This window comes from Camelus bactrianus, chromosome 16 (assembly GCF_048773025.1).
Source record: "Camelus bactrianus isolate YW-2024 breed Bactrian camel chromosome 16, ASM4877302v1, whole genome shotgun sequence".
Classification (NCBI taxonomy): Eukaryota; Metazoa; Chordata; class Mammalia; order Artiodactyla; family Camelidae; genus Camelus; species Camelus bactrianus.
In genome coordinates, this window is record NC_133554.1 from 11874381 (window position 1) to 12018001 (window position 143621).

The 143621-nt window shown below is 46.4% G+C and overlaps 1 protein-coding gene and 2 long non-coding RNA genes across 10 annotated transcripts in view; 2 read left to right on the forward strand and 1 right to left on the reverse strand.

The window, feature by feature from the left end:
* LOC123615097 (uncharacterized) overlaps positions 1 to 8655 on the forward strand; it is a 12454-nt gene extending 3799 nt beyond the window's left edge. The window contains exons 1-3 of the long non-coding RNA XR_012499449.1: positions 1 to 196; positions 665 to 2627; positions 3994 to 8655. The exon at positions 1 to 196 is cut by the window's left edge and continues 3799 nt beyond it. This is a non-coding gene — a long non-coding RNA (uncharacterized LOC123615097). The remainder of the gene's footprint in view (positions 197 to 664; positions 2628 to 3993) is intronic.
* Positions 8656 to 61696: 53041 nt separating this feature from the next.
* Positions 61697 to 66155, reverse strand: LOC123615099 (uncharacterized). Its single transcript, XR_006722634.2, has 2 exons — positions 66017 to 66155; positions 61697 to 65399 (listed from the first exon to the last, which is right to left on the reverse strand). It is a non-coding gene; the product is annotated as an uncharacterized LOC123615099 (long non-coding RNA).
* Positions 66039 to 118458, forward strand: HNF1B (HNF1 homeobox B). 8 transcript variants are annotated; one of them, XM_010949178.3, is made up of 9 exons: positions 66048 to 66899; positions 71464 to 71663; positions 76575 to 76761; positions 78197 to 78432; positions 97067 to 97227; positions 101832 to 101964; positions 106082 to 106276; positions 108692 to 108810; positions 117477 to 118458. In XM_010949178.3, the coding sequence occupies exons 1-9, from the start codon at positions 66556 to 66558 to the stop codon at positions 117495 to 117497; spliced, it is 1596 nt and encodes a 531-aa protein (XP_010947480.1). In that variant the 5' UTR covers positions 66048 to 66555; the 3' UTR covers positions 117498 to 118458. The 8 variants fall into 8 exon arrangements, 7 of the variants coding, with proteins under 7 accessions (XP_045368250.1, XP_074198704.1, XP_010947480.1 ...); XM_010949175.3 differs by having other exon boundaries at positions 66049 to 66899; positions 76497 to 76761; positions 101829 to 101964; XM_010949176.3 differs by having other exon boundaries at positions 66049 to 66899; positions 76497 to 76761.
* Positions 118459 to 143621: the final 25163 nt, after the last annotated feature.

Below are 143621 nucleotides of genomic sequence, written 5' to 3' on the forward strand. Positions count from 1 at the left end.
AGGAAATCAGAAAGAGTGAAAGATAATTGAAATGATCTTCCCACTGGAGATTTGATTTGTTTTTAACGATTTTCCCAGGCAGCACCCAAACTGCTCACTCTACCATATCCTGGGGGAAAGTGCCAGACAGTATTCTGAGCACCAGTGGGTCTCCCTCAGTCTGTGGCCGCTTGTCCAGCTGGTTTTAAGATCAAAGGTAGGTGTTTCTACCATCAATGTCTTTCCATTCCTCTTATAATTCCAAAGTCCTGCTCTTCTTCAAGACCTTGGTATTTCCATGGAATACTCCAGTGCCTTCATCATTTATTTGCAAGGCACGTTTCAGGGCTTGTAAAACCATAAACTTGCCGATGCCGTGCTAGTTCTTATCTGAAACAGGGCAGACAAGTTTAAAAGGGCAAAAAGATGCCACCAGTGCTGGGAAATGACGGAAGCCTGATCAAAGCTTAGGACACTTAAATTCACTCATTACACAGATGAGGAAGCTGAGGCCCTAGAGGAGGAAGGGACTGATGATCAGCGACAGAGCTGGGTTAGAATCCGGGTCCCGGAATCCCAATCCAATGTCATCTCTCCGCTGCACTCCCTCTGAAGTTTGCTCAGAACCAAGGTCACTGTTTGCTTTTAGCGTGACAGGTTTGCTTACTTTGGAATCCCTTTCCAGCTGCAGGGCCAGAAACTAAAATCCAAGACCAATAAAGAAGAGAAGGGTCCTCCTGCAACTGTTTCTCCTTAGTTCCTTTAAATGTCAGTGACCTCACTTCTCTCTCTCCTGACTGACTCCCAGCCGTGGACTTAACTTGGCTCAAGGAAGAACCACAGATCTGTGAACTTCAGCAGAAGGTAGGGCCCTCATCTCACTCATTGAACCAGCATCCAGAGAGACTCTCCATCTACTGGTGTCCTGGCCCAGCCGCCTCATCTCATGGAGGGGACTGAGTCCCAGAGAGGAAGTGTGACAAGCCTGGGGTCGCCCAGCTAGCAAGTGGCCGAGCTAGGACTGGAGTCCAAGACTTCTGGGTCCCAGGCCAGTGCTCACTTTAAAAAAAAAAAAAACCTGTTTTTAAAATAAAACTCACTTTTAAACTTGGACAAGCAGAATGATAGCATAAGTGGGACCCTACATACAATTCATTTATTTATTCATTCAACAAACACTGGCTGAGTGGGCTGTGTTCATCTGTATTGACTAGGGACGCCCAGGATGATTGCCCGACGGCACTGAGGAGCCACTGAGGTCTGAGGTCATAAGTCGAAAGTGTGAGCTACGAGCCTGGCCGCATGTTTTTCTCGAACTTCATTCGGCCGCATGGGGTCAGGTGCTAAGAGAGCGGAGACTCAGATCTAACTGGGGTTGTGGTTTTGCCAAAGGAGTATGATGCAGGGAGAGAGGATTTCTCTCAGAGGATTTAAAAGGGAATTTCCTTTTAGAAACTTTTTTTTTTTTTTAAACTTCACTAAATGAATTTTGGAACCAGGATGTGAGACCTGTTCAGGCTGAGATGGTAATATGGTCGTCTTTGTTCAAAAGCTGTCTTGAGGGTGTTTACCTGGGTAGGTTCAACTTGGAGCTGGTGGAGGCTCTACTTGATTTAAATTGTTTGAGCCCGTGCTCGACCTGAGAGCTTCAGGACTTTCCTTCCTCCGGAAGAAACCTTTTGAGACAAATCTAGAAATCAGTCCAGAGCTCAGGAGCTGCAACTCAACTTATAAAGCCCTTTTATAACATGACTTTGCATAAGTAAATAGTTGGCTTCCAATTTCAGGGAAGGACCTCTTTGTTCTCGAGGCCGCTTTTTGTCCTGGGCGCTCACTAGGGTGCTGGAAAACACACCCGCTCCTCTCCTGACATTGTTTTGAAATAGCCCGGGCAGTCTGGACCCTTCAAGCACAAAAATCAATCATACACTGAAGCTGAAATATGAGCCATCCCGCTTTCCCCTCTCATTTTGTTCTGCCCATCCTCTACCTCATCATATCGCTTCCTAAGAACCTGGCCTCCTTTCCACTCGTTGTAGGTGCCCATGCAGACAGCCAGCATGACCTGGTTTTCATTGAGGTCATCAGAGATAATGATTAAGTGGAAACACTCCACCCATTCAGACATCTCCCTTTCCCCTGCTGATCCCCAGTGCTAGCGAAAGCGCAGTGTGCCTTCCAGCGTTCCTCCCAGAACTTGTGCCTAGAGTACAAGGGAGGTGACACAGTGGCAAGTGAAATCCTTTTGACTCGAATCACGCCACCACCCTTCCAGCAGCTCCAAACGTTGGCTTCCTCCCCACTCGGTTGCGGCAATCTGTGGGAAAACTCAGAACAGACATTTCAGAAGCAAGTGGTACCAAACAATAACTGAAGGTGTTAGCGAAGCAGAAGTCTATGTGTACATAAAAGTGTACCAAGGTGCACCCTCCAGGGTGTTCTCTTTATGTAAACTGTAACCCCGTAGAAAAAAATTTAATAAAGCAGAATTCTAGAATCCTAACTAACGTAGGACCTGGGGGTGGGGACCATGAAGAATGCTGTTACCCACTTTAAGATCACAGTGTTCTGGGTTGCCTTTGACAGGAGGACAACAGAACAGTGAAGAATGACTGCCAATGATTGTCTCCAAAAAAGAACAGCAAAAGGTAAGGCACCCCCCACCCCACGTACCCACACACTCTTGCCCTCACATTCTCCATCCGTAGAAGAGATTTTAAAAAGAAAAGCCCAGGAAATTCCAAGCGTGAACACCTCCCCAGATAAGACAGAAATGGAAGAAAACCAAACTTTTTAAAGTAAGCATTTTGATCTTCATGCAAACATAGAGTTAATCTTGGGACAGCTAAGCACAATTACACAGATGAATTCATTGTGTGAAATGGTCATTGAGCATAGAGAATGTTAGTGCCAGTTCAGAGTCCAAGCTCTGTAGGGGTCATACCTGAATCTGCTGAGCTGAGCACATGGAAACCTCACTGTGCATTCAGGCTTGACCACTCTTTTTAATTTATTTCAGAGTTGCTCACTGGGGTGGCTTCAGTAAATGCAAATCAAGTGTCCACAGTGGTGTTTGAAGACTGCAGGGTTTTGATGCATGTTAAACTGAAAATACAAACAAACAGCTTTGGACCTATATTTACATGTATTAAAGTTGCTCTTAAGATAATGGTCTGATATTTATAATCTTCTCCTCTTCAAAGCAGCTTTTATTCAATTTTATTCATACAGAAGGACATGAGCACTAGACTGGGCGTGATGGCAGGCAAGTCCTAGCTCTGGTTCTGTTCAGATTCCGCAGCAGTCCTGCACTACTTCCTTCCTTGACTCTAGGCCTTGACACCTATAAACTGAGGCATTTGGACCGCATGGTCCAGCTCTCTAGTTCTGAGGCAACAACTTACAACTCAGTGGATTCTGGAAGCACCATTTCACCCCCAGGATTTGATTTTAAGCAAATGGGAAATATTTTTACAATGTAAGATGCTTATGACTCTACAGCCGGATGGGCCTACCAAACCCATAGACTTAGGGCTGCGGCTGGAAAGAACTCAAGTCCCTGTTCCCACCAAGAAAAACGTCTAAACTCATCGGGTGTCATTGGCCACAGTGAACATGTGAGACCCAGCCCTACAAAGCCCTATGCTATTGAAAGGGTTCTCTCCCTGCTTGTAACCAGAAAATATTTGCACTGGGAGAGAAGCAAAGGAGAAAGCACGTCGCCTTCCTCTCCCCATTCCTCAGCAGGGTCTCTTCTGAGAGATGCTGCCACTTACAGAGCACCCACTAGGTGCCGGCCACCTAAAGCGCACGTTATCCTCACAACCAAAAGTGTTTTCACACTTGTCAGGCTTGGAAAGATATGATACCCAAGGCAGGAAGTCATTTTGACACCCAGCCCTCCCCCACCCCAAACCAACATCACACTCGCTTGTGAAACAGTGACATGGCACATGGCTCGCTTGTACACCCTCTGTGATCTGTAAGGTGAACTCCCGTCTTCCTCTCTTCCAGTCCAAGTTCCTCCTCTGTTCCTGGTGTCCTCTCCTACAGACAGTGTTTATCCCTCACCCCTCCTGAGAAGAAGCGGCTTCCCATATCTGAAAGAGGAGGGGCCACACTGGACTGGTGAGACACCATTTCTTCCAGCCCCGGGTGTCCCCTTCTCACCTTCCCATACATACGGTCACCCATGCAGCTCACCCCCTCCTCACTCTGTACGCTGCTGGCCATTGACAAGGCTCGGGTGCAGAAGGATGCCCCTGTCAGGCGTCAGCCTGGCCCCATCACTCACTGTGTGACCTAAGCCAACCCACATTCTCTCCCCGAGCCTCAGTTTCCCTGTTGGTAAAAGGAAGGATCTGGGAGAGGTGCCTCCCCAGGGCCCCTCCAGCTTGGCTAGCGTGTGATGAGAGTTCTCTTCCACCAGCAAATGCTGCTTTTTTCCAGCTCCTGAACATAACAAGGTTTATTCCATTCATTCTAGGCAGTTTGGACTAGGCAGACTTCCCTTTAAAAGATCTCATTTTACCAGGTTTTTGAGGCCCACTGCCACTCGGAGGCCAAAATTATCCCAGCTTCAGTGGCTAAAATCAAATCAAATCAAAAAGCATTGTTTGCCTCATCTGACCACATTTTCTGCTTTGAACTTTATGCCAATGCCAGGGCCTATCAGACAGAGTGTGTGTGATTACCCTATGAAAGAACTCTCTTGGATCACATTTAAAATAATCATCTTTTGATTTAGATTTTAAAAAAAACAACAACAACCAGTCCTCTGGAAAATACATAAAAATTTTTGTCTAAGTGTCCAAACAGAGTTATGGCCACAGAAGATGCAATTATCTCCTTCTGGGATAAAGAAATCTTCCAGCTGCAAGGGAGAGCCAAGAAGCCAGAACGTTCTGCTCTTCTGCTCAAGACTGCAGCAAGGTGACCACGGAAGGTTGTCCAAGTTGTTTGCTGCACAAGGTGCTTCACTGAAGCGTGTGGAGGGACATTGGAGGCCGAGGCTTAAATCCTGCCCTTCATTAGCCAAGCCATGTGCCCGGTGCGAGATTCTGTCAGTTAAAGAGAAGTGCACCTTTTTGACATTCAGCAATGGCACTGTATATGCTAGCTACAGCTAGCAGACAGCTCCCCACCTGGAGAAAGTCTTTCCTCTGCTTACAAATACATTGTCTCACAGAGGCTCATGGTAAGAGGAGACAGCAGAAGAGCAGAAATGAAGGCTGGGTCACAGGGTGGTTGTGAGAAAAAGCTACTCCTGGAAACCCTCTTAGTATCTGGCAGGACTTACACACATGATGCCTCCCCATCCAGCTTCCAAAAGAGCACAGTTCTGGGAAGAACCCAGTAAGAGACAGACTGCCCCCTACTCCTCCCCCCATCCTCCACCAACCCTCCTTTGGGGCTCAGCTGGGCCTTCTCTGACCTCCCAGCTGTTGCCAGGGTCCCTGTTGTAGGTTCAGAACAGCTCTGTTTTTCCTTTATAAGCTCCATATTGCACTTTGCAATAAGATGTGTGTAGGTCATTTGATCTGCCTCTGTCTCCCTATCTAGACTGTCAGCTGTGTGAGGCAGACTGAGTTTGGGTTTGCTCTCAGATCCCCAGCACAGCGTCCGGGGTACGGAGCGGGAGCTGTGAATGGATGAAAATGGCGTGAATAAAACAGACAGGTCTTACACATCTGCAGCCCTTCCTACCAGGATCGAGGGCTGTCTGGGCCACAGAGACATGCACTGTCCATGACCTAAGCCCCAGGCCCAGGCCCAGGGGACAGAGTCTAGAAAAGACCCAACCATGGCCTGGCATCCAAAACTCACATGAAAACTAAGAAGAACACAGCTTCCCAAGCTCACCCCAGGAGACTCGGGCATCTAGGATTTATGTGTCTAACAAGGTGCTGCAGGTGAAGTTAAGCCACCCTATCAGGGTAGAGAACCCACGGATGTTGTTGCAATGGATGGAAGCAACCCTAGATACCAAAGGGGAGGAGCTGAGGTCCAGCCTGAAGGTTCACGAAGGCTTTCTGGTGGAAATGACGCCTCAGCCAGGTCTTGACCCAGATGAGCGACGTGAAGAAAGGAGAGAACACTCTGGGTCAAAGGAACAGCAGGAACAAAAGCAGAGACAGGATGCCACCTGGGGCGCTTCATAGGCAAGGGCAATGGGATTGAGTCTCAATGACGAGAATCAGGCTCCTGGTGGAAAATCAAGCACAAATCCCCCACTACTCAGCTGGGCTTCCAGAGCCTTCTGGGTAGGAAGCCCACATTCCAGCACCCAGCAAAGAAATTCCACTGTACTCCCTTTTAATACAACCTCATTCCTATTTTTGGTTCCATTTACTTTCCTTTTCTCATCTTCTTCTTCTAGCGAGACTGTGGACCAGCCTTCTGAGCCCAGAGCCGTCAGGGCAGTATTGCCGGGGCCTCCTTGATAAATACGCTTTACTGCAGGATTCCAAACCATCCTGGCTGGAAATAAGAGTGTTGAAGCTGACAGAACACCAGCACCACAGCCAACATCTGTGGCCACGTCCACTATGGCAGGAAAGGGTCAATTTACTTGATATAGAAGCAATGTCTGGAGCACAAGGGTCAGGCCCCAGGGGACCTGCACATTATGATTCACTTGTCTTTTCTGGGCCCGTGAGGGTGAGGGGCTAACTGGGGATGACAGAGGAGATGCATGTGCAGTGGAAGGGCAGACCCTCCGAGACCCGCCTTCCCTGGAGTGGCCGCAGTCCCCACGCTGGGTGCTTCAAGCTGTAGGAACCACCCATCATCCCTGACCCCCACCGCAGGCTGCCGTATATCCTTCTGCATCTTTCCATTGCCTCCTGTCTCCTTTCTCTCATCTCCGCCTCTCCTCCCCTCCCACACTGTTTGGTCAACGGGCCTCAGCTGGGTTGGCAGGCCAGTGCTCCCTCTTAACTGGACTTTTTCAACTGGACTTTTCTACTGAGCCTGGCTGTTGCCTGGACAGGTTTTCTAAGACCAGCATCTATGCTGCAGAGAGGCAAGGAGAGCCCTCCACGCGTCTTCCCTCCCTTTGGACCAAGTGGCTTCTAGGAACCCGTGTGGACCTGAAGCCCTCAGCCTCTGCGCCTAGCTGTACACCAGGTGTCTTCTGAGAAATGTCCACGCCACAGTTCAGTGCCACCCCAGCGGAGCCTGAACTATCTTGTCTGCTGTCCAGTTACAAATTAATCTCTCATCATCAGTGATTAACTTATTGGAGCCACAGGAGCTGCTGAACCAAAACAGCCCCTCGGGGTGAAAAAGTCTCCGGCATCGTGCGGTGTGTGGATCTGCCTGTGACCCTCATCCCTCTGGCCCTCGTGCTGCGTCAGCAGGGGAGCAGGGAGGCCAGGCCGGGGACCCGCTCTGGGCACTGCTGCTCTGGAACGCTCACCGGGTTCCTCAAAGTGGAGATCCACGTGGCCAAGGGCTGGGGCTTGTTTTCTCAGGGTTTGTCCTCAAGGAAGGTTTTAAACATGGGACTGGGGTGGGCGTATGCTCTGGGGACAAAAGCTACTTGCAAACAACAGCCTGGGATGGATATGGAAGGAAGAGGAGCCAAACTTTGGAATCTGCTGGCTTTTGAGGGGACGTAACGAGTCATCTCTTAGTGTATAAACGATCACAGTAGGAAGATCATCAGTTTGAACCTTCTTATTCTACAGACACGAAGGAAGAGGGCTCGACTCTCCCAGGGTCACACCGTAGAGCCAATGGGAGACAAAAAACAAATGTCAAGCTGTTCCTTAGTTGGAACAAATGTGTACCCCCCGGGCGTAAGATGTTGACAATGCAGAAAACTGGAGGATGGGTGTATCAGAATTCTATACTATCTTGGCAACATTTCTATAAATCTAAAACTATTTTAAAAATAAAGCACTTACTTAAAATTTTTTTTAATTTTATTTATTAATTTTTTGGTGAGGAGGAGGAGGTAATTAGATTTTTATTTATTTATTTTTAATGGAGGTACTGGGGATTGAACCCAGGACCTTGTGCATGCTAGGCACGCACCCTACCACTGAGCTGTACCCTACCCCCCTAAAAATTTTTAAATGGTGGCTTTCAGTGTACCTCAGACTGGAACCTTTATCAGATATTTAATCATAGTGCTTGCAACATGGTAGGCGTGGAATGACAGGCATCTGAGAGAGGAACAGGGAGGGAAAGAGGGATGGAGGAGAGAGGCAAGAAGAGAGTGAGAGGGAGGAGGAAGACACCAAGGTACAAAATACAGAAGGAACTGTAACCGCCCAGCAGCAGATGGCTGCGTAAACCGAAGGCGGTGTGTTCACATCACGGAATATTATTTGCCACAAAAAGGAATGGAGGCCTAATCCATGCTACAACATGGATGGACCTTGGAAATACGACAGTCAGTGCAAGAAGCCGGACAGAGAAGCCCACCCCAGTGCATAATCCCATCTACATGAAATGTCTTAGAAAAGGCAAACCCACAGGACAGTAAGTAGAGCAGTGGTTTCTAGGGACTGGGGGCTGGGGTGGTGGCGAGTGATTGCTAATGGGTATGGGGTTTATTGCGGGGCTGATGAAAATGTTCTGCTACTAGAGAGTGGTGATGGTTGCACCACCTTGTGAATCTACTAAAACCACTGAACTGTCCAATTTAAAAGGATGCATTTTATGGTGTGTGAATTACATAATAAACTAAAAAAATGAAAGGAAAATGTTAAAGAGTAAATGCAACCTAGTCTGTACCTGCAAGGAGCTCCCGGTATTCTGGGGACAGCATTTTGGTCCAGGGGAGTGTCAGCCTTTGTTAGGTCCAGGGGGCAGGAGCCGTGATCGTTTTGTTTATCTTTGTAGCCCAGCAGCCAGCACAGTGCCTGGCTCCTAACGGGCTCTCAAAAAGTGCTTGTTGAATGAAAGATTGTGTTAAGTCCTCTGACAGCTATGGGGTCACAGAGGAGAAGCTAAAGATGCTCAGGAAAATCTAGGGTGCTCAGAAAAACCACAGGTTGTGACGTAGACAAGGCAGACCGTACCACGACACCACAAACATTTTCAAAGCCCTCACCAGTGACGAATCCACACAAACCCTGACTCCCCAAAGGTGCCTCCCTTTAGCCCATTGCCTACTCCACGTGTCTTGGGACCCCTTCCTCCCAAATACCCACAAACTCCCTGAGGAAGCCTAAGCCAGTCTAGACCGGCTCTGCCCTGCCCAGGGAGCTCATGGTCTAGAGAAAGAGATGTATGTATGTGCTCGCACTCCTGCTTCTGATTGCAGTGTGCTGAGACGGAGCACAGAGGCCAGTGCCAAAGGCAGTGGAAGGAGCAGTTCGTTGGCCTGGGACAGAGGTGGGTCCCGGAAGGCTTCCCAGAGGAGGTGACATTTCAGCATGCGGAGCCTTGGAACACGAGGAATCGACTGACTATAAAACACGGCTTCTGGGTCAGTATGTCTCCACTGTTGCTTTCACAAATGGTTGTTCTTGTTCCTCCTTCCAAGGAGCGCTCCATAGATCCTTAGAGATAGCCTTTAATATCATCACCAAAGCCCCAGTAAGACCCCCAAGGTGACTCAACTGCCCAAAGGTAAGTGCCATAAAAAATGAAAACTACCTTCTGACTTCTCAAGCCAGCCAGAAAGAAGTGAATATTTTTTTTTCAAATCTGATTTCAAGCACCTTAAAATACTGGGCAGCTGTGGCTGGCAGTGGAGTGTCACTGACATGTGAGTGACTTGGCAGACAGCTCTCCATCACAAGCCCGAGCCCAGACGGGGAAGGAATCTGCAGGACTATGCACTGTGGTTTTGGCAGAACATTAGAGCAGGAAGAGCAAAGGATGTGCAGTCACACAAAGCTGGGGTGTGAAAAGCAGCCCTGCCGCTCACCAGCTGTGTCCTTTTAGGAAATACGAATTCTGAGCCTCAGCTGGCTCGTGTGTAATAGGGGGATATAATCCCCAGCTGCCTGGGTTGCTCTGAGAATTAAAAAGGATAACGTGTGTGAAGCATTCTGATCAATATCTGGCCAATAAGAGACCCTCAATAAATTGCAGGTATTATTTTCATCGTTATTAAAATTGTTAAAATCATAGAGACACCTTGAGCGTTCGGAAGATGTTGGAAATTAAGTTTCCATCCCCAAACTCCTCTCACCCTCCAGTTTGTCCTAAAACTTATTCAGAGAACAAACTGAGCTCTGGAATTTTATCCTGGGCCAAACTACCAGTGGAGTGTCTGTACTGTTTCCTAATGAGTATTTGTGATGAAGTCACTGAACCACAGAAACTGAATTAGAGACAGGGAAGCCCTTCCATCTTGTCTGGAAAACAAAACAACACAGAGACGGCCTCCATGGACGGACTGAGGATGAGAGATTTTGTCCGTAAAGTAACTCGACTTTTAAACTGAAATCTGATTTCAGCGCCATCTCTTGTCTTCAGCATTGCTTCGTGCACGTCTTTAAAGTAATACCAGGTAGATGTATAGACTCACATGATTTAAACAGAAAGAGAAAAAGAGAAGAAGGAGGAGGGGGTGGGGAGGGAGGTGAAAGGAAAGAGAGAGAAGGAATGCGGGAGGCACCGGCACTGGTGTTTTTACGAACACCCCAGGTGATTCCAGGGTGCAGCCAGCGGCCCACTGGACGGTGCCAGCCCCTTACACTCTACCCTCTTGGTAGAATAGTACACAGGAAGTACTTGCTTCCTCGAGTCTCCCTACAGGCCTGGTTGGGTTTAATAAAACTGCACCAGCCCGACATTTATTGTACTTGATAGAAATGGCTGGAGGCCATGTGCTTATTGTAAAGCAGTAACTAGGAACGAGGAACCACAACAGAGCAAGGACAAGGCTGTGTCTTCGCCTCCACGTGAAGGAGGCGCCCAAGGCCTCAGGCCGGTGAGTGTGGCTGTTTAAACCCTGGCTGATTTGGCAGGGATTTCAGATATTTGCTGGACCCTCCAAGCTGCCAATCTGATCAGACACCGCATCCAAAGAAGTAAGTCAAACATTTTTTTTTTCTTAAGGATTTTTAAAGTATGGTTGTTTCTTTTCCGCTTTCTAGATGGCTGTTTTCAAGTTCTTTAGAGATGGGTCTTGGTTTCCCCTTTGTTCGTGTAACCACTAGATGGTGCACCTTACAAAATATTAGCTCTGAAGTGGGGGGGGGGGTGGCATTTATCATGTTGCAGCAACTGGAAGGGAATCAGAGGTAAGGGTGCCAGATTTAGCGAATAAAAACTGCAGACTCGCAGTTAAGCTTGAATTTCAGATAGACAAATATTGCACGGGACACACTTACGCTAAAAAAATGACTCTTGTTTATCTGAAATTCAGATTTAACTGGGTGTCCTGTATTTCACCTGGCCATCTTCATCAGAAGGGACTTCAGGGAATAAGTGGATAATCTTGTGGCTCTCAGCTTTGTCAAACACTAGGATTTTGAAGGGATGGAGGGACTCAAAGCAATATGAAACCAGCCAGCAATTTTTACAGCGCAATCCCAACTATAGTGTGACGCTGTCTTCAGGGTCCGAAGCCCTAATGGTTAGTTAACCCTCGACTGCCTGGTTTGCCCTACATCATGGTATGTGTCCAGCTGTTCCTGCCTCTTACGTAACCAAGGCAAAGTTCTGGAATGTTCCAGCAAACTCTGTTGCTTTCTTTGGCTTGAATGTGGCCTTCCCCTAAGCCTCCTAGCTCTTTAAGTTGGACCTACATTACTTTGATACATACAGTCTTAATGTTCAACTTGACAGAGAATGGCATTAGTCATTTGTAAGAAAGGCAAGTTTTACACGTTGAAAAAGTTGGTGGCAGATTTAGAAAGGTTACTGCTATACCTCGTGCCCATAGCTGACATCCCCTGGCCAGTCTCAAGTTTAACACCTCATGGAGGAGAAATCAGGAACTTTATCTGCCTTCTGAGCTCTTCCTTGACACAAATTGCCCAAGTCTCCCTGCTTGACCACAAGCTTTCTACAGGAAGGGATCATCTTTGTCGCCTCCTGCACAGAGAAAAACTGAAGGGCAAATGTGAATTCACAGGCACTTGAGGTCCCCTGAATTGGTGTTGCACTCAATGCAATTTTCCAGACAGATGGGTTGTCCCAGTTGTGTTATCCATGCTGTGGCCCACCTGGTCTACCTGTATGACAGTTGGGTCCCCGAGGAGAAGGAGAGAGGGAAGGAAACGGAGAAGCTCAGTTTGTAATAGTGAACTTGAGCCTTCCCGTTAAGAGCACAATCTCACATCTGATGAGTCTCTCCTGAGAGAGACAAGAAGGCTGATGGTCAGAAATGCGTCTCAGATCCACTGTTAGGATCTTTTCCCTTCCTCGCAAGATGACTACTGGCAGGAGGAAACACAGGGAAGAGCACAAAGATGGTACCACCCATTCTTTTTTTCCCACCCCCCCAACTCTTCCCCAGACCTATTTCTCTTAAGGAGCTTTATTGATATACAATTCACATACTTAAAGTGTACAATTCAGTGGTTTCTAGTAGATTCTCAGAGTTGTGCAACCATCACCACAGTCAATATTAGAACATTTGCATCACCCCAAAAAGAAACCCCTTACCCGTTAGCGCCCCTTGTCATGGCTCCCAAATCCCCCAGCCCTGAGCAACTACTCATCTACTTTCTGTCTCTAAATTGGCATATTCTGGACATTTCACTTACACAGAATCATATAATCTGCGGTCTTTTGGGTCTGGTTTCTTTCACTCAGCATAATATCCTCAAGGTCCATTCATGTTCTAGAATATGTCAGTACTTCATTCCTTTTTCTGCTGAAAAATATTCCTTTATATGGATATACCACATCTTATTTATCTGTTCATCTGTTGATGGACATTTGGTTTGTTTCCACCTCTTGGCTTTTGTGATTAATGCTGCCCTGAACCTTCACGTGCCAGTTCACAATCCATTCCTGACTCTGCTCCAGATCTTGCGAATACACTGAGAAGGGCCAACTCTCTTTCTTGCTTCTAGAAACTCATTCAAAGTAGAGCCGTCCCATGGGGATGCTGAACAAGAACAAAAAGAGAATATTCATTCAGCTGGAGGAGAGGGGACCCCTGCGGACCAGGGACCTCTTCTTGGTAGATTCCCGACAACTTACGTGAGTTCATGGGCTCAGAGGAGTTTAGAGAAGATTGTGAGCTTTTCCATCTGTGGAATGGGTACATGATGCCTTTGCTTCCTCCCAGCAGTCCCTCATTAACATATCCACGTCTAGGAAAATTTGAGTCCAAAAGTAATACCATGGTTAGAGAGCCTCGTAAGAATGGTCAGACAGTGACATGTTTGAGACATTTCTGCTCTCTGAGCTCAACACATGGATAAGGCTGAACAAGAAAAGAGCCTGCATTTTTCAGATTTTCCTCACAACACTCAGGCATAATTGTCCTGGAGCGGAAGCCGAGCTCTCCCCCTTGGGAGGGGGGAAGAGGACTCAAGATCGACTGGAGTGAGTCACCCTTACTCCCCTGACGAGAGGTTCCCACCCCGGAACTCTGCCCATCTGCCTGGATTCATTCCACACGCCTTACCGAGCACCTTTGCGCACCAGGTGCTGCAGATAAAAATACCGCATCACTTTGCAAGTGAGGACACTGAGACCTGGAGTTCCCCAGACAGCCTAGCCAGCCGTGTGGCAGAAACTTCACCTAAGCAGGCAGATTACAGAGAAGCCATTACAGAAACCTCATTCATGATTAAAATGCAGTCCCTACTCTCAAGGAGATTACAATCTAGCAAGCAGAACAGTAAATAAACAAAAAATTAAATAGAGACAGATTGGTACTAGAGGTGAGAAACAGAGAAACCCAGGGGTGAAACCAAGGGGGTGCAAACCATTGGTGGGGAGGAGGGGAACACAGGTGGTCACGGACGTTTCCCCCGAGATGGTGAGGTAGGAAAGCCAAGGAAGAAGCTAGCAGGGAAAGGAGGGGGAGAAGGGTTTCCTTGTGGAGAGAGAACAGCAGATACAAAGTCTCCAAAGACCTTTTTTTTTTCTGGTGTATATATATATTTATAGAAGTGTAGTCAGTTTACAGTGTTGTGTCCATTTCTGGTGTACAGCACAATGCTTCAGTCATACGTGAACATACATATATTCAATTTCATATTCTTTTTCACCTTAGGTTACTACAAGACACTGAATATAGTTCCCTGTGCTATACAGGATGAACTTGTTGTAAAGAGCTTTAAGAAGTCTGTAGAAGAGCGATGATTGGAGCAGAGGGTATGAGCAGCCACCCAAAGTGGTGGCAGATGGGCAGGGGTCAGTAACAAAGGGACCTTCATAATCACCCCGTAAGCTGGATTTCATTCTGAAACTTACAGGGAGTCACTGGAGGATTTTAAACTGAGGGAGGAAGGTAATCTCAAACTTTACCAAGTTTGCTTGAGCAACATTGTGGAGCGTGGACTGGAAGGGGCACAGGCAGAAGCTGAAAGCACTCACAAACGTCTTCCAAACCCGCTGCGGTCGGCACTGGTGTTGTCCAGGGAAGACGCACTGCTCTCGGGTGGCGTGTCTTCCCGGGTCGGCCCCGTCTTCTTCTTCTTGTCCTCGCCTTGTTGGAGTAGACTGCCATGTAAAAATCCTAAGACAACTTGCCTTATAGGTAAAATTTCTGAGTTCTTGTGAGTCTGAAATGTATTATGTCATCACTCTTCTGTTTTTTTAATTGAAGTATAGTCGATTTACAATGTCGTGTTAGTTTCTGGTGAGCAGCATAGTGATTCAGTTATACATACATATATATATTCCTTTTCATATTCTTTTTCATTATAGGCCATTACAAGGTATTGAATATAGTTCCCTGTGCTATTCAGTAGGACTTTGTTGTTTATCTATTTTATATTCAGTAGTTTATATCTGCAAATCTCAAACTCCCAATTTATCCCTCCCCACCCCCTTTTGCTTCTGGTAACCATAAATTTGTTTTCTATGTCTGTGAATCTGTTTTGTAAATAAGTTCATTTGTGTCTTTTTTTTTTTTTAAGATTCCACATATAGGTGATATCCAATGGTATTTTTCTTTCTCTGTCTGACTTCACTTAGTATGACAATCTCCAGGTCCATCCATAGTTGCTGCAAATGGCATCATTAGAGAGAACTGCCCTCAGAACTTCGTAGGCATTGTTCTGTTGTCTCGGGGCGATTCCAGTCTCCTTCTCTTCCCTTTGACCTCACATTCCAAAAGATTACCGTGTGCTTCTCATCTTTTTGAGTATTAACTTTAAGTCTACCGGCCTTCTCGTTGTTCCTTGAATATATCAAGCTTTTATCTACTGACTTGTTTCTTCTTCCTGAGATTTTCTTTCCCAGCTCTGCTCATGGCTGGCATCATTTCATTAATCAGATCTGAGCTCAAATGTCAGCTCTGAGAGGCCCTTCCCTTACCAACCTAGGCAAACTAGCAAATACTAGATATGCAAAAAAAGTATCAGATTAATTAAAAAGTGTTATTACTTAATTCTGACTAGGAATCTGTGGGAATATTTCAGAAAGGAGTTGGTATTTGAGCTAGGCCAAATTTGCAATCTAATTCATTTTCCACTGGCTGTACATAATGGGAAAAAAATGAATCTCAAATTCCTACCTCGTACAATACACAAAAATTTATTCAGATGCCTTATAAATCTAAATGTAAAAGAGAACCTGATAAATATTCTAGAATAAAACGTATGGATAGAAGTTTCTCAAACAGAACACAAAAAGCGTTAACCATTAAAATGAAACAATAAACCAGACTAGATTAAAATTAAAAACTTCCATTCATCAAAAGACACCATTAAGAGAGTGAAAAGGCAATGAGAAAAGATATTTGCAATATACAATACACAAAGGACTCATTTTTAGAATATACAAAGAACTTTCACACTGAAGAAAAAGAAGGAAGACAACTCAATACAAAAGTAGGCAAAAGATTTGAACAGACGCTGCACAAAAGACGATATCCAAGTGGCCAACAAACATGAAAATGATGCTCAAGTTTACTCTTCATCAAAGAAATGCAAAGTAAAAGCGCAATGCAGTACCACTCTGCATTCAGTCTCAGTCCATTTGGGCTGCTGTAACAAAATATGATGGACTGAGTGGCTTATAAATCACAGAAATGTTTTTCTCACAGTTCTGGAGGCTGGGAAGTCCCACAGTCTAGGCTCAGATTTGGTGTCTGACAAAGCTCCACTTTCTAGTCCATAGACTGTGCTTTCTAGCTGTAACCACACCGCTAGAAGGGATAAAGGATCTCCCTGGGGCCTCTTTTAAAAGGGCAGTAATCTCATTCACGAGGACTCTGCCCTCACAACCTAATCACCTCCTAAAGGCCCCACCTCTAACCACCATCACATAGGGGATTAGGTTTCAACATATGAATTTTGGGGAGACACAAACATTCAGGCCATAACATTCACCAAAATGGCTAAAATGAAAAAAAGAGAAATGATAACAAATGTGGGCAAGTGTTTGGAGCATCTCAGATTCACATATTCTGTGGTAGGGACGTGTATTTATCAACCCGTTTGGAAGTAGCCACTATAGCTAAACATATGCATATCCCATGACTTAGCAATTCCACTCCTGGGTAAATACCCAACAGAATTGTGTACATATGTTCTTTTTATGATGTTCATCAAAAGATATTTACCAAAAGGATGTTTGCAGCAGCACTGTTAGTATTAGCCTAAAATAGGAAAAAAAACCAAAATATTCCTCAACAGTAGAATGGATAAATAAATTGTGGTATCGTCATAAAATGGAATATTATTTAGCAATGAGATGTGAAAATTAATAAAGGGAAACCTCATAAAAATGGAGTCAGGAGGCCGGAAGGAGAGGCTTCATCTGCATACCTCTTCTTGTCAATACATTTTCCAACAGTTGAAAAGATGTATTTTGCATCTCCAGCAGGAAGTGGCACCACGTTACCACCACCAGCAGGAGAAAGAAAGATTTTCTCCTTGCCTGGCAACAGCTCAGCCAATAAAAAGCCATTACTTTGAACTCCCAGTTTCCTCTGATAGACTTTTTGTTTATAACAACTTCTTCCCCTTCCCCTCTGTAACACTATTTCCTCTCCTTTGCTTCCTTGGACTTGCATGTGGTTTACCATTGTTGCGTGCCCCAAACTGCAATTCTTTGTTGCACCTGAATAAACCTGTTTTGCTGGTAAAATAACTAGCCATTTTATTGATTTAGGTTAACAGAGAATAAATGAACTATTGTTATGTGTGAAACATGAATGAACCTCTTAAAACATATATTTAGTAAAGGAAGGAATACACAAGAGGTTTTATATTCTATGATTCCATTTATTAAAAATTCAAAAACAAGCAAAACTAATCTGTGGGTTTTTAAAAGTCAATATATTAGTTTTGTAATTAGTAATGTTTTAGCTTTTGATCTGGGTGCTGATTACACAGCTGTATTCACTATGTGAAAATTCACCAATAGGTATACTTAATGATTTGTGCACTTTCCTATATGTATGTTCTATTTCAATTACAAGTTTGCCAAAGAACCATTGTGGGGTTTAAATAAGATCTCAATGCCTATTACATGCACCCATTAAATGTTTATTATTAAATTTCATCATATAAACAGTGACCAGTGACCATGATGAGCTAAAGTGAGACACTCATTTAAATTAAAAAGAAGTAAATTTTTTAAAAATTGGGTCATACCGACTAGGATGGCAAACAAACAAACAAAGCTAGAAAATAAGTGTTGACAAGGATGTAGAGAAATTGGAAACCTTGTGCAATGATGATGAGAATGTAAAATGGTGCAGCCACTATGGAAAATGGATCGCAATTCCCCCCAAAATTAAACATGAAATTAGCATTATGATCCAGCAAGCCCACTTCAGAGTATATACTCAAAATTTAAAGCAGGAATTTGAACAGGTATTTGTACACCAAAGTTCAAAGTAGGATTATTCATAATAGCCAAAAGGTGGAAACAACCCAGATGTTCATCAGTTAATGAATGGATAAACAAAATGTGATACGCATATACAATGGAATATTATTCACCTTAAGAAGGAATGAAATTCTAACGTATGCTACATGGATGAATCTTGAAGGCATTATGCTAAATGAAATAAGCAAGACACAAAAGAACAAATATTGTTACTAAAAAAAAAAAAAAATCCTCTCCCCACTGCTCTGCAACATTACCTTTGTCATAAATTAATAAGTTAAGTGACCTGTATGTGTTAGTCTGGTTCTAGATTATTCTAATCTGTAAATCTATTTGTCTATCCTTGAGCCAAAATACCACACTGTCTGAGTTACTGCAGCTTTCCAGTAGGGCATGTTATATGGTGGTACACGATCCTTCTTGCTCTGTTCTTCTTCAAGATTGTCTTGGCTATTCTTGGCCCTTTGTATTCCATGTATATCTCAGACTCACTCTGCTTATCAATGTTTATTGTTTAAAAGCATGCTGGGATTTTATTAGGATTGCATTGAATCTATTCATCAACTTGAGGAGAATAACAACCCTTTGAATTAGGAACTATTATTATCCTCATTATCAAGATGAGAAAACTGAGGTTTGGAGAGCTTAAGTAACTTGTCCAAGGTCACATGGCCAGGATCTAAACCCAATGCTGCACTTCACCATGTTGACTTCAGAGCATGCACACTGAACCATTCCTTCCAAGTAAACCGAAGTATCTCTATTACTTATACCACTAAACAGATATGAAGCCTCTGAGGACAGAGATTATGTCATCCACGTTTGGATCTCCTTAGCTTCTAGACAGTGCCCAGGACAAAGGAACTGCTCAATAAATGTTTATTAAGTGATTTGTTAAATGAGTGAATGAGCAAGAGAGGGAATCACTAGCTTCTGAGAACATAATCATATGCTGACAGCTAAATATATTTGTATTTGCTCCTTAGATACAAACCTCTGAAATAAACAAACATCAATTAAGGCAAAATTTTGTTTTATTACATTTTAACCCCTAAGAGCCCGGGTCTTACCACAGTAAATCAGATCCAGTGTAGAATTTTGCCCCTGAGGAAGACATCAAAGGACAAGGGTTGGTTGGGAACACTCATTATCCTTCACGTCCACCTAACTGCTATCTGATTTCCTCTAAGCATCTATCCAGCTTGCCTCATTTTGATCCACCTGCCACGACTGAATTGGAATAACAGCCGGAGAGCCTTGTGATCAACACTGCTCGGTACCCGGGAAGTTGGTTGGATATGGGCTGCTCTGCATCACTTCTCCTCCCCAACAGCACCCTAGTTTCCTTGATTGGAATCGTCTCTTCTGCACCAAGCATAGTCTGTGGTCTTACTTGCTCTGAATCATGAGGTGGGCAGGTGACCCAAGCTTGACCAGTCTGATGTTCCTTCCCTGGGACTGGAATTTTGAGCAAAAAGCAAATAAGCAGCGATTGGCTGCAGCGTCAAACTACCCTGGCCGGCACTAACCAGGCAGCTCCTCTGAGAAGATCCCTGCTGAGGTTTCCCAACCGTGGCTCCCAGTCTTCTTCAAGGGGGCTCCAGTAGCCTTCCAATAAACTTCTTTTCTGCTTAAGTTAGTTTGAGTTGCAACCAAAAGATTCCTAACTGGTACCAAATCTAATGCCCGAAGTGGGATGTTGCAAGGCTAAGCAGAGACATTTGGGTGAAGGGAAAGAATTGACATGAGAATTCAGTCATTCTTCTTCATATTATAGTAAACTGGTGAGGGGGCCAGGTATAGCTCAGTGGTAGATCATGTGCTTAGTATGCACAAAGTCCTGGATTCAATCCTCAATATCTCCATTAAAAAAAAAATCTATATAGTAAACAGCTGGTTAATCTGTTGCCTATTAAGCTTTGAGACTCAGACTGTGTGCTTCTTGAGGCTTTAACATGAAAGGACATTGTAAGAAAATTCCGAATTCTGGAGTATTCTGATAACTTCTTCAGCAAGGTCTTTCAAGAAAGATCGGATTAAACTGAACCTGATCCATTCAAAAGTAAGAGAGGGAAGATCCCTGAGTCTCATTATTATCCATGGCATTAGCCAGAAGCAAGTAAACCGGAATCCCATTGACTTTTTAAGGACATCATCTTGCCAAAGAAACCTCAAACCTGGCCCACCATGGTCTGTGAGAGTGATCTCCAGGCCCCCAACCTCACATCACAGGAAGAGAGCTGCTAAAACAGTGCAGCCCGCAGAAAGGGCTTCCTTTGTGTTGGTATCGCAGTATCACGTACACATACACAGCGTATGCGGAGAGAGCTGATGGCTACTCTAAAGCTTTATTAAGTTACACAGTCTTATATAGCAAAGAAGAATGATAAGGGAAATGGTTAACAGGCAGTGTCTGGCTCAAGGTCAGAAGACCCTTTATGTTTTGGTAAATCATGTTTGTGTTGGCACCAGCGAGCCTTACAGCTTATCAGGGCAGAAGGTATGAGAAACAGCTGCTTAACAACATTCTTCTTGGACTCAGGCGGCTGTGCCTGTCTTAGGTTGTCCCCCTCTGGGGATCTTACCCATCATTGGCTAACCAGCTTTCTCACCTCTGAGTCTGCAGCTTTTTAAAACTTGTTTACCATTCCAGCCCAAGGCTTGTTCCTTTGTTCCCACAGTCGGGGGGCTACACTTTGCAATGTGCATGTCATATGGTCCACGAGGGACAATCCACAAGAGGGATTTTCCCAAAGAGACAAGCATGGGCCACAGAGGGCAGAAGGCAAAGGGGAGCCTTCCGTAAGGTAGGAGTGGGGAAGACATCTACTCCCTGCCGGGGCGGGATCCGTGTGATTTCTGGTAGAATATGACATGGGCTATGGAGGGGTGACCACTGAGAGTTGGTGCCTGTTCTTTTCTTTTCCAAGTGGAAGTTTTTTACTGCAATTACGCTGTCCTCTCTCCATTACAGTCTACTGAGTACGTAACAGTGATTAAATTTACCATTTAGCCTCACTGGACCACACAAGACCATAAGAGCTCTATTTATGAGGCTCTGTTCCACGAACAAGACTATCTTGTCTCTGTTGGGAAAAGAGGTTGCCTGTGTTTACGTAAAGGGTGGGTATTTTTGAAGGTATATTTATGGGGATATAGATGCATGTGGATATTGGGTAGTTAAAGGATGTGGACTGTACTGGATAGATGTTTTTGCAACTCAGCATCCACTCACTTTTCTTCTGATAAAATAACTCATCCAGATGTGCTTTGGTTAGCATCGTGATCCTGCCCCTAGATCTAGGGGGTGGGCCTTGATCCTCTAAAGCCAGTCAGCATGTCTCATCACCTGGCTATGTAAAGAGAGCCAATGAAATCTGACATCTATGCTAAGTCTGGAAAGAGAAGAGCTCCTCACCCCTCTCTCTCCATCTCTCTTCAATGGAAGTTACTGGAAAGAGGATCTCCCTTCCTCTGGATGGCGTCTTGTTAAGACGTGAGACTTGGGGTTGCTGTGGGAGATGGGGAGGAGCTGGCCCTTGGCGACACAATTTGAATCTAATCCTCACCTGAATCAGTCCCACCTCAGCCCTGTTCAGTTAGGGAAGTAGAATTTCCCCATGTGACTTAAGCCAGTTTGAGTTAGGTTCTCTGTCACTTGCAGCAGAAGGGGTTCTAACAGGCACATTCATGGGGTTGGTACGTTTACCTTTTAATCATAAAACTTGTTATTTATCAAGAGCTTTGTGGTTTACAAAGCATTTGCACAGACAGACCTCTTGATCTTGTCATCTCCCCTGTAAGACAGGCAGACCTTATATTAGCATCCTCCTTTTACTAGATGAGGAACCTAGGATGGAGAGATTCCACTTTGCCCAAAGACACCCAGCCAGTGATTAAAGGAACTGGAGCTTGGACCCAGGTCTGACTCCAGGAAAAAGTTCTCCTGCGGCAGTGGGGGTTGCTCAGAAGCCATCACAAAATGTAGCAAGTAAAACAAGATAGACACGCACTCAATCTGCCTGATCTCTTCACCTCACATTCTCAACAGCGGTGCCTTGGTGTCAGTTCCTGAGTCCTGGTACACTTGCTTCTGCGGGAGGGGAAATGACTCCGTTTGAGATATCTCTGGTGCAGTCAAGCGGGAGGTCATTTTCCCTTGTGGTTTCATTGATTTTATGACAAGGGAGTCTGTGATCTTAGTTGGAAATATTTATACTTCAAGGAGAGAACCTCGGGGGACTCAGTCGTGTCTGTAGGCCAGTCACTCCCAGGGACCTTCTTAATTTAGGGATTCCTCCCTGCCCCCGCCTCCTCTGTCTGTCTTCCTTTACACAGGGTGGGGCCTCGTGAGTGATGTATTCTTGAGACTGGAGCTCCAGATCCCACGTGGAGGAGTAAATTACAAGTGAATGCACCTCCAGGATGGGGCAGCCTCCCTTGCCCTGGCGGGACTTCAAAGCTTCCTGAAAATTCCCCAAGGAGAACAGCCAGTCTCTGTGGGGCTCCGTGCCATCCTCTAATGGCTCTGTTGGACACCTGCAAGGATTCTCCAAGATCTGCAGGCTTCACTCATTTGTTTCCACACTGTTCTCAGGCAGCTAGCCACGCCCCTTGGCAGAAGGAGACACCAAGACACAGGGAGGCTGAGGTTGTAACCTGCAGATGTCGGTCTGGGATGCCATCATCTACCCGCCTAGGAAAGGAAGGATTGTGTCTTGTCTATCTTTGAATTCTCATCTCTAGCACATATTATGGCAATAGCTGGGACTCAATACCTTTTTGTGGAAAGAGTGGACGATTTTGCTATCCTGGTCTTTATGTCAAATTTGATTCAAGACATGTCTTGAAATCAGACCCTCCGGCCCCAGTCAAGCCTTCAGATGACTGCAACCCAGCCAACATCTTGACTGCAATCTCACGAGAGACCCTGACCCAGGGAAGGAGCACTGCAGCCTTGGGAATCCAGTCTTGGAGCCAAACATCCACAGTCCTGGTGGGCCCTAGCGCTCACATGCGAGGTGCAGAAGCAGGCTGTGCCACGTCCTCTGTTGTCAGAAACTCGATCTGCGTGCTGTGGACCAATTCCACCAGGTCTGAGGACACCACAGAGACAGCAAAAAGACACTTGGCCTGAGGGAAAGGGCCGTACACAGAGGCTTCGGGCAGCCACTCCGTGTGTCCTGAGGGGAACCTCCATGCCTGGGCTACCCTTGTGTGGGGACAAACTACAAGGCTGTGCACAGGCAGACTTGACGGTGACTTGAAGGCTGGGGAAATGCCCTGTGCAGTGGCTGGGATTTGTTGAGGGGTCAAGAGCTTGACCCAAATCGAGGGACTTTATGGGAACGATGCCAAGAGTTTGCAGCCTCGTTGGGTGGCCCTATTTGAAACAGTCTTCTCTCTGCCCTTCCATTTCTTCATTGCCAAGTCAGGCATCCTTGTATCTCCCTTTGCAGGGTCTCCAGGGCCAGGCTTGCCAATTCGGAGCAGAATGGAAAGTGCCCCCCAGGGGGCTAATTTTGTTTTTCCTCCTGGAAGGAAGCACTTCTGACTTGAAATGAGCAAATTTCCTTGCCCATTAAAAAAAAAACAGCATGCAGATACTCCCTTGGGTTGACAGGTCTACCTGATTTGTCATTGGCATTTAGGGATCATGCAGGACATTTACAGTATTTTTGTTTGTCTGGGACTTAGGGGGGTTTCCTGGGATATGGGGCTTTCAGTGTTAAAACAGGGATAGGTCTGGGCAAATAGGACATCTATTGCCATTTAGATAAGTGGGAAGCCAGGTAAATATAGATGGTTTTTCTTTAATAAAAAATTGATGATAATATTTATCACTTACATTCAGGAGAACATACCTTTTTTCTTTTTTAAAACTTTCCAGACGGAGGATATAGTCCAAGTGGTAGAGTGCATACTTAGCATGCACAAGGTCCTGAGTTCAATCCCCAGTACCTCTTCTTAAAAAAAAAAAAAAAAATCATAAAACCTAATTACCTTCCCCTGCCAAAAAATAAAATAAAATAAAACTTTCCAAAGTTTTTATTTTTAAAAAATACCAAACTGCAAAAAGTTGAAAAAAATAATTTGATGAGCAGCCTTCTCCTAGATTCACAAATCATTCACCTTTGTGACATTGGCATGTTCTGTCTGTCTTCTATTTATCTACTTGTATTTTTTTTTTTTTTTTTTTTTTTGCTAAATGACTTGAAAGTAAGTTATAGATATTGTGAAATTATGTCCCTAACTACTTAGTATACATCCAGGAGAACGTATCTTAATAAGAAATCAAACCCTTGGTACTGAATTTCTTCAGGACAGTCCAGCGCTCTTTCCGGCGGAAGGACCGAGTTCTGCTGCCGAGACTTGTCCTCTCTGCCTCAGAGTCGGTTTCTGTTAGCCGCACTTGCGGATGATAACTCACCGGGAGGACTGTGCTTTTTCTAGAAAGACAAGTAAGGTGAGAAGTAGGTTATTCTGTGGGTAAACATGCCTGCGAGGGAGAAAGCTGTTTAATTTAAATGCAAGCAAGGCTCTCCAAGGGACACCTGATTTTTATGGGCTTGCATTCTTCTCGAATACGATTATCAGGCTACAAAATTTATTGTGCAAGAAAAGTGACTTTTTTTTTTAAAGCGCTTAGCCCCATTTCTGTTAGGAGTGTTTGTTGTATGTCTCCGTGGTATCGTGGCAGTGGGAACTTGATCATAGCCAATTCTAGGGTCCTCATCTTTTCTTCAAGGTTGCGTCTAAGTTCAGGGCAGGGGAGGGGGTGGTGTTAAGGTGCAGGGCAAGGGTGGGGGCGGTGCCCTCTGTTACTGAGAGCAAATACTTTTCGAGCACTTGTGCCGCATTCTCTCTGTTTATCTCACATCAGTACTGATCTGCGCTATTTTTAATCCCCATTTTACACTTGAGGCACAGAGAAGAGACTTCCACCAGGTTGACACAGCTAGTAAGAGGCAGAGCTGAGGTTTGAAACCCCAGGGCTTGATTCTAGAGGCAGCCCACCAAGGGGCATCCGTTAATGTCGATGGCTCGCTGTTCCCTGACCCAGGCCCTCTGGAAGGAGCAGTGAGACGAGCAGAGCAGACAGAGTCCTCTGCCCTGGAGGAGCCCCCACCCTGGCCTCTGTGCCCCGCCGCCTGTTTTCAGCAGCCTTGAGCCATCATCCCCTCCCTACTTGGTCCTGAGGCAGCATTTTCTCTCATTTTCCCCCTAGAGGCCTTCAGGCCTGTGAGCCTCTTTTCGCTTCCACATCTCCTAGGAAGTCAGATACTCAGTCTGCTCTGTGCACTGGGCCGGTCAGAGGGAAACTGGCAGGGCTGAGACCTCTTCCACTTTCAGCTGCTCTCAAACCCAGGGCACTTTTGCCGGGTCAGCGCCCAGGGAGCAGCTGGGTGGCAGGGCCATGCCAGGCACATCGAACGTGCACCCCGGCTGCCCCCGCTCTGGGGTCTGAACATTTACCTCCAGTGGGAACAGGGGCCAGGGCTCCACTTCTCAGGGGGCCAGTATTTGCCTCTCTCCCCTCCCCCCTTCCCTGAGGGCAGGAAACTGGCTCTAACTCTCCCAGCTTATTCCATGTCCTGAGTTACTTCAGAGCCAAGGATTTTGAGTTTCCAAACCCTAAAGGCTTCTCTATTCACTCCGGAAAAGTCCCTTCCCTCCAATGGGATGTGTGTGGCTGGTCCCAAGGATCAAGCAAGGTGTAACCGCGATATCAGGGGAACAAACCCAGCTGTTAACCCTGCCCGATGGCCGCCGGCATCATTTCTACTCTCAGACCCTATAAATACGCACTTCTCATGCATTATTAATGCTCACAATACCTCTTTGACACACACCCCTCTTTGTGCCTCAGTTTACTCACTTGCAAAGTAGGGTTAATAATAGTACCTTGTAGATGGCTGGAAAGATTAAAATGAGTTAAAAGGTTTCAAGGGCTCAGAACAATTTCTGGCAAAGAGTGGGTGTCCTGTAAACTGTCAGCCGTTATTATCATTGTAATAATTTCTTGTATTTGTCTTTTCCTTTATACATAGATGGGGGAAGGACAATGCTTTGTGGGGTTTTTTTAATTCTCATTTTTTATTGAAGTGCAATTTACAATGTTAGTTCCATGTGTACAGCAGAGCAATTCAGTTATACATATGTATTTTTTTTCAGATTCTTTTCTATTACAGCTCATTACAAAAAATTGAATATAGTTCCCTGTGCTATACAGTAGGTCCTTGTTGTTTATCTGTTTTATATATAGTAATGGGTATCTATTAATCCCAAACTCCTTATCTATCCCTCCCCTCTCCCCCGCTCCCAGTAACCAGTTTGCTTTCTATGGGAAGGACAATGTTTTAAAGGTTAATTTCTGTACCCTCAGCACATAGTAGGTATTCAGTATATATTGAATTTTAACGGAATGAACTAACTGTTATGTTTCATTCTGTCTCTTAATAAAAAAAATCAGAATCAGATTTGATGTAGGCAAGTCACTTGACTCCTCCCCGCCCTCCATCTTCTCCCATCCATTTCAGAAGGTGGTATTTCTTAGAATGTCAGGGCTGGGAAAGACCTGGGAGGTCATGTGGTCTAACCTCGGTTTACAGAGAAGGGCTACAAGCTCCCGGAAGGGGAACTGAGGTGCCTGTGGTCAGCTGGTTAGCAGTGAAGGAAGGATTGACAGTTCAGAAGACAGGGCAGGGGTGCGGGGTGGGGAGTTTACTAGCTTCCTTCACATGATTGTTCACTGAGGATCAAAGCTCATCCCTCCCCTGGACTCATTTCTCACTGACAACATGAACACTCACTCTAGGCTCCGGGGTGGGAGGAGTACGGACCACGACGCTAAACAGATCAGCATTCAGACCTGGGTCTCACCAGTTGTGTGCCCTTGGATAAATGAAACCTCACTTTCCTTTTTTGTAAAATGGGGACAATAAACCAGAGTCTGTGGGAGTTTTGTGAGGATTCGATGAAGTAATGTGTGAATGTTTCTAGCATGTAGTAGAAATGCTGTTTTTTTTTTTTTTTCCTTGCCTCCCCCACCCCTCTGCTCTGGTAGCAAACCAAAGACAGGACTCTTATTCTCCTGGAGATTATAATCAAAGATATAACTGTGTATCTTGCCAAGAATGAAGATGCTTGAGCAGAGAGGGGCTGAAGGGAACGTCACTAGAGAGGGCAAGTTTAGTGGAGATGCTCTTTGGGAAGGGCAATCCCAGTTTTGAAGCAGAGAGAGCCGACTCATCGCCAGGGTGGAGCACAACGCTTTCCCAGAGTGACTTGCAGAGCCCCCATCCCCCGCCCTGTGACATAGCCTCCCTCACTCTACCCTCCTCTCCCAGGTTTGCTCATTCACAGCACCTAACACCGCCGACACACACTGTCTTTCTAGAATTGTATCCCCAATGAGGTGTGCTCCCCGAGAGCAGGGATTTTATCTGTTTCATGTTCAGGACTATAGCTCCTCTTCCTAGGACGATGTCTAGTGCACAATCGCTGTCCAAAAAGTATTTGTTCACTGAATAAGGAGTGACAAGGTGGACAGGTAGAAACTGGGTCATCTTGAGAAGAAAGAAAGGATCTGACTGAAAAGAGGGTCTAAGTTTAAAATATTGAGGAAGGCGGAGGGGTGGGTATAGCTCAGTGCTGGAGTGCGTACTTAGCATCCACAACGGCCAAGGTTCAATCCTCAGTACCTCCAACTAAAAAAAAAATTTGTTAAATATTAAGGAAGTCAGTGGATGGTGCTAAGGCACAGAGGCCGATTTGATCATTTCCAACTGCAGAGAGACGGTCTCAGCTGTGGAGCTGGTGGAGTGGCTTCCCTCCCTAGAAGGCCCACATTCCTGACCTTTGACCAGCTCCTTTCACTCTCATACCAGCTCATGAGCCTTCAGAGATAACCTCCACCCACCCAAGACCCTGGGTGCCTTTAGGTCAGTCCCTTTACACGGGGATTATCTGTAGTCGCAAGTCATTCTCGGCTGCGTTTGACTTGGGTGAACGTGGGTCCAGGAAGAGCAAGGTGTTAGACTGTCCAGAAGATTCACACCGTAGGAAGACTCGGCGCCCACTGAGAACATGGTTGAATCACCAAGCATCTTGTTTGTGTTGGAGGGTGAGGTAAACTCTAGGAGCCTTCACCCATAAAACTGTCTGCAGTATTGAAAACATGCTTCATAAAAAACTCCCTGGTGACCAGGAATGTACCCTTCCAGTGTGGGACGGGACTCCAAACATTCCAAAAACCTGAATGACCACCGTTTGCCCAGTTTTGCTGCTGTACAGTAGGGGGCGCCGTTGGTACAAATTGTATCAGTTACACATTGACTCCAGTCTCCTGATGACCGTCTGGCTGTGTTTGCAGCTTTGCACAGACCCTTGGCCCTGGTTCTTACCACTGAATAGGGAACGTGTGTGCCAGGAGAAGAACGTGGCTTTACTCACTTTGAAGGATAACATTTTCTCGGTTGGCATCCTATTGACTGTAACTAATTCTCTTCCCTATAAAAGCCTTTTCACACTTTCCAGTTCTCACCATGTCAGACTGGCTTTTCTCCTAAATAGGTTATTTATGTTATTTATCCCAAGGATCAGTGTTTGGTGTCCCAGAATCCCTGTATTAGAGGAATGTTGAGCTGTCTGAGTTGAGGGAACCCAAGTCCCATCTACTTGGCTTGAAGATAAGCTTGAAGTAGGGTCAAGCCCAAAAGATGAACTTACCATGGCTGCAAGGGTAGTTATTTTGGGACAAAAAGTCTGCTCTTGGGTTCCCTTGTAAGCGATACCCAGTCATTTGAAGAAGAAAGCTGTACCCTAGAAATTCCAAAGAGGGGGTGCATGAGAGCTTCCCGATGCCGAGCATTGTGTGCATGGTTACCCACTTAGGGACCAGCTAGTAGGTTTGCATCTCTGGATGCTCCGAGCTTACAGAATAAGTGATGAATAAAGGGTGCCCTCCTTACCTCCAACCCTTCACCCCCTCCTAAGCAGCAAGCCCCCACGGCTGGCTCAGCTCCACCAGATCCTTCTCGGGCCACCTTGGGATGCCCAAGTCACTACATGGGTCCAGGAAAGCACCAAGACTGTTGGGGATATGCAGACATGCTGGATTTTTCTGGAGTCTCAGACCTTCACTGTCCTGGACAAGCTTGCTTCTGGTTCTCCTAGCAAAGGGGGGCAATGAAGTCCACAAAAAATTCTGGGGCTCCTCATGGCTCAAGGACTTTGAGTTCAGGCATCCAGGGTGACTCAGTGTCTTCAGATGGCCAGGAAGTCCCTTCTGGCCCCTCAAGTCCCTCACTCTCCCTCCACACAACTCCAGCAGATGGAGGTACCAGAGAGAGGCTGGAAAACAAAAGTGGCTTTCACCCAGCGCCAGCTGAGAGGGGACGACTGTGGCCGGGTCTGCAGCCCTGAAGCAGGGTGCCGTCCTGTGACTCCGAGCTCAAAAATGTGTGAAATTTCTTTTTGCTGGGTATTCTACATCAAGCGGAACCTGTTCTCAGAGAAACATTCCATTTCACAGACCCTAATGGCTTTCCTATGTGCTGCTGCATTAATGAGGCTCTGGCTCGTTCTAATCAGAAGGAAGCCATGCAGATAATTGCCTGAATTTTTAATTCAGGGTTATGATAGGGGAATCAAAGTCACACTGCAGAAGCTGAGCTGCCTCTTGTTCCAGGCCATTGACTTTTGCAATTTTCTTTGATTTCCCCCCTCCGTCTCTTTCTCCCCCACCCCCACTTCTCTCTCTCTGAGGCTTAGTGGAGACTGACAGTTTCGGGTCGGGGTGGGGTTGGAGGAATAGGGGCAGCCTGGGGTCTCCTACACAGTCAGTCTTTCTTCTTCCTCCTCCTCTTTTTAGTCACCCCTCCACCCCTGCCCCCACCGCCCCGTGTGCCATGAAAGGGAAGATGCTGCCTGCACCCGGCACCCCAGGGCTGGTTCTGGGAGAGTGCCTAGCAACTGGTCTCCCCACTCAGGGTCTCCATGCCCCTGGCAAAGACAGGAAACTTGCCCCAGGAGTGGATCTCCTTTGGACATTTACTTCTTATTTCATCTCAGTTCTTTGGGGAAGGGGAGAGAAGGGGAAAGGCCAAGGGGAAAGAAATCAGGTGACCAGTGCAGCTCAGGGACTTCCAATTCCCTGCAAAGGCGATTTGCTCTGGAACCAAGCCTGGGAGTCTTTCCGGAATTAACTCATCTCCTGACATAACAACCACTGAGTGCTAGGATTTTGAAGAACTTACACATCTCTAAGAACGTACAGGTGGTAGAAGGAGGTGAACGCAAGCTGGTTGGATTATATGCCACCAACCAGTGAATGAACAAGGGCCCAGAGGCTGGCACAGGAGGCTCCCTGATGTTGGCTGGTCTTCCCAGAGCATCCAGGATTTTGGAGTGATAGAGAATTTGCTAGAGTGAGAGTCAGCCTTCTCAACAAGCTGGCTTTTCCAGGAGAGAGACTGTTCCTGCAAGGAACGTTTCTTCTCCCAGAATCCTCCAGTGCTGGCCATACAACATTCTCAACAAATGTTTGCACCATAAGCCAGTAGTCAGCAGAGTGATCCTGTCCTTCTCAGATGGGGCTCTGCCGAATCCCTGGGCACCAGTCACGTGGCCTCTAAGACCAGAATTTATTCCCACATCTCCTCCGGTTCTACATGGGTTCAGGATTCTTACCTTCAAGAGAGGTGTTTGCACTGTGACTGATCATCAGCTAAGTACCAAGGACCTTTTGCCATCATCCCATTTAATCCTGAGCAGGGCCTTGTGAAGAAGAGATGACGGCCTCTACTTCACAGATCAGGAAAGTGAGATTCACCGGAAAGAGACAGAAATCTTGCCACCACCTGCATCTCGCTTTCCAGCGGAAGTTTTCTTCTGTGGAATCCTCCTGGGTTCCCTTTCAAGTTGTGTTCTCAGGGCTTGGTAATGCCTCTCCGGATTCAGTCTTTCCAACTGCAGGCTTTCAGAAGGTATAAGGAGCAGTTAACTTGATTATGCTGGTGGAATTTGCCCTCCATGGGGCTTTTGTTCCTCCATAAAATGGCACCCCATGCTTAAAGTGTGCCCCTCTCTCCCAAGCGTGCCCAAGCAACCTTCAACATGCTCCGCCGTCATCCAAATACTAAGGGACAAAGTGGAGAAGACTAAACTTAAGAACATTCCATCTCATTTATACCAGTGGACTTCATCTTGTCTCTGTGATATTTTAAGATATCTCTCGAGAGAAGTTTGTTGATCCTCTGTTGAACTTTTTACACAAAATCACCCTCCATTCCTTTTAATTAAAAAAAATTGCATGTGCTTTGGAACACCTTTATGTAGAATTAGGGTCTCATTTATTCAACTAGTCAGCAAACATTTAATGAGCACGGACCATGTACCAGGCTGTGCCAAGCATTGAGGATGCTGAGATAAAAGAGTTCTTCCCTCCAGGAGGTCACAGTTTATTGGGGCAGATGGAAAAGTAAAGACTTACCATGCAGGGTAAGAGTCGTGGCAGAGGTAAGTATATGTTATGAACACCGATAGGGATCCTAAAATTAAGCTAACAAGATGATACAGGAAAAAAAAAGATGATGCATAAACTCCAAAAAAATTGAGAAGAACGGCAAGACTCCTTCTTTGTGAGCCCAGAGTGTAGATTCAGAGACAAAGGACCCCTTTCTAAACTTGGGTCCCTCCCCATCTCAAGCGCCATCTTTCTCTTAGCTCCCTGGAGACCCAGGCTGCTCCCTGGGTCCTGTGCATTCCAGCTCCAGCCCTGTGAACCTGGAGTTAATGATTAAACTGGGCATCGGTGGCACGGCTTCCTTGGGGTGAGCTGGGCTGCTCAGCCCTGGAAACTGCCAAGTTCCTGGCTCTGCTCCAGCCCAGGATAGGCCAGAGACAGAACCAGCCCCCACACCCAGATGCAGCTCATTTTCAAAGTCAGCTGGAGTCTCAACAACACGCAGTCACCCAACCTCCTGCTATACACCAAAGGCGCCGTGGTACAATAGAAAGGGGAAGTCTTTGAGGAGGTGGGAGTCTAGGGTCCAAATCCTGGTTCTGTTACTAATCAGCTGAGTGACCTTGGGACAGTCACCTTACCTTTCCTGAGGTTCAGGTTCCTCATCCATAACAAGAGAAGTTTGGCCCATGACGTGCCATGTTCTCTCACACTTCCGTGCCTTTGCACATGCTGTTACCTTTGCCTGGCACACCTTTCCTAACCCCCTGCCTTCTTGCTTATCCTTCAGGATGCAGTTGAAAGGTCACCATCTTCAGCACATCTTCCCCAAATACCTCCCCACAGGCTGAATTAGGTGCCTCTCCTTTTAGCCCCATTTTTTGGAACACTTAGCCTATTATTCCTTTGTCCCCACACCCCTACCTACTAGACTGTGAACTTCTTGAGGACAGAAACTGTAGTTCGTCTATTTTGTATCCCCAGTGCATAGAGTAGTGTTGGGCATCAGGTATGGGTTCAGAAATTTCAAGTTTCATCCAATTAGAGTTACTGTGATTATTGAAATTTGTGAACATATTTCTACCATTTTGGTTTTTGTTTTCTTTTTTTTCTTTTTTCTTTTTTGCATTCCACCAAATTGACTATATTTTCTGTGGTTTGGAAGTTTTACATTTTATTTCCATTCTTTTAGTAGGAACCCTTAAAAATTTTTAACATAAACTCTTATCTTAATGACTATAAGGTTAACCAGTATCCTAACTTCTTTCTCCCCAAATGTAAAAACTTTAGAACACTTGAACTTGTTCTTGCCAAATCCCTGTTGTGTCTTAGTATTTTAGTTTCATTTTATTTTAAACCCACCCAAATTATTCTTTTTAAAAATTTTATAGCCATTGATTATTTCACTATAGCAGTATGCTTACATATATACTATTTTATTTTATTTTATTTTATTTTATTTTATTTTATTTTATTTTATTTTATTTTATTTTATTTTTGCTTCTTGCAATAACCATTCCCTCTATCTGGGCTCAGTTCACTTCTTCTTGAAGTGCATCCTTTAGTAGTCCTTTCAGTGAGGATTTGTGATAGATAAACTCTGTCTTTCCCTGAAAATACCACTATTTTGCCATCTCTCTTGACTAATACTGTAGCTGAGTATAAATTTTTCACATTGATGGTTACTCTTTCTTTGCACTTTGAGGATTATTTCCGCTGTCTTCTGGCACCCTTGGTGGCAGATGAGACATCTAGTTTCAGTTTAACTGTCACTCCTGTGCAGGAAATGTGTTTGTATTTATCTCTGGTAGCTTTTAATACTTTGGGGTTTTGTGTTTTATTTTGTTTGGCTTTGGTCTGTATTATTTCTCCAGCTTCATTATGCTGATGTGTCTAAGTATATAGTTTTTATTCATTCTGCATGGGACTCGGTATAGTCCTTTAACTCAAAGACTCATCTTTTTTCAAATTTGGAAAACAGAATTTCTTTAAATATTGCCATTTCTGACTGACATAATGTTGTAAACTGACTATACATTAATAAAAATAAAGAAGGTCAAAAGAGAATAATTTTTTTTTAAATATTGCCATTTCTATATTTTTTTCTAGACTCTCTTTTAGAATCTCTATTAAAATTATGGTGGACCTTCTCATTCTGTTTATATGTTCCTAGCCTTTTCCCATGGCATGTATCTCTTCACTTATCCATGTTTCATTTTGAGTGAGTGTTTTAGGTCCATTGTTCATATACTAATTCTCTCTTCATTTGTAGCTACTCTATCATCTAGCCAATCCAGTACATTTTAGATTTCAATGACCTATATTTTTCTTTAAACTCCACTTTTTTCAGATTTACTTGCTCTTTCTTAGTTTCCCATTCTACCTCTTTAAATATTTTATACACACACACTTTATAGTCTCTTTTTACAATGTTCTATTATCCATAGTTTTGTGGATACTAATGCTCCTATTTATTATCTCCCTTAACTCTCCCTCATGGTGCTTTGGTTCCTAATGTAGTTTATAACTTTTTATCTTGGGCTTCTCTTCAGCAGGGATTATCTTTTGTGCAGTTTCACATATGCTCCTTCTAGGGCCCTAGTGATTTTATTGGTTTGGACTGGTTCTTCTACCACCCCACCTGGATATTACGAATTCAAACTCCACACTGACGTATAACACAGGCTTGGGTTTCCAATTTCTCATGAGTGTCTATTCTTCCATCCAGAGTCCCAGCTGGGTATTAAGGCTCCTTGTAAATTCCCTAGGCTGATGAGCAGTTTTCCAGTTCCCATTCATATTCGGGGAACTCTTAGACTCCACCCCACTTCCTCACCTCTCCTTGTCCTCAGTTTCTCTTCTGTGCCTTCACTTAGTATTGAAACTTAGCCTCCAACCCCTAAAGCCTACCTCTGAATCTGAGAGCCCTGTCAGCCATCGTGGTCCCAGTGCTTACTTACTGCTCTAGCTTTGAACCCTTCTCTTCATTTTTTTCTTACAAGCTCAGCAATGTATTTGGAAAAAAACTTCTTGGTTCTACGTAATCCAGATTTTCTATGAAAATGTAGAGAAACAAGCCCAGGTCAGTCAGTTTGTCTCATTAACCAGACATCTCCAGAAATTTCTTCATAATGAAATGAATCAATGAGTGATATACAAGATTCCTCCACGTTCTAAAGTCTACACTTTTAAAACCCGAAGGAGAAGTTTAACATCAGAAATAGAAATCCAAGAACCTTGTTCATCTTTCTGTCTCTCTTTCTATGGAAATAGACAGAGGATCCAGTGACACCAGGGGACACATGTTTTAGCACATAAACCGTGGTTCTCTCCCAGTTACATTTGGTGACAATGGATAGAAAATATGCCCAGCTTTTTTTTTGTTGTTGTTGTTCTTTAAAATGGAAGCACTTCTATTGACCCAACTTGCAGAATATTAGAAGACCTAAAGAATTGTTTAAAAGAGCCTTCTGTGTATTATAATTTATTCCCAACAACGCTAACAGTCAACTCTCAAGGTACAACCCTGATAAGCTTTTCTTTGTGGGCGTTAGAAATGCACAAGGCTTGTTGGAGGAAAATTGAAACATAGTCTTCAGAAAATTCCCACTCAAGTCTGAGCAACTGAAGGAAATACTTTCTACAGTCTGTCTTTCTAGAATGAAGACGGGATAATTTGCTGCATTGTAGGATTTTGTTCATCCTGCCTTGAAACTCCCCAAGAGAAGGCCGTGTTCCTCCATCCCAAGGGTATGTTTGTCTTGATCATGAAAATCATCGCAGTTTGGGTCAGTCCTACAAATATTTATCGAGCTTTTGCTGTGGCCTATGCACTGTGCCACGCCCTGGGGACACAGAAATGAGCAGGATGAGGTCTCTGCTCTCTGAATACTCACAGTCTGGAGGATACCGAACCTGGGTGGGAAATAGAAGCTTTTCTGAGATTTTTTTTCTTCTTTTTATCTTTTTCATTTTATTTTCATTTATTTATCTACTTAGAGTCTTTGACTTTTCTCCTACATAATTCTCCTTCCTCCTGACCAGTGGCAACACTGCCGTATTGGTGGACCTTAGTTCATGGTAGCTTGTAGAGTGTAGGGTGTCTCCACCAACTCTCCCACATGAAATTCACTTTTCCTCTGGAGACTTAGAGGGACACAATTTTAGAACAGGCTAGCAGGAGCCTCCTCTTTGTCTGAAACCCAGAGCCCCTTCTCTGTACCTCTGCTGGGGCATCTGCCACTTTTCACCCTGTCTTATCTTTCCTTGCGTATTTGTTTTATCTCCATCACTGGAATAGAAACCCCTTGAGGGCAGGGCTCCTACCCAGTTCATCTTTTATAGTTCTCTAAAGTTTTGCTTCAAATCACTTTTGTCTGATTTGATCTAGTCCAAAGGCAATTGAGGCCAAAAGCTGTCAAATCACTTGCTAAAAATTGCACACTAAGAGAGTGACAAAGATTGTGACAGCAATGCTAAGACTCCCGTCATCACCATACACTCTGCAAACATCTGTTCCCTAATTCAGTGCTTCTCAGACTGTAAAGTACCACAGATCACCAAGGGAGAGTTTTAAAATGCGTATCTTGATGGAGGAGGTCTGAGGTGGAGCCTGAAGTTCTGCGTTGCTCACAAGATCCCCAGTGATGCTGGTGCTGCGGTCCGTGGACCACACTTTGACTTGCAAGGATCTAATCCAAGATGGGTACTGGCCATGCGTGTTGGAGGTAAGAGGTTGGAAAAGAGCAACAAGGTTTACAAAAGAAAGGCCCAGACTCTCAAAGCTCAGAGCTCAAAGGCTATAGGAAAATACAGACAGGAAGTATGTGTGGTTATGGTGAAGATCTATTCGTTCATGGTATCCAAGGTGACGAGAAAAGGAAGAACCAATTCTTTCCCCGGGTTAACCACAGGAAACTTCAATGTATTTCCTTGCAGGGAAGTCACTTGCCTCTCTAGTGGCTAATGCCAACAATATTTTTTTGAGTCTTCAAGCAAAAGTGTACCAAGGCAGCCTCCTTCAGTGATGTGAACTCATGGGCCCAGGGACCGCGTCGTCTCGTGTAACCCAGGTGCTGCTGTGGTACTGGGGCTGTAGTTAGACCAGGTCATTTAACCAGATTATATTGACCCAGACTTCAGCTTCTCTGATTCCTCTGAGCCCACCTGCTTCTGAGAAACTGTCCTGGACAGGCTTTGGATGCCTGAATTCTTAGTAGGGTATTGGGAAGAGGGGGGCAATGTGATGATAAGGGCTGACCATCTGCCTGTTAGTTTTCATACACACACTTGGTGGTGTTCTAGAGTGAAAGCCTCTTTACTCTGCTTCTCTGACTCTGTGAACCTGTTGGGTTTCTTTCTTAAAGAAGAAAAAAAAAAAAAAAACCACCACACTTGTTCCAGTAATAATCTCATTTACATTTAATTACATTGCCCTGGGCATTTTTCTTTCTCTGGCAATGAATGTGGCCTATAAACAGTGTCTAGGGCCCCTCTGGCCGTAGTCATTTCCTGCAAGAGAAACTGAGATGGGGTCCCCTGAGCCAGCCTAGAGCTGCATGGGGACCCAGAGTCTGCACCGTTCTGCGTTGGGAGGGGCATGCCACATATGACAGCGAGTTCTCCAAATGGCTCTTTGAAATAGGCTGGGAAAGAGAACAAAGATGAGGAAGTACGTTCCTCGAAGGGGCCACCCAAATATTGTTGCCAAGAAAGATGCAAAGGACCCAGCTCTCCAATTCTGCATATTTAATCCTTTCTTTCTTAAAGATTAACAGGGGAAATGCAGCTAAACTGAGCAGAGTGCCACAAAGTCCACAGGCCCCAAGTGCATGGTCAGAGGTGGTAGCAATCCTCAGTATTAGCATGAGGGTTGGGGGATAAGGATCGTGGGGGCGTTTTCGGAGACTCAGGAAATTTCAGAGAGGAAGGGACCTGAGCGGTTGTCTAAATCAGTCCCTTCATTTACAAATGGGGAGACCAAGGCCCAGCCAGGGGAAGGGTTGCCCCAAATCACTGTGCAAACACCTTTAGGGTATTTTAAATGCATGTAGTAAAATATAGGGTTGAAGTCTTTTATCAAAATCCCCTTGGGAGTTTAGAATTGGATGACACAAACTATTATGTACAGAATAGATAAACAACAAGATCCTACTGTATAGCACAGGGAACCGTATTCAAAGTCTTGTAGTGAGCTTTAATGGAAAAGAATCTGAAAATATATATATATATGTATGCATATGTATAACTGAATCACTTTGCTGTACACCAGAAACTTATGCAACATTATAAATCAAAAAATTAAAATTAACGGGAGGGTATAGCTCAGTGGTAGAGTGCATGCCTAGCATGCATGAGGTCCTGGGTTCAATTCTCAGTACCTGTACTAAATAAATAAATCTAATTACCTCTCTTCATTAAAAAAAAAAAAAAACTTAAAAAATTAAAATAAAAAAAAAATACTCAGAGGAAAGTATAGAACTTAAATTATCATAAGATGAATGCTCCCAAATAAACACTATGAAAGCTTTAGAAACTCAAAATTACTAGAACTCTAAAAAAAAAAAGAAAGAAAGAAAAAAGAAAAAAATAGATAAAACCTCCTCGGCATATTGTCATAGCGAATTTAAGAACTGATTAATAAAAGCTCAAAAGCTGTAAAGCAAACTCAACTGTCCTTGACTTTCTCTTTGATCATATTTGGATTCCCTAGATTCACTTGAAGAAAAAGCATCAAATTCATGAAAAATATATGTAACCACGTGAATCAGGGGTGGGAAAACTACAGCCCACTCTTCTGAATACCCTCGAGATGAATATGGTTTGTACATTTTTAAATGATTGAAAGAACACATTTCATGACATGTGAAAATTATATAAAATTCCTATTTTGGTGTCCGGAAGTATAAGTTGGTTGGTACACAGCCATGTTAGTTTGTTTATATATTAACTTTGGCTGCTTTGACACTCCAATGGCTGAGTCCAGCAGTTGGACAGAGTATATGGCACCCAAAGGCCAAAAACATTGACTATCTCGCCCTTTACAGAAAGAGCTTTCAGCCCTTTTGTGTAGAGAATGAAAGTTTGGAGTAGGACTTTGGAAGTGACCCCAGGCTTTGACATCTAAAGCTGAAATTTCCAAGGGGGTACATATCACTCATGAGAAGACTCTCCAGTGGCTTACAGAGGACCGCACATGCAGAGGGCAGGATTAATTAAAATTCCCTGTGCAGAGAGAGTCAGAACCGTGTCTCTGCGAGCTGCCTCTTACTTCTGCATCCCCCAGTGGTCCCCTCCTCATGTCCCATTAAGACTGTTGCAGTTCCTGTGTAGGTATGACAGATGAACCTACAATCTGAGACCCTGTGTCTACTATACTATATCAGGAATTGGAGATTAGAAACAAAGGTATTCAAATCAGGATACCTTTGACCTCATATTAACAGTGTCAGAAAACTGGAGGAATAAGGATGATCCTTTAAGCCTCTAGAATTTCCTCCTCTGGGATGCTGCCCCAAACTCCTTTGGGAAGACTGACAGACAGCTACCTCTTAGCCCCCTTGAACCTGGAGCACCATTTAGCATCATATTGCAGTCAATACGTTGCATTGTAAGTGGTTATTTGTGTGTCTTTCTCCAGGAAGACAGAAACCTGATCTTTTCATCTCTGGATCCCTCAGGACCTAGGACCACACGTGGCACACAGTAGTGCATACTGACTGAGTGGCTTAAGCAATGGAAATTTCTTTATTGTCTCACAGTTCTGGAGGCTGGAAGTCCGAGATCAGGATGTCAGCAGGTCTGGTTTCCCCTGAGGCCTCTCTGCCCTTGGCTTGTAGACGGCCCCCTTCTCCCTGTGTCTTCACACAGCCTCTTCTCTGCAGCTGCGCATCCCTGGTTTATCTTCATCTTCCTCTCAGGACACCAGTCATAGCGGACTAGGGCTCCACTCTTATGACCTCATTTCATTTTAATTACCTCTTTAAAATCCCTACCTCCAAATAGTCATAGTGGGAGTTAGGGTTTCAACATGTGAATGGGAGGCGGACACGATTCAGTCCTTGACACTGGGTGCCTAATACATTTTTTTTTTTTTGGAAAGATGGAGCCTGTGCGCTAAAATATTTACAAATGGCCACACATGATACAAGTGTAAATAGTTTACTATCTTGCAGCAGAATAAGCCATCCCCCTCTTTAACTTCCCCTCTTCTCATGAAACTAACTCACGAGACACCAGACATCAATTCTGTTGAGTTTCGTGCAGTGAACATGAAAAAGGAAGCTTTGCTATTCTGGTCCCCCCCATGGGTATTGACCTTAAAGCCAAAGACAGGCTCTCCAGCCCTATGCAGTCATCTTAGGTCTTCAGGGCAGTAAGAAATAGTTTTACATCATATCCTGGTGTATATGCTTCACGAAACGACGTTAATCTGCAATACATGCTGGTGTTGTCAATTATATTGTTTTAAAAATAACTGATTTCTGTTTGTGAACCAATCAATTGATTTTATAACTCATTAAATGGGTCAGGACCCACGATGTGAAAACCTTGTTGCTTTCCTTACAGAGGAAAGCAGACAAGGGTCCCTCCCCTTTCCCCCCCAGTTACTAACCTTCCTCATGAAGCTTGACATTTTTGCATGAGTTCTACAGATGTTGTCTCATTGGATTTTACAACAATCCTGAGAGGTACGTTTCATAAATAAAGAAATTGACGGTTTGAAATATTAATGTATTATGCCCAGAGTCATTCAACCAGAATTCTCCTAGGACTTGAACCCATGTTCTCTGACTCACATTCAAAACTCTTTCATATATCATGCTGAGAAGTTTTATTTTTGGAGAAAGGGGGAAATTTTGTACTTTTTTTCTCGTTCACATGTTTATTTTAATGTCATAATTAACCATTCTTACCTTACTAATACTAGAAAGTTTGTAACTTTGGGGTAATTTGATTCCTGGTTAGATTAAAGCCATCTCAAACTTTTTTGTTTGTTTTGTTTTGTTTGTTTGTTTGTTTGAGAGGGAGGTAATTAGGTTTGTTTATTAATATTTTAATGGAGGTACTAGAGATTGAACCCAGGACCTTGCGCATGCGAGGCATGAGCTCTTTGCTTGAGCTATACCCTCCCCCTCAAACTTTTTATAAAGCCTGAGTAAAAATATTTTTTCTGATTATAAAAACATAGAAGTAAATTATATAAAATTTGGTGAAATATAGAAAAGTTGAAAAAATAAAATCATCCAAAATCTGAATACCCAGAAAAAAATCATTATACATACTCTGGATATTTCCTTCCAATTTATTTTTCTATACACAGTCATGTTTTTAGAACTTAATTGACATCATACTTGATTTGATCTCTGAACATTATCCCAGGAGTCTTTTTCTATGTTATTTCAAATTCTTATATTTTTAATGTCCACAAAAACATTTCACAATGCGAATGTGTCACACTTTACGTAACTATCCCCTATTGTTGGTTTGTTTACAGTTATCATCTTTGTAAATCAAACTTAAGAAAAGAAATATTGACCTAAGTAATTTCAATGCTCAAGTGTTTTTCCTGGGTCAGTTCCAACCTTCACTAGATCTTTTCTTGGAAATAAAAGCTAGGTGGAGACCTTCCATATTATCTAGTTCAGTGTCTTTGATTTAAAGGTGTGGATTCCTGCAGGAATTCCCACTGGGGCTGAAGAACAGTCTAGGCAGATGATGGACAGGGCAGAGCCCAGGAAACCATGCCCTTGAACTTGGGAATTCAGATCATCCTAACACTTAGAAGTGAAGGATAATTTCAGGACACTCTGGTCCAACTGCTATTCTCTCACCAGTAACACAGCCCCCATGGCAGGCAGTCTCCATGGAGGGAAGCCTCAGAATATGGGGGAGGGGAAGAGACTGGCCCCAAATTACACTGTAAGATAGTGAGAGAACCAGTCCTGAACCCAGATCTAGCAGTTCTGAACTCGGCGCTCCCTCCACTGCACTGAAGAGGTGTGGTATAAGTCAAAAAACATAAATGAAAATATCTCAGCCCTAAGCTTTCCACTCTTCAAGTGGGAAAACAGTCCTTGTGCACTGAGGTTTACTGTTCGGCTAAATGGAATATGAAAATCAGCAAAACAATGGCTTCAGTGTGCTATAAAAATCCAGAAAAGATGAGTGGAGCAACCTGTTTTTAACAGTTTAATTAACTCCTCAATTGGAGGAGATGCAGCAATTAGAGGAAGAGAGTTAACCATAAAGGCAAGATTTAAGCAGAAATTCCATTTCAGGCTTTAAAAACCGTAAGTAAATTTGGGAAGTCACGTTTCAGTATCAAACACTCGAGTCCTACTGGAGTACGTGTGTTAACAAACACGCAGAGAGTAACCATCTGCCTTTGGTTGGTCTGTGACTACGCCCAGCCTAACTCCCATCACCTCCACACCATCTTGCCAACTGCTGGCTTCCAGCATCAAAGTCCCAGTAACTGCTGCATCTTGGTTCCTAAAGAACCTGCCTATTGCTGAATCGCATTACTGACATTACCAGTCCCCTCACCTTCCTCTGCTGCCAGCTTTGGGTCAATACAGGTTACACTGCCAACAACTCTGTGCATTGGTATCAGCTTTCTAGAAGGCAAATTGGCGTTGCGTATCAGAACCCACAAAGATGTCTATACTCTTGGCCAAATAATCCACTCTTCCCCAAAAGAGAAGTCAAAGAGAGAAGAAAATTTATAAACGATGTCCATTGTGGTGTTTAGAACAATCCAACCATAAAGTGACCCATAGCACATCGCTATTAACAGCTGCCATTTGTGGAAGAAATTCTTGGACAGGTCTTGACATGCTTCTAAACTTCACAGCAACTCTGTCACAAATGTGGAAACCAAATGTGGAAACCAAAACACAAGGCAGTCACTGAATGGCTAGTAAATAGCAGAACCACAGCTTGAACCGAAGACTTGGTGACGGTTCCACCCATCCCTTGGATGGCTTGGGACCAAAACACTGAAGCGGTGAGCCTCAGGAATGAACTATAACGCGACAGCCTCCAAGATTAGCCTGAAGACGCTGCAGGAGTATAGAAGAGGCCTTCCTGAAAGACCATTAGGGGATGCAAGAAAAACTCCAAGTTAAACCTACAGTTTGATGATCATTTTCATAAAAATATGTGTAAAAACTGAAAGCAGTAACAGAGGAAAACAGTTGGGCTGTCATTTGGGGGCAAGCGAATGGATGCTTTATTCTATTCATATTCCCTTAAATGTTGCTATGCCAATGTCTTAGCAGCGAGCCTTAAAGGAAAAAAAAGGAAAACACCTGACTCAGCCACTGACCTGTGCTTTATAAAGGTACGTGGGTGTTTTTCTCTCTCTCCTACCTTTAAGTAACTTCTGCACCCTGCCAGTTCTCTCTCGGTTTCATGATGCCTGCAACCTTGTTGAAACCACAACTTCCCCTCTGGGGACTGCTGAGTGCTGGGGAGGGAATCACAGGGAGGTCTTTTTCAGTTGAAGTGAGAGGATGTTGGAACATGACATCACTATTCAGATGGGGAACGAGAGAGGAAGAGTATCAAACAAGCTCAAACGCCAAGGAGAAAACCAGTGGGCTTTTATGGCTCTGTTTATGGGAAGTGCTCCGCCAAGCAAAAGGTCAGAAGCTGACGTGTCCAATGGCACTGGAGCATTACATGAAATTGCAAAAATAGAACCTTATAAAAATTCATAAGCTCATGAAGCACCCACTTGACTGATGCGTTAGGGGTATGATGGCCAGGATGATGTCAGGCCCTGGAAACAAGGAAGCATAAGGGCTACATCCTGAGAACCCAGGAGAACCTAGCACTGTCCTAGGTCCTTCCAGTCAAAGAAGGCTGGTAACTAGTAATCTGCCTTGGGGCTTGCCATTCACATGCATTTGCTGGAGCTCCTCTTGTATGGACTGATTAAACCACATGGTAGATACAATTGAATACTGTTGGTTTAGTTTCTACTTTACAGATGAGGAAACTGAGGCTTAAAGAAGTTAAAAAAAAAACTTGCCCAGCTGAGATTCAAGCCTGACACCAGCCGCTGTACTCTGCAGCCTCTCGCTACGCCATATTGCCCGGTGGCCTTGACCTCTTCCTATCCATGACCCTGTGTGGCATGAAAGACTGCCTCCTTCATGCTGAAGACTCTGCCTTTCCTTTAGGTCGCAGGAAACGCTGCCGCAGAGCCCCCTCTCCTGGGCAGGCAGATCTGGGTGAAAGTTCACCGGGCTGCCTACCTTTTCAGCAAAGGAAAGAGGCAGTGTCTCCCGTGATGGAAAGAGAGCAGCCTTTGGAACAAAATGGATCCAGGTTTGCATCCTGACTCCCCCATTCATTCAGTAACTTGAGCATGTCCCTGAATGTCTGGGGTGGGGGGAGATCTCAATTTCCCCCCTTGTCAGTGAATCTGCTGTGAAAGAATAGTTGGCTAATACCCCTCAAGGAAAAGGCACCAGTGACCCAGGATGTACCTCCGGGCTGCTATCCGTGGCCACTTCCCTTACTTTCACAAGCTGTGCCTAATCCAACCACCGGTGGAATTTCTCTTTCTTCTGACAGGCGTTCTCTCCCTCTTAGCTAACCAGCCCCTGATCTCTTAGGACGTTTATTTTAATCTTCCCTTTGCATGTCCAGGATGCCCTTGTTTTACCTCTTTCCAAGCCCACCAGGCGCCACGTGCCTTGCCCATCCATGCTGTCCTTTGCATACCCTGGAGTCTGCACCCAGAAAATTCCACTAGGGTATGGTCTGCAAGGGCTGCAGTCGCATCTGCTTTCCTCCCCTCCTTACCCCTGATGGCCCGAGCCCTGCCCCTGGCATACAGCCGGCGCTCAATAATTGTGTGGTAAAAGAGTGAAAGAATGAATGATTAACAGGAGTGTGTATGGCCTGAGTGGAGAGTGAGTCATCCTGCAAAAGTCTGCAGAGGCCCTATTGTTGGTCAAGGGAGGAGAGTCACAGAAAGAAGTTCTGTCAGGCTCCCTGGGAGTCAGGGGAGAGTGTGTGCAGCTTCTCTGTGATGTGTTTTCTGTGCATCCTCTCATTTAATCCTCGAAAGAACTCTATACATGTGAGTGAAAACCCCTTTTTATGGATAAGACTAACTTGCCTGCCACCCTGCTAGGTGGGAGGTCTAACCCAGGCCTCCCTGCCTCCAAAGTCAATGTCACCTCCTCCTACTGAAAGACCAGTGAGCATAATGGTTAGGTGCTCTGAAAGTCGGGCAATGTGGGTTCATAGCCTGGCTTGCTTCTTACCAGCGGTGGAAATTCTCACCACTCATGGGTCTCCCCAGGCCTTAGTTATCTTATCTGTAAAGTAGGGATGGTAATATCTCCTACCACAAGGATTGTTGTGAGAATTAAGTGAGACAGTTTAAGTAAAATGCCATCAGTCAAGCACACCACAAGTCTTTAGCAGCACTCATAGCCGTAGCAGGGACGGTGGTAGTGATGGTAGTCACAGTGGAGTAGCAGTAGCAGTAGTAGTGGTGGTGGTGGTGGTAACAGTAGTGATGGTGGTGGTAGTGGTAACAGTAGTGATGGTGGTGGTGGTGATAACAGTAGTGGTGGTGGTGGTAACAGTAGTGATGGTGGTGGTGGTGGTAACAGTAGTGATGGTGGTGGTGGTAACAGTAGTCATGGTGGTAACAGTAGTCATGGTGGTGGTGGTGGTGGTGTTGGTAACAGTAGTGATGGTGGTGGTGGTGGTAACAGTAGTGATGGTGGTGGTGGTGATAACAGTAGTGGTGGTGGTGGTAACAGTAGTGATGGTGGTGGTAGTGGTAACAGTAGTGATGGTGGTGGTGGTGATAACAGTAGTGGTGGTGGTGGTAACAGTAGTCATGGTGGTGGTGGTGGTGGTAACAGTAGTCATGGTGGTGGTGGTGGTGGTAACAGTAGTGATGGTGGTGGTGGTAACAGTAGTCGTGGTGGTAACAGTAGTCATGGTGGTGGTGGTGGTGGTGTTGGTAACAGTAGTGATGGTGGTGGTGGTGGTAACAGTAGTGATGGTGGTGGTGGTGGTAACAGTAGTCATGGTGGTGGTGGTAACAGTAGTGATGGTGGTAGTGGTGGTAACAGTAGTCATGGTGGTGGTGGTGGTAACAGTAGTCATGGTGGTGGTGGTGGTAACAGCAGTGATGGTGGTGGTGGTGGTAACAGCAGTGATGGTGGTGGTGGTGGTGGTAACAGTAGTCATGGTGGTGGTGGTGGTGGTAACAGTAGTCATGGTGGTGGTAGTGGTGGTAACAGTAGTCATGGTGGTGGTGGTGGTGGTGGTAACAGTAGTGATGGTGGTGGTGGTGGTAACAGTAGTCATGGTGGTGGTGGTGGTAACAGCAGTGATGGTGGTGGTGGTGGTGGTAACAGTAGTCATGGTGGTGGTGATGGTAACAGTAGTCATGGTGGTGGTGATGGTAACAGTAGTCATGGTGGTGGTGGTGGTGGTGGTGGTAACAGTAGTCATGGTGGTGGTGGTGGTAACAGTAGTCATGGTGGTGGTGGTGGTAACAGCAGTGATGGTGGTGGTGGTGGTGGTAACAGTAGTCATGGTGGTGGTGATGGTAACAGTAGTCATGGTGGTGGTGATGGTAACAGTAGTCATGGTGGTGGTGGTGGTGGTGGTGGTAACAGTAGTCATGGTGGTGGTGGTGGTAACAGTAGTCATGGTGGTGGTGGTGGTAACAGTAGTCATGGTGGTGGTGGTGGTAACAGTAGTCATGGTGGTGGTGGTGGTAACAGTAGTCATGGTGGTGGTGGTGGTAACAGTAGTCATGGTGGTGGTGGTGGTAACAGTAGTCATGGTGGTGGTGGTGGTAACAGTAGTCATGGTGGTGGTGGTGGTAACAGTAGTGATGGTGGTGGTGGTGGTAACAGTAGTCGTGGTGGTGGTGGTGGTGGTGGTAGTCACTGGTAGTAATAGTAGCAGAAACAGGCCCAGAACAGAAGGGGCAGTACAAGAAACTAACTTGGTTCAGTGAATTTAGGCATTTGTTTTTCAAGTTCAATGCCATTTCCTCAGAGACTGGATAGAACTGATGTATAAGTTATTCTGACACCGAAGGACAGGGGACAGAAAGAACTGGAAGTTCTGCTTAAGCACACTCAAGAGAACCCAAAGGGGTGAAGGTCCATTTTAAATGTCCTCCTGGCCTCCTAAGTCCTCCTCGTCCTCACTGCTCTTTCTGCCTTACTGGTCTCTGCCTTTCCTGATCTGGAAAATGAGAGTATGAGGCCAGCTGGCCACCAAGTTCATTTGAGGACGCTGGACATGGCTCCATGTGGGACCTCAAGGCGGAAGAATTCTGGCTGCCCTGTGGTCACTAACTCCCCATGTGACCAGGGCCCAGGATCACTATCCTCTCCGCCCCTCAGCTTCCCCGTGTGCAGTTGGCTTCTCGGGTTGCTCTAGTGACCTCCAAGGACCATTCCAGCTGGCTCTCTGATGCCACTTCTAAGGTTCTTCCCAGCCCTGTCTGCTCTGCTGATTCAACACTGAGGGGGGCTTGCATAGCAGTGAGTTTACTGTCTCTTTCTCTGAGTGCTGGGTCAGTTCATGATGACACACCCCTTCAGAGACAGTCTGGGGTGTTCCAGGTAGATGGAGGCAAACACGACTGTCCCTTGGTGTCTGTTTCCTTGTTTGCAAATGGGAGCATGTGCTTTGGTTTTCATCAGCAATGTTACCCCTAAAGACATTTTGAATGGCAATTATATCATCCCCTATCTCAAGCAGAAGTTTTGATAAATGACTCCCTTTTTTTGCAAATTGCAACGCGAATAGCTCTGGCTCTCCTCCTGTGCTCCTGCCCTCTCTCCAGTCCAGAAACACGGGGGCTCTTTAGAGGGCACGTACCCCTTTTACAGAGAGGGGGAGAAGAGGGACATTAATATGGGTTCTTTTCCTTGCCCTGACTCATCTTTATTTCATTGCTGGCTGAACACTTTCCATATGACCAGGCACATTTGAATTATTAATATTCAATTAGGTGAATGGTTGACCTTCAGCAGCTGGGCAACTCCTAAAAATGAGAGTGTTGTGGGAGGAGGCAGCGTCTCATGGAGGAGTTTGGGACAGCGCCCACGTCAACGTCCCTCCTTACGATCACAGAACATGGGGTCAAGTTGGAAGCGCCCACGACAGCAGTGCATCACCCGAGCCTCTTGGGCGAGCTTCCTGGGTAGGAGCTGGGCTCAGGGAAAGAGGCGGTGATAACTGAACCAGACCTCGGAAGAATGGCTGTGAGCCTGAGATAAAAATGACCTGCTCTGCAGATCAGAAAAAGATGAGACCCAGCAGGGCTGAAATTCAAACACCTTTCAGGCTCCAGGGAAGTTTCATTCTTTCATTCATTCAAAAAATTTTTATTGAGATCCACTGAGTGACAGACATTGTTCTAGAGGCTGAGATTATAGCAGTGAATGAACCAGACTTATCCTCCTATATACCCCTACCCTCGTCCTGACCCACAGACAGAACCCCTGCCTTCCTGAGGCTTACATCCAGCTAAGGAAACAGACAATACAGAGAATTAATTCATTCAGTGCGTAGCTTGTCAGGTGGTGATAAATGCTTTGAAGCAGAAGAAAAAGGCAAGGGTATAGGCTCAAGAATATCAAGTAGGGGGTGAGCTACTGTTTTAAGAAAGGTGGGCAGGAACAGCCTCACGGAGAAGATAACAAATTAGTAGAGACTTGAGGGAGACATCTGGGGAAAAATGTCCCAGGACAGGGAAACAGCAAGTGCCAAGGCCCTGAGGCAGGAATGTGTCTGGTGGGTTCCCTGTGGCTGGAGTCAAGTCCCTCACATCGGGCCTTTGCTCTGAGTGAGATGGGATGCCACCGAGGGTATTTATCAGCAAAGAACATGATCTGACTTTTGATTTCAAAACCTCCCCTGACTGCTCTGTGGAGAAGAGGCTATAGGGAGCAAGGGCAGAAGCAGAGGGACCAGATTAGACAGTAGGAAAGATGACCGGGGTGACTGAGAGGATGTTGATGGAGGTGCTAAGAATCGGTCAGATTCTGGGTTTATTTTGAAGGAAGATCCAACAGGATTTGCTGAAGGGTTGGATACAGGTGTAAGAGAAGGGGTGCATTCTGGTCTGGGGGCACAAGGAGGTAGAAAGATGGGCTTGCCATTTGCAGACTTGGGGGAGATGGCAGGGAAAGTAGTTTGAGGAGGCAAACAGAAAGCTGTGTATAAACAGCAGGAAGTGGTGGGGGGTGGAAGGCACATGTACACTTGCTCAGAATCTCTTACAGAACCAAGTTGGCCAGAGCACGCTGCTCAAGCCATGTTGCAAGGTGGGGAAAGCTCTGATTTCTTAAGTCAGAACACCTGATTTCAGCCCCACATTTGCCACTCACTAGCCGAGGGATTAGGGTACATCACTTAAGCTCTCTGTGCTCCAATCTCCTTACGATCTGGATGGAGATGCATATATACGTACATATGTATATGTATATGTGCTCTGTAAAATGCAAAACACCGCAGCCGAAGGGAGAGGTGCAGTGCAAGGAAACCAGACTCTGGAACCCCAAGGACCTGGATATGGAGTCTCTTATTATTAGTATGACATTGGGCAGGTTTCTTAACCTCTTTTTTTTTTTTTTAATTGAAGTATAGCCAGTTTACAATGTTGTGTCAATTTCTGGTGTAAGAAATAATAGTTCAGTCATACATATATATACATATATTCGCTTTAATATTCTTTTTCATTATAGGTTACTACAGGATATTGAATATAGTTCCCTTGATGTACAGAAGAAACTTGTTGTTTATTTATTTTATATATAGTAGCTAGTATCTGCAAATCTCAAACTCCCAATTTATCCCTTTCCACCCTCTTCCCTCTCTGGTAACCGTAAGTTTGTTTTCTATGTGAGTCTGTTTCTGTTTTGTAAATAAGTTCGTCTGTCCCATTTTTTTTAGATTCCACACATAAGTGCTACCATATGGTATGATATGATATCTGACTTACTTTACTTAGAATGCCAATCTCCAGGTCCATCCATGTTGCTGCAAATGGCATTATTTTATTATAGATTTCTTAACCTCTTAAAGTCTTGGCTCCCTCATGTGTAAAATGGAGGTAGCACTGCCTACCTTCTAAGAGTGTCAGGGAGATTCTTGAGATAAAGTTTTAAAGCATCTAGCAGAGAGCTTGGTACATAGAGGTGCTCAATGAATTATGGCCATTATTACACACAAAAGTAACTGTGATTGTAGGCGTATTTCTCTGAATGTTGGCCTTCTGGATGTGTGGTCACCTGTACAAAAATTCAGGGTGGCCACAAAGTCTAGAAACATAGATAATATTATTTCATCATGCATTGTGATATAGCAATAAATAATTTATTACGTGCCTGGGGCCACCCTGGGTCTACACTCTGAGATTGTTAGCTTCCAGGAGACTGCTGGGAGCTGAGAAATAATAAAAAGTGGTTAAACATCCCATCAAACTTCCCTGACACAAAGGACCTTATCTTATTTTTCTTTGCAGCTTCCACTGCTGGCCTGGTCCAATGACTCTACCCAAAGAGGTACTTAATAGAGAGAAAAAAATCAAAGAAAGGGACCTTAGAGATCATTTTGCTCAATCATCTCCTCGTAAACTTGAGACAGCCAGAGCCCAGAGAGGGCCAGTGACTTGCCAAAGGGGTCCAGCAAATGAAGTATCCAGCGTTCCTGGCTGTGAGGTCAGTGGCTTTCCACTACCCCACTCATAGACGTGGATCGAATGACTCCAGTGTAGTGAAACCAGGAGCTTCTCATGACGTGGGCCCACGCAAGTCCTTCAGTGGGCTCCTCCAGTCTGACAGAGATTCAGAGTGTTTCCTTGTCATGACGATAGGACAGAGCAGGGGTTCTGGAATGGTCCTCTGAGCCTTCCTGGATTTCTCTGGGGCCTGCAGTGTTTGCACTGGCCTCGACATTTTCCACCAAACCTCCCGGCAAATATTTGAAGGCCTTGATACAATACCGCACAAATAACCGTATCTTAAGCTCTCCCGTGTAAACAGCCTGGAGTCCTTCCTCAGTCAGCAGTGATCAGAGGTGGGGAGAAAACGAAACCAAAACTTGGCTCCTTGAAACAGTTTTTAGAAGGTAAACCTCAAAAGACCACCTGAAAGGTGACACATTTTTGTTGTGGTTAAAGTCACAGTTGTTATTTATACCATTCATTGAAAGCTGGGAGAGGGGTGTGTGTCTGTGTGTGTGTGTGTGTGTGTCTGTGTGTGTGTGTGTGTGTGTGTGTGAGAGAGACAGCTTTTCTGCAACACAGAAGAAATTTCCTGTGATAGCAAATGCTGTTTTAAAAAGTAACTTTTAAACTTCAGAGAACCATCTGCCTCTCGTTCTGTCCCAAGCGTTGCACGTCCACGTTAAGAACCCCTGTCTGATAGAGATAGGGAAAGACTTTAGAATTCGATGAAATGGAAATTTTTTTTCTGCTCTGGAATTACGAGATGGCTCACGTATAATAAGTTTCCCATCATGGGCAGAGGGGGAAAAAGTACTGTTTCCTCACATATTAGCAAATCCGACAGTAGCACTAGAGAAGCTTCGGACAGGAAGATGGGGAGAAAGTCACATGAAATCTCAGTAACAGGAGTTAAAGTTTAGACTAAAGAAGCCACAGTGGTCACGGCAGGTTAGAAATCCTGGGACCATCGCCTAGCCTGACGACCTACGCAGCGCCATCCACCACTTCCGACCTCCAGAGAGTCTTCATGCAGTCATCCTGACTGCTGCTCAACCTTCAAAACGTGTACATTGAGAATCTGGGTTCCTAAAACCATCTAGTTGACTTATCTCAGGCAATCACAGGTTAGTCAGATCAACTATCCAGTGGTCATCAGGAAGCAAGTCCTTGGGCAGAGGCAGGGAACAAAATAACCTTAATGTATTATTATTGGCAATAATAGCAGCTTAACACTCAGAAGCCTCACTCTGTGCCATCTCTGTGATCCTCTAATTTAATCTTCACCAAAACCTATGAATTGACACTATATTATCTCCATTTTTACCCACGTAGAACCTAGGTCCTAACTAGTACATCATTCTAATTTAAATACGTGAAGGTCTTTATAACTGATAGAATTTTAAGATTATTATAAAAACCTTAAAAGATCATATGATCTTAATTGGTAATTTGCATGTTTATTCTCATCCTAATGCTGGATTGGGAGTAATTCATAAGCCTTAAATAGGATCATACTATAAAAATGTTTGGAACTTTTTAAATTTAATGTATGGAAATATTTTTGAATAAATTAAGATTTAAAAGTGTCAACAGCAGTTGAGATTAAAGAAACTTGCATGTTCTCATTTTGCTCTAACTTTTTTTTTGTAAGATTTGTACACTACCAAGAACAAAAAATAAGAAAGTTATTTCCATTCTTAAAAAAATAAAAAAAGATTCTCCTACCACACAGGCGTGTGAGGCAGGACCTTGACACAAATCCGCTGATACGAAAAGTCAGTAATAATCATTTACACCTGCTTAGAGCTTTATAATTTGAAAAGTCTTCTGAACTTGGGTGTTTTGACTCCAACTGCTCTGCATATTCCACTACCCTAGTATCTTCCTAAAATTACTGATCCGTGTACCCTGGGACCTAAATTTTTTCTGGATTCTGCTCTGTCATCTCTTCTTAAAGTTTACATTGAGTTTTCACTCCAAAGTCTACTATTTTGAAAAGGATATCTGTATTGTAACAGCTGCTCTTGATTGCTGGGAAGATAATGCCTTCTTAATGACTTGTTCTTAGCTAGACCTTCTGCAGAAAGATGAGACACGCATGGCACCTATGAGCCTAGCACCTTCCTGGAAGGGCCTCCCTCCCCTCCCTGGCCTCAGACTTCCTTGAGCCCTGATGGCTCGCAGAGTGCAGATCAAGGGAGAAACTTCCAGAGAACAACAGCCACACTCAGGACTTACATGCCAGGCTTCTACCACTCTCTTTTTTTATTACCCAACAATAATAGCGTCCCCATTTTCAGATGCAGAAACTGAGATTCAGAGAGGTAAAGTCGCTAGCCCATGGTCAAGCTCAGTGAGGGGGCGTAATGGAAATTCATACCCAGCGATCTGTCCCCGCTGCCTGTGAGCTGGAATGTTCCTTTTGGTGGCCCTTAAGGAGTACATGATGGAAAGAAGGAATCAGAGATGCTGCTTTGGTTTTTTAAAGTACACACACACATATGAAGGAAACTGGTAAACTGAGTAACAGTTGCTTAGAGAAAGAGAGGGGGTAGGGATTGGGAAACAGTAAATAGGTGAGAAAGAAGATGCTGTTTATACTTTATCGAGTTTTGATTGTTTTAATTTTTTGTAATGGCTCAGGTTTTTTTTACAACTGTGGTAAAAACAAACATAAAATTTACCATCTTAACCAGTTTTTAAAATTGAAGTATAGTTGATTTACAATGGTGTGTGAGTTTCTGGTGTACAGCATAATGGTTCAGTTATATATATATGTTCTTTATCAGATTCTTTTTCATTATAGGTTATTACAAGCTATTAAATAGAGTACCCTGTGCTATACAGTAGGATCTTGTTGTTTATTTTGTATATAGTAGTGTGTATCTGCTAATCCCAAACTCCTAATTTATCCCTCCATTCCCCCTTTCCCCTATGATAAGTGTAAGTTTGTTTTCTATGTCTGTGAGTCTGTTTCTGCTTTAAGAATAAGTTCATTTGTGTCATTTTTTAAAACTCCACATGTAAGTGGTATCATATGATACTTGTCTTGGTGTATGACAATCTCCAGGTCCATCCATGTTGCTGCAAATGGCGTTCCATTCTTTTTTATGGCTGAGTAGTATTCCATTGTACCTGACCATTTAAAAATGTGCAGTTCAGTGGTTTCAAGTATGTTCACAGTGTTGTAAAACCATCTTTCTCTAGAACATTTTCAATCTTGCAAAACTGAAACTCTATACCCATTAAACTAGAACGCCCCAGGCCCCACTCTCCCCTCAACCCTTGCCACCATCATTCTGCATTGTCTCCATAAAATTGATGGTTCTCCGTATCTCATATAAGTGGAATCATATAGTACTTGTTTCTTTGTGACCGACTTCTTTCGCTTAGCATATGTCTTCAGGGTTCATCCACGTTGTAACATTTGCTAGAATTTCCTTCCTTTCCAAAGCTGAAAAATGTTCCAGTCTGTATATATCACGTTTTTCTTATCCACCCATCCGCTGGGGACACTGGGGTTGCTTCCACATTTCAGCTATTGTAAACAGCGCTGCTGTGAACGTTTGTGTGCAAATATCCCTGCTTTCGATTCTGTGGGGTATATACCCAGAAGTGGGATTGCTGGCTTGAATGGTGATGTTTACTAGTTTGTTACTTAGAAAACAAAAGTTCTTTTTAAGTGAATACTCACATAACTTAGAAAAATATTTATTTTTTTCTTAAATGTGTTTTTTAATTCTTATTAATTTTTTTTTAATTTTAATTTTTTTCCCTTAATGGGGGCACTAAGGATTCAACCCAGGACCTCTTGCATGCCAAGCACACGCTCTACTACGAAGCTATACTCCCCACCCCTGAAAAATACTTAGTAATGAGACATGGGAGACCATAGTGGAAACGATGAACTTCAGGATCAGTGGGGTTCTCGGGGACACCAGTAGCACCCATCAGCTGCTGTTCCTGGGGATGGGTTTGGCAGCCTTATACCCCGCCCCACCCTCTGCCTGTATGCTTGTAGGTGCTCAACAGAGATGCTCTAAATCCCATTGCCCTAAAGGGATGACTTCACCAGAGCATCTGGGCAAGCAGCAAATTCCCAAGGAAACAAAAGGACTGCTTGGAAAAAGTGCTCCAGTGACAGCGGACAGGACTTTGCCTCCTGCTTCCTCACTGGGTGAACTTGGGCGCTTCACTTCTTGGGCCTCCAACTCCTCAGTTACGTGAAGTTGCTCCCCGCCTTGAATCATCATCACAGGTTAATTATGAAAACTCACCATTCATTTATTCACTCATTCGACATATATCGCATGCCTCCTGGCTTAGGGCTAGATCAAATTTGAAATAGGAACATTTTATTCAGTAAACACGGCTTGAGTTTTCCTCTTGTATACTTTTGTAGAGTCTTTTTGCATTTCTTTTGTTTTATATTCTTTGATTAGTTCTCCACTGAAGCGCCCTAGTCTCATTCCTTTCATTTATTTTTCCTAAATTTTTATTGTGGTAAAATATACCTAACTTAACATTTACAACCTTTTTTTGAGTTCTTATGAAATATTGGCTATATCCTCATGTTCTACAATATATCCTTGTAGCTTAATTTATACATAATTGTTTGTAGCTCTTGCTCCCCTACTCTTGGATTGCACATCCCCTTCCTCTCCCCACTGGTAACCACTAGTTTGTTCTCTATATCTGGGAGTCCGCTTCTTTTTTGTCATATTTACTACTAGTTTGTGGCTTTTTATTCTTTTTAGATTTGTTCCCTTTTTTTAAAGCAAGTCTCTAAAAAGAAAAAAAAAAATTGCTCAGGGTTCCCAAGAGCTGTGACCATGACTTTCTTTCGATGGCTCTATAACCCAGAAGATTGTCTCCCATGCCCCACAGGAGAGAACACGTGGGTCGGGAACTTCTGGGAAACTGCGAGTCCCTCTGCTCTCTGAAGAGCCTGTCGGCTTTTCTAATCCATAAGGGTCACCTCCAGCTGCTCGGAGGAGTTAATGAGGTGTGCGGGACAGGGATGGGAACCGGTCAGCCTCTGCATCACTCCTGACACTGCTGCTAAGTGAGGGCCACGGAGGGGAACTAGCCATAGGGGAAGAGAGATGGACCAGAAAACAATATCCACCTCATTAGCCGGTGATCCTGAATGTGTGGAAAGAGGCCAAGGTCCAGCCTGCAGACTGTGACGGAACATTCTGACAACGCTGTGAGGTCTGGGCAAAGGCCGGGCAGAGAGAAAGCGCACTGCCCCTGTCCAGCGGAAACCTGGGGACATTTTCCCTTACTCTTTGCCTCTCCCTCCCTCTCTGTCTCTCTCCCTTCTTACCTTTCAGCCCTTCTATTCCCCTCCCTTCTTTCTTTCCCTTTTAACTTTATCTCTTTTTCTCATTAATCCCCTTTTCTTGTCTGCTTTTCTCCCTTTCTCTCATCTTATATCGCCAATTTCCCTTTCTTTCCAAACCTTAAAAAATTCCTGAGAGGCAGATGTCTGGTGACCTATAGCCAGGTTTCTGTTTATCCAAAAATAAAATAAGATGTACTTCTTCCCTACATTAGAACAGGAGTCCCAAAGGGGAGCGTGCCGGGTCTTACATTGCAGGTACAGGACAAAAATAGTGGGTCTGATTTTTACATTTCTGTTAATTCCATGGCCTTTTCATTTTTGCTTTATAATGAGCGTAAAATCTCAGCACATATGGTAAGTTAATTAATTAGTTAATACAAATAATGGGATGGAGATGCTCAAACTTTTTTTTAACTAAGAGAAGTAATCGGGAAAAACATTTACAGATAACAGCTTTAAAGAAAAGCCCCTTAAATTTTTTTTAAATTGAAGTATAGTTGACATTTACAATGTGTCAGTTTCTGGTATACAGCATAGTGATTCAGTTATACATATATATATTATTTTCATGATTCTTTTTCATTATAGGTTATTACAAGGTATTGAATATAGCTCCCTGTTCTATATAGTAGGACCTTGTTGTTTATCTATTTTATATATAGTAGTGTTATCTGCTAATCCCAAACCCCCAATTTATCCCTCTGCCCCTTTCTCCTTTGGTAACCATGAGTTTCTTTTCTATATCTGTGAGTCTGTTTCTATTTTATAAGTAAGTTCATTTGCACCATTTTTTTAAGACTCCACGTATAAGTGGTATCATATGGTATTTGTCTTTCTCTATCTGACTTACTTCACTTAGCATGATAATCTCTAGGTCCATCTATGCTGCTGTAAATAGCATTATTTCATTTTCTTTTATGGCTGAGTAGCATTCTGTTGTGTGTGTGTATATATGTGTGTGTGTGTGTGTGTATATATATATATATATATATATATATGCCACTTCTTTATCCAGTCATCTATCAATGGACATTCAGGTTGCTTCCATGTCTTGTCTATTGTAAATAGTGCTGCTATGAACATTGTGGTGCCTGTATCTTTTTGAGTTAGAGTTTTCTCTGGATATATGCCCAGGAGTGGGATTGCTGGATCATATGGTAACTCTATTTTCAGTTTTTTAAGGACTCTTTTCCATAGGAAGCCCCTTAAAAATTTACTAATGCTTCATTCAGCTCATTCCTATTTACAGTCAGTGCCTTGAGTGCACTGAGAGGGGATTTCTGGTGGGCCTGAGCTGTGAGGAGGGCTGAGGTTCGACACCCCAAGAAGTGCTGTCACCAAGCCCCATGGAGTTTGAATCTCAGCCCTAAGTCACTGATCTGGGAAGTCTTCCCTGGAAAGACCCTTCCCTTACAGTAGTGTCCCCCACACTCCCTCTCACTCTCCCTGCCCTGGGATTTTTCTCCACGGCACTGTGTCCCTTGACACACTGTGCACTCCCCATCCATCGGTTGTGTTGTCTGGCACCCACCCTTGCTGGAGTAAAAGCTCTATAAAGACTGGGCCTTCGTCTGTTTCTTTCATTGCTGTATCTCCAGTATCAAGACTCGTGCCTGACACAGACAGGTTCTCCACGAGCCAAGAGACTAAGAGCTGCAAATGACCAGGTTAGACCACACGCAGCTTAAGGACATCCCTTGGAAAGGGGGCTACTGGATCTCCTCTTTTTTATCCTAGTCTTCTGAAAGCTAACTTCACAGCCACAGTGATGCTTAATCATGCTGAGTTAAAATACCCTCTGGCTCCCTGGCCAGACTGAACTCCTTAAGGGCAGGAATTGTATGTTTAACATCTTTAAATCCCCAGCATTTCAAGTATAGTCAATGCTTGATAGATATTTGTTGAATGAATAAATGAGTATATTCTGGGCGTTGGATGTGTGTGTGCTGAGGGCAGCAGTGGTGGGAGTGGGGAGAAAGAGGTGTGGAGGGGCCAGGAGCCCAAAACCCACCCTAGAAAGTCAAGGAGGTGGTGGGAGGTGGGTCCTCAAGAGCTGAGGCTCCAAGCCCCCCGCTGATGCTCCGTTGTCCCATCAGGCTGCTTTTAAGAAACAAAAGTTAAAAAATAAAATGATGAAGAATTCAAAGTGGGAACGACAGAGCATTAAGCTCCGAGTGCACCCAGGAAGCTAGCTAGCCCTGCCGGTCATTGCCAAATCTCCCCGAGGGGCCAAACCACCCTACCTAGGTTGAGAACGGCTGAGCTCAGCCTGAGGTTAAACAGGTTGTGCAAGGGAGGTTGAACCTTCAGCTGACCCCAGAAAATTACTGGGAGGAAATAAATATTAGAAGGCATGGAGCTTATCAGGGAAGATTTCTGCAGCTCCTGAACTTTTAACCAAGTTTTCAGGGAAGTTGTAGAATCTGCTTTGGCTGGAAGGAGCCCTTCTGGGTGGAGGAAATGGCAGGTGAGGAAGTGCAGATGTGGAAATTCACGAGGTGCTGGCCAGGGAAGGGGGCTAGGCAGCAGGGAGTGTCTCGTAATCTTACTCAAATTTTTTTCTGAACATTCCCTTTGCTCCACTGTGGATTCTGGTGAGATGCTGAATCTCCCATCCTCCTCCTGTGTGCAGGGTGGTGCCTCAGCCCTCCTGAGGCCCTGGTGGGTGATGCTGGAGGCACCGTCAGCATCTTTGAAGAGGTTCCTTCTGTAGCAACACTCCCTGGTACCCTGGACCTTCCATCCCCTCTGCTCCTGCCCGACTACAGATGGTCACTCACCCACCTACAGGAGGACAAAGGCTCACACAGGGTCAGGTTGTCTTTTGGTGTGTCATTTTGGATGATAATCATCACAGCTAAGAATTACTGAGAGCTATTGACAGCCGCTTCTTTTCTAGGCAGTTTACATGTTATTGACTCATTTACTCTTTACAATTTCCCTGTTGGGTGGATGTTGTCTTTATCCCCATTTTAAAGGTGGAAACACTGAGGCACAGAAAGATGTAGGAATTTGCCTGCAGGTACACAGTCAGTGAGTTGTGGACGCAAAATCTGAATCCTGGCACTTTAGCTCCAGAATCCTCATAGTTAATCACTGCATTCAGTTGTCTTATCTGTAAAATGGAAAGAATGACAGTAACCTCAGATAATCGTGAGGATTAAATGAGACAGTAGTGGAAATCACTTAGCACAGCGCTGTAGGCACTTGATAAACAGTATGACTACTGTTCCTGCTGTTATTGTTATCATAAGCATTCTGAAAAACAAATAAAGTAACAGCACATACACATACACCTTTGAAACCTTTCAAAGACTCCTCATTGCCCAAGGAGAGCAGTTTGGACCCCCAGGCCTGCCATCCAGTGTTTACTCATGATCAGCCCTGCCCTTACTCTCCAGCATCACCATTAGCAAGATCCCTCCGTGGTCCAGACAGCTCAGCATGCCCTCTGCCCCCATCACCTCCTCACCTACTTTCATGCCTGCAAGCCATTGCTCAGCCCTTCTTTGTGCCTGAAATGCTCTCTGAGGTCTTCTGGTCAAAATCCTACTTTCCCTTCAAGGGCTCTGAGCCCCTACAGAACTTGGCTGGTCTCCTTATTTTTACTAGCATTTGCTTCCATTTATGGATTGTGCCAGGTGGTTGACAGCTGTGATCTTTCTTACCAACTTCTACACTGTCTTTCTTTTAACAGACAAAGAAACAGGTTCAGAGTGGTAACTTGCCCACGATCCCATCTAGGAAGCAGCAGAGACAGGTGGCAAACCCAAATCAGTCTGATTCCAAGTCCCCTGTTGTTTCTGCCTCTAGGCAGGTACAGAAAATGTTTGAAGTCAGACAGCACTGAATCTCAACTTGCATGAGCGAAAAACAAGCTCTCTGCAACTTGAGGTTTCTGAGCATCAACTGAGAAAACTACAAGTAGGAGGAGACGTACCGGCTCACAGGGCTGTTATGAAGAAGAGATGAGATGCTCTGTGTGAAGCAGTCAGTACTGTGCTTGTTACAAACTCCGCTCCATCCTGTGCAGCTGTAGAAGTGTGTGCGTGTCTAGCTCTCCCACTATAAAACCAACTGCTTCAGGGTAGAATGTGAATCTCGTTCATCCCAGCAGCGCTAGACACCCACCACAGTGCCTGGCACACAGTAGGTGCTCAGTACATGTTTGCTGCATTGACTCAGCAGCCCAGCACGTGCTTCCCTCCCCCGAGGCCTGGGAGCAGGGTATGCGTCTAGTCACCGGAGCTTTAAAGAATACCTTGGTCATCCCCTAGCGTGAGGCCCAGTGGCCACTCTCAAGCCCGAGGTGCAGGTCATGGATGGCGCTCCGGACCAGACACAACCACGCAGAGCAGGGGCGGGTCTACCACGGGAGGAGAGGAGGCAGAGGTGAGGGAGGCACAGGGTCACCCCGAGTGGGTAGTGGCTCCTGACTCATGGACAGGACCCACTGCCTTTCCTGACACCTTTTCAGCTTTTCCATCGCTTGAGCGTGACATCGAGCCTAGAAATGGGGTTCCCTTATAGTGTCATATTCTTAGATCTCGTATCTGTTCCTGGGCTGCACCTCATGTTAATCTTGTCATGGTACAAACATAATATTGCGGAGAGAACAGTGGAGTCCAGCTTTAGAAGACTTGGCTTCTGGCACCCTTAGTGGGTCCTTTTTTCCTCATCTGGGAAATGTGAATAGTAACACCTGCCTTGCCTTCTTTGCAAGATGATTTTGAGGGTCAAGTGAAAGGAGGAAGTCCTTTGCACATCATGACACATTGTGCAAATGTTATAGCTCTTTACGTGGCACAAATCTCCTTAGGAAAGACTTTGATCCATCTCTCTCTCTCTCTCTCTTTCGTACACACACACAAACACACACACACACACACACTCACAAAATGTCTCTCTGTGCTGAGGCTGTCCAGGGCGGTTCCATATGCTCCCCTCTCCCCTCTCTGTCTGGGTTTAGAAGATGCAAAAAAGCCAGAAGGAAGGCACTTAATGTGGCACTAAGGGTCCCTCAGTTCAAGTCCAAAGTCCCACTCTTTGACCCTTTGTGGGTCCCTGGGCCAGTCTTCACTCATTTGGAGCCTCCATTTCCTCATCATTAAAGTGGGGCTGACCCCGCTCAGCTCACAGTTTTGTGGGGAAGAAGAAAGGGGAGAGCCTAGTGGGGGCACCTCCCTAACTCCTCTGCGACTATTAATCTGAAAACAGATTCCAAGACATTTTAGTAAAGAGTATTTATTACTTTTTTTTTTCTTCCTGAACGCTCGCCTGGCCCATATCATTGATTCAAGAAATGCTTCTGGAGCCCCTGCTGTGTGCTGGGCCCACTGCCAATCTCGCCTTCTATGGGCATAGTAGTAGAAGGGATAGATTATTGCTCTGGAGTGAAGGCTCTCTGTGCTGGGTGTAGTATTTATTAGTTTAATATCATACTAGGTCACTTGTTTTTAATTTAATCTTTGACAAGCTACCGGAAACACCCTATTTCTAAAAATGACCTGGCAGAAGGAGGTGGGTTATTGAATCAAAATGAGAGAAATCTCCTACCCTCAGGAGTTTTCCCGGCAAAGATCATCTGATAGCAGCGTGTCTGGGGAATAAAAGTGCAGAGCTGGAAGGGATTTCTAGGAAGGAAGCTGAGGGCTGGGGAGAGGGGGTAGGATTGGAGCTCCTCCTGTGTCCACGTGTCACCAGCTTGCAGCTCTCCCTGAAGGACTTCACACATCGTGGACTCTTGGTTGTGTATGTCAGCGAACTGACACCAGAAACTGTGTGTTTAGAAGGAGGGAAGGAAGGGAGGCGGGAGGGAGCCCGTGAGCCACGTGCTGTGATTGAGAAAGGACTTGACTGGAAACCAAGCCCCGTTTGCGCCAGCCCCCACACAAGGTGCTTCTGTGTTATCTCATTTAGTCCTTCCAAAAACCCTGTGAGGTGGAAATTCCATTATTATCACCATCGATAATACACAGACTCAGAGAAGTGAAGGAAGTTGCCCAAAGTCACACCCACAAGCAGCAGGTCTATTTGACTCCAAAGCCAGGATCTCCCTAGTGCTCTGTGTTAGGTCTCTTGGGAAAGTCATTTCTCCTCCCTGAATCTGCTTCCTCATCCCAAAGATGAAGAAGTGAAGTGAGATCTCCCCTTAGGTCTCTTTCCCAATACAGCTGTTTGATCCAAGGGTCGACACACTGTGGCCCACGGGCCAAAACGCACCAGCCAGTTGTTTTTATAAATAGTTTTATTGGCGCACAGCCATCCGTATGCATTTATGTACTGCCTACAACAGCAGAGTTGAGTAGTTGTAACAGAGGCTACAGGCCCACAAAGCCTAAAATATTTACCATCTAACCTTTTATAGAAAATGTTTGCCAACCCCTGGAATAGATTAGTCTGTAAGTTTCAATGATGATAAACTCTATATGGCGAATAAGAAGGGATCTGCAGGGCCACACATCAGCTGTAAACTCGGGGCAGTAAGGAGGTGGCTGCCACTGTTGACATTTTACACTTTGGAGCTGTTTACTTACTTTTTACTAAGTTATAATTTACAACGTGCACAAACCCTCACTGTGTAGCCTGATGAGGCATCTACCATCCCAATCAAGATACAGGACTTTCTAGCCCCCCAAAAAGCTCCCTCATTACTCATCCCACAAAGTCACCTCGGTTTTAACCTCTATCATCAAGAATTCGCTTTTCCTGCTTTTTAACATCAAATAAATGGAGTCACACAGTATATACCCTTTTGTGTCTGGGAAAGGTATTTAAATTACAACTTCATAGCTGACAACTTGGAAAGTTGAGAAGTATAAATAAAGACACAAAAATCACCCTTAATGGCACCATCCAGAGATGATCTCTTGTTCATTTATTCAATAAGGGTTTTTAATTGAGCAACCTCTCCGGGCATTGAAGAGTAAGGTGTGAGACAGCCCCTGCCCTCTTGGAGCTGACTGTCCATGGTGTCTTTTTCTCTTGGGCTGGTCAACAGTCAGCACTACCCAGAGTTCCAGCCTGAGCTCAGGGATCATCTGCCCAAAGGCCTGGAAATGGACACACTAGTAATTCTGGAATTTCAAATCACAGGAAAGGGAGGGAACGTCAATGTTCATCCAGACCATTTGGCCATTTTTCAAAGGCCAAGCCTATTGGGAGGTGAAGAGTTATCCAGAAAAGAGCATTGTACCCAAAGCTGGAGACTCAGGTTTTCACACCACAGTCTAGAATCTTCTCTAGACTGCAACACAGCTCTCTGACAATAAGGTCCCCAACCTTCTTCCGACTAGGATAAGGAAGTATTTATGTTTTATTCTAGAGATGATTTCATTTTGAGGCCTTCTAGAGACTTTCCTGAATCAATGCAAAAGCCTTGGAGAGCAGAGCAGCAGAAGATGGAGAGGACCAGGCTCTCCCTACTGTAAGCAAATCTGGGTAATCATGGAAAGTAGGAGGGAGACAGTGTGCACACGAGCAGAAAAGAAATATCACTTGTGCTGTGAAGTTACAGGAGAGGCTGAGTCCAGAGGAAGCCCATTTGCATTGTGTGAAATTTCCAAGACGGTGTCCGGAAAACCTTCACAGAGTGATAAGCCAAGTGGATTTTAAATTATCTTGGATCGGGGACTGTATTTCCCATAGAAAATCTTGGTGTTTGAGCTGTGGATTCATTTTTTAAGTAGAAGAGCCTAATGTGGTTTCTTCAAATTCAGTAACTCTTAAAAAAAAAAATCTGGAAATAAAAGAGCCCAAAGAGATCAGCTGCCTCACTTTTTCACACGTTTTCGTGATGTGCTGCGTCTTTCTAAACCTGTCATATACAGGAACCCGCAATTACGAATTCATTTAATCTTCACAAAAGCACGGTAGAGTATTAGTGTGCTTTTCTACATAAGGAAACAGAAGATCAGGAAGATTATACAATGTGCCCGATTTGCACAGCTGGTTAAGCAGATTGGAGAATGGAAATTTATGTCTGTTTGACTCCAGTGTCTGCCCTCTATTCTCTGCTGTGGAATCGCAGAATGCCCCCTTTTAACTTCCCATCTCCCAAAGCAGTAAAAACTGGAGACCTTCCTCTTTCATCCTAAAGCCATGCTCAAAAGTCCTGAGCCCCAATCTCAGCCCTCCCATTAACTTATCACAGGCCACCTCCTTAAAATACCCTATGTCTTATTTTCCCATCTAAAAAAATGGAGCTACTCTATCAGTCCAGCACTACTTTATCCTGTGTGAGGCATAAACAAGGGTATTTCAACTGTATTGACTTCCTCTATCTGGGGGAAGCTTAACCAAAGGGTTTTATGAGATGATTCACTTGGTTGGCATTTTTGACCCACATCCTGAAGGACTACCTGCTGGGATACTGACCCTTTTCTTTTTAAATTCCCACATGAAGGGGTAGATATTGGACGGCTCACAGATCTAGAGTTGCAGTTACTTGATAAGCACCCATTTGCACCAGGGGGCATATACAAGGACAGGAGAGTTAGAGGCTGGATATGAATTGCCAGATTACCTGGAAGACGTACCTGAAGTCTTCAGAAGTTTCCCTGTACTCTGTGCAACTTCCTGTACGTTCAGATAGTTAGCTTGGGATTGGGGAAGTATGGCTTTGCTGACACCTGAATTTTGAGAGATCAGGAAGCTTGAGAGTCCGACTGGGTACACAGTAGTCAGAACTACAAATCAAAGCCTTGTTGTTCAAAGGGAAGTGATGGCTGGTTTTTTAATGGGGTTTCCCAGCTCAGCCCAGAAACTGATCTTCATTACACTTGACTGCTTCTATCATGATAGCAAGTGAAAGACAGAGAGAAAGGGATTGTTCAGGGATATTTACTCTGAACACTTCATTATCCCGGTTGAGGGGAGCTGGGCAGTCAGAGAACGTTCTCCCATTGGGCTGAATCGTGAGGGCCAAGGATCTGCCTTATGTCACAACAAACCGGAAGACAATAAGGGGAAATGAAGGGCCCTCATTTCTATGAACGTATTACCCCTCTCTCCAGGAAAGACACTGAGATAGTGTAAACCTCCCCTGGAGCTCCAAGCACACAACCACCCCTTTCTCGTGGGTGGCCCAGGCATGTGTAGCAGATCCTGTATTTCAAAGAGGCAGCCTTGCTTTCTAGCAGCCTGTCTCGGATCAGTCACATGTGGAGTTTCAGCTCTTGTGCACCTAGATTTGATCCAAAACCAGGCAGAGAGAACTGCTGACCCTCCCCCACAACCCATGCTGAAATTCCCCTCTTCCTCCTAATTGTCTTTTAAACGTGGGAAAGGCAGAAGAATTTGCATAGACGCTCCTTTGCAAATTCCCTGCTCACTCTGAATGTTTGTCCCTAACCTCCGTGTCCCTCCAACCCCAGCGCTGGATCTGCCTGATTCTGAGAATCCTAAACTTCCAGAGGAGCTAGATTTCACTACTGGGAACTGGCTTCCTGCCTTCCCAGACCGAAAAGTGTGAATGCTATTGTAAGACCGTGGGGTTTCACAGGTGGTCTCATTCCATGCATACAATGCCCTGCCTCCTGCACTTTAGGTATCAGTATTTCCCAGATGACAAACCTGAGGCTCAGGGTGGGGAAGAGGTTGTCCTCTGCCCTCCGAACTATGGGACTATGAGCGATGGATCCTAAAAAGCCCCTTCCCCTGTTCTGCAGGCGCAGTCCAGCCTGTAGGTCTGGGTGAGCCTCCTGCATCCTTCCTTCCTCCCGGGCGCCCCGGGAAGATGCAGGTGGAAACTCCGATAGTGCTGAAAGGTTCCCAGCTTCCTTCCCGGGCCAGGCCAGGGTGGAAAAAAACTTCTTTCCCATGGCGGCTCTGTCAGCACCTTCCTAACTTGGCGTGGGAGACTCCTGCCACCGCCGGTCTGACCTCCTCTGCCGAGCCCAGTCCCTGGCCCTGGGAACCGCTGTGTCCTGGAGCTGCGAATAAACCAGAAATCAGTGGGCCCATAGGACACGCGGCTCCAACTATCCATCCAGCTGCAGACCAAGCTTTGCTTTCCACTCCTAGAAAGGAGGCCCGGCAATCCTAATTTTGCCCCGAAAGCGGAGGCGCTTTGGTATCCCGGGTTTAAACAGAGGAGCGTGGCCCAGGTGTCCAGCTCCCCGGCGGCTTAGCCAGGCTGGGTGCTGGTGCAGCCCAGCTGCTGGGGGAGCTCAACTTTGGCTACTCCCTCTGGCCATAAATTAGTCGGTGCCTCCTCCCAAGGGTTCTCCAGGCCTCCTTCCCCCTCGCCTGCGCTCTTGGGGCCCGCAGTTCTGAAATCCAAACCGTCAAACCCGGCTGGTGAGGGCCTGCAGACCCGTAACACAGGTAGAACCAAATGAAGCCCCCCCAATCCACCCTCACCCCACCTAACACGCCCCACTTCCCCCAGGTCACCGCATCCTTCCCCCTGAGTTCAGTTTCTCCTCCGCCCGACTGGCTTTCCTGGCCCACTGCCTGCCTCGGTTGAGACGCCTCGGAGGGTCTCCACTCTTCGTGTCCTCCTCCATCTCTTTCTTCCAAGAGCACGCCAACTTCCCCCAGCTCTCACCTGAACCCCTGAAGCGCAGTTTCTGCTTCTCTCCGGACTAAAGCCGGACCCGCGCCGGTGGAAAAGTCCCGGAGCCTTCCACTCTAGGCTGCAAGCTACTTGTTTAACAAGTCCAAAGGTCAGCTAAAGTTTGGCCGATAAACAGAACCAGTACAAGAAGGTCTTCAGCCCCCCGGCGTGAGTACAATGGACCCTGGCAGCCCCGCTCCCGGCCCAGGTCTCCAGCTCTCCCCGTCTGCCCCTCATGCTTTCCCTCTCTCGGTTTTCCCCCCTCCCCACGCCATTTGCATCTTGCCGAAAGCCGGGCCCTCCCCACTAATTTGCATGTCTTATATGGCCTAATGGTGGCGATCATGGCAAGTTAGAAGTTTTCTGACTCCTCTCGGAGGAGACTCCGGGACCCCGGGGAGTAACAGGTGTCTGGAAGCTGAAGGGTGGGGGGGTTACTGCACTTGGGGGTTCGCTTGTGAGACTCCCCTCCACCCTCTTCTCTCGCACCCACCCACCCCCTCACCCCCTTCTTTTTCTGTCCTTGGAAAATGGTGTCCAAGCTCACGTCGCTCCAGCAAGAACTCCTGAGCGCCCTGCTGAGCTCCGGGGTCACCAAGGAGGTGCTGGTCCAGGCCTTGGAGGAGCTACTACCATCCCCGAGTTTCGGGGTGAAGTTGGAGACGCTGCCCCTGTCCCCTGGGAGCGGGGCAGAGCCGGACACCAAGCCAGTCTTCCACACTCTCACGAACGGCCACGCCAAGGGCCGCTTATCCGGGGACGAGGGCTCCGAGGACGGGGACGACTATGACACCCCTCCCATCCTCAAGGAGCTGCAAGCGCTCAATACCGAGGAGGCGGCGGAGCAGCGGGCGGAGGTGGACCGGATGCTCAGGTAGGCGCGGATCGAGGTGCGGAGTGTGTGCCGGAGCCCGGGGAGCCCCAGGCCTTGTGCCTGAGCGACACTGAGTGCGACCACTCTTGCCAAGTCTGTTTCCCACTAGAGAAGTCCCCCGGGGGGGGTGCTCCCTTCTCTCCCGACACCTGGACCCCTCCCAGTCCCTCTACCGGACGGCCCGAGCCCCGAAGCTTCATGATTCCCTGCCCAGGCCAGCGCCCCGGACCCGTGGGGCCTTCCCGGCCGCGCTGGGTCTCAACCTAGGAGAACTCGAGCTGCGGAGCTCTTGGCTCCGAGGTTTGCCTACGCGATTGAAGGTGCAAGTGGGTGCAGTGAGACTGCGGCGAGTCCCAGGAGCCAAGGCTCGGGCCCGCAGCAGCCCCAGGCCAAGCATTTCTCGCGGGCGCAGCCTCTGCGGTCCTCCCGGGAAAACGCAGGCCGGCCTGAGGCACGGCGCCCTGCCCTGCCGTACTTTGCAAAGAGACTGGCGGCACCCGGGCCGGGACTGGGGGCGCGAGTTCTCTGGTGGGCACTCCCATCTGCAGCGCCCGTGCAAGGCCTGAGGATTATCCGGAATCCCCAAAACCCGTTTAGAATGGAGAAAGGAAATGTTTGCACGTTGTCGGGTCAGGGTGGACCTGCAAGGGGCAAAAGAAACCATGTATCTAAGCAAGCGAGGGGTAAATGCGACCAAGACCCCATTTCGCCGAGGATTCGGTCGGAGAAAGGAGGGCGTTTCCGGATCTCACAGCCGACACCCCGGCGTCCCCGGGGATTCCAGGCAGGCTGGCCGGTGGTCTGTCTCCCGGCCCGGGGTCGTTTGCTAAGCCTTCCCGACCGGCCTAGAGCTTTGACAGCTGGTTACTAATTATCCAAGGAGCCGAGCGGTTGCCTTAGACCGCACGTCGCTCCCGGCCACTCTGCTTTAGGGCCGAGCCACTCGCTTGGCCTCGGACACTTGAGAACCGCCGGCTCAAGACAGAGCCAGAAGCAAAGTCGCGCCGGGGACTCGGGCAGCCTGGGTCGCACGCCCGCGGCGGCAGTTTGGTCAGGGATATGACCTTGCATTTGAATTTGCTACCTGGGGACCTGGCGGCTTACTCTCTAGCAAAAACAATTGGGGGAATTTCTAGGTTTTTTTTTTAACTTCCCGAAAGTATTTTGCTACAGTTCGCAGGTTTGAGGTTCTTCCCTCGCGGTTTCCCCCAGTGGCGGCGGTTTCTCCCCCGCCGGGGTTAGGGTGCAGGAAGGTGAGAGGAGTCGAAAGAGGAGCGGCTCGGGCGCCGGGGCGGCCCGCAGGTTGACTCGGGCCTGGAGGACCAGCCAATCTCTCGCAGCCCGCCGCCCGCCACCGGGGCCCGCGAGGCCTAGGCCCATCCGCCTTGGCCGTAGGCGCCCGCATTCCAGCGGGGTTTTGGAAGGACCTGGGAAACCCGAGGCAACCTGGGGCGCCTCTCGGCCCCCAGCCCCGCGCCAGGCTGGACGCGGCAGAGATGTAATATAAACTGCAGCACGTGGAGTTAGGGTGTTATTAATTTATTTCTATAAATCATCAACAGAAAGATACACAATAAGTCGTGATTAGGTTGAACGGAGAGGCGGGTTATTCATTGGCGAAGTTGTAAACGCAGCTTCGAGGGGGAAGGAAAGCAGGACGCGGACCCGGGGCTTCTCGCGCGACCCGGCCCTCCAGCCGAGGCCCGGCGCCGGACCCAGGCTGCCCCCGGGCAGCCCACGCCGCAAGGCCGGCCGCCGGAGAGCCAGGCCCGGCCCGGGGTGATGGACCTCCTGCGCAGAGACCCGGACTCCAGGGGGCGGGAAGCGAAGCCAGGGGGCCCAAGACCCCCGCTGAGGGCGGGGGACGCAGGACAGACCCCCAGGTTCCTCTCCCTTTCCCTAGCGGGTGCAGCCTTCCCTCCCCCACCACCGGGAGTGGTCGGACTTGATTAAAGTCATTTTTCAAGAAATCGCTAGCGGCCCCCAGGTCACAGCACAGTCGGCTCCTGTGCGCCAGACGCACGCACTCCCTTTTTGGCCCACCCTGCTCCCCTAAAGTGGAAGGAAAAGAACAAGACAAGTCACTCTGGGGAGCGCCTGTCCGCTCTTTCCATCTCCTGGAAGAGGGAGGCGAGAAAGGAAGGTCGCGGCTGCGCGCTGCCGGGTCCCCGGCGGCTGGCGTCCGGTGGCGTTCGGGAAAATCGGTTGCTCCCTATGAAGCCGGGGTTGAGGCTTCTTAACGAAGAAGCGCGGCAGACTGTGCTGGGGTCCGGGGCTTCTCCGCTCGTGGGCGGCCAAGGCATTGTCTGGGAAGGATCGGGCTGGACTGGCAAGGCGGGCGCCGAGCTCGGACGTTTGACACCTGCGTCCTGAGCACAATGCCCGCGCGCGCCTCTCCGGATCTGTGCTTATCCGGGTTGGGAACCCCTGATCACGGGCTGCATTTTCAAATTTAGACACATAACCCGCCCTCTGGGCTCTACCCTGTGAGGACAAGAGAATTTTGTGGTCAGAGCTGTAAAGGTGTAACTGCGCCATCTTACCCCCGACTCTAGTCCTTTGATGCGGGCTGAAAGGTTGGCTATCGTGTGTAAGGGTTTCCTGGCTGTTTTTGTTTTTTGTTTTTTTTTCTTAAACCTTCCCAATTGTTAAGCTAATTCACTCTTTCCACGAACTCATTCGCTTTTAGAACATTACACTATTACGTTAGGTTTCTTAGACACACGAAAACGAACACAAGAAATTTAAACAAAACCCCCAAAGTCAAAGAATCTGTTGAAGCAGTATTAACTTTTAAAATCCACTTTTTCTAACTTTCGAAGCTATTGTTCGTATCCTTTGAAAGTGTTTTTCCACCCTAGATATATCTGTGGAAATATGCGCCAGAAATAAGCTTTTAAATGAGCGTTGGTGTTTATCTGGGTAGGTTCAAAATATTACATTATTTTCTTACTCAAGGCGAATTCTCCAGGTTTGAAACTGAGACGCAGTTCCTTATTTTTTGTTCCTGTTGTTACTTGATTACGTGGTATTACTTGGAAGTACCTTTCTACATACTTGAGAAGTGTGTTAAGCTGTATATAGTTAATCTGAAAAGTTTGCATTTCTCAAAAACATCTCTACTCAAGCCTGTGTTTTCACAGACTTGATATGAAAGACTTGCTAAACTGATCACAATTTTTCAAATGCTTATGAAAATCTCAGTTTAATTACTAGATGTTTAAAAACTCATTAAACAAAATTCATTTTATTTGACATAAACATCATTTAGAAATAAATCAGTTATTTCATTTGCAATACCATCTGTTTTGGCCTCTGCTTTACAGCAGTTTTTATTGTTACCTCTGAAACTAATTTTTCTCATCATTTTTTTCATGTTCTATCAATCTATCATGTACATCAACATACAGTAAAGGCGTGCTGGGTTTATTTTAAGTTAAATATGTAGCTGCATTAAACAAATAGTTTATGTGGATGTCTTGCCTCTTGCCTAGGTTTGTTCTATACTGTGCACTGTTTTCTTAATTTTTGTTTTCAATTATATCTCTCACTTGTAAGCCACCTATTCAATAAGCAAGAAAACAGATTGGCAAAGTTGAAAACATCTTGAATAAATCCAAAGACACTAATACGTTGTTCTAAAGAAGCTTTTTGCACGACCTGTGTTTATGAGAAATGGAAAGTTATAAGCAAGTCCTTATTCCAAGCTTGAAACTTATGAGAAAGATTAACTTCCAGATACGCTTACCCTATCGGAGGACAAATGTAAGAATACAGGAAAACATGGCATTTGAGATCGTTAATATCTTAGCCAGAAACCGAAATTATTTCTCTTCCGGTTGCTTTTATTTGGAAAGCAGGGCTGTGAAGATTTTTTTTTTTTTTTCACTTTACTTGCCTCACCTCGGGGGCAGGAATTCTTCAGTCCCAGGGAGGAACGCCATTGTATTTATTAAAACTTTTCTAGAACTCTGGAAACTGTTTAACATTTGGCTGAGACATCCTCCTTGTTTCTCAGAAGGTGGACACAAATGTTTTACTCCTATTTTTTAAGACAAGAAACTGAGACACTCACTCAGAAGGAGAATAATGTGGGAGCGGTCCAGGTGGATTTAGAAACGAATGCTGCCCCCTATCATTGTAGGATCAGCCAGCCCAGCCCCAAGCTCATGGCATCTCCACTATCCAGTGGGCCTCTTGCTATTTAAGTCTCTCACATTCCAGGAAAGTAGAGGAAAGCAAAATTAAACGAAACTTCTCCTTCTGTTTCGCCAGAGAGAATGCTGGTAGTACTTTCCCATTCCTGAAGTTGGGAAGTCATCTTCCTCTTTGTCCTCCTAATCTCAGATGAAAGAGTTGGCATGTTCTCTATAGGAGCTTTCATCTCTTCTTATGTTTAGGTTTTAGTTTAGCCTCGCATCTCTGCCAAGAATGTAACTTGGACAGGAGGAGAAATAGGTGGAGGTCAGAGTTTTGCAGGGAGTCCAAGCCAAACCTCTAGAAAGAGAATATTTCTCCCCAGACATCTTCCACCAGCATCCTAACCATTTGCTTATCTGTCTAGCGAGGACCCTTGGAGGGCTGCCAAAATGATCAAGGGCTACATGCAGCAACATAACATCCCCCAGAGGGAGGTGGTCGATGTCACCGGTCTGAACCAGTCACACCTCTCCCAGCATCTCAACAAGGGCACCCCGATGAAAACCCAGAAGCGGGCTGCCCTGTACACCTGGTACGTCCGAAAGCAACGGGAGATCCTCCGACGTAAGTGCTTTAATCCTGCCTCTGCCTCAACCCAAAGTGACCTTTGCCCCAACCCTGACCCCTGTGGGATGCCTCAGTTTCCTCTTCATCACCAAGGTCTGCATAGCACTTGGCAGGTGTAAGGGAGCTGGCGATTGGATTTGGCCATCAGAGGTGCTGTACAGTAGGTTGGCTTCTATCATTTTCTTCTCCCACGGTCCCTTAGCACCCAGCCAGTTGCTTTGATGAGCCCTTCAGTGTGTGCAGCGCACTTTGAATTTTTCGGTCCCTGCTTCCAACATCTTTCTCTTTAAAACCAAGTAGGTAACAGTGGAATATCACCCCCAAAGTTAGCCAAGCAGCTCCGCTTGGTACATGACCACAGATCAGAGTTTCCAAGGAAGACATTTAATAGCAATCAATAATATTGATCACAATTATTTTTTTCCTTCCCTCTGAAAAAAGTATAAAAAATTGGAAGCATTTGTGTATATAGCTACATTCAGTACCTGACCCTGTGATCTGAGGGGAGTGGAGGGTACATCTGAGTTCTAAAGCAATTTAAGGTGCTTAGTCACATTTACCAAAATCGGTAGAGTTTTGAGGCCTCAGTTGGTGAGCCTGTGAAAGGAAGAAGCTGCTTCTGGCTAAGGCAGGACATAGGAGAAGTGTCTGCATTTGCAACTCTGACCCATTCATTCTTGTCATTCTCCTCCTCATCCCCAAATTTCCTTTCTGTCCCAAGATGTCTTCCATTCAATAACATTGAGAGATTTTTGTTTTAAAATCTAGGGAAGTTTGAGCTGCATTTAAATGACAAGAGTATCAGTGACCTACTTTTTTTTTTTTTAATTTTAAGAAAGTATACTGTTACATTATACTTGAATTATTTCAATCCAGCCCTTTGCCTAGGAAAATTTTGTATGAGTTTTTGCCATTCCCGCATGCTATCCTCTGGGCTGTGGCTTCTCTGTCCTTGTCAAGATATGAGTTTCCACCACTTTCTGGGTTGGGCTTTTTTCCCCTCTCACCGGATGGCCACTTTTAAAAGTCACTCTTGTTTTCTGCCACACACTGCCCTGAAGTGATTGTTTCAGTGTTTATTGTCTCAATGTCTGTGGGCTGGAAAGACCTTCAAGGTGGAAGGAAAGAGTTGAGGCATTCATCTCGTATTGTGGTGATTACTCTTTTGAGGGAAGTATTAGATGGGTAGGTTTAGAAGAAGGAAAATGAGAGATCTTTGCTGTTGAGGGGAACAGGCTCCTTTTAAACTCTGGGTTGATCCACCATCCATGGTGACTAGGTCTTTAAGAATTTGTGTGTCTGACATGAAGCAACTCCCTGTAATTCCTGGAAAGCCCAAGAAACATTTCAGGAGCCATAGTCTCCAAAGGCCAGAGAACCCTTGGGACCCACCCTCACTCCAACCCAAGCCTCATGAAGCATCTCCAGTTTGAGCTGCCTCTCTGTGTTCCATGGGCTTTCCCTCAGAAAAGGAGAGGGTGGCAGGAAAGGCCAGTTGAAAGCCTCTAAAAAGACAGAAGTCCCAGAAAGTTTCTCAAGGTGCTTGAAAAGGGACATTTTTCAAAAATGTATGACAGTTTCTGCAAGGGATTTTTAAATTATTGTTATCATCGTTTAAAAGTCCCATGAGACACAAAGCTTCAGAAGTATCCCTTCATTCTGTAAATATTATACAAGCATCTATGAGGTTCCAGGCACTTGCTGGGCTGTGAGATACACAGGTTCTTTTCTTCAGGGACATACAACCTAGTGAGGGAGATGAGATGTTTGAGTAAACAATGACAGCTGCTTTCTAAGAGTTGTTATAAATATATACACAAGGGCCAGCAGAGGAATTGCTAAATTGCCTAGAGGCATCACAGAGGGCTTCCTAGAGGAGGTGACATTTGAACCAATTTTTTTTTTTTTTTTGCTTATTCTTATGCTTGCTTTTTTTTTTTTAATTGGAGTACAGTCAATTACAATGTGTTAATTTCTGGTGTACAGCACAATGAACCAATTCTTGAAGGATGACTACAAGACAGGAAAGCATGGGATAAAAATTAGGAAGTGAGATGAATTTAAAAAGGGACACAAATGAATGTGGTGGTTGGCAGGGGGAAGAGCAGAGAGAATAAAAAAAGATGACACATGACAACAAATTTTCTTGAGAAACTAGAAATAATAAATGGTAATAATCACGTGCCCGTCTACGCAGATAGACTCTCCTTGTCCAGGCTGGCTCCTGAGCCTGTAAAGAATTTGCTGAAGCCAACTTATCTGAGTTAATTTTTACGGACAGTAAACATTTTCTGTGTGCCCCCACCCCGCCCTTACATTAATCTAGAAGGAAATGGAGAAGAGTTGGTGGTGGGTAGAGGACGTGTGGGAGCCTAGTCCTTCAAAAATTGAGCTGCTGGGGTCTTGAGGTAGTAGAGCTTAGATGACTCTGAGAACCTGCCGGCAAGTCAGCCCGGCTAATCCGGGAATGTGCTGGGTTCTGGACGCCATGCAGGCTGCTGCTTCCTCAAGGGGCAGCCAGAGGCAGCCCCCCACGTTTGGGCAGTTGTGAGTGTGTGTCACACCCACCACAGACAAACGTCAGGGGTCCCTTCCATTACCTCCCCCTAAGTCCGATTTGAAGATTTTGTGGGCGGGTTGTTTGGGTCTTGTTTTTAGCTAACTGGTTACTGGTTACGAGTTTAGTGTCCACAGGCTGGGTTTATATCCTGGCTCCTGCCCCAAGTCCATGTGACTTCAACCAGTCTGAACCTCAGTTTCACCGTCTGTAGAATGGAGATAACAATACTTCTCACCCAGCGAGGTTGTGAGAATTAAATGAAGGGATACATTTGGAGGACTTTGTATGACACCTCACCATAGAAATGGTCCAATAAATATTCACTGTGAAGACGTCTGTTCACATTAAATGAAGAACCTCAGATTTTGGCTGTAACTCAGGATAACGCCACAGAGCCACAGGGAGGAGAGGAGACACTGAGACAGACACCCACTGAGCAGGGGACTTCCTTCTTCCCCTCTGATTGTCCCTAAAGTCACTGCATGTAGATAGCTGCTGTGAAGACCAAATAATACAGGCAGTGTGAAAGCACTCTGACAAGTGTAACCTGCATAGGAATTTGGGTGATCGCCGTCATCATCATCTTCCTGACTCAGGGCAGATGTTCTAAAAGACTCCTCAATGCCCTTAGTGTTTCACCCAGTTCCATTCCACAGGCGGAGAGGCCAAGGGACCAGGAATTAAGTATCTTGGCTGAGACCCCACATTATCTCATTGAGTCAGTGACTTCCTGCCAGTAAACTTGGCAGAGACCCCCACAGGTATCTAAAGGAATTGTTGGGAGCCAGTGAGAACAGAGCCCTAAGTGGCCTGAGAATCACACAAAGTGGGTGGGGCCCAAACTAAACGCCCCACTGACACATTCAGTCCACCGACTCCAGAGCTGGCTCGTGAACTTGGCCGGTCAGCAACTGGCTAAACAAAGCCCAGCACCACCAGCAGCTGGGGTCCTAAGTCCAGGCTGGTCAGGGGCCCACTGCTCCTTGTGATGGACCAAAATGGAAATGGATCATTAGATGGTAGTAAGTGCCCCATGGCTGGAGGCAGAGGGGCCGGAAGGCCACGTGGTAGCGTTGTGGAGGGGATTCAGGCACCAAGTAGTGGCCTGACTTTGGACCTTGAGGATTTTCCAAAACCTGCAGGAGTAACTCCAGGAACTGAGAAAGAAAAACATCAAGGTCCAGAACACGGGGCCCAGGAGTTAGGAAATGAATCTGTTATGTGTCCTTGCTCAGCCGGGTGCTCGGCCTCCTTGCTTGTTCATCTGTAACACGGAATTAACCATCCTGATGAACCCTGCTTCATGCAGATGCGAGGAAGAGGACAGCGAGGCTGCTTCTGCCATAAGCAAATATCAAATCTCGTTGCAGCCAGAGGCCAGAGGCTCACCGCTGGGCGAGCTGCTGTCTTTCATTCATTCAACCAGGATATATCGAGGGTCACAGTGTGCCTGGGTCCTGGGAATTGGACACACGGGGAGCAAAATGCCATCTCATTTACTTTTTCCAACTCATAAACACCACTCCTAGGAAGGTCCTGAGTTTGCCTGCTGTCTTCTGCGTTTGCCGTCTTTTAAACGGGCGGGTAGGGCTGTAAGACCTTTCCCTCTTGGGCTGTTTCCATCATAAATGACCCCAGACACACACACACACACACACACACACACACACCCACCCCACTGCCTTTGAAATTATCTGAGATCTAACGAGCTTCTTCTTTTTCTAATACAAAAGTTTAATTATATTTCTTTCAAAGCAGTAGTCAAAAGGTTTTGGGTTTGGAGTTCTTCAAAGAGCATAACATTATAATGTTACTCCTTGGTACCTAGGAGGAGAGTGGAGGGGTGGAGGGGTTGAGAGGGCTCTTTTCAGTCTCTGAACATGTTGTCTAAGTGCCAGTTGTACCTTTGAGCCTTTTCCCCCTTAGACCTGAGACTTGGTTGAGCGTGTCTCCTTGCTATCAAAACCCTAGACTTTAGGATTCAGAGTGTTGCTTCCCGTCTGAGCGCCAGTGAGCCAATGAAAAAATAATAAACATAAATTGTCCTGAAAACAATGGCTGGCCACGTTTGAGCTCCTCCAAAGAAAGGAAAGGGGTGGCTTTGGTGGAACAAACTGAGGTGGGCCTGCCCCGCCAACCCCCTACTGCAGTAAAAGCAGATCCCACCACTTAGGGGAGAGGAATAAAGGTGTTTTTGTCTGTCTGTCTATCTGTCTGTCTGCTGAGTGAAGCCTCCAGACCCTATCAAATCTACTCCTTTCTCTTTTCAGAATTCAACCAGACAGTCCAGAGTTCTGGAAATTTGACAGACAAAAGCAGTCAGGATCAGCTGCTGTTTCTCTTTCCAGAGTTCAGTCAACAGAGCCAGGGGCCTGGGCAGTCCGATGACGTCTGCTCTGAGCCCACCAACAAGAAGATGCGTCGCAACCGGTTCAAATGGGGGCCCGCATCCCAGCAAATCTTGTACCAGGCCTACGACCGGCAAAAGAACCCCAGCAAGGAAGAGAGGGAGGCCTTAGTGGAGGAGTGCAACAGGTAACACCACCAGAAGCTCCCTCGAGCAGGCGGGCCAGCACCCGGACCGAGCTCCATCCCCTCAGTCCTGGAAAATTGAGATGCTAGTTATTTCAGATAAGTGTGGCTACAGCAGGGTTTCCCAAGGTGTGTTCCACGGAACCCTCATTTCTAGTCATTAAGAAATCAGCTTGAGAAACATCATGTGCCTACTTCCTCTGAGGGTGTCACGACAGACATTAATATTTAAAGGCTCTGAGAAGTCCTGCAGTCAAGAAACTCACTTCACGTTGTTGAGTTGGTTGTTAACCACGGGATGTTTTTCTGCGGCATACCCCTATGAACTGTTACCCCCGGGAATGCTGGAGAATGTTGGTCTAAAATACGATGCCAATGAACTGAGAATCATGTGTTTGACCTCCCTACAGATCAGGGAAATTCTGTCCCTTAGCCACAGACTGGCTTTGGCCTTGACCAAATGTTGTCTACCCACTGGTTCAGAAGGAAAGTTAGCAGGGGAACAAGAACTGGTCAGATCTTCCATCTGCTCTGCCCACACCGATTAGCCTTCTTTTGGTATCTTAATGATGTGGAATTTTAAAGAAAACTATTAGACATCCTTGAGATATCTTTTTGCTTCATTCCTGTCCCCTCCCGCCCTGACTCTAACATTGACTTTCTGAAAAAAATCTGCTCTTTGCTCTGGTTTAGACCTGTGCTCTCTCTCTGTCTCTGGGCTGGACCAGCTCTGGCAGTGGGAGGATACAGCCAGGGAGGGCTGGCTCGGCTGTAGGGAGGCAGAACGCTCTGCCTGTATGTGTCACAGAGTCCTGTGCTGTGCTCCGTCCCCCTGCCAGTGAGAGGGGGTTCAGAGTCTCTCACATCTGGCATCGGGGTTTCATCAGTGACGATAAACCCAGAGACTAGCCTCCTCTACGGGTCGCCCAGCCTGCCCCTCGGAGGGATTTCTGCTGTGTGAATAAGGGATCTGGCTTCCCTGGTACCCTTGTGGGGTGTCAAACCCTGGAAGACCAGAAGTCCCTTCAGGGTGCTTTCAGGGGTTTAGCAGAGCCAGCCAAGGGGCTTGCCTTTTGTAGGCTGGGAAGAAAAGCCACATGTGGAGGTGTCAGGAGGCCCACTGGGACTGTCCCCCTGAGCTGCCTGCCCCTTGGCTTCCCCTCTTCTTGTCAAGGGCCCCCCAGAGGCTAAGTGCCTGACTTCTGGGGCAGTGGAGCCTGCTCTGCTCCTGTGTTGCACCCCACTCCAGCCATCTCATCAGATAACCACGCCAGCTGGCCTTTTCTCAGGACGGGACTTTTCCCCAGGCTCCCATCAACCCTCCACCTCTTCACCCTCTTCCCCCAGGTCCCTGGGATTGAGTGTCTGGGGCCAAACGCCAGCAGCAGCACCCCTGACCCTCGCCCTCATTCACTGTCTCCCCTCCATCCATCCTCAGGGCAGAATGTTTGCAGCGAGGCGTCTCCCCCTCCAAAGCCCACGGCCTGGGCTCCAACCTGGTCACTGAGGTCCGCGTCTACAACTGGTTTGCAAACCGCAGGAAGGAGGAGGCATTCCGGCAGAAGCTGGCCATGGACGCCTACAGCTCCAACCAGACGCACAGTCTCAACACCCTGCTCGCCCACGGCTCCCCCCACCACCAGCCCAGCGCCTCACCTCCAAACAAGCTGTCAGGTAAGCAGGGCCCCTCCCCGCAGGTCTCAAGATTTCTCAGTGGACGAAATGCTTTGAACGTGGGCCTAGGGCTGGCCTCCCCTCCTGTTGCTGGAATAGTCTCGTGAAAACAGCATGCGGCTGTGGCCAGGGAGCCCTTCGCCCCATCCTTCCCTCGTTTCCTCTCTCTGCCTGTGTGGTTGCTGACTCAGTCACTCAGGGCTGCCACCAGATGAGACGGAGAAGGCTGTTTGGTATGCCGGGTCTACACTGCAGGCAGAGGGGTCACCTCCTCCATGCCGTCCGCGTGCCTCCTCGGGGCTCTGGCCCGCTGCAGCAGGAGGAGCCCTGGGCCTCTGTTTGTTGGTGTCTGTGCTCTGCCAGAATTGAGGGGTGGGGGTCTGTCACTTGAGATTTTTGCAGTGGTGAGTTGGCCTGAATTGGTTGAGTACCTACTGTGTGCTGCTGTGGGATGTGGGCTTGTCAGGATGGGATCCTACGCCTTCCTGGTGGGAAAGCAGCCCCATATGCTGAAGGCTGTGTCAGTCTTCCCCCAGGGGCTTAGTTCTTCCAGGAGAGCCGGCTTCCGGGAATGGATGTGCTTCCTGAGGTCGGTTTGCTGTCTGTGTAGACAAAGTGTGACGCGGTCTCCTGCCAGCTCTGGGGAAGGGCTTGCAGAAGGAGAGCAGGCACCATTTCTAACTCGGTGGGGGATGGTTCTGAAACTGCTTTCCCCCTCACCTGCGGGTTGCCCTTGTGATGGGAGAGGCCTGCAATCTAGGAGCTGACCTGTGTCTTGGGGACAGACTCAGAGCCATCAGCTGGGCAGTCTCCAAGTATTTGTTCCAGGCCATGCCCTCCCCTAGCAGGACCTCTTCAAGTGTCTCTGGGAGCCCGAGACTGTTCAGCATGAAACCTAGGCCAGGGACGGGAGCTTTTCTGTGTCCCACTCCTACGGAAGAGAAGGGCTTAGCCACAGGAGAGAAAGTTTGGGTTACTCTTGAGAGGCGGAGGAGCCTCCAGATGAAAACACTGGCCTGATGGCCAAGAAACGTAGCCCCTTCGCAGAAATTCAAAGCAGTGGCTGATGCTGGGAAAGGCAGGGGTGCTTGCCGCCTGCCTGCAGGAATCCGCGGAGCTGGATCTGGGAGCTCCGGGGGGCGTGGCTGGGGCAAGGGGCGTTATGGAGAAGACAATGGCTATTGTGCTGGGACCTGTGATCTCCACACCAAAGTCAGGGAGCCTGCAGGCCAAACAAAGGCCCAGCAGCTTTCTGACAAGCTGGGGTTGTGGTGAGGTCACCACGGGGTCGTTGGCTTAGGCGTTCTGCATAGTGACAGGAGAGCCAGAGAGGCTGGGCTGGAGGGACAGGGACAGGTACTGGGGACTGGGCAGTGGGGGGCGGGAAACGCAGCCCAGAGTCCCCTCCCATCAGTCTGAGAAGGCATGTCCCACTGGCAGTGGGTTTTCTAGGGTCCCTGGGAAGCGCGACCTTTTTGAAAAAATCATAAAGTATTAGAACTGGGAGGGACTTCAAAGAAAAGCTGAGGCCCAGAAAGGGATAGTACTTTCTGAGTTAACCCAGAGCAATGGGAGCAGAATAAGGACAAGAAGCCAGGCCGCCAGTTCCCACCCTGGACTGGCCTCGGCTCAGACACGCATTGAGTCCAGGCACCTCGCTAGTGATGGAGACACGCATCCCTGCCCTCAGGGGCTTGCTGTCTAGTTGGGAAGATGTCGTGCTGGCATGGAGTCCCCAGAACCAGCTGGGGATCAGGGTTATCTTTGGGGGTTTTGTGTGTCTTTCCACAGAGAAACTGCTGTAGAATACAAATTATTGTGGAGCAATAATATGGGACACTGTATATGTTCAGTGGCTACCTTCCCCTCCCCCTTAATTTTCACTCAGGGTTCATCAAGATAGTCCTTGTCCACGCCCAACGACGATTATCTAGACTTAGTTGTTTTTGTTGTTTTTCAATTGAAGTCTAGTTGATTTACAATGTTGAACACAATATTGAACACTAACGAGTTTCTGGTGCACAGTATAGTGTTTCGGTTATACATACATAGATTCTATTTCATATTTTTTCATTACAGGTTATTACAAGATATTGAATGTGGGTCCCTGTGCTGTACAGTAGGATTTTATTATTTATCTATTTTATACACAGTAATTTGTATCTGCTAATCCCAAGTTCCTAATTTATCTCCCCGCCTCTTTCCCCTTTGGTAAACCAAAAGTTTGTTTCCTAAGTCTGTGAGTCTCTTTCTGTTTTGTAAATAAGTTCATTTGTGTCATTTTTTTTTTTTTTTCTTATCCTGGTTCTAACCGGCCAGGTTAATTCCCGGGACTGCACTGTGGCCAATTCAGATAAGCTCTCTGAGGAGTTTCCTCTCTGTAAAATGGAGAAATAGTACCCACCTCATCAGGCCCCTGTGAGGACTAAATGAGAGAGGGTGTAAACACTGTCTTTCTCAAGAAACCATAACTACTTGTCATCCTAAGAGGCAGGGAGATGTTCTGACCTTGGGACTGGGGTGCAGGATGCGAGGACCAGGCCGTATTCCCCTCTCAGGCTGTCGGGGCGGGCAGTACGGGCTCCTGGGGAGGGCCCTGGGGCCGGGCAGACAGTAGGCTTAAAGCCCAGATCTTAGGAAAGACTTCAGCCTGCAGTTCTCACCATATACTTCCCATCACGGTCCCCACAACCCAGCTCTGGTCTCTGACCAAGCTCCAGGTTACCAGCAACCTCTGAGGCCAAGCTGGGGAGATGAGGTCCCCAGCCCTCAAACCCCCACTCTCTCCTCACTTTCCCCTCCAAACACTAGCCTCGCATCCAGGAGGACTGGAGGCACCTTCGGGACACATCTTTCCCTCGACCCCTCTTCCTGGACAGGAGAGCATCCCTTCTGTACCTGAGCCCCTTCCCTCCCCGCCACGCTTATGGCGCTGTGGCCCACTTGCCCACGGTGACCACAGTGTGACCCTGGTCCTGGAATGTCCGGCACAAAAGGAGTGGCAGGAGGAGCACTTTGCCTCTGTCAGCGGCTGATTGGTTACAAGGTGCCCTCCAAACACACTGTCAGCAGAATCAGCTGTTTTCAGCGTTGCCCCTCCCGGCTTTACAATCACACGCCAGCATGCAGCCCGGGGTTGTCATGGCTTTGTCTCCCTCATGCATGCTTAATTGACAATTAAGTTGGGGCTTTGAACCAGCCTGGCTGCCGCTGATGGGCCTTCATCTTTCCAGTGAGTGTCACAGGGGCAGCCTTTGTTTGCTCTTCTCGGGGGCCTGGAGTTACTGTAGCAGGCTGTGGACAGCCATTTATCTTCAGCCGGGAAGGCCTTTATCCGCACCCCCCCATCCCAGCTCTCGCCAGCAGGAGCTGTCCCTGGTTATAGGCCTTGTGACAGCCCATTCTGAGGCCATTGAGCTGGCCCGGAGTGATGGCCCAGACCTCCATTCTGGAGTGGAATCAAGAGAAAGGCCCCCAAAAGGTCAGAGAGCAGGGCTGTGGCACGGAAGCGGGCTGGTTGGAGACTGGTGCCTGTATTGATCAGCCCGAGGAGGAGGAGGAAGTTGGCGTGGGTTGGAAACAGGGCTAGCCTTGGCCCGAGCCCTGGGATCAGCTGCACCATCTGTGGTGGCCTTGTGTGTGGTACCCTTTGCTCCAGTCTGCGGGGAACTCACCCAGCCGCCTCCGGCAAACTCACCTGGCTGCCTTGCGGCAGCCAGGGCAGGGCAGAGGTCTTCACCAGCTTTCGCTCACCCCACCCCCACATCACGTCCTCCCTCTTGTATCATCTTGTGAGAAGATGAAGGCTCATTCTCCTGGAAAGAAAGTGAGGGACAGGGGCATCCTAGAACAAGCCCTCCCAGCATAACCTTTGGATACCCTGAGTCACATAGCCTCTTTACCCAAGAGGAGACGTTTATTTCTCTGGCTGCTTATTCCTCCCTCCCTTCAAATTCTATTCCTTCCTCTCCAAGCCCAGAGGATGTGACTGCCCCCATGGTCAGATCGGAGCTTGAGAACCAGAGAATCCTGTCTCCTGCCTCCCCCTCTGCCCCTTTTACATCTCCTCCTAACTTGCCTGCAGAAATCTAACCCTGGGTCTTCGACAAACCCAGCTCTCGGCCAGGATACCCATGTGGTTGCTGTGGTTTTCCCTGACTCTGAAATCTGCAGGACCCAGGGAAATCTCAAAAGTGCCCAGTGGCAGGGTTGTGACTAAATTTGAATAATCATAGCAGCTGGCACTGATTGAGTACTTCCTGGGTACCAGGCCCTGGGCTGAGTACACGCATCATCGTATTGAATCCTCACAACTTTGTAGGGTAGAAACTATCCGTATCCTCACCCCCATTTTACAATCAAGGAAGGTGAGATGTTTGGAGTGTAAGTAATTTGCCCAGGTTCATATAGTTCATAAGTGGCAGAAACAGGGTACCCTCGCGCTCTCTCTCTTTTTTTTAATGCAGATGCCAAGAACTTTCAGGCATGGAAACCAACACACAGGCACACAAAATCCTCCCACAGGTCCTTCCTGCCGCACATTCTTACTGTTCTCCCCTGAATGACAAAGAAGCTTTGGGAGAACATGGCAGAGGAGGTGGGATGAGGGTGGGGGTCTCGCAGTCTTGCTACTTTACCACTTCCCCCTCCCCACGCCACCCCACCCACTCTTGCCCCTGACCAAGGTGGACTCTGTGCCCTGCCCAGGGAGGGAATCAAAGCCCCCTCTTTCAAGACCCCATCCCCAGCTGGGTGGGGATTTGAACTGCCCTTGCTGTCAGCACCGTCTGGGACACTAAATGCCTTAACAGCTTAATGGGGCTTCTGAGACAGTGCAGGCACCTCGGCTCACCTCTGGAGCCCTGCCCGCTCCCTGGGCAGCGGCCGAGTGGAGGGGGTTTATGAGGGCAGTTGTAAAAATATTCATCTCCACAGCAAAGTTCCCCATAGTAAATAAGCCCCATTGTCCCTAAGTAGTAGATCCTTTCAGTTCAGAAGAGAAACAGATCCTGCCTTGAGTCATTTGCTATTTTCAAAAACACATTTACACTGACTTGGAGTTCCGCGGTGGCCCAGGCTCCAGTCTTCTCCTCGGAGGGACTTTATCTGCCTGCCATTTTATCTGTTGAATTCGAAGGTCATTTTATCTTGCGGGTACCACCCCATCGGCTGCCACTAGATTGGGGAAGACAATCAGGATATTAATGAGATTAAGAGATCCAGCCTTCAGAGCATTCTGCTGGCAGCCTCCGCCTGATAGTGGACCAAGCCTGGTCTGCATACAAAGAAGCTCGGTTGCCCGGGCTGGGGGTGCTCCAGCCTCCTCACAAAGGGGCCGAGGAGATACTGGAGTTCTATCACCGGAGGCAGCCCTCCCTGCATGCCTAATCCCCCTGAAGGACCCTTAGAGAATTCAAGGACTCCTTGCTGCCTCCCATCAGCTCTGAGGAGGAAGGAGGCTGCCTGCAAGCAAGCACATTGCCCCAGCCTGAAAGTTCTGGAAGAAGTGCCCTTGGAGTCTTTTTGATGAAGGTTTGATGGAAACTGACAAGAGCTGGGAGAGAATTAAGTACCAAAGGTGCAGAGAGAGAGACAGATCTAGGCAAGGGTCTTTGAAGCTGACTGCTTGATGGGATGCCGCAAAATCAAAGACAAATGAGGAGGGGGGAAATATATATATAGATAAATATATACATGAAACATAGCCCCAAAATAAAGTCAGATGCATTCAATCATGGTTATCCTAGCTGCTCATAAGAACTCTAGGATCAGGGTTGGCAAACTTTCTATAAAGAGGCAGATAGTGACTATTTTAGGCTTTTCAGGCCATGCTGTCTGAGTCACAGCCACTCCACTCTGCCTTTGGAGGACAAAAGCAGCCAGAGACCATACGTTAAAAAAATGGACCTGGCTGTCTTCTAATCAGCTTTATTTATGGGGATTGAAATGTGCATTTCCTGTAATTTTCACATCTCACAAAATATTCTTTATAATTTTGGGGGGGAGGTAATTAGGTTTATTTATTTATTTCCTTTTTTTCAGAGGAGGTACTGGGGATTGAACCCAGGACCTCGTATGTGCTAAGCATGTGCTCTGCCACTTTGAGCTCTACCCTCCCCTCCCTTTTTAATTTTTAAAAATTATTTTAAAATGTCAAAACCATTCTGAGCTCAGGGTTCATACAAAAACAGGTGCTTTGGCCTGCAGACCACAGTTTGTTGACCCCCTGCTATAGGACAATGGTTCCTACACCTTGCCACACCTTAGAATCAGCTGGGGCACTACTAAAAATCCCAGTGCCTAGGCTGTGCCACAGATATCTGATCATCGATAACACCAACACTTAAAACACTAAAGATACTCTGGGGATATGCTTTTATAAATCCACTGGTCATAGCAACAAACTCATGGGCTATGGAGGTCGACCTAAATTCCAACCTCAACTTGGCCACTTATTAGCTATGTGACCCTGAGCAAGCCTCTGGGGTCTCTGAGCCTCAGTTTCTCCATGCATAAAATGGGGACACCCACTCACGTAGATGCTGGAAGAATTAAGTGAGATAATATGTGGAAAGCACCCCAGATGTAGCAAGCTTGCATAAATGGTACCTATAACCATTTCCTTACAGAGCCTTGATTTTGGGTTTCTTTTTCCCCTTTCTCTCTGTCCCTCTTGGAGGTTTCTTTCAATCCTGATTTTGTAGGGAACTTGAGTAGTTCCGCTTGATACTCATCTTGGCGTTTGCAGCAGACTCAGGCTGGCTCCTTGTAGGACACTGAGTCCGAGGCAGGCACTCCTTCTTCCAGGAAGGACTGCTCTGTCCATCTGTAAGGTATCTGCAGTGCTTTAGGCTTTCTGCGCAAATCTGCTAAACAGTGAGAGAAAGCCGGGAAGAACCACGGATGTGGGGAGATGGGGCGGGTCATGACCACGTAGCACGAAGTCACGTACATAAGATGACCCTGAATTTCCTGTACCTAATAAGGCATCTCTCTCCTTTAATTAAAGGAGGCGTGAGTACCCCCTATTTGCTGGTAATTAGCCCTAGGAACCTGCCAATTAGAGGGGGTGTGGTATTTTCCTGGTGGAGGCCAAATCTGAGAAGCTTAATGGGTGTTTTTCTTAAGCAGGAATCTCCCCCAAACGTCAGACCAAAGGGCAGTGAGAAGGGTGGGTGAATGAACTTCCTGCAGTGAACTCAGCTGCTCCCAGGGCTGATTTTCTGGAAGCGACATTCCTCTACCTGTGAGCAGGCATCTGCTTAAGATCTCTCCCCATTACCCTCTGTTCTGACTTCAGCAGCCCCATCCGAAGCACACCTATGTGAGTTTCAGCCACTGGGGAGTCGACCAGTGAGGCTCAGCCTCTCCAGGGCCTTCAGGAAGTCAAGAAATTTCTTGACTTGTCTTGGGAGGACGTATGCCCTCCCAAGTTAGAGACACACCATGCAGACGATCTTCAGTGTTTAATAACTTTCCCAGAGGAAGTTCACATCCCGGTCACAGGCGGTGCCTTGTCAGGACCGCCCTCAGATGGCTGTGTCTGGGTAGCGAGGGGCAGCACCCAAAACAGGCTTGGGCTTGAATTGTGGTTCTGCCACCATCTGGCGGTGTGACCTCGAACAAGTGACTTAACCTCTTTGAGCTTCTGTTTCTTCATCTACAAAATAAGGGTCATCATCCCTATCTCCTTCGGGCTATTGTGATCAAACACCAGCGCCCAGCAAAGTGCCTGACCAGGAAGGGGTCATCAGGTTGACTCAGGAACCCTCAGGGTGTCGAGAGAGAGGAAGAGATTTGGTTCTCCCTGGGTTCTGGATGAGGCTGTGGTTTGCAGTTGCGTCTTCAAAGAGTTTCCCTTTTTTGAACCCTGCTTGTCATCTGAGACATCAGAAACAATGAAACCCAAGTATTGGCAAGACCCGTGGTTCTCAAATCTCCTTCCGAGGCCACGTAAAAGGCATCCGGGGAGCTCATTCAAAATACCCATGTCTTGTGGCAAAGGGAGGTTGATATAGTTCAGTGGCAGAGGATGTGCTTAGCATGCATGAGGTCCTGGTTCAATCCCCAGTACCTCCATTAAAGAGATACCCCATCCACACCTCTGAGAATCAGAATTTGGAACAAGGGGTCAGGCACGAGAAGTTTCAAGAAACTCCCTAAGTGATTTGGGTGTACAATCAGGACTGGGCATCGCCAGGCTGGCTAGAACAAGGCTAGAGTCTGAAGGCACTGGCGATAGTCCTGATGGAACCCTGCTGAAACAGAAGAGGTGAGGCAGCCGGGGTGAGGGCCCGGGACTAGGATTCAGGAGACCAGAGACACTAGTGAGCAGGGGTGACCTTGGGTCAATCACTTCATGTCTTAGAGATTCTGGCAAATGAGACCTTTCAGCTCTGGCATGTTATTATTTGAAGAGTGTGTGTAGCATCGAGTCCCCAGAGCCCAGGGCTCTGCTGTTTGAAGTAGCAGAGGGAGCTTTGCCATTGTGATATTTTATTGTTCAGCTCATCATCTGTCTCTCTCCCTCCCGTGCTCCCTCACTCCCTCGCTCCTTCCCCATTTCAGGAACTGCGTGCTGTTAGAAGCCTTCCACCTTTATTAGGGACCATTAGAGCTTTACAGCACCAGCAGATTGGGTGGGGCCAGTCACAATAAACAGATTTATAATGGGTATAAACGAGGCACCTATAACTGCTGGAGGTTAACGCTTTCAGGGCCTTTGAGTGGCAGCCAGCCTGCCCATGCCTTCTGGCCCTGCCCGCTGCAGGGTGCCTCTTCCCACTCGGCACCTGTCGGATTGGGTTGGTGATGAAGCCGTTGCTCAGCAAGGATGGAAAACCTCTGGACAACATTTCCCATTTGTGTAACATCAGTTTGCACGGTGGGCACAAAACTGATGCTTAATTTATCTCCCGATGTCTTAAGGATGGAAACAGAAATGAGCCTTCCTCTCTTTCTTCTTGAGAACCCTGCCGCCAGGTGGAGCATAGGGTTTGCATCCTTACCTGCCAAAGAAAAAGAAACAAACCAAGTGTCTTACTCTCACCACGAAGAAGGTAGTTTCTGAAGTCTCTAAAAATCTAGCTCACCGAGTACATATTCCGAGTGGTAGAAATATGGACTATACTCCCATTGGAGCCCAAGTTTGCTTTCTGTCTCCATGCCTGGCTCATGGTAGACCTTCCATATGTTTGTGGAATGACAGTATGTCTTATTGAGCACTTCCTGTCCAAAAGCTTAATGCATAAATCCCCTGTTTTATAAGTCTGCTACTCACTTTCAAACTGAATGGAATTAGTTTCATTCCACAGAACTTACGTGCATGTTATTATTTAAATTTTCTAGAAACAATGTCATCTAGCTCCACTTCCATTAATACAGCTTAACTAAAGTATACCGTTCACCGAAAAAAAGCCTTCAGTGCTAAATGCTAGCAAGAAGTTTTCAAAGGGCATAGTATTCTTTCTCCCTAATGGTCTACTAACTCCATTTCTACTGGTTTAGCATATTAGTTCAGTTTAGATTACTAGTTGATTAGTTCAACTAGTTTAGTTTGTTTTCTAATCTCTTACCAGCATCCCTTAGGCAAGAAAAGAACAAGAATTCCTCTTCCTGAATTTCTCTTGAGCAACTGAGGTCTAGAAAAGGGATTGGATCGATTGCAAATCAGTCATCTGGAGAGACAGAAAGGAAACTGCTCAGCTCCAGGCAGCCACCAGGTCTCTGGGGGTTACTGGTGCTCCTGGTCGATGGAAGCCAGTAGTCATCCCCCTTCCAGGGTCTTGGTGCCCAACACCTGCTGCTCCGTGGGACCAGCCTCCATGAGCCTGCCGGGTGATCAGAGACCATCTGTCATGATGATGGTAATGATGATGATGATGGTGATGACGAGGCCGGGTCTGGCCAGGCAAGCTCCCGTAACGAGGCAGCTCTGACACTTGCCAGGCCTCAAACGATCTTCTCCCTGGCTGTCACTTCCCAGTAGGGTCCTGCTTATGAATAGGTTGCTGGGGAAAACATCTCTCTTCTAAGGCAATTTTATTAGCCCTTCGGTCACAATACAGATGTCTGTTTATGGGCCCTCACTTTTATGTGGACACCCAGTGGCTCAGTCTGCTGATGGCTTTACAGCCTTCCCGTTACCCTGGCTCACTAGAGCATCATCATTCTCGTCCCCTGAGCCTCAGGGCCTTTGTTGCAGCCACATTACCCCTGCCTGCAAAGGCAGCCTCTCAGAAAAGACACCCCAGGAGTCAGACTGCAGCAGGGCTCTGTCTGCCCCCACAGCCTTGAGACCTAACGATGTCCACCGTTAACCCTTCTTAGTTTTACCCTAGATTCCTTTGGAGAAAAAGGCATTTGAGCTACTCATGCGGCTATGGTAAACCCCCATTCATTGATCCTTCTGACCTCCCAAATCAACCCGAGGGGCCTAAAACTGGGCTCTAACATGGCAAGTCTAAATTTGGGGGCCCCACCAGCAGCCCAAAGCTTCTAGAAATGGTCAGTCTGTGCTAATGGAGGTGCCCGTTTCCCCCCGCTTTAAATCACCCTAGGTGATGGGTCTATACTTAGGCCTCAAGAAGCAGGAAAAGGTAGGTTCCCTGCAGGCAACTCATTGGCCCTTTTCATACTGAATAAAGCACTGTCCAAGGTCTCCAACATGAAAAGAAAATCCTGCCGCATCATGTTTACTCATCAGCACACCCACCTTGCGCCCTCCGCCGTGAAATGTATCAATGCTGTCTCTTCATTGGATTCTGTTTTAATCTCTTTCTCCTCTCTCCTTCCCTCTTACTCCCCCTTCTTCCTCCTTCAAAATACATGCCTCCCATCAACCTCAGAAAATGCGAGAGATTTAGAGGATAAATTATACCACTGTCACATCTCCCCTGCTCGGTCAGAGTTGAAGTGCAGGTCATTCATTCATTCGTCACTCACTGTTACGGGGCACAGAGCATAGTCTAGGCTCTGTGGAAGGTGCTGAGGAGATGACGGAGAAGACAGATAAGGTCATGCCCTCGTGGGGCTTACATTCCAGTGGGAGATGCAGTCAGGAAACAAGAAAACAAAAATCATTTCTAACTATGAGTGTATCACGATGGGAGGCTCAGCACATCTGGAGTCAATGTGGGGCTCAGTGAGGGAGAGGAGTCCACTGTGGAATCCCGCTGCTTTGCTGGGAGACCCTTAGCTAGAGGTAGTGAAAATGACTTCTTCCTCTTTGAACCTCAGCATTCTGCCCTGTCAAATGGGCCAAGTCAATGCCCTGTCACATGTGGGAGGACTTACATTCCCTGGGGTTGGCCTGATTCCTTTCACCTGCAGCAGCACCTCCAGGGTGGAGGGTTCATTGCCAACCTTGCAGTGTTGGCCTGCGGAAACCGGCTCTCTGCTACGGACCAGGGGTGGCGGCCGAGGTGGGCCTTGTGGGGAGGACAGGCTGCCCTCTCCCAGGTGTGCAATTTTCTCAGGGACCCATTCGCTTTGCCTGTTCTCAGCCAAGTCGCTTTTGCTGGAAGACTTTTTTTTTTTTCCTTTTCTTGGTTACATTTGCTTTGATTTTTATAAGAAAACCAGTTTGTGGGCTTCCCTTAAGTATCACTCAACTTTTACTCCTTGAGTTCAAGAATGTTTACCGTCCCTGCAGGCCTGTCTGTGTTTCTCCTCTTATGAATTGGGCTCCGAACTAAGCCACCTTGGGAGAAAGAGATCTGGAATTGAAACCAGCCCAGTGTTTAAATTGCTTTCACCTTGCAGCAGATTTTTCCTCCCAGGTTTTCAGATTTTTCGTCTCCTATACTCCTTGCAAACATTCATCTTTTTCCTTGGAGAGAAGGAAATGTGGCTAAGAACTGGTAATGGTCCTGCGTGACCAATGAGGGAGCTGAGGCAGCAACACCAGCTCATTTTTCAGTTTTCATTTTTGGAGTTTGCAGTTTCAAGCAGGGAAAATGGTTCACATTCTTTTATCCCAATGAATATCTTGGAATTTCACCAGACTGAATCATTTGTATCTCTGCCTTTTGCCTCAAGAACGTGACTCCTCTTGGGGAAAGGGGGAGTGGGGTTATAAGGATGCAGTGCTGGGCCCATCAAGACTGGCCTGATTCCTCCCGGCCCCCTTCCCGTTCTGCAGCTCTGTGCTTTGGCTTCATAGGAAAGACAGCTCTGTCTGCTTATAATTGATGGATATGGTTGTTTCCTTTTTGGAAGAGCTCTCTCCTCTGCATGCTCCCTCCTGCCTGATTTTAAATTCCCCGTTTCTAGACCCTGCCGGGCTGGGCTGAGCTCTGCATGAGGTTAGGAACACAGGGGAAGAATGTGTATGACAGAGCCCTGGCCGGTTGAGTAATGTTTACTCTGTTGGTGGCTGGGACGCTCGCTCTAGCTGGCAGAGGTCCACCGGCCAGAGGAACATTCCTGCATTATCAGGGATGGGAGATTGGCTTTGAAATGTCAAGGGTGAAAGGCATCCCACCAGATTCTGGGTGCAGCTCACAGGCCCCAGTGAAAGGGGACCCCAGGCTTCAGTGTCAGAGGCCACGTGGGGGCAAGCAGAGCCTCCTGGAGCCCGGGAGCCCCCTCCCACCTCTTTGCTTCTTTCTTATAGAGCAATTCTGATCATGCTTTTCAGGCTAATGTTGGTCTTGTTTGCCCAGCATTTTCTCCCAGGAAAACCCAGTGTTTCTCTCACCTTATTTATATATATATATATGTATATGGAATTTATTCTAGATTTTATATATATTTTTATATGTGTGTGTTTATATATGTATATATGTACATGGAATCTACTCTAGCTCATTTTTTTCCTTTTTTTTTTTTTAATAGAGGTACTGGGGATGGAACCTAGGACCTCATGGATGCTAAGCACGCACTCTACCACTGAGCTACGCCCACCGCCCCGCCCCCCACACACCTTATTTTATTCATTCATCATTCTGGCTTCTGGGGGAGGGAGGTCTTTATACCCCTTTTATAGACATAAATGCCAAGGCTCAGAAGTCGACCGGCCCAGAATCATCAGAGTTAAGGGGAAGAGACAGACAAAGGGAGTATGAGTTTGAAGTGACTAGACACCAGTGCCCAGTAGATTTCTGGAATCATGGAAATGGGGTCTCAGCTGGTGTTTGAAGCTCGCAGAGAGCTGGGTTAGATACCCAGGGCGCTATGGGCTGTCGTTCTAAGCCCACAAACACAAGTTTCTGAAAAGTTCCTGTGGTTAATTACAGCCTGGGCAGCTCTTCTCCGGGGTCCTCCTGGAAGGCAGTGGCATCTGTCTTTGAACGCAGGTGCACAGTCAGTCCTACAGAACCCGGCGTACCCATCATAAAAGCCACTGTGCTTTGCAAAGTCACACAATAAAAGCTGCAGGGCTTTGTGGGAAAAAATGGGGTTAAGGGCACGATACTCAAAAACTTCGTCAGTGACACCTTTTAAAAAAGATAAGAATCTAATAAAAACATGAGCAGAGTTTTTTACACCTGTTAAATGCTCAGGAAAGACATAAATGCTGTACAACAATAAATAAGGCACTTTACCTTGATAAGGTCCTAAAGTTTGCCCATGGAAGTGGGTGTCAGAAGGGTTGCAGCTTGTGAGTTCTCGTGAGGTGGTGGATGAGCCTTATCTGAACTTGGACAGTTGTAACTCCAGATGTGGGCAGATGTGGCTTATGGATCATGCGGTGAACCGCTGGTAGCTGTTAGATGTTTGAAGGATGTGTGTGTGTGCGCACACATTTGGCGTATTTCTGTGTGGCTGGGTGCAGATTTCTGAATTCTTCAAATGTGAAATTCATATTGCACTCGAATTACCCCCTAACATTTCAGTATATTTGGAACAGATCCACGTATTTAATACAGCCGTTACTGCAGAATTGACTGTAATTTCTCCTTCTGCCAGAAGGGGCGCTCTCATGCTCCAGGGCAAGGATACTCAAAACTCCTGAGGGCTCATTCCTTCAGTCAAATCAGAGCTAGCCTCTGAAGATGCAATAATGAGTAAAAAGCTGTCTCTTTCTTTAAGAGGGAGAGAGAAGTGAACATATCATCAGAGCATTTTAGCATAGGGTGATCAGCTCCTGCTGTGAGAGTCTCTACTGCATGTAAAATACAAAGGGTGGAGCAGATAACTAGCAGGAGGAGTTAAGGAGAGCGTCTCAGAAGAGATGACACTTAGCCTTCTTAAAGGATGTGACATGGAGAAAAAGGGAAGAGTGTTCCACGCACAGGGAACAGCATAAGCAAAGACCCAGATGCAGGAGATGGCAGAATGAGAGTATGGCTGTATGGGATGTGGTGACAGATGATACAAATAAGGCAGACTAGAGTTACAGAGGCTCAGTTCTGCCAGTCTTAGGTGTCAAGGCTTTTCCAGAAGGCAGTGAGGAGCCATTGGAGGTTTCCAAACAGGCAGTGACATGGTGCAATTTTGTGGTGGAAAGAAATCTCAGGCTGCAGCAGTGTGAAGGGTGCCCTGGAGATGGGTCCTGGTGCAGGAAGGCAGGGCATGGAGATGCCAGCGTCTTGGAACCATAAACTCCTTTCAGGTTTTGTCACTTCTGACCAGTCCTACTGGACAGAAACCAGATGATTTGTCTGTGTCCCACATGCTGTCAGGAATTCTGAAATAGAGTCGTCACACGTGATGCTGAGGACTAGGAACAGCTGAGAGTAGATAACCTCCTTGCCAAGACCTCTGGGATGTCTCTGGATTCCAGCTGAGATGCTTTTTGCTGTGGTTCTTGGGGCCAGCGATGGGGACGTGGCCGATTAGTGACTTGAGCCAGGAAGTGAGTGGAAGGTACATTACCACCTTCTGGCATCTCCTTTTCTCCTATGGGACCTCGTGGCTATTAACTGGGCATCTTTGGCCAGTCAGTGCCCATTTTCAGAGCCTGCAGTGGTGAAGGGAGGAGGGAAGATGCCATTCCACTTCTTAACACAGGCTCCCTGGCACAGTGCTTGGCACATGATAGGTGCTCAGTGAAGTTTTGTGAACTCAGCCTGCCTAAAAATGTGCTTTAGACAAAGACCACCCCAAAATGCGAGGAAGGGATGTGTCTCGAGGAACTGGTACGTCCCAAGCATGGTCTGGGTCGTTTCATACCCATTAACTCATCCAGTCTTTTCCCCGATGACCTAAGGGATGGAAATTGTTAACAATAAAGAAACTGCAGCTCAGGGAGGTTGATTTCCCTAAGGTCACACGGCTGTGATGTGGTGGAGCCAGGATTTAAACCAGGTCACCTGGCACCAGGGCCTGTCCTGCTTTCGTCCTCCTTTCAAGCGCTCTTCTGAGTTTGTGAAATACACAAGGACCTGGCCTCTCCTTCCTCTAAGGAGAGCACCTATTCCTAGTCTCTCCAGCAGAGACCTTGTGATAGACCCTCCACCTCCACACCCCCTTTTAAGGCAGCTGGCTGATTAGAGCCACCCTCTCAGGAGCCAGAGCGATTGCCAAATTCCTGGTGAGAGGAGCATCAGTGGGAAAGGTTACAGGTGAATCTGGAGTGAATGAGCAGCCTTGTGCCTGGCTCCCACCACGCTCTGCAGTGATAATGGCCCCTCCCCACAGCAGGCAGTCCTCTGGCTTAGAGGTAAGGACACTGGAGCTCACCCAATGCACTGATGGCAGAGCTGAGATCAAAACAGGGATCCCCTATTCCCTAGCCACACGCTATCTCACAAGCAGAGATCTTTAAATGAATGTGCAGAGGGCTCAGCCCATCAGTCTTTAAAGAGAGCAGCTCCACCGTTATATGCCTCCTGTAATGAAGTTCTCCTGGGGGAGAAAACAAGGCTTGCAAACCACAGCAGCCTTGGGCTATGCCGCCTGGATTCTAAGGAATGGCTCTTGCCTCCCTCCTGCCAGGCTCCCTGGTAAAGAAGGCTTTTGTTTCCTGCGGATATCCTTGGTTAATTATTTTTAAATAAATAATTATGTCGCCCAGGGGAGGGAAGAAGGCTCCCTACAACCCATATTTGATCATCAGAGGATTGGCCTTCTTCCTTCAGCCAAATTAAATAGGCTAAAAATCAGCGTCTGTTTGACTTGAGACCGAATCGATGATGGGGACAGGCTGGGAGGTGCAAACACACCTGACTCCCAGCGTTATCACTGCTCTCTCAGGAGCAGAGCATCTCGGGGAGGTAAATAGCTGGTCAGGGAGTCAGAGGAAGCCGGAGAAAAACAGGGTGAAGCCTTTTTTTTCCAAAAGGAAAGAACACGAGAGCAAGGGCCAGTCCTTCCCAAACTGCTTCCGGGACAGAGAATCAGTGATTCCACCAGAGCAGGATTCTTTGGAAACAATTCTCCATGGAAAGGTAACTCCATTCAGTACTTAGAGTCTACCCTTTGTTGTCTAGAAGTCTAGAGTCTTGGGGCAAATATCTTGGGGTCCATCCCCACACCAGCTCCCCCGCCCCCCAGCAGCACCCATCCCCATGGTAGCCATTCACTTGGCATTCTGCTAGGAGCTTTAGAGACGTTATCCCTAATCCAAACGAGCCCTATTCAGGAAGCGTTCTCTTCATTTTATGAGAGGAAACTGGGGCACAGAGAGAGAAGTGATTTTCCCAAGATCACATATCTGTTAAGAGCAAAGTCAGGATTGAAACACGAGTTTGTCCAGCTCCAGAGCGTATAATTTCCCATTATCCCTCCTTGTTAGAAAATCCTTCCTTTTATTGATTTGAAATCCGTCTCCCCATTTTCTATTGGACCTAGCTAGCTCTGTCTTCTGAGCTCACAAGTTTCAGATCTTTCTTCTCCTAGATAAAGCATTCTGCTGGGAACCCAGTGGCAGATATGAGTGGAGAAAAAGGACCTGATTTAACCCAATGGGATGTAGAGGGTGGTAAAGAGGAGACCTAGGGGGCTGCGTGCAGGTAGGTACGGAGGCAGACAGACAGGATGGGGCAGGGGGTATGGGTTTGGAGATGTGGATGTTTTCTCTTTCAACTTCATGGCTCCTGTTCCCCCCAAAATAAATGCCCCAGACCTATAACTACCAAATTCCTGTGCTGTCCCGCTGCCAACACCACCCCCACTAACAGCCCCTTGAATCAAAGGATGAGGGAAACAAACAATAGAAGCCCAAAGAGCAGGCATCAAGCCACTTCTTAGTCAAACCAGTTGTTCTTGAAGGTTAGAACCCTGCTGGAGCATGTTTGTTTTCTCCCCAGCCCTCTTAAGCTCTAGGTCATATCAGCCTTGGGTAACGTCCTTCGGACAATCCGAGGAAAACCGGCTCTGGTCTTTTCTTGACAAGCTTTGTCTGAGTGGATTAGAGGCTGCTGGCTGTGACAACTTGCCTGGCTCCCCCCGAGAACCTTTGTAGCCTCCTCGGGAAGGTGGGGCTCCAATGGGGGCAGGAGGCAAGGTGGGGGGTGGGGTGGGATGCAGGCCAACAGGATTTGTATATTTCATCCTGGGGAACTGGGCAAATGCAGTGAGGGAGGGCCCGCCTCTCCAAATAATTCCATGCCTAAGTGGGGGCAGGGCGATGGGCATAGCTCAGTGGTAGAGCATATGCTTAGCATGCATGAGGTCCTGGGTTCAATCCCCAGCACCTCCATTAAAAATAATAATAATAATGATTCTAAGCCTAAGGCATTTGGTCTCCCTCCCTTGCAGGTGGGAACCCCCCAAACCTTCTTGTCAAATCCAAAGCAAAAAAAGCAAATACTGTCTTTCTAAGCTCTGAGCTGAGGGTGAGATGCCCCAACCACCCCTGGCTTTGTCTTTGGCTGTTTCATGGGCGCATTAAGCAGGACTTTGACTCTGCAAACTGGGCCCAGGTTCTCTTCCCCTTTAAGCTTCCTTCAGCTGCCTGGTCTCTGCCCAGCACTGTTGCTTTCCTGAGCACAGACCTTCGTTTTGGTTCCTGAGCCAAAGGGAGGGTCAGAGCAGTGAGGCTGTAAACATGCTTGATTTTCCCCTCCCTTGCTGACCAAACTGCAGTGGTTCACTGAACAACCTCATCCCCCTGTGTGCGCTCCCTGCCCCACCTCTGGGCAGACGCACCTTCCCCTGGCCCCGGAAGTCAGCCAAATGGGACCCCATCAAAGGAACGTGAGTTCCAGAACCAAAGACTCCTAGCTGTGGCCCCATCTCCATCCTGTTCTGCCTGTGTCCCCGGCCTCTGGGAATGGTCACTGGGCACGTGGCTGTCTGGAAAATGGGTCAATGTCTACTTTGCAACCCTACATAGTCAAGCAATGCCAGGGAAATATTTCTAGAAGGCATTTTGGAGAACAAAAATTCTCCAGCCAAGAAGAGAAGGCCCTAAATCCTAGAAGAACTATACTGCTGAAGTATCAGCAAGCAGAATCCACTCATTCATTTGGCAGATATTTAGCGAGTGGATAACAAGTGCCAAGGCACTGGGAATACAGCAACAATCAAAGCAGAGAAAAACGTCTGCCCTCACGGAGCTTACATTCCAGAATTCAAGAGGAGGCCATGCGGCCTCTACCCGAGAGAAAGACAGCTGATAACTTCTCATGGGTAGACAGGGGAAGAGAAGGCAACTTTTTTCCCCTTGTCATCCACCCGTGAAAACAGGCGTTTCCCCAGGCCCGGGGGCACTAATGTTGGCTGTTGGGTCTGCCTTGTTTTGCAGGAGTGCGCTACAGCCAGCAGGGAAACAATGAGGTCACTTCCTCCTCGACCATCAGTCACCATGGCAACAGCGCCATGGTGACTAGCCAGTCGGTTTTACAGCAAGTCTCTCCAGCCAGCCTGGACCCGGGCCACAATCTCCTCTCACCTGATGGTAAAATGGTGAGTACACCTGGGCCATTGTAGCTCTGGAGCTGATAAGATAAGAGGCAAAACAAACACAACTTCTCACAAGGCCTGCCTCAAACAATGAGCCATTGTAGCCCCACAGGCGAAAACGGGGGCGTCCAGAGTTGGAACGGAAAGGTAGGACCGGTGACCCAGGCTTCGGCGGGTGGAAGAGGTGTTCGGTTTGAACCCAGCCAATAAATCTGACAGAGCTCTGCTCTCATTTTATTGATTGAATGCCTCATAAAGGAGCAAGCCGGGTGGGACACTGTTTGTTTTGGGGCTGCCAGTGACATTTGAGTTGATAAAATGTTCATTCATCCCCCCCAACCCAGGGCCTCCAAAGCCAGGTTTTTTTTTTAACCCGGAGAGCACCTCCCTTTGAAACAAGCCCCCTTTTTCTCCTCGCCAGCCCCCTGGTGCTGGCAGGGAGAGTAGTTAAGTCAGGACTGAGTGGATGACAAGAGGTGGAGGCGCTTCTTGCCCTGGGATTTTGACGGAAGGCAGGCCAGTGAAGATCACAGCACAAAATGGCAGGTGGGGTGGGGCGGGGTGGGGCGGGGCTTACAGATGGAGTGGGAAACGCTGACTTTGAAGTTATGATGCTGACCCAGGGTTCAAATCCCAGCTCCAGCACTTAATAGCTGTGTAGCCTTGGGCGGGTTCTAGCACTCTCTTTCTCATCTATAAAATGTGGGTAATAACACTTGGGCTGTTGGCGGAACAAACGTGATCACAGGAGAAGTACTCAGCACAGTGTTTGTGATGGTAAATATTCGGTGAATGACAGTGAGGTGGTGGTTAGATGAATGGCGGTATTCTTCGCTCTAAGTGAAGTTTTCTATGCCCATAACCACAGCCCACCACTAGGCAGTCAGTTTGGCACACTCGGTGAGGAATAGGCTATTTGACGTGGAATTTTCAACGTTCTAACTCTCCAGCAGCACAAATGCAGCAGGGGAGTGAACACAAGCATTACGACACTCAGAAGGGAAGGATATGGAAAACTTGATTCTTCAGGTCATGGTCATGCTCCGTGTTTCAGGGGAGGGAGGAGCCGCGAGTTCCTGGTTTCCATGGTCAAGGTGGAGCCGCACGCCTTCCCTCAAGGTGTCTGACCCAGAGGCAGGTCGGGCCGAGCAGGGGGAGGGGGCAGGGAGCAGATGCCATTTTAGACCTTGACGTGTGTGCTATGTAGGGAACACAGGCACAGTAAGTCACAGGCGATTGAGTCCCCAGCTCCCTGAAGGAATAAACAAAGTGTAGTTTCTGAGCGGAGCGCCAGGCCCAGCCAAATCTAGTTTGCAGACTGGAGCTGATCACTCCTGGGTAGTGGTCTCTGCAAATGGAAATGAGGAATGCTCCTGTGGGAGGCATGTTGCAGCCCCCTTGCCTGCTCCTCATCCCTTAAGCTGCTGCTTCACCAAAAACCACGTGAGAGGCACAGACAAGGATGCGTGAGTTCTCCCAAGTCACATGGAGACCCAAACAAGTGAAAGGCTTGCCCAGACTTCCCTGGAGGAGGGGGCCTTGCAGGAGACGTCCCGACTTCTCAGTGGATGAAACCCTCCAAGTCTCCTCTCCTATTGCTGGAAGGTCCCTGGGGTTTCCCTGTGAGCCCTCCCGCCCTTCCTCCCAAGAAGCAAACTGCCTCACTCGGGGCCAGGGCGCTCCAAAGGCAGCTGCAGGACACCCTTTTTCCTTCCTCTTCTGCTCGGCAGCGCCCTAATGAGCAGTATGTTATTGGATTGATGATTGACCAAGACAGCACACCGCAGCGTTAGCAAACACCTGGGAGCTTGTTTGCAGGGACCAGCTTTTCACTAGTTTCCAACACCCTGGCTCGTATGTCACCATCACTGGATGCCCACATTCAAGAGTCTGTTCTCGATTAATATATAACAAGTCCATCCCAGATCTTAGTCCACCAGAGACAAGAGTGGAGTGTAGTTAAAAATAACACAGGCAAGGGAACCAGTGTGTTCACATCTTGGGCGCTGTTATTTATCAGCAATAGGATGGACATTGCTTAACTTCAGTTTCCTCACCTGGAAAATGGGGAATAACAATGCCTGCGTCACAGGGTTGGTGTGAGGATTGCTTGTGGCACTGCTGTTTTTTTGGGTGAGCCCCTTACAAGCAATGAGTCTCTGTGTGCTGGCTTTCGATAGGACCTGCATTTGAAATCTTCCTCCAGAGACTGGTTTTGGAAATAATGCTGATCCATTTGAGCTTTCTTTTGTACTCTGTGTCCCCCAGCCCGTGCCCAAATGGCACGTGTCCACAAAGAGCCGGCCACGTGGAGGGTTGCGTGTGGTCTGTCCATGTTGAGCCTTGTGTTTTAAAAAGGCACGTATTGGATGCTTTCAGTGTCAGAACCGTATAGCTTAATGGTAAGAAGCTCATTCCTGGAGGCAACAGAAAATGATGGTTGCATTCTAGAGCAGGAAGGAACTTGACGAAGGTGACCCCGAAATAGGAAGAGTGTGGGGTTTAAACTCCGGCAAAACTGGGTTTGAATTCTGGCTTCCTCACTTCCTAGTCAGGTGACATGGAGACTTAACTCAGACTCAGCTCCCTAGGGCTCAGATTCTTAATCTGTAATGTAGGGCAATGATCATAATCATGACTCCTCCCCTATTTGTGTCATTATCTATTAAGGACAATCAGTGAAGGCATTTTACTAACTCTACAGCCATACACATTTAAATTGTTCCATCATTGGCACCCACGTTTGTCTTTCGCCATTAAAACCAAACGGCAGAGATTACTGTCCCTCCCTTGACTTTCTCCAAAGGACTGAGTTCCTCAGGGTAAGTCTGAAGGCAGGTCACTGATTTTTTTTTTTTTTCTTTTTCTTTCATTCTTTCTTTCTTTTTTTTTTTTTTAATGACTGAAATTTTGAAAAACAAGTCCAGCAAACAAGCTGGTTCCCTCTTGTTTGATGTGGTCAGAATTCCTTCTTGGTCATGTGACCCCCTAACTCATTTCTTGATGCTCATTTGAAAAACACAAACAAGCCTGTTTGGTTTTTTTTCTTTCTTTCCTTTTCAAATTCACCTTGGAAGCTCAGGGGTTGATCAGAAGGGCAAGGCAGGAGGTAGTGTCTTCTCTGGGTGCGGCTGTGGGACCTATAATCTGAGGAGCTCTGGGTAACAGGGGGAGGGAGAAGGAGAAGGCTCGTCTGACACCTGCTTTCTGTGTCCCAACCCTAACTCACCTGTCAGCGTCCCCAGCGAGGGTGTCTGGGTTAGTTCAGAAGGAGCGGGGAGGACAGTCCTTTCGTAATCATTTTTTAAATTATTTTAAAATTATAAGTAGTAAACTACTTTATCATGAATAAAAGTGGTGTGTGTGTGTGTGTGCGTGCGCAAAACCGAAAGCTCCTTATAATTAATGGGGAAACGTTGGGGGGGGGGTTCTGATAACACAGAATTAAAGTAAGCACATCTATTACAGCCGTTACCGTCAGCTACTCTTCAGAAAGTTCTAACCGGTGCAGTATGACATGTAGACAGCGGCACTAACAAGAAAGCGACCCGATCAGCGCTGTATGCTTGTGATGCTGTTCTATGTGCACTTGAAAAGATGAAGAAAATCAATAAGGAAAAGACACTGTTAGGAATAAATAAAAGATTTCAGTCCTTAATAAAAGGATTCAGAGTGGCCTTGGAAAAAATTACACAAAACCTAGTAGCTTTCTCTTACTAATCTGTCATTAAAATATAACAGTGACATAGCTTTGGCAAGGAGCTTTAATTCAGCTGCATTACAATAGCAGCTCCTCGCCAAAGAGAAAAAAAAATTTAATGTATAATAGAGATTTGGAAAAAGTAGAAAAAGCCCAATAATGGCTGATCTCCCCAAAACAAACTTTAGTGATACTTGCAGGTGTAGGGGAATGTCCTCCAGAATAAAGAACTTGAATTCTAGAGTCAGACTTGGATTTGAATAGCTAATGTACCATTTGCTAGTTGTTGGCTCTCCGGCAATCTGCATGTCTACTCTGAGCCTCAGTTTTTTCATCGGTGAAATGGGAATGGCAGAAGTGTCTGAAAAAAAGAAAAAAAGCAAAAGTGTCTGCCTCCTGGGTAGAGTAAGATTTGTGAGTTAATGCCTGAGCAATGCTTCCCAGAGCCGGTACTCAGCGAAAGCTTCCCTGCGCTCCTGCCTGGGCCCTGATCTGCTCCACTCGGGAATCCCGGAGCATTTCTTCAGTCATCATTTTTAACAATCGCGTGTCTTTAGCATCAGTAACATGGAAGGCAGAGAGCAGAAGGAGGTTACTTCCAAAGTGAGCGAGTGACAATCATATAATACACCTGCGCTGAAGGATCTCTAAGGCAGGCTAGTAATTCACAGGTAGTCAGCAAATAGAGGCAATTATGGTCAGTATTGCTTACCACTCTATCCTCAGCACCTGAAACAGAGCCTATCCCTCAGTAGGTGGTTAATAATTGGTAGCGAATGAATGCATGTGTGAATAAATGAACTAGAGACCTCGCTGTGCCAAGGAATTGCGACGCCATGTCATTTTGGACACCGTTCTCCACAGTCCCGGTCCCACTCACGCCACTCTTGTTTTTTCTCTCCAGCAGATCTCAGTCTCAGGAGGAGGTTTGCCCCCCGTCAGCACCTTGACGAATATTCACAGTCTGCCCCACCACAATCCCCAGCAATCTCAGAACCTCATCATGACCCCCCTCTCTGGAGTCATGGCCATTGCACAAAGTAAGCTCTGTTCTCGGTCAGAAAACGTGGGGGCAGGGAGGGGCAGCGTGGGAGAGGAGTCAACCTGATCTTTTTTTTTTTAAGCCAAAAAGAACTAAAGAAGACCCCCTCTCAAAATCACCCACCACTTGAAGATTTGATTCAACTCATTTTATACCTTATCTCCCTCTTAGCAAGATTTGGATTATTTAGCCAGAAAGAAGAGGAAGTTATGGATTGGAGTTGAATCTTGGTCACATCTGACCGGCTGTGCATCCTGGGTCCAGTCATTGGACCTTTATGAGGCTCAGTTTGCTCATCTGTAAAATGGGTTGCTGAGGCAATCCGGTGACCATGGGTGTAGACAGGCTTGTGAATCGATAAAGCACGAGTGTGTGTAATATTGTAGCTTGTACTTCTGTCTGGTGTTCCTTTAAGATCCCCAAGGAGGTGGTGGATTTTCCAGGAGGCTGTGCTGATGTCTTAGTATTGGGCAAGATGGAGGAAGACATGAGGGGTTTCCTTCTAAATGGGGAATTTTGTGTGGTCGGACGAGACCTCCTTGGCCAGTGGTGAAAACACCCTGAGACGGAACTCTGCGGGAAACTGTCAGCCTCTCTGAGCCTGGACAGCTTTAAGGAGAAATAGGTTGTTTCTGCCTTAGCCTGAAGACAGGATGAGGAGTCAGGTCCTTCCAGCCCCGGGAACGCACATCCCATAGGGAGCCTGGACCCCCATCACAGATCGGCCACTCCAGGGCACGGGAAGGCGGACGCAGCTGGGCCCGGGGATGCCTCTCGCCGAGTTTTCGTGTGATGAGTGTTCAGCGTATTTTCAGGCCCATGATGACAGCTCAGTCCAGGTCTTCCTTGTGACCCTGGGAAGCATTCCTGAGGACTCTTGGGAAAGAGCTAAGGGCGGTACCTTGTTCATCTTTCCTTCGCCCGCTGTCCTCCTGCCCTCCCTTGTGTCGAGGGCCCACGTCAACCACCTCTTTGGTTCCTGCTCTGTCCTCTCCTCCCTCCTCTCTCCCTAAACCAGCTCTAGCCCGGGACCACTTCTGAAGAGAAGGACTTCTGCGCTCTTAGAGGGCAAATCAGGGCTAGGCCCCAGGAGGCTCACACATTGACTGAGTAAAGTGTAGCTCCCGCTCTGTCCCCAGCCGCTCAGGAGTGGACACCCTCCACATTCCCTTTTACAAAGGGAATTGAGAATGGAGAAGCCACTAGAGGCCTCACAAAATTAAAAAAAAAAAAAAACAGTTATTTTAAATGCACTACCTTTTCACAGGGCCTTCTCCAGGATTATGGTAGCCAGGCCAGTACCAGGGTTTGAGCATGAGATAGGATGCCCGAAACCAGCTTGCTTGCCTTCTAAAAGATTTGATTAGGACGCCCCTGGGTGAGCGATCCCACCTCTTTCATTCTACAACCAAAATGATCCACAAACTGCCCCACCTGCCTTCTTCCTTCCCACATCGAGCTTTGGCTGACACACACAGTTAAATATTTTCTTAGTTATGTCTATTCTTTTTTTCTATCTGAATTAAAATTTTCCCTGAGGCTAGTTTACATGTTTCTCAGTTTTGTTCCTCCTAATTTTTTTCACCCATACTTTTCTGTCTTCTCAATAATCTTAATCTCTTACTGCAGATGGCCAACACCAGAGTGTACACTGACCTTAGAAGGAGGTGTGTGCGTGTATGTATTAGGAGTGAGGGGAGCATAAGGAAGGTCATCAGAGAACGTGGCTGAGATGCAGTGGCCCTGCCCTATGGAGTGTCAGGATGAAGAACTGATAACCGAGTCCAGCCTTGTACTGCTCACCACACGCCAGGCCAGTGAACTGAGAGACAAGTTGCTGGGGTGGGGGAAAGCCGGCTCCTGTCCTGCTGAGTAGGTGGGCCCTGCCTCGGGACTGCCGTGCCCCAAGGAGAACGTGGTAACAGGTTACCCAGTGGTGCCAGTTTCCCGTTCTCTACTCATCTGCTGGACTGGATAACACGCTTCTTAAGCAGGAACCAGTGCCCAGAAAACAGATGGAAAGGCTAAGAGTCACACCGCGTGGGAGCTAGAATGACATCAATGGCTCTCGATCCTGGAATTGAGGCACATCAGGGTCACAGACTGTGTTGAAAATAAAATTCCTGGGCCTCACCTCTAAAGGAAGGGTCTGACTCACTAAGTCTTGGGTGGGGCTGAGGAATGTATATTTCTTAAAGAGCTCCCCAGGAAGATTCTAAAACACAAGCAGGTTTCGGAACTATGCCCTCCAGTGTCATCTACTTTAGACAGCATAATTTGCTTTTCTGGGCAGAGAACTCCCAAAAAGAGCAGTGGCAGTGGGTTCTGGGGAAAACAGCTCATCTGTGGGGCTTCCTTAGAGATTGAGACCATAGTGGAAGGTAGGAAAGGAAAACGGGACATCAAGGTATCGGGTGAGACACTGCTGGGAGGAGCAGTTGCGCCCCTGGGGAACTGGAGATAGCGCAATTCTGAGAGCATCAGGGGTCCCCGCCTGCCCAGCCCCGCCCAGGAGAGCCAGGAGGGGGTTTCACTCCCCTCTTCCCTTCTGCTCACAGGTCTCACCTTTTAGGTTTCTGATAACAGTATCAGCTAATGCTCTGAGCAGGCAATTGTTGAGGTCTTTGTGCTATCTCCACGGAGGACTTCCCGTGAACCCCCTGCATCTCAGGAAAGGCTCTCCCGGTATCTTTTCCACATTGGCCTAAAAGACATTTTGCTGGGTTTCCTCCGTCTCATTCTTCCCCCCACTTCCCAGAAAGCAAGGTCAAAGGAACCCTGGTAGCTCCAGGAAAGAGGCTGGGGTATCTTTCCCCTAATCCTCTTGTCCCCACTCCCACCTGGCCTCAGCTGCCTTCCCCAGAGTCCCGCCCAGGGAGTCGATGGAGGATGGGTACCAAGGACTTGATCTTTGCAGTTCTAAAGAAACCTCAGGATATAGACATAACAGAAAGATGACACCACCTGCTATAACTGCCAGCCTTCAGCATACTACTTCCTTCTTCCAGTACCTGGTCCTTTTGATGCCACCAGCCTTGTGCTGCCAGATAAGATAATAACCTGCTTCATAGATTGGCTAGATTGCAGTGTTTTATCCCCTTTCCGCTACAGTAAAGAGAATGAGCACCTGACCTCTCTCCAGTCTTTGCACAACCTGCTGCAAGAGGGTCTTGAGGCTTCATACCCCCAGGACTGTGGAGGTGGTTTTTTAATAGAAAAGTGGGTCCCTGCATACTCCTGCCCCCTGCTGGACAGACAGATCTGGACAATAATCTGCACCTGAGAGTGGATGCCTTTAGCTCTGCCCTGAGGGCACCAGGGCAAGCCTCCCTCAGAGCCAGGCATGGATGGATAGGGTGGCAAGTATAGGACCCTGGCAACCTCAAGGGGGCTACGTTTGGGAGATCACAGGATGACTTTGGGAGACTCTCAGGCCTCGGTCAGATCTGTTTAAAGCCCATTTCCTATCTATGTCATTATACTTTTGCCCAAGCTAAGGTGAACTGTGGACTTTGGTGATTATGATGTGTCAACAAACCTTCATCCTTAGTTAAAAAAAAAATTACCACTCTGGTAAATAAAAATAACGACTGTGCATATGTGTGGAGAGTGCATGTATGTGAAATTTCTGTTCCTGCCTGTCAATTTTGTTGTAAACCTAAAACTGCTTTAAAAAAGTCTTAAAAACAAGAAAACTCGGGGTAGACATTTTTCGACAAAACTTTAGTTTCAGTTATATACATATTTGTGTGTGTTTGTTAGATTGTGATGTAAAATGTATTTTTTAGGTCAAAAAAGTTTGCAAGCCACTATAGTTAAATTACACTGGCAAATAAAAGCAAAAATTAAACTCAAAAAAACAAAAGCCCATTTCCATCCACAACTTGCTGTGGAATTTGAGCAAATCACTTGATCTCTCTCTCCAAGCCTCAGATTTGGGGTCTATGAAATGGGCCTATAAAATCGCTTCCCCTACAGTGTCTTACATAATGGGATCAGCCCAGGGCCTGGCAGATAGCGGGGGCTCCATCAATTTTCATTTGCCTCCATTCACCTGTCCTGCAGGTCGTCCTGCAGCCATCCCTGATCTTTCCCTTTCCCTCTTGTCCCCACAGGCCTCAACTCCTCCCAAGCTCAGAGCGTCCCCGTCATCAACAGCGTGGCCGGCAGCCTGGCAGCCCTGCAGCCTGTTCAGTTCTCCCAGCAGCTGCACAGCCCTCACCAGCAGCCCCTCATGCAGCAGAGCCCGGGCAGCCACATGGCCCAGCAGCCCTTCATGGCCGCTGTGACTCAGCTGCAGAACTCACACAGTAAGGACAGGGGCATGTCGGGGAGGGAGCCCGAAGGGTCCCCAGCCGCCAGCCTCTTCCCTCTCGGGGTCTGTAGTTTCTTGGAAGCTTCTTGGTGTACTCACTTTTCCCTACCGATGACCAACCAAGACAGTTTCTCAAGCATAACTCTCATGTGATGCTCTGCCTTTTCTGGTCCTCTTCTCTACCCCCCAGGATTCCGGGGGAAGGTTTGAAGAGGACAGCTAAGGTCTACGTGTACAGGGGAATTGGAGGGAGAGAGCGTAGATGTGGTAGCATAGATGTGGAATGAACTCAGGCCCCCCTTCCCCACCCTGGCACTCGTGGAAGGGATCCCTAGTCAAGCATGGCACCTTTTCCCAGCGAGCCTCACCTTAGCCTTTTCAGTCCAAAATTCCAGGCAGCCCTGACCAAATGATCAGATTTGGCGTGTAATTTGCATCCTCTTTGCCTTTCCTGAAACTGAAAAATCTTCTAGACTCCCCCATGCCCTCCAGTTTACACACCCCAAACATCTCTAATTAAGAACCACGAACGTGGGTGGAAAATACCACCTGCATACCATCCTGGATAAGGAATATTAGTTTCTGCCCTCCCCGCCCATGCAGAGGTTTTTCTTACCTCCAAGTTCTACACCTACCCTAAGTCCACCTGTCAACCATTTGTTTCCCGCCCACCCTTAGCCCCTGTCTCTCCCTTATCCCATCCTGAGCCCCAGGCCCCCAGTCCTCTGGTCTGGTCAGGCTCTAGCCCCTGGCCTACAAGGATGGCTCCCCTGTTTCAAGCATGGTCCTACAGGGCCACCAGAGTAGTGTCTGGAATAGAGTGACAGTCTTAGAATCAGACAGACCTAGATTTCAGTCCTGGCTCTGAGTCTTACCATCTAGGTAGCCATGGGTAAGTTCCTTAGCCACTCTGAGCTTCAGTTTCTTCGTGATAAAATGGAAATAATATGTGTATGGAGTCATTCTGGAAATAGAACAAAATAGGTACGAAGTGTGTTTGGTAAGGGCTCAGAGTTATAAAAATGCAAGTGATGATTTATGAAAGGATTCCTTAATAGGAAGGGGTAGGTGTGGGGAAAAGGATTTTAGTTTCTGCCCTGGCTGCCTCGGGCAGAGCTGTGGATCTGAGGGCAACAGCCAAGTTCAGCCTTCTTCCACACTTGGGGCTCCATCCCGCCCCAGGCTTGCAGAGCTGGTTTCTAAGTACCATCTCACATTCCAATCACATTTTCGTGGCTTCTAAAAAATCTCCAACAGCCTGTAGCGGCGTCTGGGACCACATGTGCTCCCCTGCCCTTCCTCCCAGGGCCTGAAAATATGCCTCCCATTTGCCCCCAGCCCCTCACCTGAGCAGGATTCCTCACTGGCGAGGCCTGGGTGGGATGATCAGAGTGGTCACCAGTGACCTGTGGACTGCCGATGCCCCGCTGGCCTGGCTGGCTATGAAGATAGTCCATGGGGCCCTGGACCAGGAAATAACCAGCCTCCCTCCAAGGCGGGGGGGACAAGCTGAGGTGGCAGGCCATGACCTTCACCCCCATTCCCTACTGGAGGATTCCTTGGTAGAAAAGGCTGCTCCTTCCCTCAAGGCCAAACATACACGTGCTTTCTGGCTTGGTCATGTGACCTGGAATTTATGTGAATCTTTTGGATGGACTAGCATTGAATCAAAGGATCCAGACTTGGTGGATACTTACTGGACAAAGACGAGCCACATGCCCCTGGAGGTTTTATTTGAATCTAATCTCCTCTTGTCCATCATCCTTCATATTTTCGTGATGTCAGAAGGCATCTCAGTGCAAACCGGAACAGCCCGGAATTATGCAATTAATTGCACCCGGGTCTATTTACAGTCGTGACTTAATCTGCAGTTGCTAGCATGAGATCTGGTACTTGAGTCACGGCAGAAACAGTAAGCACATGCTGGCCAGCTCCTTCCTGTTTGTCAGCTCCTTAGAACTTTTTTTGACTTAAAATCTCAGCTGCACTGCATATACCAAAAGATTGCTTGTGAAGCCGAGGCATCTCATACTTCACTGAAAGTTGTGGGGAACAGAAGTGTTCCCACCACTGAAGTGCCGTCCGCCAGTACATAGCAGGCGCTGTACAAAGCTCTTTATTTGGTACAAAGTGCTTTAAACACAATCTCTTCTAATCCTACAACAGATACCATTCCCATTTTACAGGTGAGGAAACTGAGGTTAAGTAAGTTGATTAAGGAGCCAGGATTTAAACACATGGCCGTTCTTTTCTTCACATCACACTGCCTTGCCAGACATCACCATCCTCACCACCCACCCCCTTTTATCTGCCTAGAGAAACAGGAGCTGTGGTATGGGATGGGGGGTCTGTAGCTGTGCATACACCTGTGTGATCGACACCTTGATTTTTGTCTTCACTGTCTCTCCAGTGTACGCACACAAGCAGGAACCCCCCCAGTATTCCCACACCTCCCGGTTTCCATCTGCAATGGTGGTCACAGATACCAGCAGCATCAGTACGCTCACCAACATGTCTTCCAGTAAACAGGTAATGCTGGCAGGAAGGCGGGGGGGAGGGGAGTGATGACTGGGGTTACTGATGTGCGGAGAGCGTGGCAAGTGTAGACGACGCCGAGGCTCCCCTGTTACTTGCAAAGGAATCCTTGAGGTCGCAGGGTAAAGGGGTTACTGTTCACCCAGCATCCCCAACAAGCACATTACATGAGTACTGAAATTTGATAAATTGCTGGAGACTGGATTACACAGAGCCCAAAGGCACTGGGATTGAGGATTCCCCAGTGGATTGATCAGTGATCCACAGAGAAGGTATTTCCAAGGAGGGCTCAGGAAGTCAGACCTTCTGTGGTTTCATGCTTTGCAAGAGGGAACCCTGAGGATTTTCCAGGGAGATGGAGAATCTGGATGGATGGATAACCAATGGGGAAAGTGAATAGTGAGTCAGCGGTCCTGAGGCTGATTCTCTCAATCCAGGACTCATGCTGGTCCCCAAACGCTGTAAGTTTCAGAGAATGACCCAATTCTGCCAACCCACAGGGAGTCCCCAGTAGACAGCCTGGCCTTGCCAGGGGACCTGCATTCCCTTCATGTTTTATGGAGAAACTTACAATCAACTCCGAGTGCACTGAAAGTCAGAAATCCAGGGGCTTCGTTGCCATTTCAGTTGATGACTAATTCCCGCCTCCGCGCAGAGGGGCGGGGGTAGGAAAGACCACCAGCGGTGAGGCTCATCGCGGCAGCTTGGACGGCTGGGCTGTAGTGAGAGTTAGAGAAAAGGACAAGGTGTCTGAGCGCGGGTCACAATTCCAGAGCCACACAATAGGACTTTTGAGTAGCTGGGGTCTGCGCGGCATGGGAAGTGTTTGGCCTTTATTGATTGCTAGATAAGTAGGTGACAACCTTGAACTTCATGTCGGAGGCTCTCTGCAGGGTTTGGTCTGGTTGATGGTCTTTTTCCCATCAAGTCACACCTCATCCCGGACTTCTGAGCAAGTTCTTTCACGGGCTCAGCCATCTCTGTTCTTCCCTTTGTCCCCGTCTCCTCCGGGTCCTGCCGCGTGGTGGAGCAGGTGGGTTCTAGTCCTGGTTTTGCCGCTTGCCTGGTGACCTTGACCTCCCTGAGCCTTCGTTTTCTTCATCTTTAAAACAAATCATAACATCTACTTGTTCTGAGGATTGGATGATGTCACGTCGGTTACATGCCTGGCACGTCTTAGGCGCTGAAACACACATGCCCTGGGCATCCGGGCCCTGGAACTGGGGGGAGAGGGAGACGTGTGTGGGACCTGCTTTGCTCCTCTTCTCTCACCCAATGGAAGATGAAAGGACACCCCCCATTGCCCTGCCCTTCGACTCCTGTGCGATTTCCCACTCTTTGTAGTGAGCAGGGAAAACATTTATCTGTGCTCACCAATCTCAATCAGGGAGGCAGCCAGGCGCAGCAGCCCTGCTTGGGAATACCTTCCCCTTTGAAAGGTTTATCAATCCATCTGCCGCTTGGGCAGCTCTGGACAGGACTGTGATTAATTATTCCTGTCTTTCCCAAGTTGACTTTGATGCTTGCTTGTTGAAACAAGTCCTCTGGATTCAGGAAATGGTCTCTTAATCAAAATGCTTCAAGATGCTCTTGGAGACACTGCACCGGCCCCCAGACGGCTTCTCCCCTCCACTGGACAGAGTGGCCAGCCGACCTTGAAGCTGCAGGAACGGCCCCCTAGAACTACCGTGAAGGTGTCTCCACGTCCCTGGGCGTTCCAGGAGTCTGGGGATAGACTCACCCCTGGGATGATGATGACATTTAGCAAGGATAAAACTTTTCGTGTAGCACTTTACAGTTCATACTCCTCATGAACATTATCTCATCATTATCTTCTTACTGAAACCTCCTAAGAAGTACAAAGAAATGAACCGGAGGCTCAGAGATGCAGGGTCACCTGCCCAGAGCCACGCAGGTGGTACTCTAGAGCTGAACTTCCAGACTTTGGTCTTTGATTCTAAATCCTGGACTCTCCACTTAAACAATGCTTGTCTTCCAGTCCCCACCTTTAAATACCCATGGTAACTGCTGCTCTCGTGGTCTTTCAACAGTCAGAAACAAGGGTAAAAATGAAGCCCCTGTACTGTAATCCAGTCAGGAAACTATCTTCCTACAAACTGCAGAAGAAGAGGGAATAGGAAAGGCAGAACGAAGTAAAAGGAGGGTCGAGGTGACAGCAGAAGGAACCCGAGGTGAAGAAAATGTGTACAAATTCTGTTCCAAAGGCAAAGGGTGAGAACAGAGCTCAGAAAGAGAATGGTGGCAATTCTGCTTTTTTGGTTGTTGTTTTAAAGTATTATTTTCCAAAAAGAGTTTTGAGACTGTTGCTAGGAATCAGGGGCCCAGGGTGTGAGGAGAAGAATATTCCTTGGTCAAATATGTCGGGGGAAGAGCTGAATTAAACAGAAATCCCACAGGGCAGGGCCTCTCAGAATCTTTCGTGTGCTGATGTGCACACTGAACAGAGACACATCCCGGGCATCCTGCTTTAGAGGGAGGCACCGGTGGGATACTGGGAAAAGCCAGCAGACCTGAGTTAATCCTGACTCGTTGTTTCTGCTGCATGACTTTGGGCAGTTAATTCATCACTATGAGACTGAGTTTCTTCACCTCTAAAGGGGAAAACCTCACCTCCATCTTACAGAATCTTCCAAGTGCCTGAAGAGAGTGCTTGGTACGGAGTCACGTACCCAAAGTGGGAGCTTTGTCCCTGTCCCTTCCCCTTTCTGTCTGTGATCCTGTAGGAGACACCTTCCATCAGCTCCTTCAATATTTAACTTGCTGCTTGGTCTACATGTGATCAAAGGAGATTCTGATAATAACATGTCTCAGGATTAGAAGCATCTCTCAAGCGCATCCCACCTACTGCGCCTCCGGCTCCAGAGCTTTGCTTCCCAGTCTCCTCCTGACACATGGATGCCCTTTCAAATAGTTCATGGCCTCTCACAGCATCCAAGCCCTTTGTGCTTAGCCAAATGCCTGGGCTTTCGTAGATGTTCAATAAATATGAGTGAATGAATGAATGAATGAGAGAATGAATAAATTCAGATCTAGCATTTTTTGAGTGCCTCCCATTAGTCAAACAGCACTCAGGTGATTTTCTGTTTTACCTTTCCTGGCTAATCCTTCCACCCATCCTGCAAGGTAGAAATTTTTATGCGTGGAGTGAAAAAATTGAAGTTCAGAGACGGGGAGGAATCTGGCCAGTTTCACACGATGGTAGATCTGGAGACGGAGTTCCAGACTTTGGTCTTCTCACTCCAAATCTGCTAAACAACACTCACCTTCTAAGATCCATTTTTCTTTCTTTTCTTTTTTATTGAAGTATAGTCGATTTACAATGTTGTGTTTATTTCTGGTGTACAGTGTAGTGATTCATTTATGCATATATAAGATCCAGTTTTAAAGTACTCTTAAAAATAATCCACGGTTATGCTGGTATAACGCTAAAGCCAAGATTTGACCTTGTATCTGTCTGACCCCAGTCTTTGCCACTGTCAAGACAGACATGCCCCAGGGCCTTGTGAATCATGGTTCAGGGACCTCTCAGGCCAGAATTTTCTTGCTGAAAGTCCTTCTGCAGCTACTGCCCTCCGTCCTTTCCAGAACTTATGCCCACCCCCGCCCCTTCTCAACCCTTGAGTGCTGGCAAGTTACCATCTGAGTGGATCTCCTGCAAAACAACACCCCGCCAGCCTGGAAACAAGATCGCTGCGGGCACCAATCAGTTAGAACAAGTGTGGGCAGGCTGTGAGCTGACTCCTGTTTCCAGAACTCCTCTGCCCACTGCCCCACTTCCTAGTTTATAGAGAGGTCAGGAGAGGACACCCGGAACAGTCACCAATCAGGGGTACGGATGAGAAGGAGGTGAGCAGCACCCTCATCATAAACCCCCTGCAGCTGCGCCGCACCTCCTAGCCTTCCCTACAGGCGGTGATGCAGTGTGGGCTGATGGTTAAGAGCTGACCTGGGAGTCAGGCAGACTCAGTCTCCCCCAGGGGAGGGCATAGCTCAGTGGTAGAGCACATGCTTAGTATATGCAAGGTCCTGGCTTCAATCCTCAGTACCTCCATTTAGGGAAAAAAAAAAGTCTGAAAAAAAAAGATTCTGCCACTTTCCACCTGTGTGACCAAAGGGAAAGGTCTAGCCTCTCTGAACTTCAGTTTCCTCACCTGTAATCTGAAGATAATGATTTCTCCATAGTGAGATTGTTGAAAGGATGAAACGCAATAAAACTTGTGGAACGCTCAGCTCAGTGCTTGGCTGGAAACACCCAGTCCATGGCAGCTGGGTCGATCCTGGCTTTCCCCGTTGGCAACCTTGAGTGTCTCTCGAGCTTGGAAAGGAGGATTTCCAGTGGCAAAGGGCATTTCCTGATGCCCCATTCAGAAGATAAAAGAAAGTCATCTTACATAGTGGTTAAGAGCACAACGTTTTCTGCTCTGAGACCCTGGGCAAGTCACTTAAAATCTCTCTAAATCTCAGTTCCCTTATCTACAAAACTGGAATTATAATCATTACCTTTAATTAATAGAGCTATAATTAATCTAACTTACAAATACTAGAAGTGAGTTTTCTGTCCTCCCTGTCTCTACTCCCCCCCAATTCTTTTTTTCCTGTTTTTTAATTGAGGTATAGGTGACTTACAATATGATGTAAACTTCAGATGTACAATGTAGTGATTCACAATTTTAAAGGTTATACTCCATTTATAGTTATTATAAAATATGGCCTCTATTCCCCGTGCTGTACAATATATTCTTGTAGCTTACTTATTTTATTCATAGTAGCCTGTACCGCTTAATTTCCTGCCCCCGTCTTGTCCCACCCCCTTACCTCTCCTCACTGATAACCACTAGTGTGAGTCTGTTTCTTCTTTGTTACATTCACTAGCTGTTGTATTTTTTAGAGTCCACATATAAGTGATTTCATATAGTATTTGTCTTTTCTGTCTGACTCATTTCACTAAGCATAATACCCTCCATGTTGTTGCAAATGGCGAGAATTCCTCCTTTTCAATGGCTGAGTCGCGAAGTACTCCATTGTGTGTATACCCCCCAGCTCTCTCTTGAGAGCGCTCCAGACTGGCATTTGTCCCCACATTGTTTTGGGGTTTTTTTTTCTGACTCTTTTTTAAAAAAAATTTTTTTTGGTTGGGAGTGGTAATTAGGTTTATTTAGTTTTATTTTATTTAGTTAGTTTTGTTTTTTAATGGAGGTAGTGGGGATTGAACCCCCGAGCTATGCCCTCTCTCCTGCCCCCACATCCTTGAAACCTCTCTTGTCCAGCTCACTAATACCTCCATGTTGCCAAACCCTATCTCTGACGCAGCCAGTCACACCCTCCTTTTTTCCCTTGGATTTTAGGCCATGACCCATTCCTGGTTCTCGTCCTGTGGCACTGGCCACTCCTTTCCTTGGCTGGCCACTCATCTTCACAACATTTACTTTTTGCAGGGCCCTGGGACTCATTCATTGGCCTCTTCGCTTCCATGTTTACTCCTGGGTGGTCTCTAGTCCCATGGCTTCGGATCACATGTGCACAGCGATGCATCCTATAATTCTGTCTCCAGGACAGGTCTCTCCCTCGAGTGCACATTCACAAACCCGCTGCATCTTTGGCACATATACATGCACACCTAATATATCTGCCAAGACTCTCCAATTGACCCTGCTTAGAATCACAGCTCTTCACTTTGCCCCAATTTTTCCTGAACCAAATTGCTTCCTGTTTTGGCTTCTCCATTTCCAAAGGTGACACCAGTTGTTCAGGGGAGCCACCTGAAAGTACCCTTGATAATTACATAGTCCACACCCACATCCAGCTCATCAGTAAGTTCTACCCAGGGGTCCTTCACAAGGCATCCTCCATCTGTCTGCTTCTCACCACCCCATCAGTCCAGCCCCTGCCTCTCATTCCTGCAGCGACCCCTCACTTCCCGCTCTGGCTCTTGCCCCACTGGGGTGGGTGTGGTCTGTTCACCACACAGCAGCCAGAGTGAGCTCTTGGGGATAGCTCAGTGGTAGAGCATGTGCTTAGCATGCACGAGGTCCTGGGTTCAATCTGCAGTACCTCCGTTCAAAAAAAGAAAAGAAAAGGGAAATCCATCATGTCGTCCCCTGTCAAAACCCTCCCCTGGCTTCCTGTTGTAACCAGACTGACCTGGAGACTTCCAAGGCCTGTGGGCTCAGATCGCTGCCTCTCCTCCCAGTGTCACTTGGCTTCAGCTGAACCACAGCTGGAGCCATCCCACCGCGGGACTTCTGCTTCTCGGTACCCTCTGCCTGGAATATTCTTTAGTGCACATCTTTACAAGCTTACTCCCTCGTGTCATTCAGCACAGATGTCACCATCTCAGAGAGCGGGGCCTGACCTCCCGATCCCCTTCCCTGATTTATTCCCTCTTGCCGCCAGCCACCCGGACCTCTTACCGTGCATATTTTTCTGGAGTATTCACCTCCACCTAAAATTTTGTGTGTTTTTTTTTAACTTGTTTATCATTCAAAACCCTCACTAGAATGTAAACTGTGGGGATGGGGACAGGGGCTTGTTCATAGATCTCAGAAATGTGTGAACTGGGTGAATGATGATTACCTACCTCAAAGGCTTGACCTAAGGACCCAAGGCAGCGATGTGTGTCAAGCCCTTACTCAGCACGGGGCAGCCTGGCACACAGTAGGACTGTGACAAATGTTAGCTCTTCCTATACATATCAAATATATATATATATATATGACATATATCAAATCTTAGAGCGAGGACATCCCTAACAGTTGCCACAGCCACCCTGCCTTCCAGGCAAGGGCTCTGGAGTCCCCCAGGGGTCCCCGGGCAAGGCCTCCGTTCTGAGGGAGCACGGTGCACCCCTTATCAGATGTTTGTGTTTAGACTCGGGAGGGGGCAAATAACTCTAGTTCCTTTGACAACATTTAGAGCTCTGCCACCATTTTATTATGTGAGCAAACATTTGATAGCTGGGAAGCCCATCCCTAATGACAGGTCATAGAATCTCGCTGGCGTCTCCTTATCTGCTGCCCATGTTTGCTCTTCTCTTGAAACCTGCAAGGTCACAAGCCGTTTTCTCTCTCCTCCAACCCGAAATCTGAAAATTGGAAAAAGGCTGATAGTGGGAAGTAAAGAGACCGGAGATCAGGGGTGGGTGGAGGGAGGCAGAGGAGGCAAAGGGTATCAGAGGACCCTGACCAGGGCCTCGAGAACGTAAAAGGGCCAGAAACCTGGCCCCTCACACGGACGCACCACTCAGTCCCGCTCTGAAGAGCACTGGAGAGGGATCAGTGTGGACCAGGCACCCCGGGCAGCCCGGGGTTAATAAGGACAGTTATGCCAAGCCCTGTGTGTATGGAGCACTGCCCACGTACCAGCCCATCTCACCCCTCAACCACCTCCACTGTATTGGTGGGGACACTGAGGCACAGAGAGAGGAGCTTGACCGAGAGCACAAAGCTAGTCGAAGGCTCCTAACCTCAGCCTGAGAGAAAGCATGCATGCTGGGAGGTCTCCCAGGACTGGTTTGAATTGCAGGCTCCACACTCTCCTAGTTCTGAAACCTTGGACCATTCAGGGTCTTTGAGCCTCGTTTTCCTAGTCTGTAAAGTGGACGTAATGTCAACCTCATACACAGAGCACCGATTAATGAGATGATGGGGGATAATAGACCTTTAATAGTAGTGGCAGGTGTGTGTGTGTGTGTGTCTGTGTGTGTGTTTGAGGGGGATCTTGAGAGAATAAGCCTAAGGACAGAACCTTCTGCCAAGATGACAACACAGAGGAAAGGGGACTCCAGGAAGGAAAAGGAGAGCAATGATGTTCTGTGAACAGCTGAGATGGACGAGGCCCAGGAAGTGAGGTGCCGGACCGGGGTGCAGCTCCTCTCAGAGGCTCCCTCACGCTGGGTCTCCTGCTCCCTGCCCCCCCAGAAGCCTAGCATCAGAGGCCTTCAAGCCATTGGGTCCTTTCCCCAGTCCTCTGAGATTCTCATCCTAATAGTAACAAATGTGGTAGAAAGCACTTTGCTGTGTCTCACGCTCCTTCCCTGATGGATCGTTTGTGAGTAAGGGGTGATTTTCTCCTGGGCTTTATGGCCTTGTTGCTCAGAATAGAGCTCAGCATCGGCCCGACCTGGGAGCAGATTACAAGTGCGGGTTCTTCGGCCCATCCCAGGCCCACTGAACCAGAATCCAAATTTGAACAGGACCTCTGCTACTCGTGGGTCCATCCCAGTTTGGGAAGGGGCCCCGGGGGACCCCTGCTCTTAGAGGTCTTAGGAAGAGACCCTTACTTCTGCAACAAGCAAGTGCTCCCCATCAGCTGTCACCACACTGAGCAGTTGATAAAACCCCTTTCACAGAAAGAGGAGCCCAACTTCAGGATAAAGGTCTGTGAGTTATGACTATCTCAAGGTCTGCAGCAGTTCACTTCTCTCTTCGGAAGTGGCCAGGAAAGCCTGCTCCCAGGTCTTCCTAAAGGGAGTGTGTTTCAGGACCAGCCCTACGGGATGGAGCGGGCACTAGGGCCCCAGGCCTGCAGCCCCAGCTCTTTGCTGCCCGAGTTGGGTCTCAGCTCCCCCGGAGAAGCCCGACTAATGGCCCGGCTCCCTGCCCAGTGCACACAGCTGAGCTCTCTCTCCTCTCTCTCTGCAGTGTCCTCTCCAAGCCTGGTGATGCCCACACATCACTCACTTTGTGCACAGCAACAAGGACCCTATTTTCCACACCATCACCCTCCGGGCAGCTGTCACGGAAAAGCGCAGTGACCCGCTGAGCACCTGCGCGAGGTCCCTGCTCACCTGACGTCCTGTCCTGCTGGCGCCTCGGACAGACAATCGCTCTGAGAGGCGCGGCCCGAAGCCCAGCCTCCCGTCTACGCAGTATTGTCACGATGCCTCTCCCACGGTGTCCAGCACTCCCATCTGCCCTCCAGGCGGGAGGCGAGAAACCACGGAAGAGGAAGCGAGAAAGCCGGAGTGTCTACATTTTGCTCCTTCATCGAACAAACTGACGTGAAAACTTGAATCTGTTACTGAAATGAGGAGGACGCGTGCTATTGAACTGAGCCAAACCCACTGTAAATATCAGCCAACTCCCCCCACCACCCCCATCCCGGCTGATCTTCAGGTTTCTTTTAAAGAAGTAAATTTGTCCAATGGGTGTAAACTATAAACTACTGTAATTAAGTGCAATTTCCCCCTCCACTTCCTCTCCCCCCTGCCCTGTATATAATACTAAAGTGTCTATTAGTTTTCTTTGTAAAGGTCAGAGTCGAATTTTCAAAGTGATTTGCCCCTCTCTCTTCCCCCAGCAAGAAATATCTAAGGCGGCGGTGAAGTCCTTGCCCCCTTCCTCAGGCCTGGACACACACAGGGACTGTGTCTTTTGGACTGACTGCCAGCTAACTCTGATCTTCTGATGTTAAGACACATCTCTGGATCCACGGAAGGGCTGAACATGGGGTCAGATAATGTCCTAGCTTCTGGTGGGGCTGGGGCCTCAGCCAGGACACCCCCCCACCCCCCCCAAAAAAAAAAAAAAAAAAAACCCAGGCAGGGAAGCTGGCTGTTGGATAGCACAAGAAAAAGTTGCCCTTTCAGAAAACCTCCCATTAAAACAATTTATTTTATCACTGCCCAGAGTCTCATATTTCTGTCTCTGACACTTCCCCTGCCACGGTTCGTCCAAGAACCCCTGGCCCCTGGCCTCCATGGAATTTTCCACTTACTCCACCAGGCTCACTGCTGCACGTCCCAGGGTCTCCAGGCCGGCTTTACTGCGAAGGTAAGAAGAATCTGGTACCCCGCCCCCCATCAGACTCCACAAGCCCTTCAGAGGGGACCTGGCAGGAGCTGGAGGCGATCCCGTCTTCTTCCTGCAACTCACAGGAGTGGACATGGAGCCAACTCTTGGTGACTGTTGGTCATGGGAACAGATAAAAAGCAGGAAGAATAGAAACCGTGTGGATAACATTTTCAACCTCGTTTTAAGCATGAACTCTAGCCTTTCCTCCCTTCTGTGGGGCTGTTAGTCAGGAGAATGGGCTCTTGTGGGTAACGCCTCCTCCCCACATCCCCTCCTATGGTGGGGATGCTGATGAAGACAGTCCAAAAAAACCCCACAAAAAACCAAAGGCCTGAACACTGCCAGCTGGGACTTTGCCACAAATAACCCAGTGTTGACTCCAGGAGAAGGAGGCTGGACCTGTCCTCTTTGCCATCTCTTCTCTTGTGCAGCATAGACCTACCGACATGTGGTTTCTGGCTTCCAGACAGAGCAGTTCCCAGGCTGGATGTAAGCAAGAGCATCATGCTGACCAAGCCCCAAGCAACAGGGTTTTCAAAACCCCAGTGCAGAGGAAGACGCAGTTCTTGGTGAGCCAGACAAATCGACTGAGTGCCCAGGGCAGGGATGGATAGATTTGGAAATGCTGACCTCCTTTGGCTCCTGGTCCCCCCCGGGCAATGTAATTTGGGATGAAGTAGTCAAGAGAAAACTCATGGTCAGGTTGAAAAGGACTCGGCCAAGGCCAAGCACCAAGTGTCAGGTGAGGCCAAGATTCCCTGTCACTGGTGGAGATTGTCCTATTGGTTGGCTCCTGGGAGCTCCAGGAAGAGGAACAGAATGTAAGTCTCAAGCTCCAGCCTCAATGGGAGCCCTATATTTAGACTCATGTTGTTTCTGGAACAGCAAGTATCTGCATTTGATAGATCTTAGATCTTGCATTGTTGCAATAACCCTGAGAACCCAGAAGGTCTTAATCATCCAAGAGGTCATCTGGGCGGGAAACAGGTGGGGAAGAATCTCTAGGGACTTGACTTAACCAAACCCTACATGAAGAAGGTGACCCTGACAGCTGAGAGTCCTCCCTTCCAAATCAAATCTTCCTTCCCCCGGCTCTAATAGGGGCAAGGAGGACCACTGGGTATGGATTCAGGTGGGAATTACCCACTCTGAAGATTCATTTGCAGTAAAAGCCCCTATACCTTCCTCCAGCACATCATGGGCCCAACATTTCCAGAGTCTTTTTACACCCGGAGCCCAGGCTGACAGACAGGTGGCTCTGTTTTCACCATGGCTTTGCCATCATTTTCTAGGGTGAGCTCTGGGAAAGGCAGATTTCGTTTTAACCTCCACGATTAGGAAAGAAAATCAGTCTGAAAACCTGCCTTAAAACGTATTGAATTTTCCACGCCAAACAGTGGATTATTTCCTCCCAAGGCAGAGATAACTGGAGTGTTAGCTGCTGGATTCCAGTGGATAAGAACACAATGCAGACAGCCAGGGAGTCTGGGCTTTTAGTCCACAGTTGGGGGCAGGTCTTTGATATTCTTTTTAGAGCCAGAATCCCTTGATTAGAATCTCCGATTTCACCGCTTAACCCCATCCTCGTTGTCCTCCTACATAAAATTGATTGATAATAATAGTATCTACTGAGTAGGGTGGTTTGAGGGGTAAATGAGTTACTACATGTTAAAGGCTTAGACGTGTGCCCGGGACGTCGCGAGTGCTGTGTGTTAACATTCTCTCATCCCAGAGCGCCTTCTCCTTTCATCTTCTGGACTTGGATGATCTGCCCAGACAACCTCATCACAAATGTGATGGTTGGTAAAGAAAGCTGTCAATCATTGGTGAAACGATTTTGCTCCTTTCTATGGTTTATGACCAATCGAACAGTGAACCAAGGATGAGTCAGGAAGGAGAGGTCTGAGGAGAGAGGAAAGGCTGGACTGGGGAGTCTGTCTCCTTAGGGGAAGAAGGAGGGGCTAGGCGGGGATCTTGTGATGCATGGGAGCGCCCCAGGGAGCCAGGAGGCTGTGACTGACCCACAAAGCTGGTTTTCTGCTCCTAAAGGTGGGGGGGGGGGTCATGGAGGAGGAATACAGGGAGCGAGGAAGGGTGTGGGTCAGGAAGAGGCAGGAGTGAACTTCTTTCCAAGGACAGTCAGGGCTGATGTGTCCTCTTTGAATGAGGAATTCATTCAAATGAGTGGCATTGACATCTGTTCTTAAAAATAAGAGATTACCAATAATGGGCCACACAGTGGCATACCACATAGCCCCGATTTTAAATACTTCAGACACATCCTAGTTGTATCAAGCAGGCTGAATACTCATGAGAAGTTGCAATTAGCTAAACCAAACGCCTAAAATACTCCTCCCTGTCTCTCCCTGCCTCTCTCCCTCCCTGTCTGTCTGTCTGTCTGTCTCTATCTGTTACAGAGGTCGTTCCAGCTGGGCAAACTACTAGATTGTCAGCCAAGATTTATAACATGACGCTATTTTATAAATGAACCTTTGGGGTGTGCAGGACTTCACACACGCCTGCACGACCATCTTTTTTCCTGGGTGCATATAAAATGGTATATGTACGTATGTAGAGGGAACACTTTCTAAGGAAGAGCCAGCAGAGCAAACATGAGGGGGACAACATCAAAGCAGAAATTACTGGGGAGGGGAGGGTATAGCTCAGTGGTAGAACTCACACTTAGCATGCACGAGGTCCTGGGTTCGATTCCCAGTACCTCTGTTTAAAAATAAATGAATACATAAAATAAATAAATAAACCCAATTACTTCCCCCCTCCAAAAAATAAAAATAAATTGAAAAAAAAAGAAACCTGATCAAAAACAGGAATTACCAAAGCAGGTTTCACGCTGTCTGCCTGTGTAAGTTTACGCCAGCCGATCACCCAGCACAAATCGAAGAAAGGTCTTTGCCATTTCTACACATTTAATTTCCTCACCGGATACATATTGTTATATTCCCAAAAGGCAGATTTCCTGCCTATGCCCTATAGTCCAAACATCCTCAGTAAACCAATTATATTAAATTCTTCCCAATTAATTATGAAAGGAATAAAAAGATAAAGCTACCTTAAAAAAAATCACATTATAAGGAAAGCATGCCTGGTTTCCTGAGCTATTATAAAGCCTTCTGTGTGTCCCTTTGCTTTTGGAAATACCATCTAGTCCACAATAATGTTTCCCATTTATTTATTCAAAAAGTATTTACTGACACCTACTGTGTACCAGGCACCATTGTTCTAGACACTGAGGATACATCAGTGAACCAAATGGGTAAAAATCTTTGCCCTCGTGAGCTTTACATTCTGGTTAAGGGGACAGGAAGTCAATGTGTGAAAGTGTCATGTGCGTGTCAGATGATTTAAAAAAAAAATCTAGGAAGAATATAGCAGGGAGGCTAGAGTGGCTGGAGCTGAGTAAGAGGGAGCGTGTGGGTCAGGGAGGTGAGCAGAGAGCGGGGACAGGATGGCAAGTGACAAGATCCTTGTTGCCGTTGTGAGGACCCCAATGAGCCACTGTAAGGACTTTCTCTGAGGCAGCTGGAGGCCATCAGGAAGTTCTGGGCAGAGCAGAGATGGCTCATGCTTTCGTTAAAAGGATTTTTCTAGTTGCTGAGTCGTAGGAGCAGCCAAGAGTGGCCGCAAAGAGACCAGCGGGAGGCTGGTTGCTGTCATCCCAGCCCGAGACCGGGAGGTGGTGGTGCAGGTGAAGAGAGGCTGCCTGATTGTGGATGTTTTTTGAAAGGTAGAGGATTTGAAGGCACCAGGGTTTCTTGATGCTTTAGATGTGGAGTGTGGGGAAGAGAAGCCTCAAAGAGGATTCCGAGGTCTGGGACCTGAACAAAGCAGGAAAGAGAAAATGATGGTGTGGAAAACGAAAAACAACATTACCGGAGTCAAGCCCCGATCTCGGCTCTTTGTTAAAGTGGCACTTTAGCAGGGATCCCACTAGGATGTCAGGCTGTGATGTCTGCTTTTGTCCTATCCCTGATGCAATGATCTGGCTCTCCGAGTGGCAGCAACGTGACATTTGATCATTCATCCAACAGGGGGCTTACTATGTGCTACATACTTTCCTAGCATGGGGAGAAAAGCAGTGTGTTTGTTTTTTTTTTTAAATGTTACTTTTCCCAAGGGGCTTACATTCAACTGGGAGGGAGCCAACAATGACTGAATAAACAAATAGACCATATGCCAGGTATTGACTGATAGGTACTGGAAAGAAACACAAAGCCAAGAGAGGGGGTGGGGTGGGGTGGGGTGGGGAAGGAGGTGGATACATTTTTGTGGGGAGATCTCTACTCCCTTGCTTTCCGAAGCAGGATTTCTTGGGGGCATCCTTACTGAAAAGAGGCATCAGAGTGTACTTCTGAGTCAGTTACACTGGCGGCCAAAGACTTACTCCCCCGCTGCCTCCTTCTCTAGGACACTGTATCAGTTCCCTGTGGCTGCGATAACAAATTATCCCAAACTTGGTGGCTTAAAACTCCAAAATTAGATTCTTTCACAGTTCTGGGGTCCAAAAGTCCAAAATCAGTATCACTGGGTCAAAGCCAGGGGTCAGCAGGGCCATACCAGCTCTGGAGGTAACAGGGGAGAATCCGTTCCTTGCCTCCTCCAGCTTCTGGTGGCTTCCAGGTTCCTTGGCTTGTGGCCACATCACTCCAATCCCTGCCTTCTCTCCTGGGTCAAATCTCCCTCTTCCTCCTCCTCATATACAACATTGTATTTAGGGCCCACCCAGATTATCCAGGAGAATCTTCCTTCATCACATCCGCAAAGACTCTTCTTTCTAAGGTAACATTGAGAGCTTCCAAGGATTCAGACCTGACATCTTTAGATGTAATTCTACAGCCTAATACAGACTTTTCCACAAACCCAGAAAAGGGAAGTGATAGGAACTAAAGGTGATAGTTTCTTTTGCACAACTTTTTTCAATTTTAATTCATGATTATTTTTGTTAAAAAAAAAAAAATAGGTTGCCTTGCCCAGGAAACATGGACGGTAACGAGAAGGATACTTGTTTCTTCATCTTGAGGAAATCGACTTTCTATGGGAGCCACACTTTGGAAAAGCTTGAATCAATAAGTAAATGAAAAACTTAAACGTGGTGCTTATGTTTGTATCATGGAAGCAAAACAACAGGCTACCACTGTAGCGATGGTTAACCATTCATCCACCCCTTTGTTCACCTGGTAATTATTTACTGCTGCCATGCAGAGCTGTGGTTGAGAACTCAGGCTGGGGGATTTGGGTAAATCAAAGTTCCAATCCTGGCCCTACCACTTACTAGCTGTGTGATCTTCGGAAGGCTGCTGAACCTCTCTGAGCCCCTTTCCTTACCTGAAAATGGGGTTGTTGTTGTTGGGATGAAATGAGATGCCAGGTGGACAAAGCCTTCCCCTGAGACATAAAGAAGTGTGCGGTAAATGTTAGCTATTAGCATCCAGGCTTCCCGGGACTATGGAAGAGAAGATAATGAGCCCCAGCCCCGCTGTCACTGAATGCCTTCCCGCAACTAGATTGTAAGTTCTATGAGAGCGGGGACTTGGTGTTTCATTCACTGTTTTGTCCCCAGCATCTAGTCCCTAGAACGTACTAGGCACTCAGTAAATTTTTTTTGAGTGAGCGAATGTGTGTATGTATGTCGTAGAGTTTACTGGTTTGATGTCTGGAAAATGGCCCCAGTGTCCACCTACCACCACTCACACCACCTCTGTCTGGGGCCTCCCAAGTTTCAGAGGAAGGAGAAAATCACTGTTATTACTTTTATCAATGGGGATAAGGAGAAAGGCAAGAGGTCAAAATGGAGGTCCTAGATCACGCCTGTGGTGAGTGCAGTACCAGGGTTAGTTAGGCCAGCTTGGAACCCATTCTGGCTTCTGAGCTGGCTCTCAGAAAGGAAAACCAACAACAATAACAAACTGCTTCGGTCTACCTGTGAGACTAATCTCTATACCCCGTCTGCAAATATTCCTACCATCCACAGAAACAGGACCAGATTGCAGACTTCTCAAGGACAGAAGCCCAAGGGGCTCTCTCTCTTTATCGGCCTAACCTCGAGCTTCGTCCCTTTGAGATTCTTTGTATGTTCTCAATGTGCAAAGCCTGTAAGTGTGGTAGAGAGACGCCTACTGGGTGTCCTTTCACTCATTCATTCAACAAACCTCGTTTGCACACTGACTTGAGCCAGATTCTGCGGTGGGTGCCAGGGATTCCAAGATGCCTTGAAGTAGTTCTCAGCCTGGCTGGGGAGACAGAAAAATTAGTAAATGGTTGGGATGTGGTGTGTCGGCGTTAGGCCGCATGGTAGGATGGTGGGAAGAAGTTATTTGGGTGGGAATCAGAGAAGTTTCCTCAGAAGACACTTGGACTGTGTCATGAAGGATGAATGTCACCTGGCAAAGGGGGGGGGGGTAGGGAGAAGACATTCCAGCTGAAGGCCCATAAAATGCAAAGTGATTGCCCAAATCAGTGAGTTCCAGTGTGGTCTCAGCCCAGATCTTCTGTCCTCTGCGTGCCTGAGACCCCCCTGTACCTCTCTTGCCCTGGCCGTACAAACCATGATCTGACACAGTGAAATATATTCTCCGGGCTGCAGTGTCCTCAGGTCAAGGTAATGGGTCACTAGCCAGCCGGTGCCTCCAAGGAGTGAACCAGGGCCTGAGAATCAAATATGTGGGCCCCACATCTCAGAGGAGCAGAGGTAACGCATGGGGTAAGGCATGTGATGTTTACGTTCAGAAACTGCAAAGCCACTAGCTTGCAGAGTGTCATTACGTCTGCAGGTGGAGGGTAATTTTCCTGTTACTCAAGGACTCCTGATCAGGCTCTGATTGGTCTCTGGGGAATTGTTTTATGACCCAGAGCCAGGCAGCGAGAGATAGGAGATGTGGTTTGCTGGGCAGAAATTTACAAGGCAGGAAATTGCTTCACTGGGCACAACCATTCATAAGAAACACCTCTGGGAAAAGGAGACCTGGCTCCTGGCAGGTCTGCCCCTGGCCATTTGTTTACATCAGCAACAACCCAGTGTTCCTGGTTACACAATGCGGCCGCGTCACTTTGAGTGGGGGATCTTTGCCCCTTGGAAGAATAAACACATTCCTCACCTGCAATGGAATTAGCAGACCTCACAGACTTTTCAGTGACTCCCCTGGAGGTCTTAATGTCATAGGAAGGTGACTCTCAACATGATTAGCTGTACAACCTAACTTACTCCTGATTTGGCTGAATTTTCCTTTACATGGAAGTACAGGCTAAGCTGAAAATAGTCCAGTGTTAAAGGGTGGAAAGTGTGACAACCCAGGAGGTTGCCAAAGCCATGCTGGGTTTCTTAGGAACGATCCAGTCACTGGTTTAGGGGTCATTGGTCAGTCTTTGGGGGAGGAAGGGAAAGGGCTGTGAGTTGTTTAGATATATTCCAAAGCCCTCGTGTCCATTGTCCCACCGGCTCTTAGCTGAGTTCTAGAGTCCAGAGTTTTAAGCAGGACAGCCATCAGATCTGCACAGGTCGATGTGGGGAAGATAAGGGGCAGTGGCTGAGTCTCCAGAACCGTGGGGGTCTGTCTGGCGAGCGAGTGGAGGCTCCAGCCCAGCACTGTTCAGCAGAAGAGTAGTGACAAGAGTCACACCTGGGCCCAACTCCCCCTGCCTTCCATGTAAACCCCACCCCAGTCCCGGCCTGGCCAGGTGAGTTTCAGCAGACTGCGTCCCCTCTCTGGGACGCCCGGTTCTGTATCTGTGAAACGGGGGTGGGGAGCCAGGCCACTTCACATCACCGCTCTCACGCGAGGATTGAGTTGTCTCTGGAGCAGTTGGGCGGGTCGGGGGATGTGGAGGGGAAATTTATTTTATGTTTCTTTCACCTTCATGTGGGGAATTGCAGGCAATTCATTGTTACCCCGACTTAGCTCTGGACCTGCTCGCTGTGCGCTTACGCTGGTGGGCGGAGCACCCAAGGCAGGAGCAGCCAGCGGCGGAAGGCCCTGCGCTTGCCCCGTCTGAGCTCGTTCTGTTTGCTTCCTGGAGACCAGTTGTTTAATTCTGTCTCCCACTAGCAAGGTCTAAGGGGGCCCACACCATGTCATTCCTGCTCACCACTGTACCTCCAGTGCCTCGTGCAGGGCCTGGTGCGTGGCAGATTCTCCAGAAATGGCAAAAAGGTTTAAAGCCATTGCCCCTAGACTTTTGAAGAATAGGGTTACTGGCCACCTGATCTCCAAATTGTCCTAGAGGGACCAGGATAAACCCAGAAGTGAAGGGATGATCCCACGGGGTCAGACTGGAGGAGTGTGTGGATGGGACAGCATAAGGCAGACCCAGAGGAGTGTTTTGGGATCAAAAGCACGGGCCATGCCAGCATGTTAGGAGCCTGTTTTGGGTTGGAACATGGGTATGGGCCCTGATGTCCTGAAAGCCATGTTTCTTCTCAAACTGGGCTATAGGGCAGTGAGCCAGGGGGTTCGAGAAGCCACAAGAAAAATAGCTTATCTTCCTGAAGCTATTTTGGGAGAGAGAAGAAATTTTAACTGCATTTTTATATCAAAGCAAATTGTTAAGTCATAGTAGAAAATGAAACATTTACATGCATTTTTAAGATAAAATGTGGAGCTTCAAAGGTATTTCCATTTGCAGTGGTCTAAAACTCCAGGTCCCTCGAGAAGTGTGAAATTCACTCTTCTTGGCCACTAATGGTACTTGCATAGAAAAGCTTCAGAAGCACTGGCTTGAAAGAGCCAGGCAAATTGACACTTACATCATCCCAGCTAAACCTGGGACCCCAAGAGATCAACTTTCTGTCCTTCTCCCAGGTTCTCAGAGATACAAGTCCTCTGTCCAAGAGAGGAGTTATACCCCCACTATGATCTTCTCCATTCCTGGTGGCCAGCACAGATGTGCTGCAAGGTGTTGGGACGAACTGAACTCCAGACAGACACCGCCATCTCCTCCTTCCTTCCTCCTGAGGGTGGAGGCAGCTCTGGCCTCCCGTCCACGGGGAGCCCAGACCAAACAGCATGGGCACAGCTAACAAGTGTGGCTCCAGCTGGGACCCCGGGGGAGGGGATAATTTTCGCTTCCTTGGTTCTCAGGGCTAAATGGTTGAAAAGTTCTTCCCAAGTGGAGACACTGCTTTTTTATTTTCATTCACATTGTTGAGACAAAGACACTGAAATCACATAGGAAAAAGCTAGACATGCAGATTAATTGGTAAGGTAACAGCTCTGCTCTGGAATATACAGAGATTGGCAGTGAATGGGTGTCTGGATCCGGGGCTATCCGCAGGAAGTTTACTTTTTGGCAAACTTTGATTCCCCAGCTCCAGGCCCTTCCTCTGACCTCCTGGCCAGTGAAGCTTCTCTGGGTCTCCCTGACTCTAGCGTAAGCCCCTGGAAGTGAGAATGGTGCCTCATTAATCTTTGTACCCACGACTGCTTGGCAGAGTCACTGCACAGAAGACGCCCTCAATAAATATTTGCTGGTGATGAAAATGACAGCATCAGGCTAAGTCACTTACCAAATATTTACGTTCTGTGCAGTCTGCTGGGCACAGGGACTCAGTGATGAATAAGAAACAGTCTCTTCCTCCCAGGGGCTCATGGCTTAGTAGGGAAGACTAATAGGGAAAACGAATACTGTGCGACAGAGACATGAGCAAAACTGACTGGTGGCATCAAGCCGCCCCCTGCCCTCCTCCCTGCTCCGCCGGACAATGCAGGTGCCGCTTGCTCTCTAGCCAGTGAATTCAGCAGCTAAAGTGAGGACTTCCAAATCCATTGAGATGGGCTCAGCCTCCTGCATCTGAAGTCACAGGGGACCAAAGGGAGGGTTACGTTCGACGATGGGCTTTTACAATCACAGGAATGCCCAGAGTGGGTGGGCTGGAAGTGACCTCTCCATCACCCTGTAGGAAAGTGAGGCCAGGCTAACACCTGTTGAGACAGGTAACTCCCATTTGTCCGTTGCCCCTTATTTGCCGAGGAGGACCAGGGAACTCCGGAGAGTGAGAGGCGATGGGTCACAACCAGGTGAGCCTCGTTTCGGCGGCACCACAAGCATTAGCATGCAGATAGGGGGCCGTCCTGGAAGGATTTATAACTCCAGATTTCAAGGTCTTATCGCAAACAAGCTCTTTCTTGAGCTCAACCTGTCAGGGGTCGGGGGAGTAGGCAGGTAGGGACGGACCAGATAGCGCTGTTGGAGGTGAGAATCTAGCAGAAATGTGCACCTTTGGCACAGATAGGGGCATTTAGGAGGAATAGAGAGAAAGAAATGAAACTGTTCGTGGCTAATATTACATAGGACATTGAATTGGTTAATAATGCTCACTTTCTCATCTCATTCCCTGTGGCCCAGGCCTGAAAGGTCATCAACATGCTTTGAAAATCCTAAGGCAAGCCTTGAGAGCCAGGCCAGCGGGAGCATTGTGTTACCCAGGCTTCTGCTCCCCACCCCACCCCACCCCCAGGGTTCCTCACCCAGTGCATTTTGTTGCTTGTGGGAGGGGCTGGGGGGTAGCATCTCTGGTCTTACCTAGAGCTTCCAAGGCAGGAGCTCAGCAGCGCTGTCCCTGCATAAAGGCAAATTGTCCCCCTCCGCTGCTTTGGGGATGGGGGAGAGAGGGTGGGGTATGGTGTGGGGAGTCAGGGAGGCAATTGGTGGAGGCTGAGAAGGGGAGGAGGAGACCGCAAGTGGGAACCTCAGACTTGTGGCTGCCGAAGGTACCAGAGCTGCCTTTGTCGCCACTTTCTCTCTTCAAGTCTCCCCTTGACGTTCATTCTTAGCTGCTGCCACCTGAACAGAAATGGCGCCCAAGGGAAGCAGATGGTCTACAGTCCGCCCTGGACCACAGCCCCATAGATGGCCTTGAAGGGAGGGGCTGGGTGTTTCCTTCCACTGTAGGCCTGTCACAGGCTCTTCTGGAATTAGGCTTGGTCTGCACTCTGCTCCTAAGCAGGACTGCAGGCTCCGCGGGCATTGAAAGCTGTCCCTCAGAAGACACCAGAACATCCTTCCTCCTCTGGCTTCTCCGCAGACATCAAACACACCAGGCTTGGGTGGGCGGGAGGAGCTAACAAACACAGCCAGGCCTGAGGGAGGCTCACAGACCTCTCCTTCAGACTCTCCACTCCAGCCTGAGCAAATCCACCCCTGGGACTTCAAAGCCAGCTGCTTGTTTGCCTGGCCACAGGGCAGCAACAATGCTTTCCCTTTTGACCTAAGAAAGCATCGTTGCTGGAAGACGGCTGGCCTGGGCGCTGACCTAGAGCACACGACCCTGCTTAGGGGCTGGGAAGTGGGCACTCCTGCCAGCCTAAGATCAGGGGATGTGTTGGACAGGCCTATAAGAACTGTGTCCCCAGGCACCAGGATACACCTCTGGAAAGACTGCCTCATCTGGGACTCAGTTCAGAGAAGGCAGGCTCCACCCCACCGCAGCAGGGCATAACTGGCCACGTTACTGCACCAGGAAATGGAGAGCACAACCCCGCACACTGGCTGCTCCCCTGAAGGCCACCTTATTTCCGAGGACTGCTCATCACAAACATGGTGGTGTGGGGGTGTGCTCATTTGGGCCAGGTGTGTGTGTGCCCACGTGCATGCGTGTGCACGGGACTGTACCTGTCCCAGTGAGCCCAGATGCCACTACATGGTTCCATGAACCATCTCAACTCATATTCTGAAAACACATTTTTTTTAAATTGAAGTATAGTTGATTTACAGTGTTGTGTTAATTTCTGGTGTACAGCATAGTGATCCATATATATATGTATATATACACACATACATATATACATATATTTCTTTCATTTTCTTTTTCATTATAAGCTACTACAAGATATTGAATATAGTCCCCTGTGCTAGAGAGTATAAACTTACTGTTTATCTATTGTATATATAGTAGTTAGTATCTATAAATCCTGAACTCTCAATTTATCCCTCACTCCCCCTGGTAACCATAAGTTTGTTTTCTATGTTTGTGAGTCTGTTTCTGCTTTGCAAATAAGTTCATTTGTGTCATCTTTTTAGATTCCACTTATAAGTGATATCCTATGGTATTTGTCTTTCTCTTTCTGGCTTACTTGAGTTAGAATGACATTCTCCAGGTTCATCTATGTTGCTGCAAATGGCATTATTTTATTCTTTTTTATGGCTGAGTAGTATTCCATTGTGTAAATATACCACAGCTTCTTTATCCAGTCATCTGTTGATGGACATTTAGGCTGTTCCCATGTCTTGGCTATTGTAAATAGTGCTGCTATGAACATTGGGGTGCATTTCAATTTTAACTCTTGGTAAAAAATGTCAAAATGCCAATGCCCTGAAATTTGAGTTTTATCCTATCCTGCGACAGCAGTCCTGATTGACTTTACCTGCCCCTGACCAGTGTTTCCTGGTAACATGTTGGCAGCCTCCAAGCTAAACATGCTGCCTTATTTATCTCCATAACAGAGAAGTTTTCTGTCCTGGTTGCCTCCCCACAGACCTCGCTCTGACCTAGACTGAGAGAGCTCTGAAGTGCTGCAGGAAAGGGGACAGGGGATGGGAGAAGAAAAGCCAGCATGGCTTCTAGCCTGATGACTGGTAATGCAGAACAACTGTGCCTTGTATTTTCCAAGTCCAGGCCTCGCTCTACACAGAAGGCATGCTTTATCACGTTTATAGATGGCTGATTATGAAGTAGGAACACAAATGATTAAATTTAGTGAGGTTTTTTATATGTGTACATGTATGTTTGTATATACATAAATTTCTGCCTTCAGGACTTTTTTCTTCTCTCTTTTAACATACAGATAACACATTTTCAATAATGTAGTTCAGATGAAAAATGCGTGAGTTTAGTTAACCCTAAACTTAAGTCAGCAATGTACCATCACTGCTAAAAAAGCAAAAATCTAGGCAGCATTAAAGGATGTAACAATGTCCAGATCATGCAACATAAGGGTCCTACTTTGTTCGCAATCAGACCCCACGTTAAAGTCCTAGCATCAGTTTTCAAAAGGGACATTGATCAATTAGAAAGCATTGTGAAGGGCATAATCAGAATAGTGAAAAGTCTGGAAACTATCTCATTCAGACAATAGCAAATATTCTAGAAATGAATAGTCTCAAAGGGAAGACCTAAGGAGAAACAGTACGTGAAGAGGTGTTAGGTAGAGGAGAAAACACACTGTTCTCTGGACCAGTGGGAAGCTTGTGGATCCACATGAGAATTACTCAACTGTCGGACAGTGAGGAGAGCACACCTTGGCAGTTGATAAAGACTAGAAAATGATCTCTCAGGGATGTAGTATAGTGATAACTACATTAAAGAGGGGGTTGGATAAGATGAATTTGTAAAAAAAAGAAAAAAAAACTATAAATAGGCTGAATCTTCTGTTTAGGCAAAACAAGATCTCTGCCTAAAATTGCCACTGTTAGAGTCATTTAATTGGATAAAGGCATTGTTTACTCTGGCACATCTCTTTTAAAATGCAGTGTGATAAAGTAGGTAAACGAGTTTATACTGTATAGCACAGGGAACTATATTCGATATCTTGTAGTAGCTAATGGTGAAAAAGAATATGAAAACGAATATATATAATATATATGTATATTCGTGTATGACTGAAGCACTGGGCTGTACACCAGAAATTGACACAACATTGTAAACTGACTATACTTCAGTAAAAAAAAAAAAAGGAAAATGCAGTGTGTTATCTGAGAAAGGTAACACATTAGCACAGATAGATAGCAAGGAGGAAAATCATGGAAATCGCTTTCAATTGGAAATCAGGTTTGATTTGAATCTCCCACTCATTAACTGTGTGATATTAAGCAAGTTACTTACCTCACTGAGTTTCTGTTTCTTCACCTAATAAGTGAGAATAAAAATAACTATTCTCAAACACCAATGACACAAACATTTCACTGGGACAGATCTTGCAGGCACAACACAGCTCTAGATCCGATAGTCCTGGTGACATATCACAGTTTAGGTGGCATGTTCCTTTAACAGCTATCAATTTTTACCACTTTCATTCAGTATTTTACTGGATATCCCAGCCAAAGTAATCAGACAAAAACAGAATAAAAGGTAGAAGGATTGAAGAGGAAAAAGTAAAATTGCTATTTGTTGACAATATGATTGTCTTCATAGAGACTGCAAGAGAATTTATAAATAAATTATCAGAATTATTAAGAGAATTATGCAAAATTTCTGAATTCAGGATCAGCTTACCAAAAAAAATCAAAAGCATTTCTCTATGTCTGCAAAAACTAATTAGAAAATGTAATCTTTAAGAGTTTCTGTCACCATATGCAGAAAAACTAAAAGACATTAATAATGGATCTAATAAAAGAAGTGTTGAACCATGTGGAGAAAAATAAAACTTTATTGACCAACAGATGGCCTAAATAAATAGAGCAATGTACCATGTTCATGGATGAGGAAACCCAATATTATTCTTTAATACCAAATTACTCTATAGGTTTCATGCAATTCCAATAAAAATACCAACTTGGCTGTATCTGAATATAGGAAACTTACAAGCTAATCTTAAAATACGATAGAAAAAGAGCCAAGAATAGTTGACAATTTTGAAGGAGGAGGAGGCATTTGCTTTACCACATGTGAAAAACTTTGAATAATGCTGTAGTAACTTAAATAGTATGATTTTGACACACAGAGAGAGAAATAGCTCCAATGGAATGGATAGAGAGCTCAGAAATAGACCCTTGAATATGAGAACTTGGCATATTATAGAAATGGCATCACAGATCACTGGAGAAAGGATGGGCAATTCAATAAATGGTGCTAGAACAATTGATTATCATTATTAAAAAATAAAATTAGCTTCCTACCTCACACTATATATAAAACGCAGCTTAAAGGCTTTGATGTAGAAAAGCATATTTTTAAAGCTCTTAGAAGAAAATATTGGAGAACAGTTTTGTGCCCTTGGGGTAGGGCAGGATTTCTTCAGTAAGATCCCCCACTAAAAGCACAATACTATAAAGGATAAATTTGACTATATTAAAATGATGGTTTAATATAGCAAATAGATTTAATGTATTAATTATATTAAAGTGGAAAAAACACTACAACATGAAGAGTCTAACCACAGAATGGGAGAAAATCTTTACCATGAAAGACTTTGCTACTAACAGAGGGTGAGTTCCAGGTTACATAAGGAATGCTAACAAATCAGTAGAAAAAGACCAATAACCTAAGAGAAAAATGTTCAAAGAATATGAACAAACAAGTCACAGAAATGGAAACCCAATGCATAAAAAATATATACAAAGTTACTAGACCTCACTAATATTTTGAGAAATGTAACTTGAAATCAAAATAAGAGAGACTTCCATCATCACTAAGGTGACAGTAAAGATTCTTTTCACAAAAGGCATAAACTCACAAGGATAATGAGAATGGGAAAGGAGACTACAACAAATTTTGGAAACTTTGGAAGCTGGAAAGCAAATAAATGAGAGATAACTGACTCAGGAAACTTAAGAAAGCTGAATCTCAAACTGAAAGTGGAGAAAGCTGGGAAGTAACCCATGTTGGTCTGCCAAGTGCCTCAGGCAATGAGGATGAGTGAAGATAGAGTGAAATATATCAGGATTGGATGGTAATCTTTAAAAAGCCAATAGGTTTCTAGGCATTCCTTCCTTCCTTCCTTCCTTCCTTCCTTCCTTCCTTCCTTCCTTCCTTCCTTCCTTTCTTTTTGCTTCATGCAGCCAGAGTTTTAAAGAAAATAAAAGAAAGAGTCTCTGGAAAAGAAAACAACAAACAAAGCTGAGAGCAGGTTATTATATGGAGAACAAGAGGATGAAGTAAATGTTCGTATACCAAGTGCTGACGAAGTGAAGAAACATTTACCCACCAGGAAGGAGATTAGACAGTGCTTTTCCAGAGATTCTCACTAGTCCAGGAGAAAAAGCTTAACCCTTCTGACACCAAGGGTTCCCCCAAGGAAATTACACAGCCAGGTAACCCTTCAGTGAGCTCCATAATTGACAAGCCCTACTCTCGAGTTCAGAACTTTCAAGTTTCAGTTTTTAAGTGCCCCACATTTAACTATCCAAGCATCCAAGGATCACCAGACTCCTAAGGAAGACCTCTAACATGAACGATACAGACCAAAACAAACAGGAAAAAGTAACCTGGAGAAAACACTCTATGCAAGAAAAGGAAACTAAAAGCAAATAAACAGAATATACAAAAAGACTAATTATTATTCTTATAATTATTATTAAGATGTAAAACTAGATAGTATATCTGTAAAAGAGCAGGAAACTATAAAAGGAACATTCAGACAATTAAAAATAATAAAAAAGAAATAGAAATGTAAAATATATATGCTAACATCAATGAAAAATTTAACAAATGGGTTGAAAGATAACGCTTAGAAAAATCCCCAAAAGATGAATAAAAAGACAAAGAGGAAAAAAACACATAGAAGAGAAAATAAAATAAGAGAACCAACCCAAGAGGTCCAACATCTGAATAACAGGAGTTCCAGAGAGAGAGAACAGAGAAAACAGAAGAGAGGAAAGTCTCAGATAAACAATGCAAGAAAAATTTCTCAGAAGTAAGACATGGCTTTCCAGATGGAAAAGGCACACCAAGTATCTAGCCTATTAATGAAAACAGTTCCGTTCATACATACATATTATCAAACACATAAAAAACCAGAATGGATTCAAACAGATTTCAGAAAAGTGGCTACTTCTGAAGAATGAAAAGTGAAGAATAGGAGTGGGGAGGGGTGCAGAGGAGGTTTCAACTAAATCTATAAACTTTCTTTAAAAAAAACTGAATATGGCAAAACATTAACATTTATTAAATGTGGGTGGTGATATATGAATATCTGTAATAATCTCTGAACTGTTCTGTATATTTTTATAATTAAAATATAAATATAATGAGGTTTAGGAAAATATATAAGAATAATCAAAACAGCCTTATTCATAACAGACAAAAACTGGGAATAAATTCAATGTCCATCACAGGAAAATGGATAAGCTGTTGGTATATTCATGCAATGAAGTAGTATGAATTACTGATACATGAACAATGTGAATGAACCTCAAATCTGTGTTTAACAAAAGGAGCCAGATACAAAAATATGTGGAATGCAACAACAGGCAAAATCTAGAATGAATCTAGGATGAAAGAAGTCAGAATGGCCTCGCGGGGAGAAGAGGGAGATTGGGGGCTTGAATGGAAGGGAGCAAGAGGGAACTTTCTTGGGTGATAAAACTATCTTATACCTTCTTTTGAGTGGAGGTTATATGAGTGTATACAATTATCAAAACTCATTGAACTGAACATTAAGCTCTGTCTTTTTATTGTCTGTAAATTGTACTCGGATGAATGAATGAAGTGGGAAGAACAGGTAGCCAAAGGGAGCTCCAAAATTAAGTTTTGGGTAGACATTTATAGTCACTCTGTGACCGTATGGTGTCCATAATGTAACGCCCCACTGTGGGGTGGGAGAGCCAGTGTTTGTAGATGGCCTGTGTCTCTCTTGTATTTTCACCTTTTTATCGGCTTCAGAGTCCACATGCAATGGTATCAGAGTGATGGTCTGCCTCAGATCTCTGGGCAAAGCTAGGCAAATTGATTCTATTAAACTACACAAAAGTTGGAAAGATTTACAGAACTCAAACCTCCTCTTGGCCAACCTCCAACCACTGATCCATGGATCTCCCTCCCAACATTCCTGACAAAGGGTAAGTCAGTCTAATGCTTGACCCTCTGCAGTGACAAAGAGCTCCCTCGTTCCCAGTAATAACAACAACAGCTGACCATTACTGAGTGCTAACTGTGTGCCTGGCACTGTTCTAAGCTCTTTGCATGTATTGACCCAAGTCAGCTCCTTCCAAATTTGGACAGCCCTTCGGTAGAAGAATCAGACAGACTCCAAAATTTCTCTCCAATCCTCACAGGTCTCTTAACCGAGGGGGAATGAGATTTTCATCCTGCCATGGGTTGCCCAGGATTATAGGGGAAGACAGACCCGGTATTCATTGTGTTATGTGTTTACCACCATAAGTACAATCTACGCTGGGCTCTGAAGAAATAGCGCTAGTAATCGCTAACATTTATTGAGGCATATGCTCACTTTACATGCATTTACCTCACTTAATCCACATAACAACCCTGTTTTTCTACAGATGAGCAACTTGCTGCTTTGAAAGATTAAGTAACTATCCAAAGGTCCCAGAGCTAGTAGCCAGTGTTTCAGCCCAGGCTGTCTGACCCAGAGGCTGAGTTGTTAACCACACCAGTCTGCACATGTTTTCAAGGTTAATGTTTCTGGGAAGAGTGTAATGGAAAAATCTCTGGACTGGGAGGGAGAAGACCCGAGCTCTGCTCCCTCTTCTACTCCTTTCTCTGTGAGTTTGAGCAAATCGGCTGCCTCATTTCCCATAAGTCTGAAACAAGAGGGCTGGACTAGATGATCCCAAAAAGCCCAGACCTAACTCTGATAATCTATATTCCAAATTAAAGGTGTCTATAATCCGTTCCCATCTTGAATGTGTCCAGTATAACATTTCCTGGGTCATCCAGTTAACACATGGTGATAGTGATGATGATAATGATGGAGATGGAGATGGAGAAGAGGAGGAAATGCATGCATGAATGAATGATTGAATGAATGATTGAATGAATGAATAAGTGAGGTGGAATCGTTAGCATTTTCCTTTGCAGAAGTCTGTCCCAGTCAGCTGTTCCTGGAGCAGGAAAGAAGGATCTTACCTCACTTGTCAGTTTCAGTTGCTTTTCACCAGTTGGTCTCAAATCTCGGGGCATAAAAAAATAAAGCCAGCTTCAACCCCAGAGCTTTCTCTCAAGGCCCAGCTGTAGGCTAGATGCAGAAAGTGAATATGCACAGAGTGGCCAATTAGTTCCCTGAGTGCCCTCACGACCTCTGACCCCTGCTGGGCCACCCCATCCATTAGCTGTCCTCTTCCCCTCCACCCTCCTCTCTCTCTCAGTTTGAGTCGTTGTCCCCGCCATTCTCTTTCAGCAAAGAAACATGCTCAGGCATTCAGCCAGCCGCTGCCACTTTCTGTTCTTTTGTCTCCTCTCTCTGTTGCCCTTGTTGCTAACCTGGTCACCACTCCTTGACCCTACGGCTGGGCTCTCTCCCCTTCTGGGATGGGGAGGGGCAGCATCCCAAGGCAGGACTTGCTGGAAAGAAGCAAGTTTTCCCTTCTCCTTTCACTTGGATTCATTCCACAAACTTGAATTATAATCCCTCCTTGTCCCAAGAAAGTCCCTATAATGCTTTCACTGGTATGATGATTTCTTTCAAAGGCAAGTATTTGGAAGAGTCCATGTGGGTGAAGGTATGTTCCTTTGAGATGTTGGCTATTCCTCTATGAGGTTGGAAAATACATATATATATATATATTTTTTTTTTCCATTGATGGGGAGAGGAAAGGCTAGTTTAAGATTATGGGTGTGTGAGCACATATTGGTGAAAAAAATACAAAGCAATCATCAAAAGAGGAAAATAAACTAATTTTATTGCACTTTAAAATAGCCTTCCAAGTGTTGATTGCATCTACTAATTCTTCAGAATTCTAGCTCAGAGAGCAAAGGAGCTGGTGAGTGAGTTTATTTAAAAAGGGTAAGCACTTGAGATTCAGAGCCATTGCATTTTTTAATAATATATATATATGGCTTTTTTTCACTGGGGGGGGAGGTAATTAAGTTTATTTATTTATTTTTTTAAATGGAGGCACTGGGGACTGAACCCAGACTTCATGCATGCGAAACACACCCTCTCCCACTGAGCTATTCCCTCCCCGAAGCCCCAGAGCCATTGCATTTAAATCCAGGTCCTGCCACTTGTCAGTTGGGTAACTTTGGTCAATAAGAGTGGCTCCTATTTTCTGAGTGCATTTCTTTGGACCAAGCACTTTAAACACATCATCTCATTTTATCCTCACAATAAGCGTGAAGTGGATATTATTCCTAATTACCATCTCCATTTTACAAACAGAGAAATGAAGGCTAAGAGAAATTATTTGTTCAGGGTTGGATACATGATAAATGACAGAAAAGGAATGTGAATGAGGTCTGCGTGGCTCCAGAGTTCTTAAATGCAGTGCCATACCTCCTCCAAGTTATAATGTGCCTAAGTTATTAAATCTTTATGAGCTTCGTTCGGTTTCCTCATCTGTAAAGCACCTAATAGTCATGACTAACATTCCTGAGAGCTTACTCTCTTCCAGGCGTTTTCTAAATGCCGAAATACCTTATCTCATTTAATTCTCACAGAGTTCTAATGAATAGGAATTACTTTTATGCCCATTTTACAGGATACACTGAGGCTTAGCGGTGTTAAGAAACTGACCTGGCAGGGAGGATATAGCTCAGTGGTAGAGCCCATGCTTAGCATGAACAAGGTCCTGGGTTCAATTCCCCGTACCTCCATTAAAAACAAACAAACAAACAAACCTAATCACGCCCCCACTCCAAAAAAAGAAAGAAACTAACCCAGATCACACCCGAGAGCTAGGATTCTGATTTGAACCTATTTATCTCTTTCCACTTTCCACTCTATGACAGTCACCTTAAAAAGGCCTCCAGAGAAAGATGCAGTGAATATACAAGGAGAGGGCTCCGGGAATGCAAGGAAGGAGGAAACTAATTCCAGCTGAGGGTGATGGGGACGGCTTTGTGGAGAGAGCAGAGGAAATCCACTTGATGGGAATTCACTTTAATGCCAGAAAGGCTCAGAAATACTTCTGCTTCATAAAGTGAAGTACACCCTAATTACGTACCGGTGTTTATGCTGAAGAAGGGAGCAGAGTCCTTGTCATAACCACGTCTAATAAATAGTTAGGTACTGTGTCTTACTCATCTTGGTACTACTGCCCTCCCTACCCCTCCCAACCCCCATAGCGTCTAGAATGGTGCCCTTTGGTAGTGGGCACTCACTTGATAGATATTTCCTAAATAAGTAAATGATAACTCAGGAAGGATTTAGCTGGGGGTAAACGGCTTTCTTGGTCTGAAGGCTGCTGCAGCCCTGCAGCTGGAAGACCCTATTCTCTCTCATCTTTCTCCCCACAGCTCCTCTGACAAGACCACAGGCTGCATGATAGGGGGCCCACTGTACCAGAGATGATTTATGGTTCTTTGTTATACAAACGCTTTCACATTCCTCCCCTATCCTCTTTCTGCAGCCAATTCATCATGATATTTAAATGAAACTTTGGATAGTGAACTATGGCTCACAGTCTCGAAGACAATTGTTCAGGACACCCAAACAATAATAGACCTAGAATTCAGATCTATAAAAAGACCACTTCTCCACTGGGATTATCTAAGATTTAACTGCCTTCCCCAAGGTCCCAGGGAAATGCCTTTATTTCTACCTTAAAGAATCCCAGGTACTCAGTCTGAACTGTGAAAAGAAACAGGGTGACATGCAGCTAACTGGCAATAGAAGGCGATGCTCGGTAATTTCTCTCTAATGAAAACAGCAGAAGCCCCAAGGAAGATATTGCAACCTGGGCTGCAGAAACACTTTGCAAAGATATCTCACTGGTGTTTTACTCAGTGCTCTGGGATGCTGTGTTGAGTCAATCTGCTGTTAAAATGATGGCAAAGTAAAGTGAAACTTTCTTGGTTCTTCAGGCTGTTATTGAAGCTGAAGTTGCACTAATCAAAATAAACCCTTTATCGTGACCGTAGGAGTAAAACAGGAGCAAGCATTTCCTTCCATCTGTAGCTACGCCTGTTTCAATCACATCACTCATGGGATACGATATGCTGGCATTCTCTTGACTATGTCAGTCTAGTCAATAGGACGGAGACAAATTCCTGGGCAGAAATCACATGCACTAACCTTAATACAAAATCATCTAAAAATGGGCACTTTTGGTTTTTATTCAATGATTGTTATATATCATCACATTATGTGAGAAGAATTATGGCTGTTAGGTGCTAAAATGCCATACGTGATTTTTTTTTTAACTGAAGTACAGTTGATTTACAATGTTGTGTTAGTTTCTGGTGTACAGCGTAGTGTCTTCAGTTATATATATATATATCCTTTTCAGAATAGGTTATTACAAGTTACTGAATATAGTTCCCTGTGCTGTACAGCAGGACCTTGTTGTCATACATGATTTTTTAACATGATTTTTTACAACCCAGATGCGTAGGTGATGCTTTCCAATTTTTGACTACGCAATGCTAAATTAACTGACTGTTTCTCTCTGTGTTTCATTTTCCCTCCATTCCCAACTAGGAGTTAGATGTTTTGCTTCCTGTCCTCCTAAAAGACGGAAAACTCAAAATGCAATGTAATCAACAGAGCGGCATTTTATAAACGAATGTGTTCAGAAATGGTTAGGCATACACCTTAATTTAGTGAACCACATCATACTTTAAATGTACCAAGAAATATTAAATAATATTCTTTTGTAAAATAATCAAGCCCCTTGTACACCGGTTTAAAACATTCAAGTTTTCAAGTAATAAATTTGCTTAAAATAGAGGCTCAGTTAAACTTATAAATTTCCTTGAGTTCACGCTCTGCACTTGGTAGTATAAAATATTTTTATTACATATATTATCAGCTGAAACATTTTTCATGTACTGTCCTTGCTTCACACTCCTTAAATGCCAGCCTTTACCTTTGACCTATATGATGTTAACATTTTATTGTTCATTCCAGATGATTCTGTTTCTGTTTTGTTATTGCAAAGTGGAAGTCTATCCCATATGGTCTATAAAAATATTGCATCACTATGTTGTACACCTGAGACTAATAAAATATTGGAACTCAACTTCAATAAAAATTTTTTTAAAAAGTAGCCTATCCCAAAGCAATTAGATACAACAAAATTAAAGATACGCATTTAAAAGATACATGAAGAACAAGATTTTTAGCATATTAACTCTTTCTGCAACTTGTTAATGTTCACATATTCTGATTTGATTTTCCCCCAAGAATTTATCCCCCAAGCTGAATAATAATTCTGCATTAGATCCACAGTTCTCAAACTGTGCCCCAAGACGCCACAGGGCACCCTAGCAGCAAGCTCATGGGGCAACATAGACTATTTTAAAATTTCAAGGGCAACACAGTGAGACTCAACGTGTTGGAAATCACGTGAACTTCTAGCACGTGGTAGATCATGGTTACAACATTAGACTGGTATCTTTTTGATAATGTAATGTCTTTGAGGAGCTGGGTTTTCTACAGTTGCTGTGACAAAAAAAAAAAAAAAAAAAAAAAACAAGCACTGTGTGAATATCAGTCTGGAACATGAAATGAGTAAGACAGTGTCTGTCTGATCTGAGCTCAGGGTTTGCGAAGTTGTGTTACATTCAAGAGGCTCATGCATCCCCTTAGCAAGTAAGTGATTCTTTAACAACGAAATAAGAATACTATTTTCTCTTTCAATTTATATGTATTGTTAATGGCTACTAAATTGTGAAATCATAAATAGGCATTAAAATATTTGGCTCTAGCAACTTAATAAATGGAATTATTAGGTATTCCTTTGGGCTTGAGTTGCCATGAAAAAATCTACTGAGACCCTAAGAGCACAGTTAATCAAGAAAGTCTGAGAACCTTGATTTTCTCAATCGTAAACTGAGTCTAGTAAGAGTGTCTACTCTACAGGGTTGCAGGGAGATTAACTGGGTTAATATGTGAACAATATTTAGAATAGTATCTGGCAAGTCGTAGCAGTAGTAGTATTCATTACCCAGGACAGTTCTTTTCAATGATCTTATACTTATTTCTATGTGATAGGCAAAACAGATACAGTTTTGGAGTATGTCTTAATCAGTAACATTAGAACTTTACAACTAACTGCCAACAGAATCAGAAATGTCTATGAAATTTACTATCTGGGAAGAGAACAGAAATTACTCTATTTTTCAATTTTTTTATCTCTTGATTTTTATGTCTCCTGGGATTTAGACCTTCATCCAATTCTTTTTTTAAGAGCTAGAAACAATTTGTCGCTGGTACATAATAGAGGTTTTTTTTTTTTTTTTTTTTAATTGCTATCAAAAGCTCTTTTCCAACAGGCTTATATCTTTTGAAAAATAAGTTTTTAAAAAGTTTTGTTCAAGAAAACATCTAATTAGATTTTTGCCCTCCTGCCTCCCCCTACTCCCAAACAATGACTTTTCATAAACTGTTCTGCCAAGGAGACAAGCAGAATTCACTTGCTGTATGTTGATTACAGCCTTTGTCTTTCTCTAGCCTAGCAAACTCTTCAGAGGTGCTTTAATTACCTTTTCTTTTTAACTTTTTATTTTTATATAATCTCTGACTTAAAGAAAGTTGTAAAAAATAGTACAAAAAATTCCTGTATACTTCTCACCAAGATTTCCCAAATAGTGATATTTTAGCACATTTGCTTTATCATTGACTTTGATCATTTTGTTAATATGGTGTCTGCCAGAATTCACCACTGTAAAATGACTACTTTTGTCTTTGTAATTAACAACCTTGTGAGAACATATTTTGTGACTTAGTAAATACCCTGTTTCTCATCCAAATTTCACTCATTTTATCATCCACTGATGACTCAATTATGACTGTGATGGTTGCCTAATAGTGATTTTCTAATTCCATCATTCTTTCTGCATTTATACTGGGTTCACATCCCTTTCTCCCACATTATTTACTCTTTCATGTATTTATATGCCTATGTCTTCTTACTTTACTCAGTGGGTTATAATACATTACTATTGTTATTCATTTTTGTGTTTTATTGTCCCAGATTTGGCTAGTACTAGTCCCTTCAGTATAGTTCTTTTTGTCATTCTTACAAGTCCACATTCACCATTCTTTGAGCATTTCTCAACTTACTATCTTAATACAATGTTCAAAGTTTATCTTGTTTTTTCCCAGCTATACTCTAGCTCTGGAATCGGCCAGTCCTCCAAGGAGCCCTGGTTCCTTTAAGTAGCAAACAATTTAGAAACCAAATTGCTCCTGGGGTGTCATTGCC

Excerpts from the sequence above, each read along its gene's own strand:
- HNF1B (XM_010949175.3), top strand. The coding sequence starts at position 66,556 with ATGGTGTCCAAGCTCACGTCGCTCCAGCAAGAACTCCTGAGCGCCCTG. Across the intron at positions 101,965-106,081 it reads AGTCATGGCCATTGCACAAA|GCCTCAACTCCTCCCAAGCT; the intron begins GTAAGCTCTGTT and ends TTGTCCCCACAG. Across the intron at positions 108,811-117,476 it reads ACATGTCTTCCAGTAAACAG|TGTCCTCTCCAAGCCTGGTG; the intron begins GTAATGCTGGCA and ends CTCTCTCTGCAG.